The sequence below is a fragment of the Anopheles ziemanni genome, chromosome 2 (assembly GCF_943734765.1).
Source record: "Anopheles ziemanni chromosome 2, idAnoZiCoDA_A2_x.2, whole genome shotgun sequence".
Classification (NCBI taxonomy): Eukaryota; Metazoa; Arthropoda; class Insecta; order Diptera; family Culicidae; genus Anopheles; species Anopheles ziemanni.
In genome coordinates, this window is record NC_080705.1 from 18657117 (window position 1) to 18780372 (window position 123256).

General features: G+C 43.7%; 10 protein-coding genes across 11 annotated transcripts; 6 read left to right on the top strand and 4 right to left on the bottom strand.

Moving 5' to 3' along the window:
* Positions 1–231: 231 nt before the first annotated feature.
* Positions 232–1598, bottom strand: LOC131281922 (colicin-E2-like). The gene is made up of 2 exons (XM_058311286.1): positions 1575–1598; positions 232–1470 (listed from the first exon to the last, which is right to left on the bottom strand). The coding sequence occupies exons 1-2, from the start codon at positions 1596–1598 to the stop codon at positions 232–234; spliced, it is 1263 nt and encodes a 420-aa protein (XP_058167269.1).
* Positions 1599–4160: 2562 nt separating this feature from the next.
* LOC131294637 (magnesium transporter NIPA2) lies at positions 4161–5616 on the top strand. Its single transcript, XM_058322682.1, has 2 exons — positions 4161–4455; positions 4667–5616. Exons 1-2 carry the CDS (start codon positions 4212–4214, stop codon positions 5536–5538), a joined length of 1116 nt encoding a protein of 371 aa, XP_058178665.1. The 5' UTR covers positions 4161–4211; the 3' UTR covers positions 5539–5616.
* A 176-nt stretch (positions 5617–5792) lies between these two features.
* On the bottom strand, positions 5793–11930 carry LOC131293111 (PIH1 domain-containing protein 1). Its single transcript, XM_058321190.1, has 4 exons — positions 11799–11930; positions 11629–11728; positions 6095–6822; positions 5793–6023 (listed from the first exon to the last, which is right to left on the bottom strand). The coding sequence occupies exons 1-4, from the start codon at positions 11865–11867 to the stop codon at positions 5793–5795; spliced, it is 1128 nt and encodes a 375-aa protein (XP_058177173.1). The 5' UTR covers positions 11868–11930.
* A 266-nt stretch (positions 11931–12196) lies between these two features.
* Positions 12197–25928, top strand: LOC131283092 (multidrug resistance-associated protein 1). The gene is made up of 14 exons (XM_058312655.1): positions 12197–12286; positions 12565–12867; positions 12934–14094; positions 14176–14313; positions 15206–15352; positions 15823–15907; positions 15990–16818; positions 16904–17036; positions 17116–17323; positions 19822–20045; positions 24358–24575; positions 24651–25372; positions 25452–25618; positions 25679–25928. The coding sequence occupies exons 1-14, from the start codon at positions 12245–12247 to the stop codon at positions 25868–25870; spliced, it is 4569 nt and encodes a 1522-aa protein (XP_058168638.1). The 5' UTR covers positions 12197–12244; the 3' UTR covers positions 25871–25928.
* A 2494-nt stretch (positions 25929–28422) lies between these two features.
* Positions 28423–30009, bottom strand: LOC131289159 (COP9 signalosome complex subunit 4). Its single transcript, XM_058318372.1, has 4 exons — positions 29799–30009; positions 29462–29717; positions 28717–29393; positions 28423–28646 (listed from the first exon to the last, which is right to left on the bottom strand). The coding sequence occupies exons 1-4, from the start codon at positions 29959–29961 to the stop codon at positions 28513–28515; spliced, it is 1230 nt and encodes a 409-aa protein (XP_058174355.1). The 5' UTR covers positions 29962–30009; the 3' UTR covers positions 28423–28512.
* A 601-nt stretch (positions 30010–30610) lies between these two features.
* LOC131281877 (voltage-dependent anion-selective channel-like) lies at positions 30611–35934 on the bottom strand. Of its 2 annotated transcripts, XM_058311238.1 has the most exons (5): positions 35794–35934; positions 31930–32249; positions 31606–31833; positions 31303–31511; positions 30619–31221 (listed from the first exon to the last, which is right to left on the bottom strand). In XM_058311238.1, the coding sequence occupies exons 2-5, from the start codon at positions 32247–32249 to the stop codon at positions 31130–31132; spliced, it is 849 nt and encodes a 282-aa protein (XP_058167221.1). In that variant the 5' UTR covers positions 35794–35934; the 3' UTR covers positions 30619–31129. The 2 variants fall into 2 exon arrangements, with proteins under 2 accessions (XP_058167219.1, XP_058167221.1); XM_058311236.1 differs by having other exon boundaries at positions 30611–31221; positions 31606–32249.
* A 542-nt stretch (positions 35935–36476) lies between these two features.
* On the top strand, positions 36477–37759 carry LOC131293112 (uncharacterized). Its single transcript, XM_058321191.1, has 3 exons — positions 36477–37317; positions 37387–37619; positions 37688–37759. The coding sequence occupies exons 1-3, from the start codon at positions 36477–36479 to the stop codon at positions 37757–37759; spliced, it is 1146 nt and encodes a 381-aa protein (XP_058177174.1).
* Positions 37760–38481: 722 nt separating this feature from the next.
* On the top strand, positions 38482–39861 carry LOC131287076 (caspase-like). Its single transcript, XM_058316096.1, has 2 exons — positions 38482–38827; positions 38889–39861. Exons 1-2 carry the CDS (start codon positions 38497–38499, stop codon positions 39410–39412), a joined length of 855 nt encoding a protein of 284 aa, XP_058172079.1. The 5' UTR covers positions 38482–38496; the 3' UTR covers positions 39413–39861.
* Positions 39862–41492: 1631 nt separating this feature from the next.
* LOC131293113 (uncharacterized) lies at positions 41493–47079 on the top strand. Its single transcript, XM_058321192.1, has 5 exons — positions 41493–41723; positions 45295–45703; positions 45777–45892; positions 45954–46472; positions 46837–47079. The coding sequence occupies exons 1-5, from the start codon at positions 41493–41495 to the stop codon at positions 47077–47079; spliced, it is 1518 nt and encodes a 505-aa protein (XP_058177175.1).
* Positions 47080–59912: 12833 nt separating this feature from the next.
* On the top strand, positions 59913–84191 carry LOC131293114 (uncharacterized). The gene is made up of 7 exons (XM_058321193.1): positions 59913–59982; positions 76915–77123; positions 78164–78299; positions 78475–78608; positions 79748–79870; positions 80759–80987; positions 83914–84191. Exons 1-7 carry the CDS (start codon positions 59913–59915, stop codon positions 84189–84191), a joined length of 1179 nt encoding a protein of 392 aa, XP_058177176.1.
* Positions 84192–123256: the final 39065 nt, after the last annotated feature.

The window sequence follows — 123256 nt, forward strand, 5'->3', positions numbered from 1 at the left end:
AAAACATCATTGAACATTTTATTTATTAAAAATGGCTAATATCTAGAAGATGGCTATGAGTTATACGAGTGCGAGATATTGCGTCTTCCAACATGAACCTGCTAAAGATGTAGCTATTTGTGTATTTCGGGGATGGGAGATTTGTCGCCACCCTTTGGTAGAGCTGTTTGGAGCCTCGTCGCCAGTCGTTACAGTTTAGCGCGCTTAACTTATCTAAAAAAAGTGTTCGCCCTAGTGATCGCACAACACTCCGGCACTCAGATGGCCCGATCCATAATGTCCCACCCCAGCTCCATAGTGCCCACCATAGTGTCCCGCTCCACCGTACGATCCACTGGCCCCGTAATGCACCCCGCTCCCACCGCTCAGTCCGTATTGATGCCCTCCGAAGTGACCGCCGGCAATACCCCCGTAGTGATGGGCGCCAGCTCCCGCGTACAGTCCAGCGGCACCGGAAGTGTATGCCTTGTACGCCCCACCGGCGGACGCGTAATGGTTGTGCGAGTGGTGCGTCTGGTGTACGCCGTGGTCAGTGACGGAAATGTGTCCGGCGCTGGTTACGATCGGTGTGCTGATAATGGGCGTACTGACGATCGGCGTGCTGACGATGGCCGGCGAGCTCACGAGCGGCGAGTAGGCGACGACGGGTTTAGCCACGACGACCGGGGTGGGGATTTTGACCGGCACCGGATGCGGTACGGATACCGGGTAAGGCTGTGGTACCGGGACGGCGACGTGTTTGGTGATGGGAACGGGCACGGCATGCGGCACCACCACCGGAACGGGCCGATCGATCGGGATGGGGATCGTTTTCTTCACGATCACCGGATACGGAATCGGTTTGTGGATCGGCACGGGTACGGGAATGTTTTTGCGCACAAACACCGGGTACGGTTTGGGGATGGCGATCGGGATGTGCTCCTTAATGGTGGCCGTTACGATCGGTCTGGCGTAGTGTGAGTGAAACCCATGGAAGCCACCGACGGACCCGGCACCATATCCTCCACCGTATCCACCACCGTAACCACCACCGTAACCACCGCCGTACGATCCGTATCCACCGTAGCCCCGGAATCGGCCACTGGTACCATATCCAAAACCTCCTCCGTATCCATAACCACCACCGTAGCCACCTCCATAACTTCCACCGTATCCACCGTAACCACCATCATAGCCAATACCGGAGCCGAGGCCTACTCCAACACTCGACCCGTAACCAACTCCGGCGCTCGATCCGTAACCTACTCCGGCCGAAAACCCGCCGCCATAGCCGTGTCCGAAACCGAACGAAAGATGACGCTTGGCGTTCTTCTTGTCTCCTCCACCCTGCTGAACGCCAACGGGTTCACCGGCCGCCGGTTGACTCTGCTCGACGGCTCGTTCCTGCTCCGTCGCCACCGACTGCTCTCCCGGGGCGCTGCCTTCTCCAGCAATTCCGGTGCAGCCTACGGCAAGCAGCGCCAAGAATATCTGCAGTCGGAGAAAAGGGGGAAACGGTCACTTTACTTTCACGACTTCACGGAACACTCCCGAAAAACGGGCACAAATTCTTTGGTACTCGCAACTTTGCTTACCCTCAGGTAGCTCATTTCGACCATGTTCCACAAGACACTGTGACACGCTGGAACGCACAACTCTTATCACCGACCTCGGCACGACTGATGACCAACTGCTGGCTGGCCGTCTACTTTATACATTCCCGAGACACCATCCGATGCCACACCGTCATCCGCCGTCATCTGTCACCAGGTTGCGGACAAGTAGGTCTGCACGGTCTACCTCTCTTAGTGCATAGGGCTAAGGCCACAGCAAACGCACGACGGGCGCTGGTCTTGACAGATTTGCATATAATTGCATCGATTTAATCAACCCACTCCCCCCGTAGACTCCCGGACCGGTGGATACCGGTGTCTGTCAAATGGCGCACGCACTAGACACGCCGCAGACAAGCCACCCTTCTCATGGGCAGGGCATCTAAGGGATCTGCGTCAGCTGTTCAGCCGGCGGACGGGTAATCGTTTTTCACTTACGCTTTCATGGAGCTCGGCTGGCCTTTGGCAAACGGGGCAGATTATGGTAGAGCCTGGTACGGTTGAAAGTGTATCTCGTCCACACTATTTACCTACTGAGGGTAGATCGGGCGAGCTGCATTAGATGATGACTTGGGACTTCCTACCGATAGCCCGAGGCATTCGGGCCTCATCGATACCCTTGTGCCGGTGTGCCTTCAAGTTGACCGAATATTAATCATATTTTACGCTCAATTTATTGCGTAATACTGGCATGAGTTGGGAAGTTCTGGACATCAGCGCAGACATCTGGGAAATTCCGGAACGATCCCTCGCGCAGGAAATGGCCTCAGAGTCCTGCTGTTGTGCGCTAATTTGGTATGATTACATCCCTTCGGCAAAACGTAAAGAAAAACAAACGAACGCTACGTGAATCCATGTCACTTGTCTGAGCCGGTTTGCAGACATGAGGAGACACGCGAGATCAACACCCATATTGGAATGTGTCGGTTACGTAAGTGATAAGCGGCCTACTAATAGAGGAACAGGATCGATATGCACGAGGCGGCTGGAGGCGCAAGCGCATAGGCAACAATGATGCGGCGCATGTGTTCATGCTCTGGACGGCAATTAATTAATGCATCGCACAATGCAAATTTCTACGTTACGCGTACCGCACGCGAATGCAAGGATAGGTGATAGTTAGATGAAAGTTGTCATACAGCCTCGCCATGAAACGGTAACATCATGCAGCAGCCCGGAAAACTAACACGTGCGGTGAAAGGATAAGGGTTATTATCGAATGAGTGCAAAAATGAACCGCCCTTAGCGAAAGTCTGGATGTTGATCTGTTGAGTCAACGCGATTTGAGTGCTTTAATCTCACTGGAGATTGGTAGTTAGTTTCAATCACATGCAATTTCGAGGTGTTTAAATTGGTTAATTTGACCCATGCGCGATATAGTTTGATGGTTTAAAGAGATAGACATATGTCTGTTACAAGAGATTTTTTAACATTCCATCCGTCCATTTCACAGCAAACAATGTTTTTCTGGAAGCGGTGACTTTTAGGTAGGAAGGTTAAAAGTGAAAAAACATACCCGGAAATGCAATCATGGATATGAAAGTTCATGTTACACTAGTGAAAGAAACGCAACCCGAGCTCGTTAAAGGAACGCGTTTAAATTCTGAAAAAAAAATTAAGAATTATCCAACAACACCAATTGTTTTTAATATAAATCTGGTAGGCCAGATTTGATTTTGAAAAAATTGATTAGGTAAAATGTATTTTAAAAACGATTATAATAATCGGCCACGTGTCCCACCGCTTCACAAACAAACTTGGACGACATTTTGTACATCTGTTATCATGTACATTTCAACAATTTCTTCTGAGCAGCGTTCATCTGAGCACACTGGTCTCCTACGGTGGCATGCAAACTAAACACGATATAAACAGCATGTGCCTTACTATTAAAATAACAACAATTTTTGAAAATAACAATAACTGACGAATTGAATACGTAAACAAAATAGGGAACGATTGTCAAAAATTTCCGTTATTTTTCTAATAAAATCAAGGCGATTTGTTCGAGATGAACCCACCTGGATAGTAGTCACTTTGGTTTGGGGTGCTAGGACTATAATGTTGTATTTTTTCACTCGGGTTAACTACAAAACATTTTAATTTTATTTTTGTTTTAAAACATACGATTTGAGATAGGTACAGCAGAAATAAAAACCATTAAAACTCATTCATTATCAGGATATTTTTAAAGATAATAAAAGCCTTAGCCGTTTCATAAATAAGATAAAATAATTCAGTTTCGCTGCGCAGCCAACAGGGTTAGCTGGCCACTTGACGTTTGATGTAGTTTTTCACCGGGCATTTTGATTAGCTCGTAAACAAAATAAAGAAAAGAAATCATCTCGTAGAGATTAAAACATTTTTACGGTTCTCGTCGTCATTGCGCTGTGACGATAACGGGCAGTTGTGAGGTAGTCTCTGGTAATTCCTGTTGCTGTTCTGAACTGTATTGAAGGTTTGCATTTTCCTACCGAAAATGCATTTCGTATTGTGATAGTCGGTAGCGTTGAGTGTAGTGGCAAAAGAAAACCCGACGCCCTACTGTTGATCAATCAATTAGCCTGGTCGGTGGTTACAAAATTGATCTTTGCCTTCACGGTGAACCCGCGTCAAAAAATGTCGTCGTCCAGACAAGGTCCGCTACAGCAGGAGGCCCCACCAGGCCCGGACGTGTTGTACATGGAGCGTGATTTCTACATCGGGCTGGCGTTAGCTCTGTCCAGCAGCATTTTCATTGGTTCAAGTTTTATCATCAAGAAAATTGGGCTTCTCCGGTTATCGCGCGTTGGTTCGGTGCGTGCCAGTGCCGGCGGGTTTGGCTACCTTCGGGACTGGATTTGGTGGGCAGGCCTTATCTGCAGTAAGTACGGCGGAATGTTGATTTGTTTATTAGTATTTTTACTTTTGTTGCTTCCACCACTAATGAGTCACAGAATCTCGTTTTCATCCCATTAGACGTGCTTGAATCCGACAAATGATTATGGTTTTGATAAGCCGCAGCGCTTGTATTAGCAGAACGAACCAAAACTGTACATCGTTTTTTTTCCTCTTTTGCTCGCTATCGTCTACAGTGGGTGTTGGAGAGGCGGCCAATTTTGCCGCTTATGCCTTCGCACCGGCCTCGCTCGTAACCCCGCTCGGTGCGCTTAGCGTGATCGTTGCGGCGGTGTTGGCCTCGAAGTTTCTCAAAGAGCGTCTGAACCTGCTCGGTAAGCTCGGCTGCTTCCTGTGCATGGTCGGCTCCACCATCATCGTCATCCATTCGCCGAAGGAAGGAGAAGTGGACGACCTGAATCTACTCATGGACATGCTGCAGGATCCCACCTTCATCACGTACGTCGTGCTGATTCTTTCCCTTTCGCTCTTCATCGGTTGCTGCATTGGGCCCCGGTATGGCCATAAGCACGTGGCCGTGTACATTCTGCTCTGCTCAGCCATCGGTAGCCTGACGGTGATGTCCTGCAAGGCGCTTGGGCTTGCGCTGCGCGACACACTTTCCGGCAAGTCGAACGACTTTGGCAACTGGCTCCCGTACTTCCTGATCATCGTGACGGTCGTTTTCGTCGGCATACAGGTGAATTACCTCAACAAGGCGCTGGATATCTTCAACACCAGCATCGTAACGCCGATCTACTACGTCATCTTTACCACGCTCGTCATCACGGCTTCGGCCATCCTGTTCAAAGAGTGGCGCCGCATGCGTGCGGAAGACATCATTGGCGATCTGTGCGGATTCTTCGTCGTTATCGTCGCCGTGATCTTGCTGAACGCGTTCCGGGAGATGGATATCAGTTTGAACGATGTAAAGGGAATTATGCGCCCCAAGCGGGAGCTGCTGCACTCGCACAAGAGCAGTGGTGGATCGTACGAGGACTATCTGAACGAAAATGACGAACGGGGACCGTTGAAACCGCAGTACGGAACAAATTATTTAAACGTGTAGATAGAGCAGGTACGGCGGACGAGCAACCGAACATCACTTTGTGAATAGAATTGAATTTCATTAAATTATAAAACGACCAAAAATTAACACATTTTTTTTAAATAGAGTTACAATACACGTTTATTAGTAATGCAATGCGAATGCGTAGAAACTGGAAAGAACCGGAATACATTTCAGCTTCTTTTTCTTCTCAATTGCACAAGGAATTTCGGGGGTTCAACTTACAATTGAATTGTTGGTGAGTGATTAGTGTTTTATGTACAAATCGGCTGTCCGGCCGGTTGGTTCAATAGTGGTCTTTTCTCACTCGCCCCAACCAGTGGCATCGTTACCTGAAGGATCTTTGTCGTTGTGTCAAAGTGCGCCTCAACCTGAGCGTCGTCGATTCGGTAGTCGACGAACACGTCTAGCAGGTAGCCTTTCTTGCGCGCCTCAAGGAAGATGCGATCTTCGCCAACGTCCAATGTGATTTCACTGGAGGAATTCTATAACACAAAAAGATATAAAACATTTTAATATAGCAGTTGACACCAAAGTGAAAATGGTCATTTCTTACACATTCCGGAAGGTGGAATTCCCCGATGAGCCGCTGCGCCTTTCCTGCCGGCGGTTCGCGGAATAGTTTACTCTCCGGTTTCCTTGAGGTTGCCTGTGAAATCGCTACCTTTGTCGGATCCGGCACGTATGGGACTTCGGCAACGGAGGACGGAGGTGCACCGGACACAACGGACGACCGGGTACTGTTGGTTTCATTCTTGGCCGATTTCATCGTGCCCGCATCGATTTCTTCGATCAACGGTTTCTTCACTGGTTTCGCCGATCGCGATAGCGGCGGTTCCGGATGATCCAACCTGTGATAACTCTCAATCACCTGCTTTACGTCGCGGTTCTGAATGTTGTGCGGAATCAGCTTATCGATGAACTTTTTGTTCTTGAGCTTGCGAAAGTTGCGCTCATCCAGCGTCACGCCGTACTTGTGCTCGATCCCGTCGAATATGACGGTAACGAGAAACTCGTACTTCAAACCGCCGGCCTCGATCTCGCGGAAAAACTTGCTGTTGATCGCGATATCGCACACCTGACAACCTTGGCTGGACTTGTCGAGTGTTTCCCGCGGATGCGTAATGCTGAGCGGGACGCGGAAGTTGCTCATTTCACCATCGTTCAGAATTCGGATCAGCTCGTCCTCCGTGATGTCGCGCGGTGGCGGAATGCCGTCCGTGTGGCAGACATTGATGAAAAACTTTTCCTCCGTGCCCTGTTTGAAGGCTTTGATACAAAAACCTAAAACGAATCGACCGGATGCAATTAATTAGTTTCAGTTTAAGGATATATGAACGTCACTCCTGGTGGAGCTTGTGGGCCGAAAAGCCGTTAATGAATTAAATAATAAAATATTTAAAGAACGTGTGATGGGGAAGTAATGTATAAGCCTTCCACCAACCCAACCATTAAGAACTGGACATTTTTGTCCCTAAAATAACCAAATGAACCCATCAATCAAACTTGGGAAAATGGTCATTTGCTCAAGAAGCGCCCACCATCACAAACCTGCACGAACATGTTCCGGAACGCATGGGGCTATTGTATTCTGACTGTTTGAATCTTTCGATTTCGATGGTGGCAGTGCGCAAAAGCGCCCGATGATGACTGGCGAAAAACGCGCCACAACCGTCGGCAACCATTCGGAGCGGTCTATGACGTTATGCGTAACCACTTTTCCGAAGTCTGCAACGATGACGCTATAATCCGGCGTGGTTGGCCCCCCATCAATCGGTGCAACAATATTAGAGACACCGCGAGCTGCCGAAGATCACGGTCTCGTCATTCCGCGGGACGGAGAATTAGATAAGCTTCGGCCAATGGGAAACGAGAGTCAATCAATGAAGCCGTATAGTACGCGGCCTCGTTGGGGGGCTCCAAAGCGGAAGGGCAAGGTTGTCGGTCCGAGACTGTAACACGAGAGGTTAGACACATTGTTTTGTAGTGGTGTCCAATGGGGTGTTGGGGTTGTATTGTGGATGCTTGTGGTCCGCATATGCTCAAACGAATACAGTCTCATTCGCGCGATTAAATAATTTGTACCGGTCAAAAACACCGGTAATAATTTATCTTTCACTCCAATTCCAGAAAAATCCGGCACCCACGGTTGACATCATTTAGACGGGTGAAATAAAAAAGTAGAAACTTTTTCCTTAAATCCATCGTAGATGGCTGGGAAGTAATCCGAACGGAAACAGAACCATCTATCACGCGACCGAAACAAAAATTTGAAACACACAAGTGTTTCCAGCACATTGGTTAATGTGTGTGTTTCTTCGTGGCCAGCTGGAAAGCATTCGCGGTTCGCGGATCTAATGGTCTTTTAACTGCGGAGCGAAGGTCCTCAGGGCAGTACGAGCGCAAACCAAACCAAGAACCCGCTACATCGTCAGTTCGTTGTGGAACACCGCGCGGTGAACAGCTCAGTTATCGCGAGGTAAAGCGCACTCCGGGAGAAAGCGACCCGCTGACACTGCCACTGGGTGTGCTTCATTATTTTTTGTGCATTTTTCGACCGATTCGAATCTCCATCAGCTGTAAGTAGTAGTCTTCATATCGTGCACCCTGTTATCTACCTCCAACGAACCACGGATTTCTAAGATTGAAGCAACGATTTGAACAAACAGAAATCAAGTTCAGTTTCAATCGACAAACGCGAACCTACAAACGATTGGAGCGTTCGACGGACAGTTTTTTTTTTGGTTCCATCTTATCGTTCAACCATTGTGCGTGTGTTCTGGAAGCCACACGTGTGTGCCATTGTGAGGTTGTATGGTTGGTGTAATGTTTCGATTTAAATCTCGATATTTAAAAAAAATATCACATGTTCCTCGACATACGTAACCGGACGCAATTTGAAACTAGCAAGTGTGCCACCCGTGTTAGTACTTAATCAACGCAAGGGGTTTAGATGCGATCGTCCGGAAAGGTTGCGAGGATGATTGTACGTTGGAACCTTACCTGTGCACGTGTGGCTGTGTGTCTGGCTTTGGCGAATCGTGTTTGTGGACGGAATGTTTCTACGTTTCTAAGCTCCAACGTTGTGCAACCTCGGACACCGAGTTATTGAATGGTATTCGATCAAAAAATCTAATTGTGATTGAAAACATGATGATGGGTTTAAATGATCCAAATGAAAGCGCCTTTGCAACGCGTCTCGGGATGGAGGAGGTAAAACGTCCCCGCCACCGTTAATCGAAATAGATTGCAATTGTTGCCCACCATCGTGAGTCGTGGCGGACCACTAACATGGCTCGTTCGACAATAATCGCCACCGTGTTTACCAATCATTCGATTCCATGTCCGTTATTAAACCTCCTTCCCGTATGATCTTCTACCAGTGGGACCATCTTAACTGCGAGCGCATCATTTGATTTGCATAATGTTTAATGTGAGATAAAAAAGTGATGGCGAAATCGTAGGAAAACAGCATTGAAAATAGCACTCCTCCGGTTTTTTCGATATCTTGCGGTCTCAAATGTCGTTTCTATACAATCCCTAATGGGCAGCATTATATATAGTTTCTGCCCGATCGCCATTTGCATAGTGCTTCGAAATAAAAGCAACAAAAATGTTTAGAAGATACGCCCGTTGGAACAGGTTTGCAGACGAGCTCTCGATGTATTCCTAAAGATTCTCTGATATTTGGTCCCCCCAACGCCGTGCGCGAGCGAACCCATCTCTAATTTGGTCCAACAGTGAAGCTACAAGAAAAAACTGAAAGAAAAATAAACATCCAGTCTAACCAGTACTGCCCCGCCAAGCGAATGTTTGTGGTTGAACCGTGGTTTTACCACACCTGAACTACACACAGTACCAAATGTGTGACCCATCAGTACCCTTCCCCCGCCGTATTTGGTAGGTGAGCACTTAATTTGGTGTACACAAAAAAGAACTCTGTTCCGTAGATTTGGCTTGCGGCAGACGGAAAATGTTCGGTAGTGAGGGTTTGCTGAAAGAGCAGCCTATGGACAAGTGATTTATTAAATTTACGTATGACGGATCATGAACAATGCCGTGCGCGATGCGAGAATAGTGTCCCGGTGTACCAAAGTCAATGGCCACGTTAGGTGCGCGGGTTACATAAAACCACGGACACACACGTACACAGACACACCGCTTCAAAAGGTGTTTCCAGAACCACAGCATCCTCTTGTCTGTTTTTGGATGCTGTAATCCGGAATTCCACTTCGCAGACGATTCATCCGGTGTTGATAGGCACCACATACTTTAGCGACACACGGATGCGCCACATGAAGAAACAGTCAGATTTTTTATCATTTCCTCCTCCCCCAAGGACACCCTTCATTAGGTGCTTTAAATCCATCGCCGGGGTGAAGCATTCCAGCGATCAAGCGCTGCTGATTAGCGACGAGAGCAAACCTTCATGGCACGTTTCGCGGAAGATCAAACGTAGACACGAAAACTGGTTGTAGAAGAAGATTACGGCTAGATCGCTTAGAATGGGCAGGAAAAAGACGCCCGTAATAAAAAAAACATTCAAATTGAACGAAGAGACCACTGTTGGTGGGATCGAAGCATGGCAAATCCGCGATCCTCCAAAACGGAAAAGAGTGGGGCGTCAAAAAGAGCGATGATCGCGATGAAAAGATGACTGGGCAGAATTGGTACGCAACGGCAACGCCAACGGCGAGCATCAAGCCGCGTGGAGCGTTGTGTGCATGCATGTGATTTTTTTCTATTTTGTTTAGTTTTTCTTTCACCCGCAATACCCACTACCGCCCAAGTGCACCTTACGATACCGGATGCTGCTGACCGTTTTCCGGTCATGACAAAGCGCTTTATTGTTAGCTTAGAGGTGGTTCTTACACATGCTCTGAACATGAAACTATTTTCGAGAAACCGCTTTTAGTGCTTTTGTGTACTGCAAAATCGTTGTGGTGTGATAAGAACGTCACAAAGGCATTATCAGGTTGACTGATGGGGTCTCTTTACAGCGCGTGGCTACAACAGTAGCTGCAATTGGGCTGTTATCAACAGTTCTCGAGGAACGTTGTAATGCTAGCGGGTTACAATTTTATGAAAGGTTATTGGAACAGTATCATCAATAAAAAGTAAATATTGTAATTTTTATTGCAATACACTGAGAACGACGAAGTAACGATTATCGTAGTCTGTTCGTACATAAATAGTAAAACAGCCTGCGTCAGATCGGAAGCTGGCGTGTGTTTAAGCACAAAGCAATGGTTTAAGATAACAGTACAAGTCCTTCAGTTAAGCATTTGACCTAGCTAAAGGGTGCGTACCCCCTAATGCAAACTAAGCGCAGCGCTAGACGAGAGTTTGTATTTGTTTGTCACAGATCCACATACGATGCTTGCATTTTCTTGTCCCATATGATGAAATGTGTTGCCGTTTTCTACTATCTATCACCGGCGATAAGACATGTCACAATCAGTCTTATGCGTGTACATCCTTTTCAGATAGTTTCTAGTTTAAGCTTGAATATTTACGAGAATATCAATGATCATTCCCCAGGCTGTTACGGTGAGTCACGTTTCCCACGAGGAAAATAGACAAAAATTAGACCTGTTCCCATTCAATCAATCAACTTGAGCAATGTGAGAAAAAAAAACGTTTTAATCTACTACAGAAAATAAACGAACAATATGCATGAGGTGCATACCGTAAAGAGCACGATCCTTTGCTCACACCTATTTCACAATTGGGATGAAAATAAAAAAGTTTGCACGTTTTTAAGCCATGATCCTCTTATCTTTCTTTTTGTTAAAAGATTGTCTCAACAACAACAGCATCATACTTATCAAAATGTACAGCTGTGTGAGGCAACATTTTTGGCAGTAGCAAACGGAATTCGTTTGTACCCAATGGTTGTGGCCTCCAGTTATCACCAAGGAGATGTTTTATCAATTTGTTGTGTGTTTTGTAAAACAATCCAGAACAATAAACATGCGGACGATAAGCCTATTCGTTCTACCTATGGATTACTACAGGTGCATGTTCGACGGTGCGAAATACACTGTCTATAAATGAGACTTAATCGCATTTCCTGCCATCTTTACTCACCTGGCAATGGTTTGACGATTTTCGATCGCCCGCTGCTAATATCATCAGCAAGTTCTGCTACTGGTGCGAAGAAGTTTTCAAGTTGCTCCTCCTCGTCGTTCTGGTGCACAGAAAGGGGGAGTTAGGATTTAACAGTAATTTACATCGTATTTGTACTGTCGCATGCATACCTGCACTATTCTTAAACTCCTTTCTAGTTCGGATCCATCGAGGAACGGGGTATTCGATGGTCGATTCATGTTTTTGCGGTAATTTAACTGAAAAATGCTTGCTTTGCGAATGAAAACAAACTTTCTGCGGCAAGCGATATTTGACAACTGACTGCTTAACGAAACGTCAAACATTTTCTAGAAAAAGGAACTCACGGGTACTCACACAGCCGGCAATTTTTTTCCATCACGTCCATTTTGAATTAATGCAAATCATCACCGCCTGAAGTATAAAATAAGATGAACTGGTGTTTCCTTTTTTCATGCATACATTAGAATTTTTCGTGTGATTAAATCCTAATTTATTTTCTTTTAGACTTAACAAATCTACCGGCAGAAGGAGGATTGCGACTTGTTGAGCAACTGTCAAACCTTCGCTGCGAGATTTGAGTGTCGCAGTAGTAAAAATGGGGCATCCAATGGATGATTTCTGCGGTTCTAAATTTTGGGTAAGTTTTTAATGTGCAAGCAATAGATTTCAGAATGCCAAAATTGGTTTAAAAAAAACAATGAATGGATGTTCTATACGAGGGCAGTGAAGTTTTAGGCTGAATGCTTGGTTACAATTCAGAAAAATCGATTCAATTTTGTGAAGGTCGAACCTTCCGCCAGCATTGGAATGCTACGGAAGAGAGAAAGAGACAAAAATCACATCTTCATGCGGCAAGATCTCAGAAACCGGTTTGTTTACATCGTATAATATTTCTTTTTTTCTCGGTGAAAACAGGACTTAAACCTTACGTGGTACACGGATGATCCGGACCTGACGCCATGCTTCCAGCAGACCGTTCTAGTGTGGACACCATGCGCATTCCTGTGGGTGTTTTCGATACTGGAGTTGTACTACTTGCGAAAAAGCCTAAACAAGGATGTGCCATGGAGTTTTGTGAATATGTCCAAGCTTTCCCTCACCGGCTTGCTGGTCGTTTTGACTGTTGTGGATCTTGTGAAGGCCCTCACGACTGATGAATCCCATGGATCCAACTACCCGGTGTACTACTACACACCGGCGATAAAAATAGCTACTTTTGTAAGTTGCTTCGGCAGGTGAAATTCCTAAATATTATGTACTAAATCGAATCTTGCCATTCCACAGATATTTGCGAGCGCTCTAGTGTATCTTAATAAGCTCTATGGCATGCGCACATCCGGATTGTTGTTCTTGTTCTGGCTTCTGTTGGCCATCTGCAGCATACCGAGAGTGCGCACAGAAATACGTCAGCACGATGCACGCGAAAATCCTAACGCGTGGGAAGAATATCAGTTTATTAGTTTCATGATTTTCTTTGCAATCACGTGCCTTCTGTTCCTGTTAAACTTTTTCGTCGACAAGGCTCCGCGAGTTTCGAAGTATGAAATAACCAAGAAGGACTGCCCCGAGCTGGCCGCCAGCTTCCCATCGCGAATCTTCTTCGGTTGGTTCGATCGTCTTGCATGGGTTGGCTTCCGGAAGCCGCTCGAGGTGGAAGACCTGTGGAACATGCGCCCCGAGGACTCGTCCAAGGAAGTTTCGCCGGCTTTTCTCGCCAACTGGAACAAAACACTGGAAAAAACTTATCAAGCACGCGACACGAGCAACGATGTGACGTTCAAGAAGCTCGGTGCAAACTCGGCCCGAGTGGATTTCCGTACGACTAAGGCCAAATCTATCGCTTCGATTTTGCCGGCTTTGATTAAAACTTTTGGAGGCACCTTCCTATTCGGATCGTTCCTGAAGCTCGGTCAAGATTTGCTAACGTTCGCCTCGCCGCAGATACTGAAGCTGATCATCGGATTCGTAGGAAGCGATGAGCCAATGTGGAAGGGTCTACTCTACGCCATCACGCTATTCGTCGTGGCCGGAACGCAGACTTTGTTGCTGGGACAGTACTTCAATCGTATGTTCTTCGTCGGTCTGCGCATTCGTACCGCACTGATTAGTGCCATCTACAGAAAGGCGCTGATTATTTCCAACAGTGCCCGCAAAGGATCGACCGTGGGTGAGATTGTGAATCTGATGGCCGTCGACGCTCAACGCTTTATGGATCTGACCACGTACATTAACATGCTGTGGAGTGCACCGCTGCAGATTGCTCTTGCCCTGTACTTCCTGTGGCAACTGTTGGGCCCTTCGGTGTTGGCTGGACTGGCGGTGATGATCATTCTCATTCCCGTGAACGGAGTGATCGCGAACATGATGAAAACGCTCCAGATCAAACAAATGAAAAATAAGGACGAACGAGTGAAGCTTATGAACGAGGTGCTCAGTGGAATTAAAGTTAGTTTCGCTCTTACTAAAAAACTTAATATTTATTGCAAGTAACTTCAATATTCTTTATACTTTTCATTATTCATGCAGGTACTGAAACTTTATGCCTGGGAGCCTAGTTTTGAACAGCAGATTCTTAAAATTCGTGATAAAGAAGTCAAAGTACTTAAGCAAGCCGCTTATCTTAATGCTGGAACATCATTCATCTGGTCCTGTGCTCCGTTCTTGGTAATGTATCACTAAATATTGTTAGCATAATCAGCCCGGCCCGGTTGGCACTTTAAAATAATCATTTATCCTTGCGTTGGTGAAATGATCTTTTGAAAAATCTTAAACTGAACGTGTGCCCTTCCTTGTTGTACCAAAACCATTCTTCCAAGGTTTCAATAATTTCCTTCGCAACGTACGTCCTTTCCGATGACTCGCACAACCTGACACCGGTGAAAGCATTCGTGTGCATCACCCTGTTCGATATTCTGCGCATGCCGCTCGTGATGCTGCCTGTGCTAATCGTTTATATCATACAGGTAACCCTGTCAATTTGGTCACCAACCGATCAACCAACCAACAAATCTCCGGTTTTGTCGGTGTACTGTTCTGTAGAGAGGCGTGTTTTCCCCTGTGCTTCCGTAGTTTGTTTCTAATGAACTTACACTGCTCTCGATGGCTATTTTGGAAAGGCAAATCTTTTCAACATATCTACTCCACGTTTGATCTTCTAATTGCAACCTCTTCTTCCGCAATGGTGTGCCTCAATCGTGTTGAAAGTCATTGTTGTTAACTTTTACCGTGGGCACAGTGTTTGTGGCAGCGCAGCTAAATCGATGTCGTTCTACACCAAAGTGTCACTTTCATCAACGTTTTTATTTATTTCTTTAGTTTTCGTTCCATTTCTCCATTTGATTTTATTCTCTTTTTATTTATCTCTTTTCATGCGTATAACACAAACCAACTGACCAACAACATAATATGATCACTACTCTTACCCACCTACGTTTCCCTTCGATAACGTGTTAACCCACCCCAAAATGATCCCAACTTCATCACCGTGATCTTTTGGACACAACATCAAAACCAAAACCTCACTGACCACCAAACAATAACAAAACACAAACAAAAGGTGTCGTTAGTCACTTTTGCCACCTACGTGCTGGTGGATGAGAAAAACGTACTGAATGCAAGCACCGCTTTCGTTTCACTATCGCTTTTCAACATTCTACGATTTCCTCTGTCAATGTTGCCCATGCTCATCTCTAATATGGTGCAAGTAAGTAAAGTCAATCAAAAACATGAATAAAAATAAATTCATCACTTTTTCTTACAAATTCCTGCTGCACCTATTTGTGCTAGATTGGTGTTATAGAGACAATTTCAAAAATGTATAATGCATGAATCAATTAATACAACAAACGGCAAAACACATTTGTAGTTAGATATTTGTGATTGCATGTTAAAATTACGCCACTGTTAATCCGCTGTTTGCATGAAAACTCACTTGTAAGCTGCAATTTAATTTATGAAATGAGATAATCGCATAAAATTCGCATTCAAAATTGAGTTTTGTATACTGCGTTCAATGAAATTTAACTTAAACAAATTCTATTTTCATTGAACAAAGCTCGTTCAATCCAATATATTGCGGCTTATGTGTGAGAATAACTCTTCATTTGTGTGTTGTGTTTAATATGGTGAAATAAAGATTCAACCGAGGTCTTTCCAATTTTCTGTCCCAAATAGACGAGTGTTTCTGTGAAACGTATTAACAAATTCCTGAATCAGGAAGAACTTGATCCGGACAACGTACAGCATGACGAAAAGGAATGTAAGTATTCAGTATTTGCGAAGCTCCATGAAAAATGTTTCTATGTCTTAAATAACTTCATGTTTCGTATGTCTCGCTTTAGCTTCTCCCCTGTTGATCGAGAATGGAGTGTTCTCGTGGGGCGGCGAAGAAACCACGCTCAAGAATATCAACGTGCGCGTCGAGAAGAATCAGATTGTGGCCGTGGTAGGAACCGTCGGTTCGGGCAAGAGCTCCCTGCTGTCGGCGTTCCTCGGTGAGATGGATCGAATTTCCGGACGCGTAAACACACTCGGACGTATCGCGTACGTGAGCCAGCAGGCATGGATCCAGAATGCCACCCTGAAGGATAACATCCTGTTCGGCAAACCGATGGACCAGCGTAGGTATAACCGTGTCATCGAAGCCTGCGCCCTGAAGCCGGATATCGAGATGCTGCCCGGTGGCGATATGACAGAGATCGGTGAGAAGGGTATTAATCTGTCCGGTGGTCAGAAGCAACGCGTTTCGCTGGCTCGGGCCGTGTACAACGATGCGGATGTGTACTTCCTGGATGACCCACTCAGCGCGGTCGATTCGCACGTTGGCAAACACATCTTTGAGCAGGTTATCGGCTCGAACGGCGGTCTGTTGGCGAACAAGACGCGCGTGCTAGTGACCCACGGTATCACCTACCTGCCGAACACGGACAAGATCTTCGTGCTGCGCGAGGGCGAGATCTCGGAGAGTGGCACCTACCAGGAGTTGATGGATCGAAAGGGTGCGTTTGCCGAATTCCTCATCCAGCACCTGCAGGAGGTGAACGAGGAAGAGGAGGACCTGTCCGAGATCAAACAACAGCTGGAAAACAGTGTTGGTGGTGAGGAACTACTTAATCAACTCAAGCGCACCAACAGCAGACGATCACGCAGCGAAAGCACCTCCGAAACGGGGTGAGTAGATGTCCTTTAAGCATTTTTTTAGCAGCAGAAAATTCAATATTAATTGTCAAATTTATTATTTGGCTATTTTGTGCAGTTCCATTAAGGACATCTCACGTCAGAACTCCACCACGGACAGTAGCTCAAGTTTGCGTCGCCGAACTTCGGAAAAGGCCCCGGATGTACCAAAAACGAAACTCATCGAAACGGAAAAGTCCGAAACAGGAAGCGTAATTATCAATCCTTCTTTCCGAGCTAACAGTACATGGCGAGTATACCCCTTCCCTAATCAAACTAATCGGATTGCAGGTAAAATGGGATGTGTACAAGCATTACCTCAAAAGCATCGGGCTTACGCTGTCGGTCGCGACGGTGATACTGAACATGATATTCCAGGGATTCTCGATCGGCTCAAACCTATGGTTGTCGCGTTGGTCCACGGATGATTCGGCTGAGAATGATACCAGCGTTCGGGACATGTATCTCGGCGTGTACGGTGCATTCGGTGCTGGTCAAGGTAGGAAATGCTCAACGTATAAAAGAATTCATTAAATTGTTCCAGATTCATCCCACCCAATTCGGGTTGGCCCTCTACACCACACATATTTCGTCTAAACACATACACACGTACATACACATATTGATAAATATGAAAACAGATTTTGTTCGATACTTTGGTCGTTCGAAGAATAATACAGTGTTTCGGAACATATTTCTAAATCGATGCTGAACCCCAGGCACCAATATTCAATGATGATACACATTAGGCATGATTTCTATCCTGTTACAAACTTTTCTAGTCCAATGCTTTGGTTCTGTTCTGTTCTTATGTTTATTTCTATCTCTAAATCACTTTTTCTTTTACTAAAACATCTTTCTCTTTACAAATTATTTAACCTTCGCACAACATCTGTTTAACATTCTGCATGGCTCACGCTACATAGTCCATCTTCAACTAACATCCATTCTATTCTAACACACTACTATTTCTGTATAGTTTTGTTCCCCGTAAGTTTTATTTTTATTGTTTTTTTTTACTTTTCCTCCCGCACTACCCGCGGCTGTCCCTATTAACCTACCCTCTATCTATCCAGTGGTGGCAAACTTTATCTCATCGCTAACGTTCGCCCTCGGCGCACTGTACGCGGCCAAGGCGATGCACGAGCTGCTACTCACGTACGTGCTCCGGTGGCCAATGTCATTATTCGACACCACCCCTCTCGGGCGTGTCCTCAACCGCTTCTCCAAGGACGTCGACACCGTGGACAACACGTTGCCGCAGCTGGTTCGCTCCTTTATAGCGCAGTTCTTTTCGGTAATGATACACACACACACCACATACACGAGAGGGGAATAGAATTTATGTGATTAGAAACTATCAACTTGAATGCCTTTTCTGTTAAAGTAATTCAAAGATAAATAATTGTTTTTCTCACTGTCGATAAAGTATACCAAATTTAAGAAATCGCAAACTGATCTGAATGAAAACTAAAATCAACTAATTTCCGGACATAAGAAACGTACGAACCAGCGAAACGAATGCTGCTAGCGAATGAATAGCCACCATTTTCCTACGACACTTTTACTGTACCGTTCTGCTTTTTGCTATTAGTTTTTATGATTTTCCTCGTTACGCACTCCTTATTTTTTTACTTCAACTAATTTTAACTCCACAAGCTGCTGTCGCCCTTCGAATAACATGCATGCACAATTCCTATCAACTATTACTTCAATGCTCTCCGATTATCCCTCCTGATTCTTCTCCTAGTTTCTCCTTGTTAATATCTTTATCAAGACAACTAGCCACCACCCTTTGGTTTATGTTTGTCACGGTAAACCATTTGTTCTGATTGTTATATTTGTGTTTCTTTTTGTTTTTCTCACATTCGCCATACACATCGTGTTCGGTCGAATTTCAATCTGCAATTCAACAAACCAAAAAACCCCCCCTCCACCACCGAACCGCGCCACCTTCCACGCCAGTGATGGCCAGTTTCGCCTGTTCGCTATCGTTTGCGCTGGGTGCGCTGGTCGCAGCCAGGGAGATGCACGTGCTGCTGCTACGGTACGTCCTGCGCTGGCCAATGGAGATGTTCGACACGACCCCGCTCGGGCGAGTGTTGAACCGTTTCTCGAAGGATGTCGACGTGCTCGACAACACGCTGCCGCAGGTTCTGCGCTCCTGCCTGATGATGTTGTTCGGGGTAACTGCCTCTTGACTTTGGGGAACCGTTTTGATTTTCTTTTGCGACCTTTTTTTTGTAGCTGTTCGTTTTTATCAATTGTTAGTGCATCAAAAGTGCATGTAGCTTGTGTGGTTTTTATCTTTTTTTCGATTTAGCTGAAGCATTAAAGTACGGTAGGAACTTGTAGTGTGAGATGGTCTCATACCTAGCTCAGTCATGGGTTGATGCAGTTAGTGCACACTAGTTGATATTCAAAATCAGGATGGCAAAAATATTCTTCTACTTCAAATGGTAGCAAAATTGTGGCAACATTACCTTCTTCTACAATGTTTTATAGTCAGAATTCGGTCTCTTTACCTGTTTCCGTTTGTCTTCGTTGATTGCGTTTGTGATGTGTCGTTCTCTACTGCATGATCAACTTTCTTCCTCTGCATGTCTCTGTTGTGCGTTTATGAAATAAGTTTGTTTATAACTTCTCTTGTCTTCTTCAACTTTCTTCTTCTCTATTTACCGTTGTTTGTCTAATTGTGTATCATATTTTATGTTTAAACCGCGTGTCTTAACTCAGCATAACTGGGTGCATCGTTCACCCGTTTCCTTACGTCTCGACCCTACCACCCCGTTGGATCTTGTCCGACACCTTTTCTGTTTATTTTTCACTTACTATTGTCATGTGTTACAATTAAGTTGTGTTTTTATACCTGTTTTGCTTATTGTTTTTTTCTTCTCCTTTCGCCTGGTCTGTTATCACGCGTGATGTGCTGGTTGGTGTCGATAAACTTGCTCCATGTTTCGGCGGTCTCTTTCTCCCTCCCTCTTCGACTTGAAGTATTGTCCACCTTGCTGGCGACGCTGTTCCTTTACATCGGTGCACTGGAGGCGTCGAAGGCGCTACACAAGACGCTACTTCGACGCGTCATCCGGGCCCCGTTGTCATCCTTTTTCGATGTCACGCCCGTCGGTCGGGTGTTGAACCGGTTCAGCCAGGACGTAGAAACCGTGGACTCCGAACTCCCGTCGACCCTGCGCGCCTGGAGTGCCTGTCTGTTCGGGGTATTCATTCCGTTTTTTTTATTGCTCACCTTCAAACTGACTCCCGTAGCCCTTCGTAGCTGTTGTTTGTTTTGTTTCATCCTATTGCGTAACATGTACACATAAAGTTATTTTTTTATTCTGTTACGCCATGCGTTGTAGTTTCCAACAAAAACCACCACCGACCCCTAACACACTACACACGTGCGCTTTACATTTACTACACACATTTTCACATGAAACAATTAAAACAACATAAACACATCACCCAGCTTTTTTTTTTACTAAGCGGTTTGGTGCTCTTGGGATTAATCCTACCCGTGGCAAATAACACAACAGAATGAATGGATGAAATGTCATGTCTAATGTGGAGCTGTGCAGCAAAATTAATACGGTAGAAATTGGCTAATCTTACGTAGCTACTTTCGCGTATTGTAATAACATTACCATACGGCTGGGAGAAACAACAAGTCTTCCAACAGGTCGATTTCACAACGCGATCTTCCTAACGCGTATATTCAAAATCTCACTTTCATGTCCTCCCTTTTTCTTTCATTAAGCCTCCCCGCACATTGTCCCCATTCCCAAGTTTTACTTTCGTTTCGTTGACCGGGTTTTTCTTCTATTCTTCCATCCGGTTCAGTACTTAGTTTGTATCTTAGCGTGCTAGTGCTGGTGGTGGGCTCGATCCGCGCGACACGCGTCCTCCACCGGGTGCTCCTCGCGGGCGTCCTGCGGAGTGGTATGACCTTTTTCGATACCACACCGAGGGGCCGTATCATCGCACGCTTCTCCAACGACATCAATACCCTCGATTACAGCCTGCCGATGAACATTAAAAACTTTATTCCGACGGTGCTCAGGGTATGTGTTGTGTGCGGCTTTTACTTTTAGCTTTTCTTATTACGTACACTTTTATTAATACCTTCTACGATTGTAACATTGGATCCCGTGCTTTGTTTGGAAGCATTGGAGTGAGACTTTGTAATGTTGTGCTGTCGAGAATGATAGTTTTTCGTTTGTTTGCTGAGTTTCGATAGTTATATCCTAGAATCTAGCTCCCTTTCCGATGCCATTGGATATTTTCTAACCTTCTCGCTTCCTCCGGTCGTATAGGCTAGAAATGTTCCATTAATGCACTTGTTCTCTAAAAAATCCACGCAACTGGACAAATATCGCGTGTTAAATATCTTCTTACAATGGAGGGAAGCGTATATGGAATTATATTGATAATTAATATCAGATACGAGTGTTTGTCGATGAAAGTTACTGCATGATTTTCATTTATTGTTTGTTGAGTAGCAGTTTGTCTAATCTTTGTTTGGCCGTGAAATTTTGAAGTTATCTCAATGTGATATATAAAATAAAAATAATCGTTAGAGTAGGAAGCATAAAACATAAAATTTTATGCTATACAAACGATTTATCATCTGCTGCTCCTTTGTTAGTAACTCTAATATTTTTTTAACTTTTTATGCAATAGTCTCCTTGGTGCCAGCTTGTTTTGTGTTTCTCAAAAACAATTATCGAATATTTTCCTTGAATAATTGTTAATCATGCAACGTGTAGAGATCATCGTAGAAGTAAGTTCTTACTTGAGTAAGACCTATTTGTCAAGGGGACAAAACAGTACAGAAACAAATCAAGAACACACAATCATGCCTGTAAATAATCATTTATTGATGGACAATAATTCCTTTCTCCTTTCTTCTGGAAAAATTGAAAGGAAAAATGTGTAAATTTAACCATCACTCATCGAATCAAGTATATCAAATTGGCGAAAAGAATTGGCATTAAATAGCGAAAACCAAATTGTGAAATTGTCCTTTCAGGAATAGCTCGTGTTGCCTTCGACGTAACGCTATTTCTCGGATGCTGGGCTGCCGCCGTTCGTGTCCACGAGCTACTGCTCTCGAACGTGCTGCACATTCCTATGGATTTTTTCGATACCACGCCAATCGGGCGCATACTACATCGGTTCTCCAAAGACGTGGACGTACTGGACACCAAACTACCGGAGCTTCTATGCGATTGGGTCATTTGTGCCATTGAGGTACGTGTGGAGCACACGTGTGGTGTGGTACCATGCATGGTTCGGGACAGGGAGCAGCAGACGGTGGTCCTCTTTCCGTTCGATAGTTGCCAACTTTAGAGCAGTAGAATAGCTTTCCCGTTCGTTTAAGTTGCAACAGATTAAGGATCCTTATAAGTGTGGTAAAATTACACTCGTGTCTGCGCGATCCTGGTTTCGTAACACAAAAACTCACACACACGCACAAACATGTATACACAAATATGTAAAACAATTGTTATGTGGTTCCGCGGTCTTCATCTCCAACCGTTCGCTCTTCATTGGGTTCCATGACTCATGGTTTCGCGTTTCCAGCAATCATGTCGGGGGTTTACGATTTGGTGGCCATGCTCGGCACCCTTCGTGCCGCACGTCGCATGCATTACCAACTGCTGCGGGCCGTTCTGCGGCTCCCGGCAGCATTTTTCGACATCACCCCCATCGGGCGCATCTTGGGGCGGTTCTCGAAGGATGTCGATGTGGTGGATAACACACTCTACGCCAAGATCAGTGTGCTAACCTATTGTGTTTTCGAGGTAACTTTGACTATTCTCGAATTCTTGATCGCAGCGCGACGTCCGCTTCCCATTGCATTGTCTCTTCCAAATCATTCCCTTAGGCACGTCTGAATATGTTGCTGTATTTTTTCGTTGTGTTGCTTACACTTTTTATTATCTTATTTTATTTAATATCTCATTTCCAAGAAGCACTAACTTCGGGGTCCTTTTTTCATCATCAAGTGGCGTTTTTTTTATTTAAGAAAACGGTGTTATATTCTACCGAAAACAGAGAAGTTCTTTCACACTTTGATCAGTGAACGCATGCTAATAAAAAAAAAAGAAGATAATATTAACACCCAATTTAACCCACCGCCATTTTACGTTCGATAAAAGCACATTGAATTTGGTTTTTCTTGGTCCTGCTCAGCACAAAATGTAGATTCATCTCAGGAATAAACATCCCACCATCATCTGCATCACTTCCTCACGCCACTTGTTTATGGTTTATGTTTCTAGCGATCCTTTCATTCTTTTGCGACTTGTCGCCCCAACTCGGCACCTGGCGTGCCGCGAGGCGGCTGCACATGACTCTACTGCAGGCCGTTCTGCGGCTTCCGCTTGCCTTTTTCGACATCACCCCCACCGGGCGCGTACTGGGGCGGTTCTCAAAGGATGTCGATGTGCTGGATAACACGCTCCCCATTACTGTCAGTGAGCTAAACTATTGCTTCTTCGAGGTAACGTTGGTATCGCCACTGTGGGCTCTCTTTCTCTGCTTCGGTTTTCTCTTATTTTCCTCCCTTCTTTACATTTCTTCGCACATTACTAATGTGTGGCTAGCAGAGCCTTTCTTCATGATTGTTTTATCTTTTTATGTTTGCTCTTCATGAACCGCGCTTTTCATTAAATGTCATTATTAGTTGTGAAACTATGGTCATAATTGTTCGATCTTTTTTCTATCGACCCTCTTATATCCATATACTAATTAAAGTACTTTAAAACCTGTTCAACCTTTTTTTATGTTTGTTGAAACGTTTTTTTAAAATATGTATGTTATTTACACAATTTTTCTGTTGTATCTCTATTTTCTTACTGTGTGTAAAAACATGTCTTCCCTTGGTTGTTTGTTCTTTCGAGAAATTTTGAGATGATTAAAACAAAGCTATTCGTATCTTCATCCTTTCACAAATTTGCTTCACTTGTTGTAGTCATCTTATATCTAACATTAACTGTAGGTTTTCAATGCGTGCCAATGTGGATTGGTACTTTTTTTTACTCAACATCAAAACGAATAGATCTCTAAAAACGGTGCAGTTTTCAAACTTGCATTGATCAATCTGTTTATACATTGGATCAATTATACAATGACGAATATTTCATACGTGTCCTAGTGATTATGCGCGGGCGTTTGTTCTCACACGAAAAATCAAAGCTTTTGCTTGACGTTAGTTTCATAATTGCATGCCACTACTCAGCTGGTTTCTCGCCGAAACCGGTAAAAGTAAAGAATATTTTTGCCATTGCACAACCGTTAAGTTCGCTTTAGCTTAGTCAGAATAAGTAGTAAAAGTTTTCTCGTAGCCGGTAGTTTTGAACGAAAAAGATAACCGTTTGTGCAAGCAGTAGAAGTTGCAATAATCTAACCACAGTTAGAAGAAATCTCAATCAAAACCTGACGGGAATTACTAACGTTTTCATCTTTTTTTCCTTTCTAACCAATCATGAAAAAATATTTTACGCTCATTAAATGAAACCATCGAAGGTGGTCGCCACGTTAGTAGTGATCTGCATTTCGACGCCGGTCTTTGCGGCCGTGATCGTCCCGATCGGAATTCTGTACTACGCGGTGCAGCGCTTCTACGTTGCCACATCCCGGCAGTTGAAACGATTGGAGTCGGTGTCCCGTTCGCCCATCTATTCGCACTTTGGCGAAACCATCCAGGGCGTGCAGACGATTCGGGCGTACAACGTGCAGGAAAGGTAGGTGGAATGTTTGCGAAGAGTGGAAGAAGCCGGATTGTATTGTTGACACTTTGTTTAACCATCGCCTCCTAGATTCATCATGGAATCCGATGAACGCGTCGATTCGAACCAGATCTGCTACTGTCCGAGCATTATTGCCAATCGTTGGCTTGCCGTGCGGCTTGAGATGGTCGGTAACATGATCATCCTGTTTGCTGCCCTGTTCGCCGTGCTCGGGCGCGAATCGATGAACCCTGGACTGGTTGGGTTGTCCGTGTCGTACGCGCTGCAGATCACACAAACGCTCAACTGGCTCGTGCGCATGACGTCCGACGTGGAGACGAACATTGTTGCGGTCGAGCGCATCAAGGAGTACGGTGAGACGAAGCAGGAAGCTGCCTGGGAATTGCCAAACAGTACGCTGCCCCGCGACTGGCCCGAACATGGACAGGTGGAGTTCCGCGACTTTCAGGTGCGCTACCGTGAGGGTCTCGACTTGGTGCTGCGTGGCATTTCGTTCACCGTGAATGGTGGCGAGAAGGTGGGCATCGTGGGACGTACCGGCGCGGGCAAATCCAGCCTGACGCTTGCGTTGTTCCGCATCATCGAGTCGGCCGGAGGGTCGATCAGCATCGATGGGCATGACATCTCCAAGCTCGGGTTGCACGCACTCCGCTCGCGGTTGACGATCATTCCGCAGGATCCGGTGCTGTTCTCGGGCACGCTTCGCATCAATCTCGACCCGTTCAACGCACACTCGGACGACGACATCTGGAAGGCACTGGAGCATGCTCATTTGAAGGCGTTCGTGAAAGGTTCGTATGATAAATAGAAAATACCCTAGCGAAAGGGAACTAATATATTAATTTGCAATTTAACCGCTTTCTGAAATAGGTCTAACGGCAGGCATCAACCATGAGGTAACCGAAGGTGGAGAGAATCTTTCTGTCGGCCAACGGCAACTGATCTGCCTTGCCCGTGCTCTCCTGCGTAAGACGAAGGTACTCATCTTGGACGAAGCCACCGCCGCGGTTGATCTGGAAACTGACGATCTAATTCAGGTAAGGCTCAGCTATGACGCAATCGGCCATAGTGGTTTCATTTTCCTCCGTTTGTTTTAGGCTACGATTCGCAAGGAATTCAGCGACTGCACGGTGCTAACGATCGCCCACCGACTTAACACGATCATGGACTCCGACAAGGTGATCGTGCTCGACAAGGGTCAGATCGTGGAGTTTGCCGCACCGGGCGAGCTGCTGCAGTCGAAAACGTCCGCCTTCTACAGCATGGCGAAGGACGCCGGATTGGTGTAATTATTATTGCTATGCTGTTTCTCGCTTATATCTCGCTACCCTAACCGCCAGTATCATATTTTGAGTTTGTTTTCTCGTTCTCTTTGTTTTAATGTGTTCCCCTCTTCGTTCTTCGTAATGCTCATGTAACGTGATGTGACGACAATTCGTTCATAAGAGGTCTTAAGCTCGCTCCGTTGAGCTTTAACTGGGGACGTTTAAGTTAACTTTTCTTCCTGCCTTTTCCCTTTGGTTTTGTTTATTATCTTAGTTTAATCGTTACGCAACAGCACCAAGAGCGGCTAAATCAACCCTCTGCATGATGGTGCTCCTTTTTCTTTTGATAATTATCCTCGTGTTGTTTGACGTGTGTTTTTTCTTAATTTTTATCCGGCACATTTGCTCGCCTGCCATGGAGAGGTTCACGCTAGCGATATTCAGTCTTTTGAATATACAACTCTCACTGCATGAAACAGTTTCCTGCCTAGAAGTAAGGGCAATTTTTCATTTACTTAATATCATCTAGTAAACACGTTTACTTATATGGGTTAACTCTAAGCCTTCTTCGATACTTACGACATCTATGTTGAGTCGATCAATTCCTTTAAAATTAACAAACAAAAATCACCACATGGTCATGTCTCATGTACTTACAAATTGTAAAAGGTTAATTAAAGAACTCGCAGTATTTCCGATACAGGTTTAAATACATACACTCCTTATACACACATCACAAGCATAGAAGAGACGGTTCTTCTGCGTAAAAGATATATTCAAGAGTATACTTTTAGCGTAAATGGCGAATAAAACTTAATGAGCAACTGTATCTGGCACGTCTGGCTCAAGCGTATCGTTGTGTCATTGTCACGTGAACGTTGAAACAAAAGGTATAGGTCCACTGTTTGTCGGCCAAACGTATTGTGGAACGTTAAAACGAGATTTCGGTATTCTTAAAATTGATCGCAGATCTCTTGATTCTGCCTTGGTAGACTATAAGTCTCGTTAACACTTTAGGAACGAAAAAAACGTTACTATAAAACCTCACATCGCCGGAAACCGGACGCATTTACCGCATAAGCCTACTGAGAGTTACCTACTCGTTTTGGCAGGGAAATAATAGTGCACTATTGAAACTTATGAGGCAATAGCAATAGCAATCACCCGCAACAAGCAGCCCGCTAGGCGATTCAAATATTAACAGAGATTATGTTCCGCACATCGAGCGGGAGGGATGTTGTTCCCTTCCAGCTAGGCGGATTTCGGTGCAATTTACACGAGCCGCTGGGTTGACGTAGAAAATGAGTACAAATCTAAAGGAAAACCCCTCCTGACACGGAACCATCGTTATTTAACTCAATTTTATATGTTTTCTGTGTAGATGAAACGTTTGGTGTGTCACGGCAGTAAATGTGTTCATTAAAGTAACAGATAATCGTAACTACCGTCAGACTGCAAATTCCTTTTTTTTACAAAATTTATTAAAAATTTAATTTGCACTAACAAAAACAAACGACAGACATAACTTACTTCATTTACGATATCTTTTGATACAATTTAGTTTCTCTCGAAAGTGCCTTTCTGTGTAGAGGTGAGAAAATAAGAACTCACATCTTTCGGACAAATGGACAAAAAATAAAGCCTAAACTAATCCTATTCATTTGATTGCGATAACCAAGTCCATTGGGGTAAAATGCATTAAATCCGTTAGTTCGATAGAACGATTTTTTAAGGAAAACCATGAATAAAGAATCTGAACATGTTATTGTAAATGACGCATATTGGGCTAACAGAGATCACAATCGTGTTCAACCGAATCAGGTAATGTTGTTCATTTTCTCACAAATTCATCCGGTAAGCTTAATTATGTTGCGAGTACAACATTGTTTTGCGTTGTTCCTTGCACGACAGATTTCAATGTGACCATCAACTAAAGCTAAAGGTCAGTATTGAAGGTTCATTCCAAAGGTATTAACTCTTGTTACGTTTTGTTTTCACAACTTTATCTCAATTTTTCTATTCCTATTTTTATTTCGTATTAATTACTTTTTTCCATTTTCAGCAAATGGCACTAACTTGGGCAATTTCCGGTACGGACAAACATGGTACCCGCATCTCGGTACCATTTTGATAGAAAGACTGGTTAAGGGACCTTTCTTACGTTAGCCTTTTGTTGTTATTAGTTTTGATATTATTTAGATTGTTTTAAAATTGGAGTGATATACTTTGCTACTAGTATCGTTAACGAAACTAATGTTGTTATTTATTTAAGCTTATTTAACGTTTTATTTAATAAAAAAAAGTTGATAGTGAACGAGAAGCTAAACAAGTGAGCCAGTTGCTTGCAAAGCAAGTTATTTATTTTTTCAGAAGGAACGGCCTGGGCAAAGCAAGTTGAACCCAATCAATTAATTATTAAAAAGAGTTGGTATAGGTTTTCGTCGCACGGTTTTCACATTTTTATTATAGACCAAATTATTTTACAAGTATTTCATTCTTGCATTTCCATCCTATCGATCCATCGGTGATTGAAGAATGGATGACCCCTGTTAAGATTACAGAAGATCAAGGGTATGCACATTCGATTAGTCTGCAATGTCTCAGCGTATCGGGCGTCTTTGCTTTGTATCACCATCCTTTCCGGCAGCGCAATCGAGAGCGCTCTTTCATGGACACATGTCCTCCTCCATCACCTTGCTCATCCACTCCGGTTCCGCCGCTCCAATCTTTTCAATCAGCCCGTTAACCTGATAGCAAAGACTTTGAATCTGCTTGTCCCACTGTGGCAGCACTTCTCGTGCTGAAACGGAAAAGAGAGACGACGTGTAAAACGGGTTCGATTTCTACCAAATAACTTACTGTTGACTTACTTTCAAAGTGAACCACACCATCGATCTGATCGATGTATCCGTTCATCCGCCCTTCGGTTATCATTTGGCTTGCGATGCGTTCCGCCTTTGGTGGTGGAATCTCAAGCAGAGCGCCCAGCTCCTCGAACGTAATGTTATTGTAAAGTTTGCTGGCCGACAGGAGATTGTGCTCGAACACGGCCCGATCGAGGATGGACGAACCATCGAGGGTGCTCGCCTTTTGGTGCAGCTGCAAGAGCGCTTCGAACTCTTGCAACTCCGACCGGCGAATGATTCGATCGAGATACATTTTCTCGAGAATGGAGTAAGCGGGCAGGTGTTGGCAGCGTTCGTCCTTAAAGAGCGTGGCCAGCATGCGTGACCGTTGCTGACCGGCCGAAGCGAGTATCGTGCAGATAAGTGCCTTACGTAACGCCATCATCCTTTCGTCCTCGTCGACGATCGTACGGTAGGAGAGCTCATTATAGCGCTGTGCCGCCTCGATAAACTTCCGACGGTAGTCAAGCACCCGGGCGTAGCACACTTTGTACAGTATCTGTAGCTTTTCATCCTTGGTGTCGGCCTGCAGGATCGAGGCACGGTTGATAAAGGCTTCCGCCTGCACTGGGTCTTCGTCCTCCAGGAACAGTCGCGCTATTTTCAAGTAAGTTTCCAACTTGTAGTCCAACGAGTACGGCCTGCAAATCGATAAGCAACATTTGTAAAACTAAACTTCAAACACGACTAACTCTTATGGTTCGCCTACTTTTGTCCCGTTTCCAAGGGGATTCCACCGAGCACGTTGGCGGCTTCCTTCCAGTTTTGATTGCGTTCATAAATCTGTGCCAGATGCTGCCGAATGCTGGCAACCTGTTCCTCGAATGAAATAACCCTTGGTTGCACCTTGTCTAGCGTAAAGTGTGCCACCGATTTGGAGATTTCGTCCGGAAGTTTGGTAAGATGATTGCTCACATCCGACAGCAGTTGACGCGAGATGACCAGACTTACGTGCTCGTTCAGTACTGAGGAGAATGTTAAAAAAAGCCATGTTTTATATTTTTTCTCGCGTTTGAAAACACACTAAATCAGCGGTAAGTACGTACTAGCTTCGATGAATAGCTTAAGCGTATCGATCATCTCGGTGCCGGTGTTGAGCAGTATCTGTTCCAGTAGCGACCGATACTTATCCGCCTGTTCCTTGTGAATTCCGGACGATCCGGTGAGCAGCACCAGCTGGTTTCTTAATGCGTTCACCGAAATCGACATCGTTTTGAGGCGTTTATTTCGGTCTTTATTTACCACTTTGCAAGTTGTGTAGCGTTTTGTACGAAAGAAAACAAATGTTTAGTCTGAGGTTAACTGTCAGAAATAAGAAACCCCTTCGGAAACGTTCCATTTTGTTGATGGTGAACTAAAAGTATGAGTGGTGAAAAGGGGTAATTTTGAAATGAAATAAAACGTTTTAACAATAAAATGCAGGAGAAATGTTAACTGAATATACATACAGTTGAAAATTTAGATCCTCGAAACAACAAACGATAATTACATAAACGCTACTAAATGTTGAATAATCAAAAGAAGGTGAGAATTCGGTTTACGATAAGGAACACGAAAAACGAACTTTAAAACTTTTGATATTCATACGCTACATTAACCGGTCAATTATGTATTTATTTATCCTTAATGTTCCAACGATTTTTTCGGCAGTAGGTCATTTGTACCTATAAATCTCGAAGTGATACGACATTGGTCTTAGCTTGATGTCCTTCACCATCTCGGGCTAGTGGTAGTGTTTGAGCGTAACGTTAACGATTCATCAAATTGAAGCCAGAGACACTGCAATTGATGCAGCTGTGAATTGCAGAAACGATAGTTGATAGGTTTCCGTCATTCTTTCAATCGAGGGGCATTAAAATAAACCATTCTTTAGAGTTTTGTTGGTTATCTTTAGCGTCAGGTTGGTGGCTCGCCTATGGTACTATAAGTTTACGCAAGCGTTGGAAACCAAGTTTAATTGTGCGTTTAAATAACAGCGGGAGAACTTTCTGAGAATAGTACAACGGAAAACGTGTCCTTCCCTTGCTATATATCTGCTCAATACAGGTGATTAGCTTAAAACATAATGGTTCCGTGTGCCTTGCTGCGAGGAGTGTGGGGCTGTGACTGGTAAAATTTCTTTTGTTTTTATCTCGATTCACAATTTATTTAAACATTAGCATTAGTAGGTATGTACGGATTCCCTCCATCGTTTAATATTTCTTAAAACTCTCTGCAACTACACCCAATACAATTGCAATCTCCCCCGCATTTCAGACCCTCATACGCTTTGCTCCCGGCCAAAAAACAGCTCTTTACGTAGCGGCTTCAGGGGACAGCAACGGAGTGGACGAGAGCCCAAAAGGGGACAAAGAGCGAACACAAATCTTAGCACGCCTTAAGCTTCCAGCTCCAGAGCGACGCCAATCTTGTGGCCGCCAGCGTTGAAATTCTTGCCATCAACGAGCGTGGACAAGGTTAGAGTAATGCCTAAGAAAGAGAGAAACAGATAATTAGCATGGAAAGCACCGTAATCTCATTTCTATATGTTTTCCTCCACAAGATACATACCATCGCGGAGCTTCTGCTGGTAGCCGAGACCAATCTGGCTCTGATTGTTGACCTTGGCCCGGACGGAAGCATCCTTGTCCAAGTCGTACTTGGCGGCCATGCCGAATTTGGTCGCATTCGATCCAGAAGCCCACGACAGCTGGACGGCGGTCTCAAGGCGATCGTTGCATCGCTGATAGATGAGTCCTCCGAACTCACGTCCGTCGTTGCTATAACCGAGAGAAGAGAAAAAAAAAACATAAGGGACATCGAGATATAAAGAAAAGCAGCATGGAAAGCATAAACGGATTTGGGATAACTTACACGTTCGTGTGCAGAACGAAGTCCCCAGCCGAGTAGCCGAGGGCAAAGTTGTTGGCGGTGATTTTCGACTTCTGCGAGTCAAATGCTACCTGGTAACCGGCCAGCCAGCCCTGGTAGCCGGCAACACCGGAAGCGTTGACCAGCGGTCCGCTCAGGTCGACGTTGAAATCGGCATCGACGCGCACGCGGTCGTGCGAGTAGGCAGTCTTGAAGCGTCCCGTTTTGCTTCTGTATGACAAAACGAAAGTAGTATTAGCAGCAGTGTCCTCCGGCACCTTCCGCCGGTACTTGTAAGATATGGCATAGCCGAACGGTGCAACGTACCCGGTGTGCGGCACGAACATGCCGTCGAACGACACCTTCAGCCCCTTGACCAGCTGGTTTTCGACGGAAACCTCCGACGTCAGCGTGTTGTCCGTGTTCCATTTCTCCGAGAAGTTCAGGCCATACTCCTTCACCTTGTACTTTGTTTCGAGCGAGCCGAACACCTTTCCAGTGTCCTGGTTCGAGTGACCGCTCGTGCTGAACTCCACGCCGGAGTTGGTCTTCGTCTTGACGTCCAGCTTCCACAGTCCAAAGTGGTAGCCTTTGTTGAAGACATCGCGGGCCTGCTTGCCGAGATCGGAGTACGCTGGTGGAGCCATCTGTAGGGGAGGAAAAGCATGCCCCGTTGTTCATCAGTGGACATTTATGGTACGAGATACACATAAAGAACTACTAGAACTAGAAAGGAACTTTTTTGTGTTCGTCAAGCATCAAGCTTCAAACAAAGCTCGCCACGATGAAAACCACGTGTTTATCATTTCTACAAACATACTCTGTTCGTTGCCCCCGCACAACTATGCGCTGTGATTTTTCGACAGGAATTACTCGCGTGTTTGGTGTTGTTACATACTATTTTTAGAAATAGATCTCTGTTGCCCTCTGCAAATGCTGCCGATAGTGAAAGCACTTTTCGCCCTGCGCGAAGAGATGCTTAGTGCTGATTGCATTTCATGTACGAGTGTGTTATCCCGTATACAAACTCCGCTAACTGAGTGGTTCCATTAGACAGTACGATTGAGCGAAGCGAGCACGTAAGCGAGATGAAATTTCTACCTTGAGCTTAGATAGCAATAACGAAGGTGAACGAGCGAAGCGAGCGTGAAAGTGAGATGCACAATTTCGACAATTTCTACCTTGAGCTTAGATAGCAATAGCACCGTTGAACGAGCGAAGCGAGCGCCAAAGTGAGATGCACAATTTCGACGTTCCGGTTTTCCCACGCACTGTACGGTTTCCCCACTTGCTGTTATTTTGCTAAGGATACTATGGATGCAGCATGGTAGGGGAAATTTTTCTTGCGCTGGACGAGTTTTTGGTAGTCGATGGTTACTTTGCCCAAATGAAAACGGCAAAGCGTGAACGTGCTACACAGTTTCATTCAAAGTTTGCAGTACGAAGGAAATGAAACGTTTTCGAGATTTTAGGGACAATTTTTTCGAACATTGCATGTATTCTTGGAAAAAGTGGTGCTGCAACGTAATGGAAATAACCAATGCAGAATAAAATTAAGCAGTAAACTACATTCATAAGGTTAGGCCCTGTAAACGGGCCCTGTAACCGGGATCTGTCAACGGGCCGACTTACCGGGCCCTGTGAACTGAGTCCTGTAACCGGGCCGTGTAACCGGGCCCTGTAAATTGGCCGTGTTACCGGGCCCTTTAACTGGGAACATTCAACGTGTCCTGTAAACGGGCCCTGTAAACGGGCACTGTAACTGGGACCCGTGCAATGGGTACTGTAACTGGCCCGTGTAACCGGGCCGTTTTACCTAGTCCCGTATACAAACTCCGCTAACTGAGTGGTTCCATTAGACAGTACGATTGAGCGAAGCGAGCACGTAAGCGAGATGAAATTTCTACCTTGAGCTTAGATAGCAATAACGAAGGTGAACGAGCGAAGCGAGCGTGAAAGTGAGATGCACAATTTCGACAATTTCTACCTTGAGCTTAGATAGCAATAGCACCGTTGAACGAGCGAAGCGAGCGCCAAAGTGAGATGCACAATTTCGACGTTCCGGTTTTCCCACGCACTGTACGGTTTCCCCACTTGCTGTTATTTTGCTAAGGATACTATGGATGCAGCATGGTAGGGGAAATTTTTCTTGCGCTGGACGAGTTTTTGGTAGTCGATGGTTACTTTGCCGAAATGAAAACGGCAAAGCGTGAACGTGCTACACAGTTTCATTCAAAGTTTGCAGTACGAAGGAAATGAAAAGTTTTCGAGATTTTAGGGACAATTTTTTCGAACATTGCATGTATTCTTGGAAAAAGTGGTGCTGCAACGTAATGGAAATAACCAATGCAGAATAAAATTAAGCAGTAAACTACATTCATAAGGTTAGGCCCTGTAAACGGGCCCTGTAACCGGGATCTGTCAACGGGCCGACATACCGGGCCCTGTGAACTGAGTCCTGTAACCGGGCCGTGTAACCGAGCCCTGTAAATTGGCCGTGTTACCGGGCCCTTTAACTGGGAACATTCAACGTGTCCTGTAAACGGGCCCTGTAAACGGGCACTGTAACTGGGACCCGTGCAATGGGTACTGTAACTGGCCCGTGTAACCGGGCCGTTTTACCTAGTTGACATTCAAATCAAAGCAAGCCCTTTTTCTTCTTGCTCCATCCCATTGCCAAGTGTAGCGCAGTTTTTTTCTTGGACGCTGCTAGGTACGCTTACGGAAAGCGGTACGGAAAGTTAAATGAACCCTCGAGACTGACCAGAGCTTGAATAAAGAACAAGTCTCGTACTATTATATCATACGGGCGGTCGAATCTATTTATTGTACTATCTATCCTGAACAAATCAGAGTAGTTGTTTTTATTTTCTCAAACGCTTGGCTTGTTTGTTGTTTACCGACCTTGTGCCACATTATCAGCAAACATTCGTGTTATCATAAGTATATCACGGTGAAGATCATCCACTGATCTCTACAAGTCGACGAGTTGGTGACGTAACCACGCAGATCGCGTGGCCAGAGTCTGTCACTACGCCGATACGCACCTCCGCGCAGAGTTGTCTGCTGTTTGCTCTTTCTGCCATAAGGAATCCCTGAGCCGGAGATAGAGTTGTTCCACACGGTAAAGCCGGCATTTTTTGTACTCCTTCATGAAACTAGCTTATCAAGCAACCGGCGACAGTAAAATGCAGGGTAACGGCGGCTCGACGGCAGTGTGAAAATTGGATGATAAATTAATTTACTGTCACACTGTGACCACTATCCCGTGACCGCAATATTTCCCGGTACAGAGGGATCCCCTCAAATGGGCAGAAGTGCTGTATTTGCGCGTACAACTGTATGTGCGCTGTTGCTGGTCAATTTTGCTCATAATGCATTACATAATTCGAGTATTTTGCGAACCAGATGATACACATCGTGTGTAAAGGACGTCATGGATGCCTACTGGATCACTTGACACACTCGTGAGGCGCCGCCATCCAGGCGCTATAGGATAGCTGTAAGTTTAGATTATCATTCAGATCGAGATCGACGAGCTTCACCATTTCCAGCACATTAGCTGGAATGGATGTCGCTCCCAAATTATACCGTTGCAATAAAATGGTCCACACCCCGATGCTTCTTCATTCTTGTAGCAGTACGAGAATAGAACGAAAAGGTACCAAAAGCCAGCTAGTGCAGCCATATTGATTTTCTGTTCTTTTTTCTGCGCTTCAGCAGGCGAGCCAGCATACCCAGGAAAAAGAATAAATGACCAGTTCAGAGAAATGAACTTTTAAGTTCGGTGTACCTCATCATGTTTCACTTCCTTACATTCAGACGGACATGATCTGGAGAAAACGCTGTTTTTACAAACGAGAGGGCTTGCTTATGAAATTTATCGATTGATTATGTAATCCCGAAACTGCACTTGATGCCGGCAATTTCCCGCTGCGTAACCGAATGTACCATTGTCGGGGCACTTGCTGACGTACGAATGGACAACTGAATCGGGTTTCAGGCGAAAGAATCAAATTCTTCATCGACATCCACCGTTAGGAAATTCAAGGTGGGGCGCTGTCGGGAACAATGCGGCAGGGGGGCATGGCGTTTTTTGGTACCCGGAAGAGATGCTACGCTTAACCACTTTCATTGACCCCGTGAATAATCCTTTTTCCCGAATACGAAAAGCCACTCGCTACTACTTACTATTTAATACCGAGTGTTTTGTTTCACTTTACACCACGAGGAACACGAGAAAATCTCTGCTTTCACTAGAATAAGCGAAAATGCCTAAGAGAAATGGGATGCGCAAAACACCAAGTACGTCGACGGAACTTTCAAGACTGAATTTTTTCATAGAAAATCGTTTCTCGTTCGATGGTCAAGATTCCTTGAAGAATATCGAAGGTTAGCTAATATTTCCACAAAATTGTCAAAAATAGGATTTTAATTATGTACCGACATCAGAATCTATTTCTATATGAGATACAGATACATTTTATGCATTCAGGGAATCGTTTAAAATTGTTAAACTGTAATCTTTATGCTCGAATAACTATCAATATAAATCTGACCAGAATATTTTACCACCAACAATTCCAACTTATCTGTCTTCATAACCTACAAGGTTCGACCTGTTTTACGTACGTATCGTGAAAGCATCGGCAAAGGCGTCAGGGCTGTGTGAAATTATGGCAAACGATTTAAACTCTACAACGGACAAGAAACTGAATAATAAATGTATTTTTGTAGTTTTTAATAACCTAATGGAAGCGACACCATCGGTCATGTATTGTTGACACGTTTAATCTCCAGCACCACGAGTAGATAAATGGCATTAGTTCCGTCGGACCGTCTCAACAAGTTTGGTGCTATCTTTTAACAGTGCAATGGAAGCAATGCAACATTTTAAAATGTTTTTTGATTTTTTCTGTCATCACCGTGTTGATGCCAATGGTGGTCCCAATCCTTTCAAAATAAACACCTTCAAGCAAAGGCTTTGTATCTTAAAAATGATTCTGATTCTCATCATGTGCCTGTTATCGGCGGCCTATGCAGTATCGTTTGCCGACTTGTTCATTCCCAACCACAGCTGCGTCAATCGCCTCGTCAACTGGATGTTCCTCTGTACCTCGTTGGCAGCTTGTTTCGTGGTAACGTGGGAAAAATTGGCTGTCGGCAGAGAAGACGTTCATCTTTGGAACACGTTTAATGAAATTGAAATACAAATTACGGATATTGCTGACAAACGTGTTTTGCAAAAAATATTAACCAAATACAATCGACTGTATAGCGTGTTGTGCTGCATTTTGCTCACAGTGGAATGCTCGATCGTGCTACTGATATCGGCCGATTCCAAAAACACAAAAACATCTACCATTGGTTTCATTATACTATTTCAGATCATGAGCGTTGTAGATATATACAGACAGCTGCAAATGACTATGTATATACGAATTTTAACAAGTTATTTGCGCATTTTAAAGCTTGGAATAAAACAGAGTTGTATACTTATACATAAATTAGGCAATCACGGTTTGTGTATCGGCAACATGGATGTTGAACTACGTAAAGCTTGCTCATGCTATTTTCTATGCATGAAAGCCTTTCTTCAGATTCAAAACCAATTTTCATGGGGTCTTTTCATGATTTGTTTGAAATTTAGTATCGTGTTGTGGAACGAAACATACTGGATTGTTTTCCGCGCATTCATGGAGACCTCTTTTAAAAGTTTGTAACATACTTTGAGCATATTCAACATTTTCTCATACTAAAATATTTCATTATCTATAATTACAGCGTACTGCTTGCATGTGATACCCTACTTTATTGTTTTTCTGTACTTTACCTGGTCTTGTGAATGGCTGTATGCTGAAGTTAATTTCTCGCAACCGCTATATACCACCGATCTTCAAAATGCGCCAAAAGCCACCAGGCTTAGGATAACTCATTTGCAACTGCTACTCGACTACAATGTGTTTTTCTTTCACACTTTTGGGGTGTGTCGGGTTTGCTACAAGCTTGTGGTACAGGTTAGTACAAAGTACGGTGGACATTAAGAACAGTTTGTGAAACCGAATCTTATCTGGGCTCTTTACAGTACATCATTTCTGGAATAACTAGAGTCTCTTTCATTGCAGAAATTTTAGTAGATTATTCTAGGGATAATTAATCAAAGAGATTTAAATGAACATGTTAGCTGTTAATGTAACATTTTTATGTTTAAATAAAATCTTATATAAATGTATGAAATGTAAGGTATGTTTAAAGCTTGAATTATAATGTCGATGATACACATATTGCAAAATTTTAAAGATAAACGGACAAGTTGAAGGAATCAACTCGCATGGTATATCCTTATTTTGAATTTAAAACGTGCTGTCATTGCAGTGGTGAATAAAAAAACACCGCACACCTGGTGTTTATATGCAATAATATTGCCAGATGCAAAGTGATACTCAAGCGTCTACCGTCGGCCGCGGGTGAGTCATACTGATGGATATTCGGGTTTTTCCGAGACATTTGATATTGGTTAAACTAAACAAGTATTGCAACAAGTAACTAGTGTGTTGTTTGATCCATTAGACGAGTTGAAGTGCTTCAAATTTTCTCATCATTTATGCAAAACGGTAACAGTTTAACACTCATATGTTATTATGTTGCGTTTGGAGTGTGTGCAACCGATAATAAGCCCTAAAATTCAATAAATATACTGATTTTTTATTAAATTAGTTCTTAAAAGTGATACAATCGTGTTCCAGTCTTAAAAGCATATTTACGATAGGTGTAGAATGGACAGAAAAAATGGCACAAAGTTAATTCGAGAGCGCGTGATTTCCTTTGTTCATAACGAGATGAATCAGCTGATTAGCATTTTGGATTTTTTCAGCAAAAGCAGCATTACTGAAAATGTTTGGCCGAAAGAAAGACACCACTGATACGAGGCAGATGCCTCGTAGCTTGGCTGGACCGGGCACGTCGCGGACAAATGGAACAACCAACGAGCCAGCGTACGTCATCGAACGGTATGCCGCGTACTATCCCATGAATCACAAGCGCCGCGGGATGGCGTTAATATTTTCGCACAACAAGTACAATGTACCTAATGTTACACTGCCATCGCGAGAAGGAAGCGATGTTGACTGCAAACGACTGAAGGATACGTTAACATCGTTCGGATTCGACGTAAAAATCTATCAGGATTTCAAACTAGAAGAGATTAAAAACGTCATTGACAGCGGTAGGTTACTCAGGATGGAACGTTTTTGAGCTTTTTTTAATTCGTAAATTCTTTTTTATAGTTGCCGCCATGGATCACAAGGACAGCGACTGTTTTCTGGTAGCGGTGCTAACCCATGGAGAAGAAGGGGACTACGTTTATGCACACGATTGTGCCTACCAGCTGTCGTCTATCTGGACCCACTTCACTGCCAAGAATTGTCCGTCGCTGGCGGGACGTCCGAAAATATTCCTCATTCAGGCGTGTCGTGGAAACCAGCTCGACAGTGGGGTGAAGGTGCAGAAGGACGGTGTCGCTCGGTACAGCATTCCGACGCACGCCGATTTCCTTTTCGCTTACGCGACAATCCCCGGCTTCATGGCTTTCCGGAACACCTCCGAGGGCTCGTGGTTCATCAACGAGCTGTGCAAGGAAATGAATGAGAACGGAAACAAATACGATTTCCTCACGCTGCTTACGTTCGTCACCCAGAGGGTGGCCTACGATCACGAATCGATGTCCAACCTTCCGGAGCACAACATGCGCAAACAGACACCCTGTGTCGTTTCGATGCTGACCCGGTTGCTGTTGTTCAATGAGGTGTGATACCACAAAACAAACAACAACAAATGGACTACACTCGCCACTTTCTATCGAGTCGCATTTAGTCGTACCAATTTTGCCCAAGGCATTATACATTTTTTTTAAAATACTACCTCATTTACGAGCAAATTGGGCAACTTTATTTAATAATTTTATTTTACTTTGTATCACAAAACTGTATTGCAGTCGAATAAGGTTCAGTGAGAGTAGGTGTAACAATTGAACAGACATTTTTATAAGAAAATTTGCCCTGAAGATATGGACACCTCCGTAAAACTCCAGTTAAGGCAATTATTGCACGGAAATTTTAGAAAAACATTTTATCTGGTTTTATTCTCCCAAGTAATCTCAACTGTATTAATTGGCAAACGCGAAAACGAATGCTTGTATTCCAAATGTTTTATTTATCGTAGTACGTTTACCACCGTAACGTGTTGTAACAAAATAATAAAATTGGCATGTGGTTTTACAAAGACGAGAAGTATTTTATTCCATATAAATGATACTTTGTAGCGAATTGATCACGTTGAGCTTGCGAGTGGAACATCTTTGAATGATATGCTCCATCAGTGAGTGCGTTTTAACTGGTTTATGTTTTGATTCACGTGTTTCAGAGCCATTCAAAGGTTTGTTTAATCTCGCAGCTCGTGATGGATCGTCGTGCAGGTGCTTTTTTAAAACGCTGCTCTCATGGTTTACGTGCACGTTATTCTCTCTTTTACTGTTCTTCGAAAAAGTGTTCGTTCACGAGCATGTTTGCGCCTTATCGACCTATCACGACTTAGTCTCAAATTTGTTTAAATCTCATTGAAGCTAATTGGTCAGCTCTGTGGAATGCAGGCTAGCGAACGAATGAAGATTTAAATGTTTTTTTTTCAAAATTTTCATTAAAACGTAAGAAAACAGTTCGGTTCATACGCACAGGCACAGGTTTGTAAGAACGCTTGGTTGAGCAACAGTGACTCCCTGTATTTCTCTCGATTTTCCGATTGAACCCAGCGGGCGCATGTTGTGGCTCTCTGGCGGGCACAAACATATTATGCTTCGCGGCATGCATCTCGCTCGCAGCGCGCACTTCGCGGCCATCATTCGGTGGAGGCCGCAGCGCCTGCAGCAGCAGCACTGAGAGACTCATTCCGCACGTAAACGTCAGGTAACGCGCACGACGGACCGTTTTCTCCGGACCGAGGGACCACAGGCCAGGTAACGGGGACAGGTAACAAAAATCCCCATCCCGTGACGGCGTTCGGGTTGTTCCACGTATACAGATTGTAAATCCAATTAGTATTCATCGCGTTCTCGTCCGGGGCGCGTCGGCCGGAAAGCAGGTTTCCCTCGACAGGTTGGCGAGACGATCACCACCTTCATCATCGCCGAGGGTTGTTGTGTATCCAAAGGTTGGCTGCTACAGTCGCTCGACGTGTGCGTGTGAGACCGCGTACCCCGTTTTTTGTGCCTCCTCTCCCGAGTGAGCCCAAAAAGAAGAAGTAGATATCGAAAGAAAAGATGTGCCCGCGTGATCTCACGGATCGTTCCCGCTGACGACGTTGGGGGCTAATCGCGGCTCTGAAAAACGGGGTGCTTGTAGTGCGTCGAGCGAAGCATATCTGCGCCTTCACAACCCTTTACCGAAGCGCGAGGCCAGTGAAGCGAACGCGAGGTGTCGCGTAAGTGAATCGAACGGTATTTGGAATCCACGCAGGCTGTGAGTTTTTTTTCCTCTGGTGTGGTTTTGGTTGTTGCGTATGCGTACACGTGTGTGCCGTTGCGCGTAGAAACAGCCAGCGCCACCGTCCGACCACCGGTGGCCCCTTGTGTGTGCGGTGCGTGTTCGTGGTTCTGTTTGCCTTCCATCGAATGCTTCGGATCGCTTCACCCCAGCGCGTGTGCCACATCGCATCAGCGTTCATCCAGTGCAGTGGCGGGCGCTAGAGGAGGGTGCGTTGGTGGTGCGTTATTTTTCCAGAACAGTTCGCGTGTTTACCTGGCGTGAGTGGACGGGACTTCTTCCCGAAAGGCACATTGTGATAGGGAAAGAAGCCAACACCACCGAAAGCACATCACCATCGAGAGCGCGCGAGAGATGGAGCCATCGGCGAAGGGCAACAGCAACGGAAACGGTGGGGATGTTGGCGAAACGAGTGACCGCAGTGCGTCACCAGCCGCACCAGCGAGCTTGCGGCAGAACAATGCAACCGGAATGGGCACGTCGTCGACGGTCAGCAACGGGACGCCATCGGTTCCCACCGTTGGCGATGGCCTGAAAACCAGCTCCAACTGGGTGAAGTTCGAGGAGGAAGGAGAGCCAGCGACGGTAAGCATCGAGTGGGGGAAGGGTGTGCTGGTGTGGGGCAGAATGGAATTTGGGCTGGGACAACATCATTATTTGCTGCCGCTACTCTAGCCGTTGGGGTGGAAACTCCGAAAGCTCGAACGCTCTTCTTCATAGACGCAATGGCTGTAAGCGACGAACCCTTTATTTTATTTTCCGCTTGTTGTTTAGGGTATGGCTGGGTTTTTTTCTAAGCGCTACTAAAGGTTTTTTTCGTCGTGACACAATTGATTAAACAAATCCGACACCTTTCTCAAACCGCCAATGAGGAAAATCGGGGCCGCGACACGATGGGCTCCAGATCGAAGAGAGCAGACAGAAAAGTTCGTCATTTCGTGGGGATGAGCATTCTCTATGTCTCCGCGGCGCGCGAGAACCGGCCCCGACTGGATGTTGTCGTTGTGGAACCAACGATTCGACTTTTCGATACAGTGAAGTACCGTTTTAGGCTCTGTCCATTCTGGTGATGCAAAATTCTCATAAAATCGCATTTTTGGGTTGCTCCACAACATACTTTCGATTAGTATGCAAACGAGCGAATTGAAACGTTGGAATTGAAAAGAAAACGAGTTAAACCTGTTGCGCCAGGTCATTTTATTTTCTTCAAGTTTCAATCAGTTTTTTTTATTCTTTTCTCCTAGTGGTTGTTACCAAAAGTAGCTATTGAAATAACTTTTTTCGCGTTTATAAAATAACCCTTTAAAATAACACCTAGGTATTTTAGATTAGTTTTACTCAAAACAAGTTTTTGATGTCCAATGTTTTCACATTTTTTTTCATAATTTTTGCAACTTTTTGTGTCTTGTGTTTCATGCTAAAAAAACTAATTTAATATTCTTCTACAAATGGTGGTCGTATTTGGAAATGCATGACTTGGTACAGTAAAAAAACAATACAATTTGTTCTCGTGTATGACACTATTCCTACTTTTCGAAGCTCCAATCATGAATGAAAATGATAACGTTATATTTACAAGCATAAATACAGTAATCGGCTCTCAATTTGACTATGATGTTAATAAAAGGTTCAGTTTTAAGTTTATTTTTATAAAATCACTCTCCTGTTTTTGAATCAGTTTCTTTGAGCTCCAGCTGAAACATATAAATAATATTTTTTTCTAAATCCTTAACCGTCTTGAACAATACAAAATTATGCGCTTTACACAGAGCTATACATTTTAATGGGGCTGCACTGTGGAACACGTGTTCGGCTTGCGTTATTCATGTTCGTTTCGTTCGTGTCTCTTCGTGAATGGACGGGGGAATGGTTGGACGGGTCGACGAGCTTGCCCATGGGGCTCAGAACGATATCCGGTTTGTTGTGCCATCGTTGTTGTCGCTGGTGACGGCGGCGGCATTCCAGTGCGACAAACACGTCTTGCCCTCGTCCGCCCTTTTTTGCGTTGCCCCTCGTTTCCTCGCAGGCCCTTTGAAGCGGGCGTCCCCCGGTTAGTAGGTCATTTCTTTGTCGCAGATTCCGCGTGGGCTTTTTTTTGTTTTGGCTCACGCTGCTTTTGCTCGTGCCAGCAGACACAGTGCCATGCATTGATATCATATCGCCATTGGTTTGTGCCGGTCGCGAAGTCACGTGTTTCACGGACCGACCGATGCTCCCGATGAAATGGAAACTTCATCTCGGAAGGTTTGAATTCGAAACCGATGTGAAATGCGTGACCCGGAAAAGTGTTTCGGTTTAACCGCTAAGAACAGTGCAACCAACCATCGTGACAAACACATTTTCCTATGTAGCTACAACACACTGGGTGACAACATGCGTGACCTATACGACCTATTCATATGGTATCAAGTAACATGTTTGGAGGCTACCGCTTGCAACCTGCATGTCGGTGCCCACGTCGTTCCGCCACCAAATTGGACATGTATTGAATTTCTTTTCGTCCAAACAACCCCTCCCCATGGGGAGGGTATTTGTACAGCCATCGGTGGAAAGAGCTGATGTCACATTTCGCAACGGTGATCTAATATTTATTACCGAGGAGCTGAGGCTTTCCATATATTGAACACCAACGAACCTCCACGGCCACGGCCGGTATGTGGTGATTAGTTTAGCGACCACATTTGGTGCACGTGGATTGAGGAAAAGACAAATAAGACAGCCGTTCAGCGAGAAAAAAAGCGATTATGCTGGCGACGGGGTTTCCAGCGGTGACAAACACATAACGTTAAGTGGAAAAACAATTAGTGGGAAAGGTCTAATGGGGCAGCAACATGAACAGTTTTGTGTTTTTCCTTTATTAGATGGATGTGTCTGATAGTTTTCTTCATTACTAGTTACGAACGGAAAAACTGAGGGATTTATCGTTACGCCGATGGATTAAGATTTTCTTAAACAATTAATAGTGTCTGGTTCTTTTGGAGATAATGTTCAGCTCGATGACTGAGACAAAAACAGTAAGCCACTTCAGCCGTTTAATGATGTCCACCTTAAAAAAAGACCACCAACAATGATTATTTCACAACCCCACTTGTAGAGAAAACACAATTCAATTCAGGAAAAATCTTTTTTTATCATTTTTTTTTTCCTGCCACGGTGACATATTTTCATTTCCCTGCTACAGGAGGAAAAAAACAAAACTCCATGGAATCACTTGAAATGAAACCTCGGCAGTTATGGTTACAATAAAACGATTGTTTCACATCGAATCAACCATAAGCATTGACACAGCGCCCTTGGCAACGTACGGGACATATAAATTGTTTTCTTTTTCCCGCTTTTAGATATCGGCATGCAGTTGAGTCTGTGGAATGAATCATCCCGTGTCAAGTTGTTTTGCACAACCACACGTTCTTGTTTTGAACGGGGGGGGATGGTAGCTGGCGTAGATGATTGGGGACAGTGTTTCTTTTTTACACCTTTTTTTGCCGCGCCACAATCACATGTTTCTTGGATACTTATGGAAATCGTTGCGAGATTGCCAAGGATTGACACTACTTTGCATGCGAGTAATGGATACATTTCGAATGGGCAAGAATACGCTAAGGCAATGGCGGGCGCAATTACAACTTGGTTTTTGAAAAAGCTTGTTCATTTTTTCATATGTTACATGAAATTGTATCTAAAGATTAACAAGCAAATAGCAAGCATATTAGTTAGTAGATAAGGTTAGTCTATTTTCATATGTTTCATAGTCTCCTTAAGTAATTTTTTCGAGTTGTACTCTAATTTTGTGGAACTACTTTTTACACTTTTTTACTTACAGTTTTTCTAATTTACAAAACAGTTATCATGCTTTTGATTCATTAAAGAAAAGTACGAAAATAATCTTTAAAAAAATAAAAAATAAAAGTTAAATAGACCTAAATAAATCAATCGTTTTATTGAATAAATTCAACCTTATGATCAAGAACAAGTGTGCTATGTCAGGAATCGGCAATTGAATTTTGAATTCCCAATAGCATATGCAATATTAATCGATCTCTAATTAATAATTAACTTTTAGCAAATACTGTTGCTGAATGTGCTGAATTTACGTCACGCAATCAAGCGATATTGCAACCAGTTGCGATGATTAAAAATTCCTTCCTTCTTGCAGTCACCCTCAACATCACTACCGCCCCCACCCTCAACCGGTAAGCATCACCCCGGGACAGGAAATATCCGCCAATCAACCACAACATCACCGGACACGGCGCCACCGGCCGTTCTGCCGACGGAAACGGTTCACGTGCACCTTGACACGCGATCCCCGAGCACACCAAAGCAACCGCAGTCACAAACCCTACCCCAATCTACCACATCACCCGCCGCGTCCACCAGCAAGTCCAGCGGCAAGATCGGCGGCCCAGCATCGGGTAGCCAAGGCGCCCCCGTGACGAGTGGCCTTAGCAAAACGTCCCAACCGGCCGTGATAGACATTCCGAAGCAGTCGGTCAATGTGGTGCAACCGATACAGTCGATGCGCACGATCGAACTGTCCACTGGACGCGTGCGTGAAGGTTTCGGTGAGTAGTTTGAGGAACCCTGCGCTCAAGGGCCGGTACACGTGATGGCCGTTTTCTTTTGTCTTGGTTGCAGCAAATGGAGATGTTATTGTTACCCTGCTGCCGACGAACACCCGGTGGCCATGGATTACACCGGCCGTATTCCGTCCAGAGCTCGTCCCGGAGGAATTGATGGCCCAAGGACTTACGGTAAGGATCGAAGATCGCGAAGGCAGTGTTTTGAAACTAACTAGTTTTACCCGGTTTTTAGCTGACAGTTGAAGAGTATGTCCACGCGATGGAAACATTGGTCAACGACTACCGGTTCACGCTGTACAACATCTGCTACAAGCGCGTCCTGGTCGTGTGGATCCTGTTCGCGTTCTTCGTGCTGCTCGGACTGTTGTTCTCCGGAATCTACGGCATCACGCTGTTTTCGCTCGGAGTCGCCTGGCTCTTCCTGAACGCTGCCGCCATCTTCCTGTGCATGTGGGTCAAGCTGAAGTTGGCCCGGGGGCTCGAGCGATGCATGGCACGCGTTAACAAGCAGCTAATCCGCCACAAGATTCTGCTGGCGTTGGACGATCGTGGGCACATTTCGTGCCACAAGGTGAACCTCTGCTTCCTGTACTTTGAACCGTCGCAGTGCATTAGCTATTTGAACGAGTTTATCGAGCGGAGCGAACAGAACGGTAACACGATCGAACCGGGCTGGGAAGGACGGTTGGACGTGACGACGAACGATATCGTCATACAAGGTGCGAACACGACGCGGCTGTCCAGGAAGCAGGTAGGTCTCAGACACAGAAGATCATCTCTCAATTTCCTCTGTAGGTAGATCGTTTGTGTGTTTCACGATCCTTTCCGATTCGGTGTCTTCTACTTCCGGAAAGAGCGATGACAAACGAGTGTTGATCCTTTTAGCTAAGGTGGTTGTGGGTTCTCTCTCTCTCCCGATAAGAAATCCTCTTACCTTCCGGTGTAGCGTAGCGTGTACAGTTTTACATTTTTCACGATTTGTTGTGTGCGTTGTGTTCTTTCGTTTCCTATCTTTTTCCCTATCGCGGCGGTGGCCCTTGTTTTCTTTTTTATCGTGTGTGTGCGCGCGTCTGTGTTGCGTGCGAACGGCGCCATCAACTCCACCATGCTACCAGGGACGAGCGGAAGGCATTTTCCTGCGGTATCTGCAGCGCTGGGGCAAGGACTATCTGCGCCGACGGCTGGACTGGACGATCGAGGAAAACGCCATCGTGTCCGCCCCTCGCCACCTGCCGACGGCCTACTGCCCGTGCCAGTACGCGGAAGAAGTGTTGCTGCAGAAGAAACCGAAGGAGGATCCACGCTTGTGCTGCGCCACCCTGCGGCAGCTGATGGCGCGCGTTGGCTTTCAGTTTTGAGGTTTAGGTGTGGATTCAGTCGAATCTAGGAAAAGAGTAGAAAAGAACAAAGCAAAAAAGCAGAAAGTTTAATTCAGGACACCACAGGGTGCAGACTTCAGTGTGCCTTTTTCTCATGTGCAAAGTAGGTTCAAAGCGTGGCCAAACATGTGGAGTGGGTGGAGACCTTAGTGGAACGGTTTTAGTAGGATTTTATTGTTTTACTTGGCGTCCCGGCTTTAGCGAGAGCACTCTAGTTTTTATACAAAACCAATTTTAATCGGTGACGGGAAGGGTAGATTTAGTACAACACGGATCGATGCCTTAATAGTAGAGTGGATGCTTTTGTCCAAAAATTGCCTAGAATGTCTGCGAGAATACGAAATGATCGCTTGTAGATATGCACGTGTACAACATTCGTTTTCGATATCAATTTTCAACTTCATCTTCTTACAACCAGCACCAGAGGGTCCGGTTCTTCTCTTTGTATCATGTAGCGGCTTTCTTACTCCTTCTCACATAAATTCGGATGGCATAGTCGGATCGTTTTTCGGGCTCCTCCAACCCCTTTCCTTCTTTTAAACCAACCTCTGCCAACCTTTTCTGCTTCATCATTCTGTCTTCGACCACCCACCTTCCGTTGCAGGAACGAGGAATGCTGCTGCTGCTGCGTTACGCGTCCCGCTGGGGAAACGAGGCGATACGTGGCCTCATCGACGTTACGCAGCACGAGCCGGCCCGACACTGTCCGCCGTACCAGTGCCCGTGTCAGTACGTGGAGCACCATTTGAAGTGCAAACCGCGAGGCAAGTTACGCATTTTCAGTATGTTCTATTGGTTGACGGCTTCGGAACGGTATGGCTAACGCCCCCTTTCTCGGTTGGGATCACTTCTTCCCCCCCCCCCCCTTTCATCTTATTACCTGACTTTTATCTCTCTTTCCTTCTGTTTTCCCCTTCCCTTTAGCTGAGAATAATTCCTAAAGGGACTGGTTGCTTCCTCCGTAGCACAGTTGACGCTAGTTGATAATGCTATCATGGGTTTATTTGACTAACCTGTTGACAATAAGCGGGGGGCTCATTAACAACACACGCGCCGCCTAGTGCTCTCTGGGGGTTGGTACTTGGTAATTGGGGTGGTTGGTTGGGTCGACAGCTATCGAATGCCTTCCCGGGCCTTCTTGACTAATCCCATTTCCACGCTCCGGCACGCTAGAGTCTAGAGGCGAGGCCTTTTAAGTAGGAACAGGGAGGAAAACGAGTGAAAATTAAACAACCACGAAATGTGTACATTTATTTTGTCGAATCGTTGTACAAACCATCGCAGGCAAACAAGAAGCGATGTATGAAGTTATCATAATGTGTCTCCAACTGTTATCTAGTGAGAGTAAGATTCCTTTTATCCGTCCATTTGAGCCGAACCTTCTTAGTTCGTTTTAGTGAATGCTTTGTGTTAACCTGCACCTAACGTTGAGTTTGCAAGATTCAGATTTTATAATAAGGGACCAAGAGGACCCTAACCGGGTATAACAGTTCAAGAAGGATTTTAAACTAGTTTAAAGAGGTTTGCCTTGTGACTCATCGAATAAGAGATGTGTGAATGTAATCTCATGTTTTAGCCCATTGCCGGAATGCGGCCGTCATTCCCAGGCAATGTTTGAATGTTTTTAAATAAAAGAATACTGTTCAGGTCAGCTGGGGCATTGTAACGAATTGTTAGGAGCATTTGGGGGCTGTTTTTAAGCATGGCTAGCTAAGTTCAATGTGCTTGATAACAGGTGCAGTGCATAAACTATCCGAAAACAAATTTCAACCAACCCACTTGACCATAGAATAGTGCCACTTGGCCATACTTTAACGTACTAATCGATGGGAACATAATTGATCAGATTTGGCTAGTTCGTAAGCTAGTGTAGTTTCTATCCATGGGTTCCGTTTAAACTCATCTTTGCGCGTGTGGACTGGACAATGGTAAGTAAAGCAACTACTAACAAAATGGGCTAGATTTAGAAGATGTTTGGTGTTTTGTTTTGTGGTGTGATACGTTTAACAACATTTACTCAATTTACAACGTCCTCCCCGGCTGCAAATCGGGTGCTGATACTTTGGAAAACCGTTTTCTCGTTCCATTTCGTAGGATTGCGCACACTTTCTCCTGTCAATTCTTATCCCCATTACTAGGACGACCTGTGGGAACTGTAAGCTTAATATAAACTTTTTAAATGTAATACATTTGATCGATGTTTGGCATATCGAGGCACGATTTTTAGACTAATCCATGGCATTACATTGCACGCAGTTTAAATGACTGTAAAGGATTTTGTTTTATTTAAATTAAAATATAAACAAATTGGTTTGATTTTTCGGTTGTATTAAAAAGATAAATTAATGCAATGTTTGTCATACCTAACGTATTAACTTGAATGAGTCAATGTTGTAACCTGTCGAAATTAATGTTCTATATTTTTCCCGGGCCTATTGCTATCGATATTTTAGCGTTCCTGAGTAACAAACTCACAAGTTTTATTATCATTCACTTCTTCGTAGGATATCCGTGCAGTTGTTTAGCATTAATATCTGATCCACATTATCAGTACAGCTACTGAGAATGCATGCAGCATCCACGGGTCTTACCATGAGCACCTGGTTCAATCAGAAACACTACTCGTCTTCGAGGGACACAATGTATCTGTGCGTGTTTTTTGTGTATTGTGTGTGTCCTGTCTATTGGGCAGGTATTACCGTGTTACTAATGGATTGGATATTGGGGGCTTTAGTGTGGGAACTGGGTGGTAGAGCGTAGTGAAAAAATTGAACGCAAAGGCTGAGGGTAATAAAACCGCAATATTCCCAATCACCCTACACAGGCTACCCGTGGAAGTGGCTATCGCCGATCTGTGGACAAGTGTACCCGAACAACTAAAGACAATCGAAAACGTATATACTACCAGTACGTCCTGATGTACCAAGAAACGCAATAAACTCTGATTACCATTTGAAGGTGTGTTTTTATTCCGTAACCAACAACACCATAAACTATGTCAAGTTGTATTGTGTGTTTCAAACAACCTTTATAAAATGACGTATATCACAAATCACATACATTACTTTAAATAAAGGACATCATCCTAGATTCATTCTTCCGGTTTATTCCATAGATGGATATTTCATTTCACACAGCTTGAACCGGATGTGAAGACGATCAATTTTCTCTCATGGTTTGGCGTAGCTTTTCCAAGTCTCCGTCGATTTGGTCTTGGATTTCCTTACACGATGCCTGCAGTTCACTGCGCGTTTCTTGTAGCATACTCTTTAACTCTTCAATACCTATTTTCATTCCACGAAATTGTTGATGATTTTCCAGAGAAGCTTCGAAAACTTTCCACCAATCTTCGGTGCTGGATTCGTTGGATAGCTCTGCAATATTTTCAGTTGAGACTGCCGCTGGCGTTGGTCTTGACTCGAAGAACAATTGCAGGTCCTCTACCATTTGCGCTTCAGTGGGTGGCTTCGGTAGAGGAGTGGAATTTTGTTTCGATTTTCTAAACATTGTGAACTCGTAAAGATTGAACTTCCTTCGAAACCATTTGTTTTTGTTGCCATTTGCCACACAGCTGATATGTCAAACATTGTGCAAATGTCTACACTGCACGATCGAGAGATTCACCACTGTGTAAATTGTGCTGGAGGGGAGTTTTGAACTTGCCCGTATAAACTAATGGTGATTTTAAAAAACGTGGATTTAAAATAAAAAGTTCGTTTTGGTGCTTGCTTTCTTTATTGACAAACTTAATTCCACTAATATTGCACAAATGAATGGTGTATTATCGGACGTACACAGTTAGCTACATCCGGATAGTCGCAGTAGTCCTGCTCAATGTTCCAGTGCAAGTTTTCGGGGCAATCCATTTCGATTTTTTCACCGTTCAAGCACTTGTAGAATTTGGTACACTCGGTTTCGTGCGGAATGTGCACTGGATTGAAAATATCATCTCTCTCTGGGCATGTTCTTTCCGCCGCATGGGCCGTTACTACTGCACACAGCAAAACGAAGAAAATAATAGCTGCAGAAAGTAGAGAAGGTACATATAGACTTATTATGATTGACTAGCAAACCTGCAGATGTAGAATTACCTTTCATGATTGTTGGAGAGCGAATGTGGTCTTATTCGAAGAACGTTTGATTGTTGAATGCCCGAACGGAGACCGCTTTATATATGTATCACATCATCATACTATGTCGTTTCAACAAGATAAGGAAGTGAAAGTTAATAGTACAATCGTACACTTATCTATTGACCACTTAAGTGAAGTTTTCTTCGAAATCTTTCCATGTTAAAGATCATTTAATCACATCGAAGAAATCGCTTTTTTATCGATACTTGACACGTTTTTGAAGCGTTGAGCTAGAAAACGTGTCAGTACACCTCAATTGTTCACCACTTTACCTTATCCAATGAGTCACGAGTGCTATTGAACAATAGTAGCTTTTAACAGGTGCGAGGCATACATTTAAATGTTTGAAAATACATGTAGTTTGAATTGAGATTACACTGCTGTTGAAAATAATTTAGCACGGACTGCACAGAAAATTTTAAAAAGCGTATGTACCTTGAAGGAAGAATAATTAAACTGAAACTACTGCAAATGGTAGAAAACATCTTTCGCAAGGATACAAACGCAGTTGGTAAAACTCGTTCGTACGACTTTTTTATTCGATTCTTTTTGGCTCTTTATCACCCCATCTTTTCTTTTACTGTCAGTGGGTTTCTTGGTGAGATAAGATGTTAGGTTTTCGGTAGCTGAACACTTGAATCACTTCCGGAATGTTTCGCGGATGAAGGAAATTGGCCACCGTTTTGACTGAGGGTGGAATATTTGGATAAAATGTAAAAGAGGGAAGGAGATATAATAAAAAAAACTGTGAACAGGAAGGTTAAGGAACATGGGACAAAACGGGATGTTGCAGGAACCGGTGCCACTATGAAGCACGCTATAAACAAGTTAGTTAGTCAACATACACACATTTTGCATAACAGCGTCGGAGCAGACGGATCGCACGCTCGGAGACTCGCCAGATTTGGCATCTGCATAAAATTTTATGCAAATTATTCTCACCGAACGGGGATGGGTGAAAAGGGCTGACCCGGGGCCGACAAAGCGGCGGTAAAACACGAGGGATGGGAACTTTTACTTGGAGGAAAACTCGTTAGAAGTAGATCCGCCGTTCCGCTCGGTGCGTTCGTTGGGCCATGTTTTCACGCGAACTCTTGGATGAAAAGTTTCCAACAACACAGTTGACGCTCGGTAAGGATCATCCCGTGGTGTCCTTGTGTCCTTGTGTTGCGCCCTTCTGCCGTGTAGGAGAGGGTATCCTGCCTGTGGGCAGCCCGCTGGGAGATCCGTGAATTAAGCTATCGAATCGGCGGTTAAGTTTAGGCAAATACTGCTACGACGGCTTGGTTCTGCGAAAGGCAAGTCTTTCCGGGCCAGCGCAACTGTACCGTGGTGGATTCACGTTTTCCAGGTTTTAACCAGCTGAAAGCAAAATTTCCGGAAAAAGTGATGTGCGTGGGGCATTGGGAGGGGAAGATATGATTGTGAAATTTAGCGAGTTCTTGTTCATGCACTGGTAGCCCGAGTGTTTCACTAATGGACGGGAGACGGAAAGCAAACGACCGAAGTGCATTTTCCGGCAAAAGTTAACCTTACCTCAACCGGGCGTATCGGTGAAGCTTAAGCCAGGAAGCTTATGGGTAAGCTATGGGAAAACAATAGATCGTCCTTTGGGGGATCGTCGGAAAATCGAGTCATTGTACGGAGTAATGGTTCTAACAACCCTTCTAAACATAAATTTAGGGCTGTTATAATTTGAAAGGCGATACGCTGAGTTGAGATATTGTTCGATGAAATTTAAATACTTGTAAAACCAATTTAGATTAGATAACGATCTTACTACAATTCCCAATTTGGCTAGAGAGAACTGTAAATATAGTTGATTACATTTATTTTTGTTCATGATATTACAATTAAAAAGCATTCACATTAATTTATCTTTTGCATTTCTCAGTTGGTAGACCCACGGATAATCCAACCACCGACGTTTCATAATCGACGTTCCACTGTATCATTATTATTTTTCATAAATTTTTGATGATGAACACTATAAAAATCCTGAAAATAGTGCAAACTTTTACATTGGTGTTTACTTTTGGTATAATTTTGTAGTGTTTCTTCTTCATCTTCATCTTCTTCTTTTTTCTTCTTCTTCTTATTCATCTTCTTCTTCTTTTTCTTCTTCTTTTTCCTCTTCTTCATGGTGTAACGACCTTGTTGTTGGTCAAGCCTGTCCGTTAAAGGGCTTTCGAGACTTTTACCCTTAGTGTACGTGGATAATTCTCTCGTACGGATGGTCCGGTGTCGGTTGGGATTCGAACCCACGTCGTCGTGGTGGTGAGCCCCGGCGCACATGGTTTTTTAACCGGTGCTACCGCTCGGCTGTCGCGGACCCGCAGGTAATTAAAAATATGCCTATTGATCTGGTTTACTTCACCAGTTATCGTTCTGTGTTAAATTTGTATAAAATAACTTATCTTACACCCTTCGATGTCTATTCTGTTTCAGGGAGTTGTTTCTGGAAGTAATGCTCAAAGAAACAGTCAATGAATGACGCGAAGAACGTACAACTCACCATCTGGATGTCAGCAAACCACTTATCAGCTTAGCAATGAATCCCCGAATCTGCTTCACAGCTTTCTCCCCTCGCAGCAAGCAAACAGGAACCCCAAGTTGGGTTCGTTTCGTCCGAAGGAAAGTACGGGTAGGCGATGTTTTGGTTTCAAGCTCAAACCATCGCCGAAACCGGTACAACGAAGATGTACGATCGCCCAGAACCGATATGTTTGCACGTCGGTGTGTTTATGTGTGTACTACTAAAGTAAAGGGGTTGCATGTTTGACTATCCGTAAAACTTCCCACAAATCGTCCCCAGGCTTAAAACGTAAACCACACACATCGAAGCTAGCGGCAAAAAGGCACCGGGAAAGCATCCAATGGTGCAGGATTTTAGAACGGTTGTTTGTGTGGAGACAAAAAAAAACGGACGAAAGAGTGTGAGAAAGCACGATGCTCGAACTGACCGCAAGGCGATGAAGAGGAGAATGAGCAGAAAGTTTCGATAAAAAGTAGCATCTGTGCACCGGCGACGATGGAGGCGCCTGGTCTGTTTCAGAACTCACTTTTCATCTCTCGCTTTCCTCTTCTTTCTCATTTCATTTCCGAACGCTACCTACGGTGTGCCACCGATGGCACGATTTCAGCACGAAAGTTGAGTTGGTCAGTTTGCCCGTGCCACATGTGCCGATGGTCCGATATATGTATATTGTATGTTTGTTGCTTTTAATGCTGTGTGTGCTTTATGTGATGGAGATAAATTTCCACTCACTCGTTTCCTTGCGATATGCATGCCTTTCGAAACTCCGCGTCGTGCTTCTTTGTTGAAGATGCCAATTTTTCCCAAAACATTTGGGTTTTGGTCCACTCCGTTGACCGTTACCTCTGGCCAACAGCGATGCCGACCGATGGGGAGGAAATTGCAAGAGGGCAGGGCCGAAAATTTACACCGTGCACACTTCCGCCCGATCGACCATTATGTAAATTTCAGGCTCTGCCTTCGGCACCGTCGGCATTCGAGCGATATTGGATTTATTAAATAGCGTCCGATTATTCACAAAGCCGGTGGGCAAGTTTACGAATATTTACACTCGATTCCTCCGACCGGGTTTTCCGGTGCCTTTCGAAGGCACAGCTACAACATCTGGGAAATATTCACGCTCATGAATGTGATTTTCCCATTAGAAAAGGGAATATCGAAACGACAGCTGGTACAAACTTATCTGAAACGTACGAGCACATGACAGCTTGAAATATGCGTCAAAGGGACCCGAAAAGTGAGTGGACAGATTATTTTGTATTGCAAATGATTTTTACGGAAATTCTACTGTACCTTCGATTGCTTTGGGCCTAGTGAAAACTTCTTTGGTTCACTTTGCTAGTGGTCAAAATTGAAAAACAACATTTCCGAACGGAATATGTTCCCACAAGGACCTTCCATCACTCGAAAGCGATGTGTGCGCAACACATGGCACCAGAGATGGACAAAATCTATAACAAACATCCATTTATCAACTTTTTTACTATTTCCAGCATAGACGTTTTCTAGCGTAGAATTCGGGGAAAAAGAATATACAAGCAGGGAAAAAGATGCTGCCTTCCATCAAATTAGAGAATATTCCAACTTTCCGATGGATGAAAAACTGGACACATGGCAATTCCCTTTCCGAAATGACCTTCATCTCTAGAAGTGTTATCGTTTTTCTTTTCTTTTTGGTTTCGAAAGATTTGTTCTCTCCAAAGCTTACCACATTGGTTCGCATTGACTTTAGTTTAGTAATGTTTATACTAACGTCTGAACGATTTCTTTCTCTTTTTTTGTGAATCGCCCTGAGGGCAAGGTGACCTTTGGTTCGTTTCGTTTGGAAACGTGCCCAAAAGTTCGGACTGGACATATGTCTCCGATTGTATGGAGCTTGAGCTTGAAGCCGACGAAGAAAATATGGGAAAACTTTCCATTTTACGAGTCCTTTCCCCTAGGGTTGGTGACATTTTTCAAACCGAACAATAACAAACCACCTTTCGCTTCCACCATCTTGCGGTTGTATCCTGTAAACATATTGATGCTAAATTAAAGTCATTGAGAGGACACGGTATTGACACGGAAGACGCCAACCGGAAACTGAACTGTTCCGCCCTTATTGTGGGCGCGTGTGTATGGTTTTACCACCCCTCATTGTCTCGTCCGGTCGGTGCACTGTTATTGTTGAGCCCGGAAAAATGTATTCTTAATCGCAGAAAACAACGGGCAAAAAGCAGTGAGTGGTTTTCCACGTTAGCTTTTTCTTTTCTTGCGCCATCCAATGGGAAGGATTTTCTTTCCGAGTGTATTCATCGCAAAAAAAAGGGCCTCACAAAACGCATATACTCGACGCGGCGAAGCAGCATTATGCTGGCGTGCGGTCGTCCATGAGCCAACACGGCGGAGGGTTTTCAGGGCTCAAGGTAGCTTTCTTTCCAACGGATGAGTGCGCGCCTTCAAGCGAGCCGCACCTCCGTCGTGCGACGGAATACGGGTGACCCAAATTGTGCAATCCATCTTGTGCAAGTTATCCATCATCATAATAATGACGTTTTTATGCATCGTTGCCGTTCTCTGCCGCTCGCGGTTGTTTGCCTTTTGCGGAACGGCAAACGGCGCGTTCTAGGGGGTGTTGGTGAGGGCTCGTTCCAAGTGCTGACGGGTGGATAAGTGAAAAACTCGCCCGGCTTTCGCCCGATCGGCTGAGTCATTTTTTCCGCATTTGATTGCGCTCTCAATGGGGTCTCTCGTACGCTCCCCTCCGACGTTTCGCATGACGTAGAAAATAATTGTGCTTAGTTAAACATTATTAAAATGTGCGGATTGCTTAGTTCTGTGCGAGCAGGAAAAATTGTGTAAACTCGCGAACCAAATGCATCTTCTTAAAACATTCTCGTAGTGATCGTGTTCCGCTTGAACCACGAACTGCGCCACTAGGCGGAGAAACAAACCATCATCCGTTGAATAGGATACGCAAGCGTAGGTTTTCCAGCCGCCTCTTTAGAGAGGCCTTTAGAAACGGACAACAATGCCGTTCAGTTACGCACCGTTGTAATGCATAAGAATAGCAAAGAAAAGCGCCACCAACGCTGGCAACAGGCCATCGGATAGGTCGAGGCGGAACTGCGTTACTAATGATGCACCGTCATGAATGCATGCAACACCATTGTTGCACACGGGAAGTGCATCGTGAATCTTATTATTGGCCGGAAACGGGTTAGAAGGGGTGATTTTTTTCCATTTTTTGTGGCAATTTAATTATTATTATATGTTTTCAATCATTCATGTTTTTATTATTTCTGAACTATGAAATTATCATTCACATTCACGTTTCTCGTCTTGGCTCTTGACTTTTGATAAGCCTCTTCACAATTGTATATTAATTTAAACCCAATCTTCAATGATTGATTGTTTCATTCATTTATTTGTAGGAGAAAGTTCCCATCAGTGCTCTTTCCTTAGAGTTTACCGGGAAATAGTTTTAGTGGAAGCTGCCCAGAAACCTTAAGTGCACATTGGGTTTGTTCTCCCCGAAAAGCAAACCCTATTTCTTTAGCCAACCGAGGTGAAGTGACGACATTCCCAGCAACAGCGTGTGTTCCGCCTTTCGTCTGTCAACGGTCGGGCACGATAACGAGCGGCGAGATGAGTGAGATCAGCGAGTCCGTTTCACTTCCCCTTTTCCCCACCCACCATCCAACCCGCTCGGGTGAAAAGCTCTGCCACTCTGAGAGGTAAGCACTGCTAAACTCATCCACCAAATAGCTGCAAACTGTAAGTAGCGGTGCGGAAGTTGAAAACCGTTGGGAGCCGACGGCGATGGTTGATTTGCATGTGTGAGGTTATGCAAATTACGACTAGTGGCGCACCCGTGGGGAAAGGGATGAGGACTCCAGTTGACGCGTATCGTTGCGCGCTGGAGTGTAGGGAAAAGGATTGCGTCGGAAACGGGGGGAATTTGGTTGACTGCTCCCCGAAGGGCTTGGCTTTTGGGGTTGTGGTGGGGAAAACGGTTGGCTTTGCTGGTTTGGGGAAGAAATTATGGAAGCTTTTCTTCGAAGTAAACAAAATTCATCCAACGTTAAGTTGTATGTATGTGTGTGTGTGTGTGTGTGTGTGTGTGTGTGTGTGTGTGTGTGTGTGTGTGTGTGTGTGTGTGTGTGTGTGTGTTTGTGCCTGTGGGAAGGTGTGGTGTATGTGTGTGACCGCAGAAAGCTAAGCGTCCTGATGAAGTTTATCATGAAATATGAATATTTGTACAAAGAACTTTATCTCTCGCTTCCTGATTGGTACGGAAACTTTCACGAAGGATGTAGGAACTCGCATATCTTTTTGCATATTAGTGCTCAAAGGTTTTCGATAGGACCGAAATACATATAAACGTCCGCAGGAAGAAGGTTTATATTCTGAGATATTATATTTTAAAATGTGTTTCAGTAGGAAAAATGTTTTACTAAAAAACTGAAAAACGTTACGTTTGAACATTCATTGTACAAACAATTTTTTTTGGTTTATTTTCTGTTATGTTTTTCCTACGACTATTTTCACTTCTTCATTCTATTTTCCACTTCCCCCGCTCTTCCTCGATCGCCTCATGCTGGTGAGAACTTAATGGACGATTGAGTGTTGTGAAACAGTTGAAAATTTATTTGCTTACAGCGTGTTTTATTTCGTCCTTTCAGCACCATGCATCCAACCACCGAGCGCATCGTGTCCGAAGTTTACTTGTTCCTTTTCGTGTATGTTTTTTTTTAAGTTTGACGATAGAGTAATTTATTACTGTGACGCTTCTCCACACACAGTTGTAAATGCACTTTTCACAGCGCTGAAACAGCAATCGAATAAATCCCCAAGGTTGGGATTCTGACTATCCATGGGGGGTTGGGAGGGAAAACGAAAGAAGTCTAACGGATGTGTACACAACATCGCACATACACACATATATACTGCCGGAAGTAGACGGGACGTTTCGGGAAAAAGTTTCCACAGTGAATAACTGTTTGTGCCGGGGTGAAATGAGCTTTCGGAAGTTTTGTTTGTTCCGTTTATTCAGCCAGTGGTTTTATATAGCGGAAAAGTAAAATAAGTTCTATATTTACAAACAGGGTATAATATAGGTAAATAAACACTAAATCAACAAAACACTTAAACTCAAAATCGGATAAAAAGTATTCAAAAACTTGATTAACCTGTCGATAAACTGGTTTGTAAGACTTTGTATTTTTCAAACAAGGATTTCCCAATAAACCTTGCCCTTGAAAATTTCATAATCTTTCTGTTAGAATGAGATTTTCCGCCGCTGAGCACCTTTCCGACCACGTGGAAAGCGGACGCTCAGTGTTTGTTTACTTCATCGCAAATATGTTCGTGCCACGTGCTTCTTCGGGTCGTAGAACTTCGTGTCACTCTTTCGGCAGCCACTCGCGTAGCCTGTCGACCGTTCGGTTTCCGAAGCGTTTCCAGCTGAACAAAGACGAGTTTTCCGGTGTCGCTGTTGGCCACACACTGTGGCTAACGGCTTGTTTTCGCTGCACGACGAGGCGCCTCCATCAGTTGACTGTTAATGGCCGGTTGATGAGGGTCGCCTCGCAACGGAGGCTTTGAGTGAAGAAGAATTAATAGCTTAGCTGGATAGTTGCTATAAGGGGTCTAAAAACACACGTGACCATTAAATAGACCTATTAATCGTAATAGCTTACATTTCTAAAAAAGTTGTTTGTAACCCTATAACAATCGTGGAGTGTTATCTTTTACAATTAAAAATAGTGTTGGCAAACATGTGAGGATAAATAGTTTTTGGGCAGTTAATTAAACCACAGTGTAAATCATGTGTACCAACCACTAAGTGTGTTTAATTATCGCATACATTAATTGTGCAATGTAGTGACTTCAACACTGAAATGATAATAGTAAATATAAATTGTCTCTTTATCAACCACAAATAATCGTATTTAATACGATACCTATATCATTAACTGCCCAAGGCGGTAAGTGTATCCCATTTTGTTCCACTTGTGTGACAAAAGTGTTAGAGTGAAAAAGAGATTAGATTGGTGAATGTTACAGAATATTGTAGACCTCGTGTATACCGTATTTAATTCGAAGTTACTGTATAGTGAAGTTTTTTTGACACGCGTGGAACTAGTTTTTAATCATCAGAGATGCAGTTTTGCTTCGGATGGATCATGGATGTACGAATTTCATTACTACTGACAGTGATCGTTATGATCGGTAAGTTTAATCGAGACTGGCAGAAATTATGGATAAGCGATCGACGTTGATAGAATATCTCTATTTGAACCACTCTATTTGATCCTATTTATTTTGTTTTTTTAACCTGTATTATTTCACGTTCAAGATTGTTTATGACAATACTGGCCACAGAGCTTTTCCGCGGAGTGAGTCTCCCAAATCCCATTTTGTTATATTGAGAAAATGAAACGAATCAATAACTTAATCTTACAGTTTTGAATTTGAAATATGATGGTTTGAAACTAAGCCCTTTTCATTTAATATTTGCTCACTAATTTCATTACAACAATTGCTTCCGATCCAAAATTGATCGCGCATAATGGACGATGTTTCCGTCGATAGTTGTCAAGCAGAAATATTTCTCCCTTCCAAGGCTCAAACATTACTTTCCTCCGCTGACGCTAGCGACAAACGTGAGAAATCACCAAATACCGAACCGATTGCCGCTATATATTCCCAATTACTTAGTGGCAAGATGTCTCTCGCCCACGATACAACTATCGCACCCCGGTAAAGGGTGCTTCAGTTCACTCTGTTTTCCCACCGGCAGGGGGGAGGGATACGGAGACGGATATCATAACTTTCCTCAACCAACGTTGGCGTGATGCTGCCGTCCGTCGGACCGACCCATCCGGACCGCTGGTGGATCGTTGAAGCATGTTTCAGTAAGTGAGATACGGTCGACTTGTGGTCGAACAATGATGATCCGTGCAAATCGTTTTCTCAGCAAGAGAGGGTGGGTAAACACGGGACGATGTGGTGGAAGTAATAATAACGACAAAACGAAATAATCTTGATGAACTCGTTCGCAAGCCACTAAGCCCTCCTCGCACCTCCGCCATATTTCACTCGCATCGTTGGACGTTCCACCAGAGCGCTGTGGATAATCCGGCACCGACTTCCCCGAACAACAATGTTATACCAGCTATCCTTCGTTCAGCTTAGTCGACATCCGGGTTTTGCCTGGACAGTTCCTTCCGACGGCGCACGGCTAGTGCGCTCGAGTGGCGTGAGGCATGAGAATGTTATTTCATTCGCCGTACCCTCTTTATCATAATCTAAGGATCTATCCGTCGTTTTCTCTCCACTCACCCTATCGCCCATCTCCCCAAACACGCCTCACCTTCCCTGACGCCGGAGCAATTACATGGGAGAAAGGTTTACGTAAGGTGCATCATTCTTTTACCCTACGTCATGACGGTGCGGGTTCCCAAACCGAGTGTATTCCGGCAGATTCGCTTACTCATCCGGCCTCGAGAGGAGCCGGAGCATAATCCCATACCATACCCTATGCCACCGACCCGTCTGTTGTCCGCGGTGCTCACATTTTTCCACGTCTGGCCTGCGAAGGGAAATTCCCAGCCGAACATGCTGGGCCACTTTCGCAAATTCCACTCTCGGGCGGCCACTAAAAGCCGAGTCACTTCACGAGCGTTTATCGTTCGGTGGAGACGCACCAGGACCTGTTTCGCTTCCAGGGGCTTCCGGATTGAGGCATGCCATTACGCTCTTGGGAGACTTGTGGCGCGGAATTTGTCAGTGGCCGCGGCGTGCGGCACCGAGTAGCACTCGTCGAGACTCCGGTTGGCTTATTACAAACGACAGCGAACCAAGAAGTGATGGTAAAATAAAAGTCAGCAGAAAGAAAGGCGAGTGGAGTGAAGAAAAAAGGCATGGCTTTTGCTTTTTTCTTATCTCTTTTTTTTGTCCACGACGATGGTGGTGGTTGACTTGTCTGGACGTCGATGTTGATGCAATTCCTTGCGCTCGTAGACACACGTGCATACTGTTTCGCTTGACGCAGAGACGCCAAGGAACCGTGGGAAACTGTAGGAGGCGCACAAACTCGAGAGACTGGTAATTTTTACAGTTTCTTTCGAGACGGCGATTCTCGAGACAAATCGTGATGTCATCTTGTGTAACTTCCTCGGTGCCCATTCCAGTAGTCACTCTACTACTGCTTTATTCCTTGTTCCTGTTTCTTCACATTTAAGTGAATTCTTCTTGACAAATCCAAACCGATGACGGATGAAGTCCCACTTTCTTTTCCCTTACATTATCTGGCATTTTCACCCTCTGCGAACGCTATCGATTATGCGAAGCTGTAGTCAGTTACGCTCAATCTGTTTACGCGATAACGAACGGAGATTCACGGGAACGTACACAGATTGTTTCGCGACATATTGCAGATGGCGGTTCGGAAGAAAAGTTTAACCAAACTTCTTTAGTTTTGTGTAACTTCCATCGGTAAGTTGTGCGGATAATGTGTCTGCCAGACAGCGAGAGGGAGTTTAACCTTGTAACATGTGGATGGAAAATAGTTTGATAACATTGACAGGTTTTTATTGGTTCATCGACTTACTTTCTTGTGTCTCTTACTTTCTTGTGCCAATGTGTGGTATACTCGTGAGTGCTGACGTATTAATTTTAATGGCAATAGCTGATCACGTTTTTTTATTTTACGATTGCAAAACAGTTAGTTATACAGGTATTTATGCTCACTGTAAATTTTAATTATCAAGCTAAACGTTTTAAATCTAAAATATGTCATAACTTCGATTCTTTGAGAATCACGAAACATTCCATCGAATTAGTAATTCGTTCAAAAAAGGTTGACAATGAAATGTTTTCCAATCATGACACCTTCCAAGTACTCGAATACGAAGTGAAACGAGAGACATAATCAACAGCTAACATTGCCGTTGACATCTGCAATCATACATGGTGCTATAAATAATGATTTCTTGATATTGAAAATTCATCAACCATCCATTTCTTATGCCATCGTGCCAGCCTCGCTCACGATACGCTCGGAAAGCAATGCTTCGGCGTTTGAATAGGCCCAATAATTGGTACCGGTTCTGATTGGCCCTCGAAAGGGAAGTTTCGAAGCAGTTGCCTTGCAATCAAAATTTAATGGTTCGATGTGTCCTTTTCTATGCTTCTTTTAACATCGTCTAATTCTAATACCACTTTCGCTCGGGTCCTCGAGTTCCCGGATGGTACCGTCGGTATCGGATTTTCGATTTCTTTTGCATTAGGAATGCTTCCAAAGGAAAGGAATTCATCGACAGATGAGGATGGCCAGTGGAGGTGCTGAAATTGAAAAATAAAATAATAAATTGTGAACCCATCGGACGGAGAGCGTAACTGAGTGGACGGGTGGATAGGGAGAGGCGTTGAAAACTTAAGCCATCCTGACGGCATCCATAGATCATTCCGAAGCCCTGCCGAAAACAGACAGCGGCCGGTTCTAAGGACTCACCAAAACACGCTATTGGGAAAATGGAATCGGAGAAGATGAACAACCGATTCGCGGAAAATCCGTACGAACCGGAAAACTTTCTCGGGTAATACTACTTGGTTTGTTGAACGGCAGTCCGAAGCAGAGCGAGTCGGGGGGGAGGAAAAAGAATATCAGACTTCGACAAGCTTTCCACTTCGAAGCGATGGATCAGAGGAATGCCGATGGGTTTACGGAACCGGAAGATTCAATGCGAGACAAGGTGAGGGAAGATATTTTGCATAATTAAATGATTGAGTATGTTTATGATGATCGAAATTGACGAGGGTACGGGTAGGATATTTTCTTCCACTTTTTATTCTATTTGACTGCTTGCTTGGAATGTTCAAAGTCATTAGATGTTGATGCGAATGTTTGCAAACGGAATAGGCCGCTCCAGCGTTTTTCTATTCTTTTGCGCCATGATTGATGGAGTGCCATTGATCATTTCCACCATCGGTAATGAAAGAAGTGATTTGCAAGAGAGATTCCGTGCCATTTAAATCATGTTGCATGAGATGTTTTGTAATTAAATTCGACGGAAGTTTTTTTTATTTGATTAAGTATAATAATTGACAATGGCGAAACTTATGTGTTTATAATGTAAAAACAACCTTTTTTTTTGTAGATTTTTGATTTACTCTTTAGCAGTTGCCAAAGGCTTGCAAAGTTAAATGCAAACTTGACTACAAAGCATTCAAATGCGCTGCTCACCGCAAGAGCTCTTGTGGTTGGTTCGACACTAATTACTTTTCCCACATCAAGATTGATTTCATCAGGAGGTTTGAATTATTTGCGCTGTGCAAATTATCACTCTGTAAACATAAATCGTTGACCGCAGGGCCCTTGGGTTTCCTCGACCACAACCCACTACTCCTCGTCCCGCTTTATTTATATCGATGAAATCAAGGTGGTTGGCGCGTGAGATAAACAAGATGAAAGGTTATGGCTATTCCGGCTTTGGCATGAACCCACGAAGTCAATCGAGCGTGGAAAAAACGTAGACATTCCTGATCAATAGGTCACAGGTCGCTTTTGTGTGAATGTGTATGGGCGTGTTGTACCTTGCGGGCGTCGCTAAGGCGCAGGCGAAAACAAACACCCTGCCTTAGTGGGGATGGAAATCTGACCACCGAAAGTGAGTTAGTCGGAGATAACTACCAGACACTGATTCTTATCAATCTGGCCACAATTCTACATCCCCCCCCCCCCCCCCCCCCAAACTTCCCCGCAGAAGGAGCATTCAAATAAATTTGTATTTACCTACCGACTCCCGCTCAAGGCACGAAGGCGCCACTGTTTCCGTCGCGGTTTCCTATTTCTATTTCCGCTTCCACTTCGACAATGTTCCTTTCCGGCAGCGTTCCTTACCGACCGATGCGCAGCACCCATCAGGTTCGCAAACGGAAAAGCGATGTGGGAATGTGCCGTACGCTAAGCACAACTGCAGAAAAAGTGGTCGAAAGAAAAGCAAACCTATGCTTTCGATTGCGAAGTGAAGATGTTAACTGAAATCGTGCAAGGAAAGCAAACGTACAGATGCTTTGTGTGTGTGATTGCGGTGTGAAAGAAATAGTAACTCAATTTATGTTTATTGAAGTGTTTACGAGGGATTTTCCGAGGGTGAGAATGTGCTTCTGGCTTGTTCGTTTTTTTGTCGTTGGTGGAGTTATTCGTTCCTTTCATTTTATTTAGTGAGCATTCGAAGGGTCTATTGCGAGGGAGAATTAATGCCTCTTCTTTTCTTTTGTGCTGAGACCGTAGCCAATCGGAATTAGTTGAGCATTGATGCTTAATCTAATCATATAATTTTGCAGGATCGATATGAGTTAATAAAAGACGAAAAGTGTTACTAAAAGAAAGAGTTGTAGTGAAAAAAGAAATGATTAATTATGAACAAAAACATTTTTAATCAAGTGCTGTTCTCGCGTTCATGCTGCGTTGCGATTTTCTTATTGTTGCTCAAGATAATTCCAGTTGGCATCAAGTTTGGCTCGTTGTGCAATAACTTTCTCGTTTTGATGGACCGAAATGAGGAAAAAAAGAGTAACAAACCATGGCACGGGCAAAACCATATTGCAAAGTGTTTATATTTCAATTTTGAAAATTTCCTTTCCACCATTGTTTTTTGATGCATTCCGCGCGCAACGAACTGGCGCGATTTCCTTGCAGCAAACATTTTTCATCTCCTCCTCTAGCATCTGCTATCTGGGGCAACAATTGGGCTGGATGCACTTGCTCCGGAAGTGGCCCCATTTCTGGTGGTGGATGCAAAAGATAGCGTGAGACAGCGTTGGTATTCCCTTTCCAGCAGCACAGGGCGGAACGAATTTCCAACAAAAACCGTTCGAAAGCGGCCAACGGTGCATGAGTAGAAGAAAGTTGCAAACCGTTCGGGTACGTGAAGTGGATGCTGTAGCAGCCGTTTTGGCTTGACTCGTTTTTCACTTAGCTGGTGCACTTTTTCATGGTGCTTCGATTTGTGTTTAAATTCAATTACATCCCAGTTAAAACCTCTTGCGCCCGAAGGCTTTCGCTTAATGGTTGTGCAAGCTTCTCGCAAACAGCAGATGCACCGGATCTACAGCTAGCGATTGTGGTAATGCATTTGATGCATGAAGGGGGTCGGGTTTGTAATGAGCATTTTCTAAACAAGTATAATTATTTTGATATAGTGAACTTTAGATATAATGAAAAGAATAAACACTAAACCCGAGAAGGAAAAATTGATAAAATGGAAAATCGAAACAAACATACTGTAAAAATATTTAGAAGAAAAATTGTTACTGTTTTAAAACAGTTCTGAATTAAAAGAACAACATGGTTGACAGCAAAAATATAGTAAATAAGCACAGGTTACCCATTTAAAACTTTAAAATGTTCTTCCGACAACACGTCTGAAGTTTTTCCCACTTGCAGTGGGAATTGGTCACGTGCAATTTTCTCTCGGTAGCCAAAAAGATGTTACAAGCCCCTGCCTGTATCCCAAAGCTATTCGACCGTGGCAAAGCAGCCTTGCCACGAGCATGCCCATGGTGGACGGGGAAGCTCGTTTCAAGAGGAATTGCAGTACCCGTTCACAGTTTGCAAAACAGATTCCCATCCCCAAAGACGGTTGTTCCTAATGGAAAGAAAACTGACGATAAATAACTGGCCCAAGGGCTCGGCGCGCAGTGGCGGGCGGTTTGGTTACTTTTGTTCCGTGGTACTTCCGAGTCGAACCCAGCCTGGCGTCTCGGACAGCGAGCGCATCGAGGTGAATTCCTTACAATGGGCATCTTCGGAATGCAGTTTGCGCAAGCCGCCTTTGGAAATGAGGATGGCAGCGGGATGGGAGTACGCCGGCCAAACGCTGGAGAATGTAGTCTTTTGGCTCACATTTTCTTTATTTCATCCAGCGCCTTGCAAGGGGAGGGAAAACCTGCTTGAGGTTTTGTCTTTCGGTCGGGAGGGTCGTGTGGAGAAAAATCTAATTTAAATTAATTTAAATTCGCTTCAGTTCCGAGTCGTAGCGACTTTCAGGCACTCGGTGGCTCCCGAACCTTTCGGGTCAGCTATCGAGCCGCCCAGTAGCTCAACCGGAATGCAGCTGCATGCAGCAGTTAGTCTAAAGTGGAGAAATTAACGTGCGAACGCTGCTCGCTCGGGTGGACTCCCCTTTCCCAATCGTAACTGCACTTTAAAATCATTTGAAGCGGTCGAAAGGGAGGAAAGGAACGAGAGTGGAACCGAGGAGGGCCGATTCCCAATGAAGGGTTTCCTTTTTGGTTCCTCGCAGGACATTCGTTTCGTCGGCACAAAGCACAAACTGTAGCTTAAGCGCAATGCAGTGATGAGGAAAATTTATCTCTTGACCATAAAACGCTCGATTTTCGGTAGTCAAAGCGATGGTGCGGCCATTTCTCTCCCCAGCCCAGCGTCTACTAGACAAATCCTGCTTCTTTTGACCGTCGGACTGCTGCGTCTTCGAAGACGTGCCTAGTTTACTGCCTTCCGAAAGGCGCGACGGTGTTTAAGTCTGTCGTTCGGACCGTCGGTCACATCATCTTATGGAAATCGATGAGTTAAAGTGAATCATAAAACAACGGCGTCAAGTTAGTACTACTGTCATTTCACCGTTTGGAGATTGATGTTTCTCGCCTTATGTTATGTAGGCTAGGTGGTAAAAGAAAAAATTATGTCTGTAGTCTTATGACGGGAGAAATAAAATAAAACCAATCATAAATATTCGTATAGATTGTTGATGAGTTAAGCCAACGAAAATGATTTCAAATTAATTTTCTTTCGTCCAGACCAAATTTTGAAACAGGCATAATGAAAAGGTACAATCAAGGTGTATCATTTTTCCTTCGTAGCACCGTGTAATTTTCTTCTTTCAATTTATTTCCACCCATTTCATCGCTCCTAGTTTTCCGCCTCTGGTTTAAATTCGTATTCTAATACAGGGATTTTCAGATGATATCATAACAGTAGCAGCATTTATTCCAACTGCAGCACATGATATTCCAACTGTGTCAGTTGAATTTATAACGCAATCATGTTTATTATAACTGTGTCAGTTGAAATCAGAATCGTAGCAGTTGATATTATAATCCTCCTGGTACAGCAGCTTGAGCGAAGTACGCAACTGGTGAGTGTAAACGTATATCGCACGAATGACAGCCCACGGTTGATCTACATAGCAGGTGAGTTCATAACGAATGAAGCTCTTCGATTTCATTGGAAAGAAACTGCTCACAAAAATAAGTCAAAAAATGACATGCAGTCCACAAGAAAATTAATCAGCACTGCTTGTTTAAAAATTCTTTTCGTTTTCTAATGAAATTAAAGCGATTCATGCGAGATGAATTCACCAGCTTTGTAAATTACCTTTGGCGTTTCGTTCATGCGATATACGTTTATGCTTGTTAGTTACGTAAATCGCTCGACCTGCCATACCAACTTTATAATATCAACTGCTACGATTCTAATTTCAACTGACACAGTTATAATAAACATGATTGCGTTATGAAATCAACTGGTACTGTTGGAATATCATGTGCTGCAGTTAGAATAAATACTGCTACTGTTATGATATCAACTGAAAAACCCTGTATGACCCACCCGGAAACAGCATTCAATACTGCCTAAAACCCGACGGTTCTAAGAAGGAAAAAGAAAATCAAACTGCTACCAAGCGTTAAACCGTAGCATAATTGTAAAAACGTTACGGCGAAACCGTTTTCGTGCGCTGATTAATGTTCAGTTCGGAGAAGGAAAGGTGGAAGATGGAAACAATTTATGTATTTTTTCGAACGCGTTTCGCTCACCTTTGCCAAGGGTAATGAGGGCTGGTTCTAGAAGGTCCTTGAGGTGGCGATGGGTGGTAGAAAACAGGGGCCATGCCAGGCTCGATGGAGCATGTCGTCGTCGTCGTCGAGCCGGATTGGCGATGCTGGATTTCGATTCGCACATAAACGAACCAATTTCGTTGGCCCTTTTGAACTTCATTAAACTTCGGCTGCGGTCGATGTTGGCTCGTTTTTCGGCAAACTGCACGCCAGCCCGGGCAGTACGTATGCCTTCAACCATGCACACCATTAATATCGAAACACAAACACACACATATACGAGCAAGCACACCGAGGGAATGCATGACGATTCGATTCAGCTTTCCTTCCCTGATGTATGCTTATCAATTTCTCATCTTAATAGACTTTCCCGCTTGCTTGCTGGCTCGCTCCCAGGATCGGGCCGGTAAAGTCTGCCCGGAAAATCCGTCGTCGTAGGTAAACCGCTAAAAGAACGATCACTTCCGTGGAAAGCAGCTGCCGGTGGGGGAAACCAGTGCACGGCAGCAGCAACACAAAATTCACTTTCGATAAACTTAAACGGTACGCTGTCGGGCTGAACCAAAACCGTTTTCTTTATTGGTTTCCATTCGCCAGTGGGTCCCGGTCCGCTCTGATCCGGTTTGGCGTGTTGTCGACGTATTCGGTGCACGTATGACGGTTTCTTTTTGTTGAATTTCGGTCGTGTTGTGCCAGCAAAAATTTCACCAGACTTTGCTCCCTTTTCCCTGCACGGCAAATTCTGTGAGCTCGAAGGACGGGATCGGGAAGGGAAGTTGTTTTATGTCGGCACTGTATCACTTTGTTGTTCTCGTTCAGCTCGGTTGTACTTTGTGTTTTATTTGCAGAAGAATTTGTGTAGCTGTAGTTGAGGGAAGTAGTGCTTTCCACCCCCCGCTTCCGAAGGAGAAATGGAAACGATTCGAACGATTCATTGATGCATTTTACAACCGTACGGAAGCTTGCAAATATATGACATTTTGAAGGGTTTCTTTTTTTTCCTGCTTTGTGTGTGCGTATGTGCACTGTTATTACTTTGCGGTTCGGGGAGTTTTCTGATTGGAACGTTTTTTGATGGTAGATCCATTTGCAGCCGGGCTTTTGTGGCGTTCCGGTGAAGCTTTTCGTTTCTGCAAAGAAATGTTCTTTTATAATCGTTCACTGAAAGATTTTTCCATTGACTGTGAAATAGTGTGGCAGAGTAAAAAGAGTTGAAGCTAACTTTAATAAACATGCTAGTCATACAGAATCTCAAGTACTTTTACTGCATATTAATCCAACATTCCAAACCCGAAATCTCTCCCATAGTGACACAAAAATAATCAAGCGCAGGCCAAACAAACATCATACCATATTCATCGTCACCGTAGTTCGCGCTGATCGGATGGCAAATATTTATCATCGGTAAGAAAAATCGGCATCGTGGGAAATGAGCTTCACCTTGTGAGTGCCCTGTCTGGTGGTTTACTGCCAGAACAGAATCTGAAAGCCGCAAAAAACATGTCGGAACGTTCGATCGTGGAGTGATGGAATGTAATCATCGAATCGTCCAATTTTGTGGGACGGTTTTTTTTCTACTTGACTACCATGAATATCCACATGATGGTGATCAGCGCGGGGAAAAACTGCGAAAACATGTGCCCCTGTAAGGGAGACGAATGTTACTGCAATTGGAAAATTTGTTTTGCTGAATTTTAAACGTGACGAAAGCATATGATGGAGTGTCTCACTGAAACATGAACTAGCTTTTTTTCCGCTGCTAGAATGAATTTGTCAGTATGCATGATTAAATGTTTTGTGTCGGGCTTGGATGTATGGTTAACACGATTTAAAATTGAGTTTTTTTCTCTAGAAAGTTTAATAAACTCTGCAATACATTCCATTGAGGTATTTTAGAAAAGTTAAAAAAGGTAAATGCATTCTAGTACACAAATGTTTAAATCGTGTAACTAAGGGAACATGAAGTCTGATGAAAATATGCGCAACGTAAAAGTTTTCGTCAAACATCATGTTCTTATCCTTTGCCTCCTCTCTTAGAAAGCACAAAAGTTTACCTAGTTCACCTCACTGAGGATCGTATCGTTTTCATCAGAACAGATTGTTGATGAAGTTAGCATCGAGTAAACTTCAACTCAAACACTGCAGTTCAGACCGAGCGAGAAAATGGAAAGTGAAAGTTGAGGTCGGGCGTAGGATGCACATGCAAGTGCACATGTGAGGGCGGTAATTGTATTGGCTGCTTTCCTATTAGCTTTGGTAGTTGGAGAGTTAAAAGACGACTTAAAAAGGGAAGACAATCTTGAAGTCGTTTTCCATTTTGAGAGATGGAGAAGATTTAGGTGGGGAGAAAAACACTGTATTTTTTTAAAATAAAGACGTAAAGCTAAACGTTTGGTTTAGCTGTTGGACTCTCGTTTATTCAATTATATACTGAAGATTGCATAATGAAATGTGTGTTTTTTGGATACATTTAGCTTTCAGCATGACTGTATAATTGGTTAATAAGCTAGTAGTGCGGATTCGGATTGCACAAAATATCAATTATGATCTTTAAAAGTATGTTTCTTTTGATTCTTTAAAACACAGAGACATAACCTCCACATTATTAAAAGCAACGTTTAGTAGAAGATTATGTTTATCCCCCTACTAGATCGTTTCCGAACCCTCAGGATAGGGTTGTCCAACAAGCCCTCAATGTTTGATGATGGAAAATGTGATCAAATCAGAACGATTATTTTAAGCCCACAGTTTCTCATTTTCCAACTAGCCCTCCGGGATACACCGCTGCTTGCTTGCTGATCAAGGTTTAAGAAAAGTTCATTAGACTCGGCTCCCGAACAGGCAACGCCACTGGCTACAACAGAAGAGAGTTTTTCAAACATTCTTTGAAGTTTCCCACAGCTTCCCTGTGCGGGACGGAAAGTGGACGGAAGTGAAAGGATCTTTGAATTTTTCAATCAGCAAACCTCAAACATAGTTATGGAGCGTTTGAGACCGCACTTTTCATCCGGGAGGGGAAGGGGAGGGAGCATAGCAGAGCATTAATCTAATTTATCGACAGTGGCTTCCGAAGGTCCGTGCGTGAAGTCGGGGATAAGCTTTTCATGTGGTTCCGGCTTGGAACTCTTACTCGGTCCCCTTCCACCATGCCCAAGTATGTTCCAGTCGGTGCGTCGTCGCCATCATTTTCGTACCTGTTCCGGTATGGTCGATTCCCGGGAGGTAGAGACTTTCCGCCCGAAACCAGTCCCGAAGCCAGTTGAGTAGTTTATTGCATCCAAGTACCGGCCGGGCGGTAGCGCACGTGAACATGACCGCTCAGAAATATGATTGATATCTACTGCTAGAAAAAGGTATTTTATGCTTCGGTATGCTCGATACTCTGAGCTTAGTTTTCTGGTGCTTCGAGAAGAAAACCTGTGTTTACCTCTTTCAACGTTCGCCTGCTCCGGAGCGCTTTCCATGCTGCAACAAACAACAAAATGGCCCGGTAATCGATAAACTTAAAAACCATTTATCAACATTGACTGCTAATATCCTGTCAGTAACCGTAGCGAAATAACAAATTGAATTCAACTCATGATCGAGCTGGCTTCCGTTTTGCCGTTGGCCGAGTGGTAAAAGATTATCAATAAAAAACACGAACCCTGGTCCAAAAACGAACCGTGAAAGGGAGGGGGACATTGCAGACAAATAAAAAGACCCTATACGCCCTGAAACTCAAAGTCGGACATAAAACAAATGGGGGTACTGTTCGCTTTTATTTTTTACCCCAATCGTAAATCAATTGGCTGCTCCGTTGCGTCCGTTGGGGACGCAACTTCATCGCACCACGCTCCGTATGTTGCAAGAAAACCACAAAAGTTTACCGGAATGGAAAACCGAAACGCGCGATTAGATGCCGGGGAACTACACACCACCCCGATAGCGTCTTGGGTCATATTTTTCGAGGGATTTTCATGCGCTTGTAGTTGTTGTGTGTGGAGCAGAATCGTCGGCAAAGATGAGGGGGGAAGGGGGAGGAGGGGGGGCAGGATTGTGTTTTATATGCGTCCTGTTGAGTCCTTCGAGATTTCGGCGAGAATATGAGGATAAAAACAATAATCTGTCATATTGTGCCGGGGTGAGAAGAACACTGGAGATAGATAGGAAATGGAAGGGGGAAGGTAAGATCCGTTTGGAACGAAAACCAGTGAATTTGTATGTGCTTGCGTCGTTCAAGGTAAGGAAAAGTTTTGGGGCAATAAATATCCTATTTTGCTGACCCTTTTTCCTGTAGGGCAAATTTGTGTTTCTTTTTGGATTAGCCAATAAACAATGAAAGTTGACTTATTTCTTTAGAAAAGGCTAAATTCCGGATAAAGCTTAAAGTAATTTCTTTTAATAAACTTGTGTTTCGATCTTATACTTTAGTACTATTTTATTTATAACATTTACAACTGAATTTATCTTGCTCTTCCATCCTATAAAAATTTCAAGACTGTAAAGCTAAGATTTATCATCTTAATATGATCATCTTGTTGTTGGGATTTTATCAAAATCTACAAAGAGTGTTGTTACAAAAATTTAAGTTGATAATATTTCTGTAACGTTATCTTTCAAATAATCTTACAAGATATGCAACATCAAGCACATGTCATGGCTAAGAAAAGAAATTTCTAATACTAATTCTAATTATCTCGAGTAGCAAACGTTCATTCTCTTACTAGAAATCGCCGGTAACAATATTTAAGAAGCTTCGTTCCATTAGCTACGCGTAGAAACAAAAGACAAAGTCGTACATTTCATTTGGAAATGATCCAGAAACGGGGATTCTCGTACGTCCGTTCGGGCAGCGCTAGTGCGCCCCGGCTAGTTTTCCCGATGGCTTGCTCCGAAAATTACTCCGAACTGCCTATAAATCTTGACGAAAAACACATAAATTATCGCGATAAACGGATCTCCGGGCCGCTCGAAGGCCAACGGGGGTTAGCAGCTTAAGAGTTGATACGATTCATTTCGGTGATTTGCATGTCGGACGAGTGGAACAGCGGGACGGGAAGCGGACCGGAAGGGAGGCGCAGAAACACGAAGAATCCCACCCCGGGCTAGCAGCTGATACCTATTTTATATTGAGTTCATCCATTAATTTAACGAAGCTCGATCTCAATCTGCTCGTCTACGGCCGGCGCAATCGTGCACAAGGAGTATGATAAACTTCGCCGAAAGTCAGCTCCTCGTTCGTTGGCTCCGGATGAATTGTCTTAAGAAAGTTGTAGGGCAAAGGAGTTGAAGAAGACAATCAGAATGTGACTCAAACTTTTTACACTTGACTATTTTTTGCTACTAAGAATGGCACAAAAAAAACTCAAGCACTTCTGCTTCGTACACCGAAACTTCTCTAACGGAGCGTAAGGATAATGGCTTTTTAAGCTCATAGTTAAGGTTCACAGTTTTATCCTGCCTTGCCATTCCCGGTTTTGCGTTGGCTCAAGTCGACGACACAATTCCGTGTTAACTTTCCCCACCTTCCCGTCCAAAAACCTTTGCCCTCCCTGGGTAGCCTTTTTCGAAAGTGTTTTTAGTAAAAAGTAACATGAACAAAAAGAACCTCAAATCAGAGTGGGGAAATGTTTTCAGAATCGGAGAAAGAAAACAAAAAAAAAAGTTCCCAAACGTTCCCTTCGTGCGTTGGCAAAATAGTTCGAAGCGGTTTGGATAATGCTCCGTTAATGATCCAAAGTTTGTGTTTCGAAAAAAAGAAAACAAGGAGGGAAACGATGAGATAGAAAAAAAAATGCAAAACACCGTTGGAGAAGTGAGTGCTACTAACCGCTGAAGTGAAATCTAGCAGAACACTTTACCGGTGTCGGTGCTCGGATTTCCTTTCCCCCACAAGCCGCACGATGGAGGCCTCGGAATGTTTTCGGTTTTGGCATGCTTCTCGAATTTCCCCCGGGAGGTTTTCCATAGGCTGGTGCAATGGAGAAAGAGAGACAGAGGAAAAGAAGAGCCAGTGTATGTCAAATATGCTTTTCCCTTCGTATAATGAAGCAAGAAAAACAACGGCGGCTAAGTCGAACCGTGTGTTTGTCCCTTGTGGGGAGGGAATAATGGGAGGGAAATGATCCAAAAACTGTCCACTCCCAGCCCTGCTTGGAGGGAAGCAAGTCTCGGTTCCATAAAGACAGCCGTTTTATGACCGCTGTCGTTCACATATTTTATCAATTTGCCTTATGCCTCCAAACTTTATCCTCGCGAAAGACACTGCCGGCTCGGCTTGTGGCTTCCCTCCTCGAGAGCATCTCGAATCTCCCCTGAAAATCCATGATTCAGCTGCAGAAGTTAGTCCAACGAAGAAGCTTAAACAACAACATCAAACCCGCTAGATAGGGCTCTACAACAGGCGTGGAAATGGAGGAAAAAAGACCCCAAGCCGAAACACTTCGTGACCGTGCACGTAAAAGAAATGTGTTTTCCCCTCACGGAGACAAACAATTGCCGGATTGCCGGGTTAGCGTTCCATTTCCCACTGTCGACATAGGGCACATTCCAACACGGTATGGCACCGATTATTGTCATGTGCTGCACGGGATTTATGCTCGAACGGATCGAGTACCGGTAGGGCATTGCTTCCTGCGATCCCTTCAATCCGTACCCGCGTAAGCAACACGTGGCGCAGCTGGTGGAAAGTGAGCGCAATTTTCGCAACCCCCATTTGCCAGCCCTTCCCGAGGGCTTTCTTCCTAATTGGCGCCATTTTTCTATCGTAGAGCATTCCTTTCATCCAAAGGAGGTGGGAAAGAATATTTCCATTCCACTTCACCGTTCTTGCCTACTGTTGACGTAGTTGACACGGCAATGTTATTGCCCTGTCGATGGCGTCATCGTTTTTCTTTTGCCTTTTCGAACCCTTTCGGGGCACATTTCGATTCCGACAAACGGTTATGAGTTGAGACGAGTCGAGTGTGGGATGGGAACAAATAAAGCCCTGCGTCGAACGGTTTGAACCGGGGTGAGACTATCCTTTCCGGTAGTTTATCCTTCCGGGGTTTGCGTTTGCAACAAATCCTCACTTTAGCTTCACTCTCTTTGATGGCATCGAGTTTCTTTTTGCTTCGGTCGTTTTAGTAGCGGTTTTAAAACCTTCCTCCATTGTTGTGTTCGTGTGCAACTGATGTAAACGTTGGTGCTTGAAAGGGTGTACGAAAAAACAACACTTAGACCACCCATTTACTGCAAACAGGGGCAGCTACAAACAAGTAGCCGATTGTAGTAGTCGATTAAAAACAGACATTCGCCATCGAAATGGGCGTAACAGTAAAATTTAATTACTTTCCAGCGATGTAATTACACTTCAAATGGTAAAGAAAAAACTTGAACCACCACAAACAGGGTTCCATTTCCCCATCCTCTGCGTTTACTTGTTCGCTGCACACTCTTGGTCACTTCTTTACGCCGAAAGTCGTTTGTGTTAAATTTACGAAAACAGTTTGGTACACGAACGTGAAATTTTGACAACCAACAATTAGAAGGAAAAAAGTTAAAACACTGGATTAGGAGGAACTCTCCCTTTTTCACTTAAACACAAGGAAAACCCAAATTTAACCGATTTGCCTAACGAGCGGTTGGTGAGTTTACGTGTCGACTTGGCGCCAAAAATGTTTTAATTTTACTCCAGCTTCGATTTGGTTGTTTAGATCGATTGCAGAAAGATCGGTTGTATATTCACATATATGTGAGCTACATCATACCTGTGAACTTTGTTATTTATTAAGTTTTTACTGGCATCATTCAATATTATTATTTTCAGCTCGTGAAGTTTGTGCATTGAAAATCTGAAGGCATTCAAAAGAACTTGGCATTCTCTTCGCTTGATCTTTAGTTAACAGAATTACATGAATCATGTTTGAATGTTTATTCATCTCTTCAAAGGAGTTTTAAAAAGTTACTTATGCTTATTGAATGTGTTAAATAAAATATTTATTTGATTGCGTCACATCTTTTAAAGCTTAAATATGTCAAACCTACACCAGATTAGATTTGCTTGAATGATTTATCCTTTATTGGATCATTTTGCCAAGCTGCGTCGGTACATCCAACGACTCAAGTTGTCCTATTTTTATCGCCACTTTTCCACTCCTTTTACCGGTCGATTATTGACTCCATCAGCGATGGCGGCTACGTTCTGCTGGAGTTATAGTGGGTGTTAGATATCAATGATCCATGCCGCTCCCCGCACACCCACCTTCTCTTCAGGAACTTCACATCCGATGTTCGCTGGCTCACAACTCTCCTCTCTTTCTCCATCGTTCACAGATCTCGTCATCACGCTGAAGGACGTGCGCGTCAGTGTTCCGGTCGCCATCAAGCGGGGCGATAATGCAAATTTAATCTGCCATTACGACATGGAGGGCGACGAGCTGTACTCGGTCAAGTGGTACAAGGGCAAGCGGGAGTTTTACCGCTACACGCCGAAGGAAATCCCCGCACTCAAATCGTTCGTAGCGACCGGCTTCGCGGTGGAGGTAAGCGTGAGAAGCGCCGTTTCATCCAACCTTTTGCCGGCGAGAAAAGCCCTCCTAAAGGGCACAAGAGGTTCGTTTCGGAAGTTGCTCGACGTCAGCAGAAAAGCGTAACCGAAACCGACCGCCGAGCAATCGGGGTTTTCCATCGCCTTCAACATGGTTCTCCGGTGGATCGTAACGGTGCGCCTCGGTATGGCAATCGTGATGCCAGGATTGATGGCTGCACGGTAGAAATCCGCTTCCGGAAATGCAGGCGCAGAGCGAGAGTTGCGATGCGACTCTAATCGGGAAACTTCTGTCGAAGAGGGAAAACAAAAATAAAATTAAAAGGACCGCTCCGACGAGGAGAACTGTTCGCAATTTTGTAACTTTGCAGATCGGCTCGGATCATAATTATCATTTCTTTGTTCTTGGGATGGCAGCGGGAGTTTTCCGCGAGCCGCTTTGTGCCAGATCGTTCCAGATGAGCACTGATTAATGGCGCTGAATCGGTGCACGGCTTCAGTGACGTAAAGTGAACCTCAATTAGTGGCAGTTGAAGGCAAAATTTAGGACTTTCAGGAAGGCAGGGTTCAACAATGATCTTTTTGTTGCACACTAATGATGGCCATACGTTTGCAATATTCGACTGTTAGCGTAAGAAAAGTTCGAAAAACTGTTGATTGTGCCTCCCGGGAGTAATTCGATTGCAAAATGCATATGAGATGGATTATACAATTATCCAACGAATCGTAATATAGTAGATATTCAAGGAAACACCACACGAGAGTGAAGTACATCTAATTAATGCAGAAAATAAGAAGTTAATAGAAAAATAAGGTTTAGCTGAAACTGAAGTTGTGTAAATATAATATTCTTTTGTAGAATATAAAGTATAATAGTCCCTAACTGACAAATAATGTAAAATATTCAGATTGAAAGTTAAACCATGAACAATCTTCAATTTAATTAATGCAACTTAATGAAGCATGCATAGAAAAGCGCGAGTAAGTAATTGGAACAACATAACCTCTTTCCACCTGATGTATTCGTTCTCGCAGCAACCTCTATCGAACGGCAGCCATTTGACGTTGATGGGCTTGGAGTCGTCAGCTACCGGAAAGTACAGCTGCGAGGTTTCAGCCGACCTGCCTTCGTTCGACACGATGATCGTCTCCAGCGAGATGGAGGTGGTCGGTAAGTACGGCATTGTGTGGCCTGATTTTGGCCGATCGTTTGTCAGACACTTTGGCGAGGAAAACTTTCTCGTGACACACGGGGACGTGGGAAAACAGTTGCATACTTATAAAGTTCGGGATATTTGACGCCACTTTTCCTGTGTTCTTGTTCTTCCTTCTCGCCACGATTCCAGACGTGCCAGTAACCAAGCCGCTAATTACGGGCATCAAGCAGTTCTATCGGATAGGTGATGTGGTGGAGGGTAACTGCACGTCCTACAACTCGAAGCCGGCTGCCAATCTCACCTGGCTACTGGATGACAAAAAGGTAGGTTTTCCCAGCGCTACAGACATTGTGGGCAGAACATCGGTTCCGGTGAGATGATAGCAAGGATTTTCCATAAACTTTGAGGGGCCACATTTGAGACGCACCGTTGAAACTAACTGCCGTACAGAGCAATACGCTCACACACGCACACATACGCCTCGCGGCAAGAAATTCAATCAACATGGGAAATCGTTTTATGTATTTAATTAAAACTTTAATCCTGAGGAATATCAATCTTCCACCGCTCGACAAATCCCTGTCATCGCTCTCGGCTGGTGCGAGCTGTTGGGAATGATGGAACATCCGCCCTTCCGGTGGTAGCAGGAAACTCTCGGGATGAGGAAGAAGTGCCCCTACGCTTTTCCTAGCTTTCTTTGAGCATCGTGCGAGTTTGAGCCCGCCTCAGCAGTAATGGTAACTCGTAATTCCGGCAGCATTACGAATCCAAATCTCCCGTAAGCTACCGTTGCTCAGTTTGTATTTTATTTACACCATAAACTTGTCAGTCCTGCTACATGTTGTTCTATGGCTCCCGGAGCAATGCCGGAGTGACATCCGAGTTCGGTTCCCCTGGGAAGAAACAGAAACACCACCAGTTCCGATTTCCTCTCTGTGAGTCTGTGGTCCGAGTTTGTTGAGGTTTGTTTACACCGCACCGGATTGAGTGCCTTTCGTTTGGGCGTATGTTGTTGGGATCTTGGATAAAGCTGTCCACTTGAACGGTATCCGCAAGGATGCGATACGCTTCCCTTCAAACCCTCGCCGTCCCGGAGGTACTCTTCCTTTTAAGTAGACTTGAGCTAGTTACGATGAGGATTTTCCTTTGCTAAAAGGCCAGCCATAGCCCGTTTGTGGGAAATCTGAGGAGAGATTTATCACTCGCAATGGGACGGACGGAAGGGCTTTAGAGTGGGTGATTGGGTTGGTCTGCAGAGGATCACTCACTCACAAAGCGCTTTATTTTGTGATCGAAAGTTTTATGGATGAGAAATTTAAGATGCATTTTAATCTGCGTTGCATCTTCGGCCGGATGAATAATGAACCGAGTGAATATTGTAAATGAAGAATGAATTGAAAAAATTTAGAATGTGCGGCCATTTCTTACCCTTAATTCCTTTACTTCGTTTCACTAATTTCAGATCAATGGCTCACAAATCCTGCAGTATCCACCCTACAAGGACGTTCGGAGCAGCCTCGACACATCGACGCTCGGGTTGGCCTTCCCACTTTCACACCACTTTCTGGGTCGTAGCAAACTCAAAGTAAGTACATCGAAAAGCTTAAATTCTTGCAACATGATTTTGTTAAAGAAACGACAGCAAAACAAGGGTAAATAGAATTAACGCCCGTTGGTGCGAGCATTATTTGCTTCCATAATGTTGTTCCGTTCGTTTGCACAAACATCCACCATCGGTTCGTTCGTTTGATCTGGCAGCGTGGGGGATACATTTTCCAACACAAAAACAAAACCGTTTCTTCGGTACATTTTCCTCCCAGAGGCAAACAACATCGTCATTTTTCCGCCACTTTACCGTCCGGTTCGGAAAAGCAAACAGAAAAATAAGAACAGAAAGCGTTGCTTCCCAGAAATAAATAAATATGACAGATTCGAAATAGCCGCTGTGATATTTTTCACTTTCATCTCTCCGGCGGGATGTCTCTTCATTCTTTCCTCCCTCATCGCCTCGTTACCCCGTTGATCTGAGAGTTAAAAGAATCGCTCGCTTCAACAAGCAGCCACTTTCATCTGACGGCACGCGACACATAAACGGTACATTTATCGTGCATTTATCGCGTGTCGTCGCGAAGAAAACGGGAATGATGTTTCCTTTTCCGTTAACTTCCAGTCACGGAGGAAAAATAAGGGAATCGATGTGGTCCACAAGCTTGAAGGGAAAACTTCCTCTTCGCCTGCTGCAGCACGTCGATTGATCAAAGTAGCTCTTTCGGAGGATTCGTTTTTCCCAGGAATCGTAGAAAATCGTATTTGCACCGGATCGATGATGCGTGTCATTGATTAGCCCAAAAGCATAGCTCAGTTCGTTAGTGGCCTACTACAACCGACGACAAACTTCCTTCTCCCATCGTCGGCTCCACCAACCCGGGGTGGAAAAAGTCTCATTGATTTTTGTTTTATTCTTCCTTTCCAGTTCAGCTGCGTGGCGAAGATTCACGACGTGTACGAGCAGCGGGTGGATCGGTGGATTGAGGACGAGCGACCCAAACTTCTGGCCGCCTCCGCCTCACCGGTTGGGCTGAATCCGGTCAACTACGTGCACTCGATCTACGACCAATCGTCGGCCTCGTCCTCCTACCACCACCACGACGGCAGTGACTTTGACAATCAGAACAGCGACGCCTACATGACGCACATACAAGGTAAGCATGGGAAGTGTCAGGTGTAAAGTTATCGATCTTTTTGTAAACCATTAAAAACATTTTAATATTTAAGCATAGAAGGCAGATGATTTTAAGTTAAGTTAATTATATCTTAAAAATGGGCTCTAATGTTTAAAGATTCACCAACTGGAAACAATTTAGTATTCCAGAGGTAGGTCGTAGATCATTCGGGCTACAATTTTCTTTCGGAAAATGCGTCCACTCATGCGCAAAATGCTGCCTGATTGGACAAGTTCGGTTAGTCAGACACAAAATGGTGCTTGACTAAGGCTAGGGTGCGTTTTCCGGGTGGTTTTAAAACGTTATTGTAATGTCGAATAACAAAAACCTGGCCCGTAACCCAAAAACTGGTAACGGAAAACCCCACTCCCCAGTACATCCGGTCCCCCACCCTTGTGATTCGCCGTCGTTCTAACGTTCCCTGCACGCGGCCAAATTCAATTAGTCTGCAGAATGGCATACTCATCACGGGCCTCGCATGCAGATGAGCGCAACTGGGTCGAGATCCTGGAGCTAAAATGAACCGAACTTCCTTACGCTTCCGAAAGCGTCATTCCGATTACAGGGCAACGATGCTCTCGTATTGGCCGCGCGCTCCTTTTTCGCATCACGGCCGTCGGTCGATGGTGGCTTCGAGGGTTCGAAAAACGACGACCAACCGAGCAAGTCGCTTGCAAGCGGGAGTTGACGAAAAGAAAATGTTATTACGTGACCGAACGACCTAAACTCGGGTGCAATTTTCTTCCGGCAACAGATCATCGAACACGATTATCGGGGGAAGTTCCAGCTACGTTTCTTGTTTTTTCGTTCGTTTCTTTTCCGGTTATTGGCAACGGGAACAGTCGAGATCCAGTTTGCATACCAAGTTGCGCCTCGGCAGGAGAGCGATGATTGCAGCTGCTGCATTTCCGATGGCCGATGCGATATCGTTGCACTTTTCGCCGAAGCTTACATTCAAACCGTTCAGGAAGGATTTGAGGTGACATTTTTTCATCCCGATATGGTTTCGACTCTTGATAGCGTGGGAAAACAAACGCAGTAAAGTTGTTATGCTTACCTCCACCATTGAAAACATCGATTCCGCTGAGCCTAGAAAAACAGATTCTATTGCCAGATTTTTTTAAACATCTTTGAAGAATTTTGCATCCATAGTGAAAGAGTAGTGTTTAAAATTGTTTTTCAAATTGAAAAGAAAACTTTGAGATGATTGATAATGACCCAAAATATACTCTTAACCTATTTACAAATCTTGGCATAAGTAGCTTTACTAGTTTTTAAAACAATGTTATGGTGTAATGTTAAGTTTGTTAAATGCAGTACATTTCAATTGAAAATGGAATAATGTTATTTTCCTGTTTGTGTGAGAGGGTTGTGGAAAATTGAAAATATGTTTTTTACTTTCGATCATTTTACTTATTCCATTGCGTTTCGAATATTTGATCTGAAAGGTGCCCGTGCTGCAATTGATCAATGCTGTATCATGCACCAAACCAATCACGGTTAAGTACGTCCGTGAACGCTTATTAATTGCATCACCATGTAAACAACCTACGGAGAAAGAGCTGGAAATCGATCAATAATATCATCACCATCTGGAGTAATGGTGCCCTCCCATCCCATCCCGAAGCTCGATGGTTCGTTCGTTCGATGGTGCGAACATGAACATTGAGTGAGTGATACGAGGAAACATAAACGCTGCCAACATTAGTTCAATAGTGCACGGTAGGGGCAGTTTTAAAACATCCCCGGTTGGTACTAAGTACGGCACGGATGCAGCATACATTCAACCTATTTTTCACAGGACTTTCCATCCCCTATTCCCAACCGGTCCCGGCTGGCCGATGAAATCAGGCGGAAACGTTGCCGAGACGCTGACCAGCCTGCCTATGTCGAGCCGTGGCACTGGACAAGGGCTTCATTTGCATATTCATTTTAAAAGGCGGCGTGAGGAGGGTCAGTTTTTCTAGCGTTTTTTCAGATTTTTTCAGCTTTTCACCCGAGCGTTGCGTCTTTCCTCTTCCCGTGCGCAAAGGCGCTGTTCGCATGTCATTCATCGTGTTTCTGCCGGAAAAGTTAGCCTTTCATGGACCGAACATGAAAGGTTGGCATGTCAACAGCTCACAGTGCAAGCTCTCACGCACACACTCACATTACCACACGCGTTCACTACCGGAATGAGCTCTGGGCTATTGGGGAAAAAAGTGTGCTCGGCCCGGGAAACTAGCCGGGGTATATAATTTTTTATTTTCATAAATGAAACCGAACCGCTCCGGCAAACGTTTGACCTACTGGGCGTAATGATTTTCATATTGGCTTGCGCTGACTTTTTTGTCCACACTTTTCCCATTTCATTCCACCGTCATTTCAATAATGTCGATGAATATGAAACGGCGAATTGGTGAACATGTTGTCCAGTTTCCTAACATTTCGTATCGGTAGACGGTTTACGCTGAAGCTCTATGAAAAATGATATGAAAACCCGATGCCGACGTAAAATCGGATAAAACGATCCTTAAATAGAAATAGCACAGTATTCTTTCACTGTTGAAAATTGATTACTTAAATAAGTTGCAATAAATGTAACCATGTATGAATTGAAAGAGAAATATAAAAACACGAAAAATGGTTAATTTGTATGTACCAACTGAAAGTATCGTCATCAGTACAAGTTAAAGTGACATTGTGTATGTCCAAGAGGAGAGCGATAAATTTTTATATTCGAGTGTTTCTTTTATGTGGGAATTTAGCCGGAATATCATTGCCCTTAGCTTAACTACTTACTCATTAATCATTCCTCTGATCGGATGATATTCATTTTCCATTTCTTTCTTCTCTGCTTTCGATGTGACCGTTCTAACGATTCTCTCCTCTATTGTCCCTCTTTACCCCGTTTGTATCCACCCAGGAGACATGTCATCTTCAGCATCGAGTCCAGCTCGGGCGGGAATAATCTCTCAATCGGACGGTGGACACACGGCGGTGGCGGCGACGGCAGCAGTCGTTATGCAAATAGTGCTCTCGATCCTGTCGACACTGGCCTTCGCCGTCATTTCCGGAGGAGTTCTGGACGGCAATGGCCGTGGTTTGCCGCCGGCCGTCGTCGTCGCTTCCTCAACATGCGGTTCTCTCCAGTCAAGCGACAGCGCGAACGAGCGCGTTGAAGGCAGCATCCTGGCCATCTGAATTCTGTGTCGGTGTGTCAACAGTCAACCAGTGTCGTCTAAACTAACCAGGGAGTCAATGGAAGCGAACCGGTTTCGGGGGTGCGCGTTGTGAGTGCTTTCAAGTGCCGGGTTTTTAGTTGTCTGGGGCTTTTTTTTATTTCTTTACCATCCGAACAGTTCTAGTGGTACCTAACCCGGAAGCAAAGAGTCCTTTATGGACCGTGGAGTGAAGTTAAGGAGTGGGGGAGAAAAATGTTTGAAAACGTTGGCCCAAATCGTAAACCACCCGAAAGGTCCCGTTTTAAACGGTGTGAGAGAAAGAAACCATCAACATAGTGAAACACAGAAAAGAGCAACAAGAAGAGAAATATACGAGAGATCATGAGGAGACGAAGGTGAAGTCTTTTACGCGATGTAAATATGGCTCGTTGCATGTTCTGCTCCAAATTGCCATGAAGCTAGCACCAAGAAGACACTGAAATCAAGAAATGAAAGAAAACTAGCACTAGCAAGGAAAAAATCCCCAATTCTCGGACGACTAGCTTAAGTTTATAGCAATAAACAAACATTGGTTCTCGGATTTGCAGATGGGAGGAAAAGCCCCTGAAGCGGGCAAACAAATAAACAAAATGAAAAGGAAAATGGCGACAAGTTTCCCATGGTGAGAAAACAAGAAAATCATGTAAAAAGAACCCCAACACATACACACATTGCACTTCACCGGGAGTGATGACCCTTTTTGTGTGGTTCCGAACAAATAATAACACTCGCTCTCCCCCGGACTGGTTTATTATTTTATTTCGCTCACAAACACACAAGTCTCCCGCCGCGTGATACGGAGTGAATAAATGTTTTCACATGTGAACCTCACTAGAGGACACCGACAAGCGTAAGGATGATATATTTTGTTCTTGAAAGGGTTTTTTTTTCGCCCTTTTTGTGCAGTGAGGGATGTGGAAAAAATTACTTTTGTAAGCTTGCGAACGCGGAGAAACATGCGGTGGGATTGCAATCAAACACCAGATAATAAGAGAGTAAGAGATGTTTTTTTTTCTTCTTTTGTGGAAAAGCCGTTAACCACTCTCGCTGTCATTGGCAATCTACGCCGAATCCAGCGATGCTTTTGCTGAAGTGATCTAGCAGGCGACATAATTTCCAACCTACGGCGGTCGGTCCTGGCGACAAGTTGATGAGTTGATGAAGAAAAAACGCCGCATGCACATCGTACGCTCATACCAATTTCCATAGACGACAAGATGGCGCGAAAAAAGCGCTCGCGTGATGAATGGTGTGTAAATATGGTGAATGGAAAGCATTGTGTATACCTAGCGGGGAAGTGGATCGGGCGCGCGGATTGAAGCTGAAGCGATACGGAGGGAGATAAGGATGAAAAGGTTTACAGGACACATATTGAGAGGTTTTCCGGCGGGTTCAGACACCTCAAGTGTGCGGCTAGACGGTGAAGAGTGACTAAATGAAAACAGGGAAAATGAAGGGAACCGATACCCCCGGGAAAACCCGCTAACTAGAGCTCGTTTGTGAAGCACGCGGTGGATGAGAGCGAACTGTATAAGATGTATAGCGATGTATTGTAGGTGACTAATGAGAATATTTGCGAATAAATAATCCAACCTTGGTACACAGAGCGGTATTCCAAGACGCGTGTTCTTATTATTCTCGTTTTTGGTTGATTTCGAACGACAACAATTATGTGCGACATGGGAAAGGTAAGTGTATATGTCATCTTTGTCATCGCTTAATTGGATTTTTACATAATTATTTTGGGGGATGAAGAAATATTGCGGGCTCTGTTTGTGCTGATGATTGTACCTATTTATTAACACGTTATGAACGGAAGTTAAGTGGTGCGTGAATTTCTCACTCTAATTAATTTATCGTGCGGTACAGGGAATCTCGCCGAAACGATTTTTACTTCCAAATAACCTCAGGCAATATACAACAAAAAATAACGTTACCCATAGCATGTAAACAAGCTCATTACTCATACTGTAAAATATCGATTATTAACTGCTTATTAATTAGATTACGACCGTTTACAGTACCACGAAAAACTCGCGGCACATTTTCATCAGCCCTAGGCTACAGCCGATCACCCCCGGATGCGAAAGAAACACATGAAAATGAAGCTTCTGCATCGGAGCGAACAAATTACCGCTTCATCAATAATTTACCACCATTCGACGTGAATGTGGTTGTTTTTAATTTTGACGTGCACGTTGCATGAACTCACTTGTGGAAAAGGGAGCAAAATGAAACCATAAATCAGTCCTTTACTCTTTGTTGATTCCATCTACGATGATAATGGAGATGTTGATGGATAACATATCGTCGATGCATATTTTCTCCCCGTCGATTATTGGCCATTAGGATAAATCGAATATTTTTCCGTGAATAAGCTTTCTTCTTTTTATGGGTGTCACGAAAGAACATAGGGGTTTTCTCAAATTCACTCCTAACTATATTAAATGGGTGCATAGAATTTTGTACTTCTTTTCGATAGGCTGACATATTTATACATTGAAGAATAATAAAAACTACGTTAAAACCTTAAAAAGTATCAATAGTAACAGAAAAGTTCCTTCTTCATGACCCTCGCAGCTATTTTACAAATCAAACAATGCTGACCGATGGAGGCGCATGGTGTTACACACAGTAACACTAATGAATCCATGCTATATTTACTTCCGCTAACCACCGGAGTCCTGTGATGCTGGTGTTGTAACTAGACTTGATCTAAGTTCCTGCCTTCTGCCAAAATGTGTGATCCACTGTGAAGTCTCATCTGATCGGTCGAACGACAAAATGGTTGCCGGAAAGCTCCAACTCTCAATCATACCATGATAAATGGTCCAGAGAACCATGAATTCACATACCGCACCATGATTGCAAAGTGCGCGACCAGTTGTGGTTTGGGGAAATTTTTGTGTTTGTCCTTGTCCGAAATGGGAGAGCTCCGGTGGACCGAACGCCTATCCGACACAGTTGCAGATTAGTGCACGACTGACATGTGCACTCATTGCGTGCGTGTGTGAGTGTGTGCATATCGTTGTACTGTCAAATATTAAACGACACGCAGGGTCCTCGGTCAGCCGGAATCGTTCGAGCACTCGTCTTTCGATACGCACTCGCTGGTTGGAAAATGTTGTTTCGATGCCGAACCCCCTCCCCCCTCCACTTTCTGGCTCCCGGGATTCTGGCACTCCAACCGGGAGAATCATTTCCGTGGCATTTGTTGGAAAATTTTCGGGCGTGTACGGGACGCCGTCGGCGTACCCGGTGCAGGTCTGGGCTCTTGGTCGAAAATGCTATGGGTCTGCAAATCGTGTTTTAATTGCAAGTTGAAACATATTTAATTAGTGCCGCTCGGTTTGCTCCACCAGTCCGGAGGGGACAGAGGTTAAACCCAGTGGAGGGGATTCAATTGCTTCATAGTTTTCAACCCCCAACCCACCGATGGGTCGATTTTCCGAGCCGAATGGGAAATGAACCATTTCGCCCGGAACAAACTAGTGCAGGCGCTTCGGAATGCGTTTCGGTGGTTTTTGGATTTGGAGAACCTATTTGTCCTTGTCCTTGTCGGTGAAAGTTCGAAAATGGGCCAGGAGTGGGCCAGATATCTGTTGTTCCGTACCGCAAATGATGATGGCCAACCTACAATCCGCCGGGCAAAACCGTCCGTCCCAGTGTTGGGAGCCACATGCTTGTAACGCTCCATTATGGAGGATCTTCCGAGGTGCGCTACATTTTTAAGCTTTTTTTGTCGAGGTCCCTCCGGTGTGCATGTATGGGGCATGTTTGCGGTGTGTAAGGTTCATGATACCGATTGTGTGTGGATTGGAAGTGGGGAATGTAGAATATATAATGTAGCTCCAACTTGTTAATGAACTTGGGTTTTAGGATTTGAGTTGATTGGTTTGATGATTGAAGATAAACACTGTATTATTCAACGATTAGCATATCCGCAATAAATAATAATTTGAACTACTTATAGGAAGTATTTGCATTTTTGGCGAGTTTCTACTTTGTGGAAAATGATAATCAAAAGTATTTAGCAGCTTGCAGTCGGCACTAAAAGAAGGCTCATTTAGTGTTTGCTAAGAAAGCTCAGCTTAAAACCAACCGGAACCATTAGCATTGACTTCGTTGGTGCCTGCTCAAAACCCAGCCCAGTTTTCATTCTGGTGCCTTAAAACGGTGCTAATAAACGGCGCATATTTGGGAGTATTCCTTTGAACCGCAGCTCGTGCATACGTCACGACCATAAAACGAAACGACTTCGGTTCTTCCCAACGTGCTAGCTTGTTCTTTTTTCAGCTTCATCCGGAGGTGGAACTCCAGGCCATGCACGAGTGCGGGGCCAAGATCGCGCACAACTGATTCGGGAGCACCGAATATGTTGCACCGTACCAACACACGATCCGGTGGGGTGCCAAAAAGGCCCTCAAACAACCGTTTGAAGTTAGCCCATTCTCCGACGGGGCGGAAAAACGGATCTTCAGCGTGCTGCAGCTGACGATCCTGCCTTTGGCCAATTCGTATGATCGTATCGTACAAGCGGCGGGCAGTTTTCGTGTTGCCGCATATGTTCCAAGATTACGTTGGACCGGTAAAAGTGAAAGAAAGCAGGGATCAGGTGGGTGAAACGGTGGGCTAACGATAACGACATTGCCGGCAAGCGGGACAATTGTCACAAACTGTGTTTATTTTATCCCTCCCTAACTGGACGATGAGAAAAGGGCAAACAAATGTGGCTCAACGAGTCAGCGGGAAGTTTTCTTTTGTCTTGCAGTTTCCTCGAAGCTTTTAGCGGCAGAAGGAAGAGGTCACTGGAATAACAACGTTTATTTTAATGTGTTTCCTTTTCATAACCGTTGCGTTGAGGTGGAGAGGAAAAGCGCGCCACTCATGAAAGCTTAAGCCCGAGCGTTTGGGAAAGGGCTTTGTATTTTCGGTTTTCCCCGTGACGGTGAGCATTTTGAGTGGAAGCGCATGAAAATATGACCCCCTGGAAAATGCAGTCCACCCGCTTTGTCCGCATGGATGAACGAAGATAGGCATTGCATCGCTTTTCGAAAGCCTGCCAAGAACGCCGCTCAGGAAGTCTCACACACCAAACACACCCACACACTTAAGCCGATGTTGTTTATTCTGGCCGGTTAACGCTCAATTTACCTGTGAGTGGAGTACGTCCTGCCTTTGCGTTTGCCGGCTGGGAATTGTGTGTGTGTGTGTTTGTACCGTGAATAGTACGCCACGAGGGTGTCTAAATATGTTGGCGCTATGTGGGTCGCAGAAAACACCCGACGTAGCGAAACCGTAGGGATACACAACACTTTTGCATGCCGGCTTCTTTGCTGCTGGCGGTGGCTGCCGCTGCTCATTATTTTCCACATTATGGTGGAGGAGAAAAACGCGGCATGCAGCCAAGTGTGCTGCTGCAGGGTGCATCCACTAGAGCGATGCACGCGAACACGCGGCGATGCTGGCGATGAGGCAAGCCCAACAATGAAACGCGCAACTGAAAGGAACGAAGGAAAAAAGGCGCAATATTAACGTAAAACACGCGGAAAATGCTCCCGGGGATAGAAAAGCACTCCAGCGCAGAATTAACCACAGAATTTCATAGAACATGGTTGAAAGGAAAAAATGCAACCATAAAACGAAACAGAACCACTAAACAAGGGTCGTGGTAAACGTGGTTGCTTCATTATAAATAGATAAAGTCGTTGGGCAAATGCGTAATTTAGCTTAAATGTAACTGGTTTTGAATATAGGTACAGCAGACAGCATTGGGTTTAGGATCTTTCACTAAATTTAAAGTTAACTAGGTGAATGATTTTTTATGGACTTATTTTAAGTGCTCTCCACTGTATTTAATTTTAAGGTTATATTTAAATGTTGCCATTTTTCAAGGGGTTTTTGTGCATGTCATAAATCATGTTTTATATTAAAAAAAGGACATCTTACCTGTCCACCCTTTGCGCGGGTATACGAACGAACTGTTGCCAACCTGTCGGGAAGTGATTATGGTAGAAGGAGGCAACCAGGTCAAAGTTGACATAGGTCTACGGAAAGCGCGCCCTCGAAAAAACTGCATCAAATTCTTTCGGAAAATCTTCCTAACCCAGTAGCCTCTGACCTTGCTCGGGATCAGCCGGAATTGTGAAGCCTGTTGTTTTGTGTGAAGCTGTATGCCACGGGTAGGACCCCTCTTGCAAAGGAGCGAAAGAGGATTAATTACCTTTCTACTCTCCCAACCCTTAGCCCTTCACTTGTCCCATTCGGAAAGGAGATTCTGCAAGTGGCGCGAAGAAAAATGATTTTCTTTCCGCTCTGTCACTTGTTGCACAAGCCCGTTGGCAGATTTTGTCCTTCGTCAACGGGGTTCGTGGAAAATGGGGCCCACCGCGTGAAGGTTTTCCCTCCACCGTGCTATTTTGGAACATGGGGTTTCTCCATCAGGCTCAAAAGGGAAATATTAATGTTGCTAAGCGAAAAGGAAAGATGAAGAAAGGGTTGACAATGAAATACACTGCAAAGTAGGAGTAATTTTATTGCTACAAGTGGATAACGATAAAATATGCCTCAATTTAGAGGAGAAACCCCATGATATTTTTTGGGCCAGTGCTTTTTAATTTATGGCAAGTGCTTCCTAATTTATTATCAGTTTGTGAGTTATGTTTGAATATGTGAAGGAGTTTGAAGTAGAATCGAAGACATCGAATCGTTTACTTTGAAATTTAAAAAAATCCCTAAATATTGACTATATAAAAAATAAGATTGACTATAGCAGTGGTTTTTTCATTTCCTTTTTGTTGAAATATTCCATATTTAGAAAACTCATGACCTTTAGTGGTTGCATTAGCCATTCTTCGGGACGAATGTTATCGATGCTCTACTACCCGGTCTACTAACCGAACAACACATTTGTGCCCTTTAAATCGACAACTAACCTTTCCCGCTTGGGCTTCGGCCGAACGACGAGCGACATTCATTATACATTTTGGCAACATCACCCGTTCCCGTTCGCGAATGTCGGTCATACACTTCGACCCGAAATGAAGGGTTGCTAATGGCCAAAGGGACTCATTTCCGCAACCACGCTGAGTGCTCGAAGATATGTCGTAGGTCGGAACATCGGACAATTGCTCGTCGAGTACCGGATCCGGTTTAGAGCCACGTTTCGTCCGCGTCGTTGGACGTGCTTTGGGCAGATTGCCTTTTCATAATGATGAGCCGCAATGGGATTTTCGCTAAAATCGCTCACCCGAGGGAGCAAAAGTTGCTCCGCTGAGGGTCACGTGGACCGTAAGTGGTTTCCAATTCTGTTTGTTTGCCACCGAAGCCACTAATGGACGCGGAATGATCGAAGTAGATCGTGCAACCGATGCTAGTGGACTTTCTGTAGGGTTGAAAAGGAGTTTGTACTATAGTTGAGAGGTAAAGTGTGTTGATAAATTTTACTTTCATCTTTCATCAAACAAATAGCTCGTGAAAAATTATTAAGGATGTGAAAGCTGCCGTCTAAAGCAATTCAGTTTAATGGCAAAAATATATTATACCGTTCAACCGATTTCACTTCATAGATACCATATTGAAACAATAACGGAACAATTGGTGGAAAATCGGACCGTAATGCATACCATCTGCACTGGCCCGATCGGATGCATCCATTTTGAGGACGAATAAACTATCACGAGACTATTTTCCGGTCATCTTTCGTCTATTCCCCGTTCGATAAAACCAATCAAAACAATCCTTCACGTTTTCTCATAAAGTCGTTCGTTGGTAACATACTCTACATGCCACTTCCGGAAAGAAGCGAATTTTCACAAAAATTCTACCACGGAAAGGGTTTTAAGGGTCCAGGCGGATATCGTGAGAGGGCTTACCAGCGTCGTCTCGATGCATCTGGTCCGGAAGTGTCCTTTTTTTATTTCTCGTAAAGCATCCGTTTCCCTGGGAAAAGAGTGGGGAAAACATTCACTTCAGCGTTTGTTTTCCACCCTGACGAGTTCGCTGGGGGTACTCAAAGAAACGTTTGCTCCAGCACCGACACGCGATAGAACAAAGAAAATAACGATGATAAAGCCTGACGGACGAGCGGGCAGAGGAGCGGGAAGGAGGGGAACAAGAAAGTAAGTAAATCACGGTCTCACATTTACACCTCCCGTCCGGCGAGCAGCGCCAGGCTGGGCCACCGTTTCATCCCGGGTTCATGCCGGGGAATGAAAACGAAGGAAGAAAAATCACGAAAAACGCGCTCCCGGATCCTTTCTTCGCAAGCAACGAGGCTTAAGATGGAGCTCGAAGATGCTGCCGGTACACGAGATGCTTCCTGTGGCAACTCTTGAACGGACGAACTCCGACCCGACGGCAACTTCCTCTTTGGTGGGGATTGGAGGAGGGGAGAGGATCGGTTTACGCTATCTTCACCATCAAAGTGTGTGGAAGTCGTAATGGGTTAATGCAATTATTGCTATCATGCACTTCTTGCAGTCGTTTTCGTTGCTCCGTTGTGTGAGTGTCGCGTGTTTTTTTTTTGTACTTTAGTTTTCCCTTAACCTTCGACTGCCGGTTGCAACTGGTGCTAGGTGGGAACAGGGGTGGAAGGAGTGAATATGGGGGTATCAGGCATTTTCAGAGAAAAGCACTTGAGGCATGACCTTCTGGAAACAGAGCTGCCAACTGGATAGTGTTGGTAGTTGTGGCTAAAAGTATGCATCAGAAATTGCAACAGAAGTTTTAATAAATCATGAAAATGGAATAAAAAGTAACAAGTTTAAGAATAATAAATTTCAGTTCATTTTTTACAGTTTTTGCCAAACTTTTAAAAACATCTTACATTAAAATACCCCACCGTCTGGCATGGGGACTGTTTTAAAAGAGCTACAGTAAATGCTAGGAATCCAGCAGGAGTTTTTAGTTAATAAAAGTAGTTAATTTTACCGAAATTATGTTGCTCAACAATTTTGTTCTTTTTTTAATGAAGATATTTATCTATTGTTTTTGTAAATCTGATTTTTTTTCTTTAACTTTTCATCTAGCAGTAAATGGTACACAATTTATAGCTATTATTATTCCTTTTTTCCTCCACATGGTGATACTAGTGTGCGGATAAAATATTTTCCCTGCTTTGTAAAACTACTTTGAACTGGCGCGCAAAACGGCGTCAGGCAAGCGTGTTCTGGTGCCTGCCTAACTTCTGCTCTCTGTCTTAATTTCGGAGGTCCTCTACGTTCTGTTTTTACCACGCCCAACGCACCCTCCTCTAACCCCATGTGTTGATGTCGACGGGGAAGAAAAAGGGCTGATCTCAATTACGGCGTGGTTTGCAGCAAAGCTTTTGCCCGCGGAACAAGCTCAGCGCTTTTTCCCGGTCGGTCGTGGGAACGAAAATTCGGTGCTGGCCCCGTTGCGTCTTGGGAGTTCACTGCGAGGACGAGGCCACCAACGACACACACACACACAATGCGAGACACAGACACATACGCAGCATCAAAACAGTCCCTCGGCGTTGCGGAAGCTCATCGAGGCGTGGCTCTATCACTTTTAATGGTCCATGTAAAACGAATTGCACTTTTGTCCCGAGCTGGCCCCGGCAAGGAGGAGGGGAAGGTTTGCGGTGGCAGCCGTGCAGATGCACTTTGTGAACCCACCGAGGGAATAGTGTGTGTAAATGAAAGGAACGTTTGGAGATCGAATGTTAAACGAATTTTCCTTCCGATGGAGGCCAAATTGGATAGAACTAAGTTCAATTTCTGTGAGCCTTTTTCCCTCCCCAGGGGGTGGTTGAGAGTATTCGGTCTCAGCTCAAGCTAACGATGGTAAAGTAATAAAGTTCGGGTTCTTGTTGAGCTTCAACGACCGACAAATGAAGCCAAGAAAAAGGAAGAAACTTGAGTTGCATTATCTGGTATTAACTTAATATCACTTTTATTTCTACTCGATTAGAGAAGTAATAAGAGAAAGTTTAACAGTCCATAGCATTAAATGTAAATCTTTTGCTTTTTTTGAAGTTATAGTTTTTACAAAACTATTTATTTTAATCCTCATCATAATCGTTAGTTTACGATTGTACCTGACGTAGAAAAATGGAAAACGATTCGAACTTCTAAACTCCTGTATTATCAGCTATCCTTTAAATTGCAACAACGATGAGGAAAAACAGTCGGCCACGAAAGTAAACCCATTTTCGGGGTCACCCATTTCCTTGTGGTCCATTCATGGTATGCGCATATTTAATGCTCCACCGGTGACCTCCGGAGCTTCAAACATCCAATGCTCCGTCCGGATGCACTTTTCCTCACGATGCCGCTGCCACGTTTCCCAGCAGTTTGCATAATACGGCAAAAGGCGAACGTGCGAACGAGCGCCGGCAATAATTTGCTCGAAATGAAACACGTGCTCGAAGGGAACCAGTGTGGAGGCAACAACAACGGATTGCAAACAACTTCTACAACATTGCAAGAGTGGCCGTGGGGGAGGAAATTGCGTGGGTGGCCGCTCTTTTTCCAGTGGAAAACCTCTCGCCCGGCCCGGAAGTAATGCCACAAAGTGGCCATCGGGTTTGGAAATGACCACCGACGGACCGTGACTTCTGTGGCCGGGTGTTCATGTTGCCGCAGTACATCTCGCATTTGGGAGCAAGGAAAAAGCGGTGGAAGAAAAACATTAACACCAAAAGAAAAACACCACTAAACGAACCGAACAAACATGCGATCGATGGTTGAAACAAACCTCGCTCAGTATAAAAACAAACGACAGCACTTGTAAATATCGTCGCTACAAAAACCAAAATCGACAAACCCGTGTCGACTTCCTCTCTTTCTATAGCTTTTAGGTTTTCCCCTCTTTCTCAATCGACTCGTGCTATTTAAATTGTAAGCTGCAGCACACTGTTATTCTGCAACAAAAAACAAAACAAAAAAAAATGTCCCCCGGTGTGAATGTAAACGAAACAAAACCGGACCAATCTGCATTCCGGTGGCGACGAAATGGATTCCTTCGCCTAAGGACTTCCCCGGTGGAGTGGTGGTGGGAAATGCAAGGAATAATTACCGTTATCGTGCTATCGGATGATCATGCTGGGCAGCGGGGCAGGGCATGTCGTCCAGCCGTTCAGATGTAGAAGAATGTACATTCCGCAATGGTCTCTCTCCTCCTTTTGGCGCAACACATTGAGCAACATGGATCGCGTTTTTGCGACCACGATAAGCGATAAACAAACGGAGCTTATTGTCCGGCATGAACGGTTTTTCGAGCGGCGAGGTTATGATATTACCGAGGGTCCAAATTTCATACCACAATCAGATTGTTTGGGAGCAAATTTTGAAAAGGTTTAAGTGGGATTTGGCTTTGCGGTTTTACTTACGTAAAATGATAAACTTGATGTTTAAACATTGACTTATATAATGTAGAGCAAAATACTAGCAAATTCATGCACTCCACTCACATTAACATCAAAATTGGAAATCCTTCAAATACTAAAATACAACAAACGTTAATCAAACCTGAAATGAAAATGTGGAAAGAAAAGATGTCAACCTAACGTATTCAATATTCTACCGATCAATGAAACTGTTACCACTTTGAAGCATGATGTTGCATCGAACCAACCTTGATGGGTTTTATGCAAATGCAAATCGTAAATCCTCTCCATGACGTGTTACAAAAAAAAAGCAGAAGTTTTATTCCATTATTTTGTCACCGTGCATCAATCGATCTCTAAACCCCTATTGTGAGCCTCTCATTGTAAAAATGTTTATTTGTAGACTGAGAGGTGGAGAAATCGAAGAAGAGTGCAAAAACTCACGGTTACACTCGTATGCAATCGACTTTGGATATGAACGTTCGTCGACAACATGGCTCTCGACTCTCTGTTGCTTTGATATCCTTTTTGTTGTTAAGCTTTTATCTTTCACCCTCCCAAGGCCATCGACTGGTCACGAAAATGGGGATTCGATCGCGCCCCCGGAGCACACAAGGAGTGAAAATGCAAGGGGGTTATGCTGCACGGAAGTCTATTAAGATGAGCTTTTGATAAACGTACGCGCTTTCACATACATCATGCTCGCAAACACAACGATGGTGTTGGGTGGGAGGTGCTTCCCGCCCCGATGAAGGTCATCGAGGTTTGAGGGCGGATCGTAAGAACCAGGCCGAAGCCAGAAGGTGTTACGGATGTTTCGGCATACGATGGCTCTTTAGTTGGACAACGGAAAGCCTGCTGGGCAAGAGTTATGGACGAGATAAGCGGAGGATTATTCACACAGGATTTTCGCTTTTAACTGGTTTTCCTCGAACCGTTTGGGCGTCCGCTATCTTCTTTATTTTTTTTTTCTTAGCACACGCTCAAGGACGTCAACGCTTGAAAGAGGAGAAACCAATGTTTTAGAAAATGTGCTCCAGCAATCCTTTCAAACGCAAACCGTTGGGTGAAAATAGTTGCTTTCTTAAAGAACCCGGAAATGGTTTCTGGACCGAAATTGTATGAAATTATGTTTTAAAGAAAAATATGTGGACATTAGGTAATTGAAGATCATGCCTTTGTGATTTGAGGAAGGCTTTTATGACAAAAAACTAAGCAAAAAAGGTAAATAAAAATCACGTTTTCGATTACAAACTTATATAGTATTCAAACTAACATAGAAAGAATCGTAAATAAGAAACCATGTTAAAGGAGTTAATAAAACTGCAGAACTATCAACTGCACTTCCATTAAAAGTAATGGCCAAGGAGTAATTTGCATTTCAATTGCACGTAGTAAACATTGTTTCTCGTGCCATTGGGAGCATCAAATAGAAGTTTCTTCCGTTTGCCTTCGATCAGAAAATAATCGCCACAATGACAAATGTAAATTACAACATAACGTTGAAGTGCGCCGCATTTGCGAACGTGCTCAAGGCTAACGCGTCAACTGAAGGCACAACACGTAGTTGTGAAACCGATAAACAAATTCAATAAAAGCAGAAGAAAGATATACTCACACACACACACACTCATATATACATGCATCCATAGGATGGCCAAGAGCTCTGCATGGAAAGTTGCATCTCGAAGAAAAGAATTTGTTCTCCGAAGGCTTTTGGGGTAGTGAAAGCTCGTTTCAGCGAGAAGCGGGTGCTTATCACCTTGGCAGTTTCTAGATTACAACTTTTATTTATTACTCCCCTCCCCTGGCATTGTCTCGGGACTACATTTGCATCGCTGCAACAACATTGGCGACAGGCGGCCAAAAGGACAACGCTGTATTACTACCGATTATGGGCGAGAGAGAAGAAGAAAAGCTGTTACGTGTTTTCCTTTCTCCTGAAGAGGGAGGAACGGTTGGTGGTCCCTTTTGCAACATTTTCTTAATTTTAATGCTTCTCGCGTTTCGCGCGTGGCCGAACACGCCTGCACCGACGCGTCGTTGCACTTTCCACGGGAGTCCGCCGGGCTTCCGTTCGGTTTTCCCGCTCCATTCCTTGATCACTTCAAAGAAAGGAATAAAAAAAAGCCAGAGCGAGCCTGGAAAGAAAACGAACGCAGACACGCAGATATAAGGTTGAGCAGACGACGGACGACCTCGAAGACGAAGATGTCCGGAGGGATATCGAGTTTCCTTCTGTCTTTATTTTCATGTATTTTTTTTCTTCTTTCTGTTCGGAAAACCCCGACACAACCGAAGGCGTGCCAGTGTCTTCATCTACATGTAATTGAATTTTAAAAGTGCAGAAAATAATTGAAAACTTTTCCCGGTTCAAGCCACCCTTCCTCCGTTTACCCCCCCGGAGCGCAACAAAGTTCGCACGGTGGGAGTGGGATAAGAAAAGGGGTGGTTTTTAATAGAAATTCAAGCTCAGTGAAAAACAGAACAAAACGGCTGGGTGAAGAACTCGTCTAGGTGTGCTTCGGTGTGGCTCAATTTCGGTGCGAAAGCTGCCGTTTACAGCAAAGTTTTCGTTTATTTTTCCCCGTCTGTTGAGGCATCTTTTCGGTCGTCTGGGGTCGGCAGATTTAGTGAAAGTGTGTATGTGTTTGTGTTGTTTTTCCTCCTCCTTCCAAGTACAGAAAAGAAATTAAGTCTTACTTTAAACTATGGTGACAAAAAACGACGTTCTTCTATCTGGGCCGTTTCGTTCTGATTTCGTTTGCATCCTCCTGCGAAAAGTCCTTCCGGGAAGTGTTATTAAACAAGGGCAGGCCAAAGTCGGCAGACCCCGTACGATGACTAATTTACCCGGAAGGTTTCGGAATGTTCGGATGCACGAGAAAATGTGTTCAAATTGCTCAAAATTACTACAATTAATGTATTTGAAGGCCATCAGCGGCTAGATTCGAATATTAAGGATGGAAGATTGGACAAGAGTGGTTCAAAATGGGAAGGAAAAATAGGTAGAAGCGGGAAATTTGAGGCTCTGAAAACTTGAGAAATTTTGATGAAGCACTGGACAATGAAGTTCCCCAAAAACGCTTGCTAATGGTTCTTTAATGTAGTTTCTATTGAGTGATTACGGAAGGTTCTATGGAAAGAGAGAGGGAGAGGGAGGGAGAAAGAGTCAGGTTTATTTTAACTTTTTGGCATTGTAGAACACACGGCTTAGGTTTTGCGCTGGCTATATTTTCCTCTAAAGTGTGTCTCTAGAAAAGTTCTTTTATATTGAAGGACACGAAGGAAGAAAATGTAGTCCTCGTTGTCGTAATAACTCTCCAGAACATTCATTGAGCAAATTACGAATTTCATTACAGTTATTGTACGATGTTCCGAAGTTGGAATTATCTTTAATGGTAGTCAAACGGTGGATAGATGCATCGGAAGTAAAAACGACAAGTTTATCGCCTAACTTCTTGACCGTATCTTGTTGCAAAGCCACAGCACCAAAAGTACTATTCGAGAGATTGACTTACGGTGAAGGAAAGGAAGCTCCCATACATCGACAATACGGGGAGCGATAATAGAGAAAACAAAAACACGCACCATCGGGCGTAAATCTCTTTTGCGCGTAAATAAATAAGCATAAATTGAGTTAGTAGCCCGAGTTCGACACAGATAAATTTCGCCACTTCCGCATTCTTCGGTTTTCTTCGGTTGAGCTAGTTCTTTTTCTAGCATTTATCGCATGTAAGTGTGTGTTTGCTGTTTTCCTTTTCGATGCTCGCAGTAAAGGACAGCGTTTCCCGCGCTCGGAAAGTTCGAAGTGCTCGAGTAAACGCGCTCGACTGAGAACGTCACGGCTCGCTAGCTCCATTCGTCCCGGGCGTCAATGGTGAAGGATCGAAGGTACACCGGGTCCAAGAAGCGTCGTACAAGCGGAAACGGTAAGGCCACGGTCCATCCAGCAATCTAACATGTTCACACATACCGGCACGGTACGCACTGATACCTTCGGGGGTTTGGGTTTGGGTAGAATCTTTCAGGTCCTAGAGGACGTACGCCCGAAGGCCACCAGACAAACAAATGTGTCCGCCCGTCCCAGCATGGCACCAATGGGTCCACTCGCATGTGTGTGTATGTGTGTGTGTGAAGAAACCATTCATCGAACCGCACGTTGGAAGAAAACTCCACCAACGGGAGGGGGAGTATCGTTCGAGGAGCGTAAACAAGCATTTTCCGCAGGGCAACTTGTTAGCCTTTTTTTCTTCGCTTTAATATACCGTTTTTTCCCACGGCTGGTGAGCGATTAAGGGACGAAGGAAATTTATTTGAATCTGATTGCGCTAACCTTTCATCTTCAGCTTCTGCTGGGAGGCTTGGCCATAAGAAAAGCCTTAGGTTCGGAAGGGCAAAAGTGCTTCTTTGAGCTATTACTTGATTCTCAATGGGGGGTTTTTTTTTTGTGTTGGTTCTCCTTGGTTTGTGATGCTACTATCCGATTGTCCCTTCGCTGTTCCATACGAGAAATTTTAATCTCCATTTCCCGGGGGGTCATCGTGCTGAGCAATCGTTTCCGGTCTTTCCTTACGAATACTATCCCAACGGCAGAAAGAAATCCCTCCGTTGATAAAAGTTTATTTGTAATGTGACCAAGCTAATCGTTTCTTCCGGCTTTAATTATAACTGTCGACATTAACCAAATCGAGGAAGTGGGTCTAAGTGGTGGTGATGCATGGCGAGTTGCGGTGAACGATTTGTATCATGTAACAATTTTTTCATAACTATTTTTATTGTTTGAGTAGAGTTTATGACAGAAACTTGTGAAATTGAAAGTTCGACAAAAGCATTCGACATTTTTTAGTATCGTATTTTTTTAACAAATTTTTTAACCCAAAAAATTATCGGTTGAAAATTGGCATAAGACTATTTTTATAAAATGAAAATTCTGTAACAACCTGTAAACAAACTTCATACAAACGAAACAATGTAGCAAAGCTGGTATTAAAAAACGAAGAGCAATTAGGCTACACGATATGCCTAAATCTATTGAAACATGAGAAAATGCTTTAATTTGATTTTTTTTTTAGAAAGAAAATGACAGTTTTGTTGTGCACAAAATGCATTCGATTATCAAAACGTGTCCTTTTTATGTGTAACAAACTTGAATAACGCTCGATAATATATAAATAATACAAGCATAAAAAACTTTACTCTAAATTTGTATGTTATTCGTGCAACAGCCTGAGGTTTCATTAAACGATTATTCGGAGCAACAGGTATCGCAAAACTTGCCGTGCTGTTGGAATAAGTAAGTTTCATCTTTGCTGCCTGCCGTCATCGATAACCTGTCAATAGGGTTTATGCTAAGCGGTGCTATCGGGCGACCACCGTGGGATAAACCTTCCAATTAATGCGCGGCACCGCGCCACAAACATCCACTTGGGGCCGTCCAATTTTCCCCATCCAATCTTCATCGACACGAGGGGGAAAATAAGGTTCTACAAACAAATTGACTCCGAGGACACAAGGTATAGAAAGAGGGAGAGAGAGAAAGGAGTAAAACTTTTACCTGCCAACCAATTAATTTTAAACATCGCAACACTGAAACCAAAAGGAGAAGGAATTTGATTTTACCATCATCGGCGGAACTAAGGTTGAGCTTTTTGTCGCACGTTTTCATAAGTGTTGCGCTGTTGCAAACTTTTCGGATCTCTAACCGACCGAGTACCGAAGGCAAAGTATGTTCGAGCGGAACGTTGGAACAGACGGCAAACGATATCGCAACCGTCGTGTCGATTGTAACCAGTTTTCTAAATGACACTTTGCAGACTTGTGAGAGCGTGGGAGGACAAATATTGGGGACGCCTTTTGTGGGGAGGGTACGGGAGGGTGAAACGTTGCCGATTTTTCTACGAGTAACTTTTGACTCACCTCACGTATAATATTGCAGCTTGGTGTGCATCTTTTCGGAAGTCGCATGTCCATGTCCGTCGTGCACGGGATCTCCGATCTGAACTGCGGTGTCAGTGTGTGACTGTGTGAGTTCACTCCCTGTAAACAACATGCGTTCCGAAACTGTTTATAAATGCAACGGGTCAAAGCCCGGGAAAGTGGGAAACAGGGGAGAGAGAGAAGGCGGTCACATTTCTGCACGTAATTCCATTTTAATGAACTTTCTCCAGTGCACATGAAAGATTTTGATGCGCCGGGAATGTGAAGCTGCTGTGCTATGCATTCCATATTTGAGAAGCATATTTTCACCGCGTTCTTCTCGCCCCATTTTAATCGGAGGAGACTTAGAGGGGAGTTGGGAGCGATACATTTGAGACATTTCCATTTCGGAGGCAAAGAGGAGAACACACGCACGGTGACATGGGAAATATGATTAAATCATGCGGAGGCAGCATTCCAGAGAAATTCTTGCTAGGATAAACTTTGCGGATGGTTTGAAGACGAGGGGTGGGATTCGGCAGAAGTGGGCGTATGCGTTTATTTACTCAGATTGTTTAGTTTTCGGTTACAAAGCGCACGTTCGAACTTTGGCAAGCGTGTTTCAAGACAATGCAATCGTGGTTATCGTTCCCGTCAGTTGCAATGATCAAAGCGAAAGATTACATTGTTTCTGGGTGGTATCTCAGTTAGTTATCGTATTATAACATCGCTCAATAGTATGTTTTCTTAGGAAGTTATACATTTCATATAAGTAGCTTTAAAATTGAGCCAAGTAAGAGTTTAATTTAGATTACAATTCAGAGATTGGTTTCGCACTCAACAATGATGATCCCTCCCCAATGCTATTAGCAACGGTTCGTTATACCATAGTCAAAATGGAAAATGAAAAGGGAATTGCTTTGTGATTACAAACTAATGGAAAAGTACGATTTACTTTAGTAGGACACATTCCTTGTAAATAAAAACTGAGTTACACAAAGGCTTTACCATTCTCCAACAATGTTTCATCGGAAAGAAAAACAGAAGAATGACACATTTATTCTGTTTTAATTCTTTTTCACCTTTGCCGGAATTGAAAGAAAACTTTCATTTTATTCGATCAAAGAGAGAAAACCCTCTTTTACAATCCTTTTCAAAAAAACGAAAGACTTTTTGGGGTGCGTTGAAAAAGTGTTCTTTTTAGGAAGAACAATATTAGTATGGCGTAAGCTAAATAGGTAATGTCCCAGAAATTGTGGTCAATGGCATCGACGGTAGGAAAATCGATTAATTATTCGACAACATTTGAACCGCTGCCAAATGCTCCACCGGAAGTGCAAAGGAAAAATGTATTTGTTATGCCAGTTTTTCGTCCGCCTTTCCATACCTGCTTTTTACTTCCCTTGACTTACGGCTAACCTTAAAACCTGCAAACTCACCACGGGTCACGGACTGTGTCGGGTGACGTCTAATGATTTTATTCGACCCGGCGCGCACCGAATGGCGGCGAGGATCGTTTCGAGGTTGCCGTACGCTTACCCGGCCGTGTGCACGTCGCCATCATAAAGGAAGCAATTTAAAACTAACCATCAAAAGGAATCCGGCCATCAACATTAAAACATAGTTCCGGTTTTGCAGCGACAACGGTCGCCTTTCGGAGTCGTGAAGACGGAGAAAGTGAGTCCGAATGTTGCACCACTCCAGGAAGGCCTGCCTTGTGCGGTGGGCGGGGTGGGGTGGCGGGAGGGGGTCTTTCTGAAGTGGGAAAACTGTGTATGTACTTGTGAGAAATATTTCTGCCTGTTTCTGGCCCCTATTCTCCACCCTTTCCCGGCGCAAAAGCTTCGAATGAATGGAGCTTGCTTGGATCAAACAAAGGGAATGAATAAGGATAGAAATGCATTAGTTGGGAAAGTTTCTGCATTGCTTGCTCGGGTTTGCTTTGCCGGCTCTACTGTGTGTTTGAATGTGTATGTGAGTGTTTTTTTTCAGTACCATTTCTTTCTACCGATCGTGCATCTTTCCCCTACCAAACGAGGGAAAGGGGAATAAAATAAAACAGAAACCAACGGAAGCGAACCGTGGTGCGCCGGGAACTGGTTGGGAAGGAATGGCTAGGACCGGGTTGAAATACGCAAATACACCTGGATGGAAATGCCTTTTGTTATTGCCCGGGAGAAAAAAAAAGAGGAAAGCAAAATATCGCGGTGCAAGGAGTGTTTGAGTAGGAACAAGTTTTCTGGTGTGCATGTTTCGGGATGGATTCGCTTTTTTTCTCACCCGGTTTTCTTACTTCTGCCATTAGACTACGTTCGTGCCTTGGACAACTTTTTTTTTGACAACTTGCCCAACCCCCTTGCGTGGACAGTTTTCTTTCTATTTCCGTTAGCTATTCCGCTTCCGGGATGTAAATTTTCGGCAACTTTGTGGACCGTCCTGGAAGAGAAGTGTCGGTCGTGCATAACGATTTAATGCTTAAATTGTATGTATCGTTTGAACAACTTGTGGCGATGGTAAAATATTCGGGGATAGATATCGGTTTGTTGGGCAAACATAAAATTATAATAATGCACATGTTTTGTTTTACAGTTTTATTTGATCAAAAATATACATTAAAAAAAAGAGATAAATTTAAGTGGCATGAATTTAATAGAATTAAAAAAACGGTATCTTGCAAATATTTCTTATTTTCTTCGCACCAATACTAACGAAGTGGAAATTAATTCATATGAAAAAGCCGATGGAGGCGCCTGGTGGTTTATGCTACTTAAAATCCAATTGACTTACAAAATTTTGCCACAATCTTGTCTATGACTTCCCGCGTCAAGCGTTACTCAAGTTGTTTACCAGACCAATTACTTCAGAGCGAGAAACTCTCGCTGTATTGGTTGAGCTCGTGAAGAAAGTATTGTTTATTTAGTTGATTTATGCTTCGCTTCTCACTGCCTCGAAACGATAACAAAACAACATCTTCGAATGTTTTTAGAACAAATGCCTTTCTGGAAGCCACCCTAAGTCAAATTCATGTGACAATTCTTCCACTCCCGAAGACAGAATGTGAGAATCGCTGGATTGCGCTCACAGTGTTTACGCTCATGTTATGTCGTTTGTTCGGATGTGTTGGGTGTAATGAAGTGTGCTCAAGTTTGTTTTACTCACCATCTTTCTTTCGCTGACAATTGTAACTGATTCAATTGAAGGAATTTGCATGACATGATCACTCAACCAAACTCAAATTCGTCAGGATGTCAAGCTTATGTTTGATGTTTACCGTAAACTGAGTAAATATCGTTTTCTCGCTGAGGAAGTTTTGCTGCCGAGAACATCATGAATTTTTCGTTTACTATTTGCGTTTGTTATTAGAAAGAATAAACATATCCATAATGATGATTTCTTGCTATTTATTAAAGTCAAACTTGTTTCACTCGAAAGCGATTGACCTTTTCATACAACTATTCGTAATCTTTCCTAAGCTCGATTGTTGCTTCTTTACTGATCTAGTGTTTGTGCGAATAGTTACACTTTCCACTACCATCACTATAATGTGTGCACAAATGCAAATCAGGACATGTCGGCCCTGCATACAGTTATCAATTTTATAACGAAAAGGACAACCAACGGTAAGCTTTAGCATTTCGTAGCCATATTTTACCTCATGTTTTATGCACCGGTGGGTTCGTCAACTCGATGCTCGCCTTGTAAAACAACACCTTCGTCTAGATTCAATCATAACATCTCATCCGACACCCTTCAGAGCGCTTGTGACGAGCTGACAGTGTTGCCTACAAACCCAGGTTGCTGTAGCATATTACATTTACGCACCTCGGCAGTCTATTGTTTCCTGTTGATCACAGCAGAGAGAGACGGAGACAGAATTCAAGTAGGTAACATTCAACTCTACTATCTCCGTGCTCACCTCCCTACAAAGTGCATGTTAGTGCTGGCTGGGCGAGATTTTCATAATTAATTATTATCTTTCGTTGACCATCGTTCGGGGCAGTTTGCATCGGCCGTTGGTCAGGTTGTCTCGGTGTCTTCACGCGGGCCGATGGCGGTGACATTCCTTGTTGTGGAGGTTGTCTTCTTTCGCTTGGCCCGCACAAATCCAGCCCACTTAATGATGAGCTCGCTGCTGATGGAATGTGCCTCCATGTTGGGTAACAATGGTGGTACTGCCACGATAATGATATCCCCTTCTCACACACATACACAAGACCTTCTTGCGTGGCGAAAAGGGAATTTGAATCGAGAAGCACTAAAGCTACACCCCGATCTCACGAAAGCTCTTCGGCAACGCAGAATCACAAAGCACAATGTCACCACAGCAAACATACACATACGCACACACAAATCGTGCCTTGTTGCATCAGGCCATCGCCAGCAGTGGCTACACAGTGTCTTTGCCGACACCGGGTACCATCCAAGGGCCCGGTTATCTTATCAACAGTGGGCCGGCTTGCTTGATTTACGTGCCCTGGTCGCCACGGGGGAAAATACGCCCGAGGGCGCATTGTTTTGAATTTATAGCCCTTAGCTGCCCCAACCAACCAAGCAACACGCATACACACATGGTTTCAACAAGAAGCACTTGCAGTCCTTTTGTCGACGTATGCAACACAGTGCAACACGGGAATGTTGAGTGTCTTTTCGGCGGAATCGTTGGGGACTTATTGTGGCCGGCAACAAAAGCGAAAGGAAAACGATGCCGACGGCCAGACAGAAAGATCTAACAATGTAAAACAGCCGGGGAATTGAGAAAAAGGAGAAGGAGGAGAAGGTAAACAAAACATTGAAATGGTGAGGAAAAAAAGGCTTTCGAATGAATTGAAAATATGTCTGGTGAAAAGCTGCACGAACAAGATAATTTGAGCACCTTCATCCTAAAAAGCAATTTAATGAAATTTACAATTAAAATTAGTTAAAGGTCTTGTTTTTGTAGTGTATTACAGTTATTATAATTTTATACCATTATAATTTTCTAGTGTAGTAATTATAATCTAGTGTTTACCTAAAAACAACAAGGGTATTGGAACAATTCTACTTTGTCAAGTATGTAAAATTAATAGAACAAAGTAGTATTTACCAAATTAGATTGTATTTATTTTTCAAAGAATAATTATTGGTATTGTCACTGCTTTTGAATTTCTTTTTATTAAGCTAACCGAAACTTTCATTACTATTAAAACAATAGTTATAACTTTATTGATTTTGAATTTGAATCATCTTCAGTTCTTCATAGCTCCTCCTTTTGACTTCACTGTATATTTCACTTGTTGTGAATTCATTAAAACAATTATAATCTTTTTGTGTTTTGTATGAGCTGAGCAAAGTAAAAAGAACTAATTTTTCGTCTGTAACACCGCCGATGCTGTTCAAAGCTATAATCGTGGATGATAAAGGTCGTGTTATAGCCACGAGAATATGATAATTAGAATGCGACTCCTTGCTTCCATAATCAAGGAATTTTTGATATTCTAGAAACATTGGCTTTCTCCTCGCACGATCTAACTATCTGTTAGAGCAAGTGTTTTCCTACAAATTAAAATCCATCATTAGCACTTCATCGTCAACTGTACTGACCACCGGGGAAAAACACGAACCACCGCAGATCAGCACCGGAAAACACGCTGTCACCCGCTACCACACTTGGCTGACGTTTATTGGAGTTGTACCTTGCCGAAATTCCTCCTCCAAGCAAAACTAATCGGCACAGAAGTCGAAAGCCAAACCACAAAGCGTGTAAAGGTAAAACGTTCGTCGAGCGAACGATGGACGCTTTCCCGGTCGACCATTTGCATAACCTCACACATGTAAATGACCGTACACTCGCCGTGTTCACGCGCCAAATACACGCCAAGTAGAGTTTCGCAACCGCAACCGTAGGAAAATTAGGAACACACCAACTTCCAACGGGTTTTCCAGAACCTACTCGTTCGCTCGCGACTTTGTGTGTTGGAGCGGGTGCAGTTTACCAAACGGGGAAGGAAGGTGGACCGAATCGAGCAATGCGGTTGGTCAGACTTCAGTAGTCAGCATCGTCCGGTAGTTCTCAGGATCTCTCCGCAATCCCGGCAACGAAAACACTCCACCACAATCTTCCCACAAAATACCTCTGCCTTGCCCAAAAGTCCACATCGAAAGGGGTTCTGTCAATTTAACTTTCAACGTCGGATATGGAAGCCGTACCTCCGCTTTCCACCTCCCTTCTCACCGTTTCCACTCACCAACGGCATAGGGGAGCGCATCGGAGCGCACGATCGGCGAACCGTCTACGTGCGAACTGTCACGAAACTATTCTAATTTATGCAAATCGAATTTTATTATTCCAATTCAACAAACCGGTGCCTCGAGTGAGTCGCTCCTCTTCGTTACGCCTGTCCCCGTTCTCACCACTCCACACCGTGGACTGAGAAATGGTGTAAATTGAAGATCAAGTACCAGCATCTCCGCGCGGTGTAAGTTTCTGCGGGCGTCAAATTCGAACGGTTCGCGAGGGAGCAGAAGAATTCACGAAAACAATTTATTGAGCATTTACATTCCGTCCCAGCACAACGGGGTCGTTTTGACAAGGTTTCGGAACGGGCTGGAACACATTAGCTATGCACAAGAAGGTGCAAAGTTAATTTGGCGTCTTGGAAGGTTAGGACTTTCCGGAATGTTTTGCGTCCCGTTATTAACACGACACGCGGTGTTGTGTTTTGATTTTCGAAGCGAATAATTATGGGAAAAGGAAAGGTGATTTAAATATTTCTTTCTCTGGATAAGGTAATCCTACCGTAATTAAAAAAAGGACTGTAAACATGAACACAACTCCTGTTGGTAAGTTGGTATTAGACAAACTGAAATTGGATCCAATCCCTTTATGAAACTCAATTTCGATCACCACAAAATGATATTGAATCTGTTTATGAACCACAGCAAACAATGCAATCAAATAAATGGCCTACATTCGGTTTGATGTATCGAATGTTTACAAACGGAAGGTGGTTAGAAACCACAAACATATTAGTGTTTCTTCGAAACAGCCAGTCTGTGAACTCATCATCCGATTGCATGTTGCTACAATGGCGTGCAATAAAACAAATTATGGATATCCTTTCACCGAACAGCGATTATCATAAATGCCATCAGGTTTGCTCCACGTTGGCATAGCTCTCCACGGACCGTTTATCACAAAGCGGCGAATTTGTTGCACACATTGAATATTTATTCAACACAGGCAAACTCAAGATAGACACACACCCACACACATAAAGATTTGCATGGGGATGCACTATTTACCACGCCGTGGTCATTGGCGTTTAATTAAAACTGTCCCTTTTAATTCGCGCGGGAAACTGTGCGGGTGGCTTTACCCCCCACAACAGCTTCGTCCAAACTGCTTCGCTTATGTGTGGGAAAAAGCAGCTGATATCGAGTGAATCCTTTTTACCTTAGCGTCACACGAACTAGCACACACACAACGAAGGGTCCACGGAACTGGGGCGGATGTAATGAAATTTGTACTATCGCACTGTTCGAAATTAATGGGCTGCAAGGAGCGCGAATTTATTTCCATTCAGGGCGTTAAATTGAGTGAAAATTGGAGTGAAAACTACAACTCTCCACCGGAGATTTTCCCGGTGTGTGCCTTAACGAAGCGCCAGGGAACGGAGCGGGTTTTTGGTAACCATTGTTTACTCGCTTGTGTTTCCGCCACCGCTTTGGTTAAGTGGTCGTGAACGGTTGAGCGGTTGATTTCAAATAATAATAGATTTTAAATGAAATCGATCGACGTGTTGCACCAGTGTGTTCGTGTATGTGTGTGGTTTTCCTTTATTAGTTTGAAATGCTTTAAATCAAACTGGTTAAGATGATTCAAAAACAAATCCGCGTTATCGATATGCTGCGAAAAATCATAATTTAAGATTCAAAATTTGACGTTCAACTAAATTTTTCTGATTATTAGAAACCAATGCAGCTCCTTTACATTTAGTTTGGCTTTAAAAAAAATCTTCAACAAGACAAAATATTAGGTTTCTTTTTATAAAGCAAGTTGTACGAACTCTCAAATCTCTTCTTCGTTCAATTTCCCATACATTCATGATCTTCTTCTTGACGTTCCGACTAATCGACTCGATTACCCTCCGACGAATACGCGTCGGTAGAATTTGGCTTTTGGCACTTTATGGTAAAGAAACTTCCGCCCACACTGGGCATCCGTCCCTCGCAGCCTTCCCAGCCTTCCGCAGGGCCCCACTCACTTTTCCGGCACGAGTCCGCTTGACGATGATGTATGAAGGCAATTTGCGCCGGAGCGACCGCACGGTTGACGGAGGCGGCGTAGAAGGTTTGTCGCCGAAAACGGCAAAAGCCACTCAAATTATGACAGTAATTAATCTTGCCGCGGGCGCACGAGTCAGCCAAAAATTCTCCCCATGAAAGCACTGCAACGACGACGACGACGACGGCAACGTTTGGTCGTGATTTGAAAGTTTTACTTCCTTCGGCGGTTCTCGATCGTCGAGCGACTCCGGAAGGCCGGAAATGGCATCAAGCGGTACCCGTAAAGCGATGAACCGTACGCACAATGGTGTTAAGGGGGCGATTCCTAGCCACAAATTGCCACAGCATAATACGTATTTATATTAAATTGACGAATTATAACTAATTCACAAGGAAAGCTAGAGCTCATCTAGTGCAGATGTTGATAAATGTAGTTTAGTTTTGTTTAATGTAATAATTTATAAATATTTGATTTCTCCTTATCGCCTCCTGTTATTTTAATTTTAATGGTTTATTTACCTCAAACCTTCAGAACAACAATCATAAAATATAACAGAAGCAATTTGGCTAGTTAAAGAAAAAATGTAACAATCTTCATATGCTATAGAATCATAGTTTTGGACATGATTTTGATTAGCTCACCATATTCAGTTCGAAAATAAATATCTTGATTAAAATTTATGATGAAAGAATAGGGAATACAAAATAAGGTATTATATTTCGAGGAAAAGCACAAAACGGTTCTAGTTTATTCATATCTTCTAATTATCCAGTTATGTAAGCATCTATTCTAGTATTTTTTCGTGATTATGTTTTCCACATTTCCAGGTCTTTTCATGTTCCCACATTTCTATGCTCAGATAAAATAAAATACTCTTCACCACCACTGTGCAGAGCACGTCAACCCGTCTACCCCATTTAAGCCGCCCACTCAGGCAACACTATAACCAACCATGCTAAGAGAAGTACGTCGTCGTGGTGAAGCGATTGGAATTTGCAACAATGTTCGCACACACCCAGGCGGAAGCATGGCAAGAACTGTTTCACTGACAACGTGCAACCATGATATGCCACTAACTGAAATGCTCGCTTGTTGCACCTTACCGAAAAACCTGCCTCGTGAAGGTAAGCTTTGGAACCGTTTTTCCGGAACTGCCAACGGGAAGCGAAAACCGGCTCACGCTGAAAACAGAGAGGTGAGGGGGGCTTAACCTATTTTTCACTCACCGAAAATTAGCTCATTTTCCGTCTCGTCGGGTGGAGTGTGAAGTTTTGTTTTCGCGCGAGGTCTGGTGTGCCTCTGGTTCGTGCCGCTCGCTCCTATGTTTGTGGCAAGACAAATCTAAACAAATAACGATGACTGATGATGGCAGGGATAGCGGACGGACTCGGTGCATTTTTGGAGAACATCATTTGTTCTTTCGGAGTTTTTTTTTCAGCGGGTTGATGCAACAATGCAATGATCATGGAAAGCGAACGTCATTTAAGGCGACACGCAACTAGATGAGTCGGAAAACCACAAACCACAGTTCCAAACAGCACAGTTCAGTTCCGCAAAGTAATGCGATCAATTAGTTTTAAAATGTGCGTTACTGGGAGGTGCATCATGCTGCACCATACCCTCGCTCCCTCGAGAGGTTCGAGGCTGCCTGCTTTATCACCGATAATTATGAGACACAATTTTCGCCATCATGCTCCATCATGCCACGGTTCATTAGAATTTATAAGTGAACACTGTAATGGCCGAGAGGCGAATAAATCATAGCATCGTACTGAAATATTTCCGGACCAGATTTTTTCTACTATTTTATGGCTTTTGGATGGTTTTGGAAAGATAAATAGCTTTTGCTGCCCTATTACACATGGTACGTTATCTTTTTCAAGATTGCTTTTGTATCCCTAAATAGCTGATATTTTATTCAATGTTTTTTGTTTTATTACCATTCCGAATTCTTCCAGTTACTCTAACAGGCGTCAATTTATATCTTTAAAACGTAAATAGTTTTGATTTACTATTGATTTACGAGTAAGATTAATTAACATGTGTGCGACCGAAAGGTAATGAAATAACAATATTATAAGCTTGTGTGTTTACGCTAGAATGATTTCATTACGTGTGCATTAAGAACACATGATGAATGAACTAGTACATGTTAACAAAGTATAAAATAAAATAGAAGCAAAAATAGGAGAGTCAACATTTATGTAGTAGAAAACAAATGATCTCACATTCGTATTCTAGCGGAAAGCGTATGAACAATCTGATTTTTCTCACAGTCAATGTTATTTATTTGAATGATTCGAAGTAAAACTGTGGACTCCAGTTTATTGGATGATTTACTTTTCCAATTCTTCATTTGGCAGCAAAATTTGACTAGTAAATCTCTTACGTTGGATAAATAGTTATCTTGCTTTCTTGCTTTCTTCTTCAACTCCTGCTCGCAAATTTCCCAAACGCTTCTGCCCGGACTGTTGAATCCAGTTGGACAGTTGGGAAATTTCTCAAATCAATCAAAACTAGTTCTCACCACCACACTATCCTTCCCTAGCTCGCTAGTTGAAAGCTGGACACTAAGCTGACCCTGGAAATAAAGTTCAAAGTAGCCAACCCCGGCACTGGACCGGAAAAGTCCTGCTTGGTGCGCATTCCATCGGACCACTTCACAGGACACGATGGACACGATGGTTCGGACCAGCATCGGGGTTTCAGCTGCATGGTGTACTTGCCCTGGTGCAATACTTGACAAATAGCCTTCCGTAAAATTGATTTCCAACATTGCGTTCAGTACAAACCCCTCCCCCTCCCCCCTCTCATTTTCCCGGGGTGGATAACGTGACACACACATACACCAACGGAGTAACGGGCATGCACCGAAGCGCCGGACCACAAACAGTCAAGTAAACCCGCACTAAATCACCGTCGGGTGCACGGCACGTACGACTTGTCCATCTCCGGCGTGTCCTCTTAGCATCCAGTGGAAAAGTGGGGGAACCACTGTTCGTGGCGGGCAATATTAGCTAAATCCGAAACAATTTTATTTTCCAAACGAATGTGTGGCGGTACCATGTCGTCGGAATGTTTGCTCGGACACTTCCCTCGGCGTTCCGGGTTGCGGTTCCAGGCTGGTGGTGGATAAAAGATTTCCTTTTATGATTCCACTAGATCGAGACGTGCGCGTATGTGTGTGCACCCGCTGGTGCGATGAGATAAAAGGAAAGTGGCATAGTTTAGGGTGCGCCAAGTAGTAGCAAGGGTAAGGAAACGTCCTGCAAGTTTGATGCGAGCAGATGGCTTTCCGACCAATATAAGGGTGAGGATAAGAAACTAGCCAACGAGTGAAAAGTGTTTGTGTGTGTGTGTTCTTGTGCGTACCTTCCTGGGAAAGCGGTACCCAACGCGTATTACTTTGCCAGCAAGATGATGAAGTGATCGCATCTGGTGCCCATTCGGAGTCCGAATATTTCATACGAGGGTTTTGTGCGAAAATGAACCCCCTCCTCACCATAGCCGATTGTTCTGACAAAGATTTTTGGGTCGATTTTTCATCGAAACAATAGATGTGTACGTGTGTGCGTAAAAGGCCTTAACTGAAACGTATCTAGCGAATGTTTTTCTTCAAGCCTTGCTAACATAAGTTTTGACGAAGATTTGATTTTAATATAATGGTTTCTACAATTCTTCAATTTTATTTATAGAGAATCATTATTTCTTTTGTTTTGAATAATATTGTTAAAACATTTCTACAAAATAACCGCATACACAAATCGTTTAAAAATGGATCAAACAGAAATGGAGGCGCATGGTAGTTTGTACGAAAAATATGCAGGATTATTTTAAGCGTCTTGTTTGTAGCAAACAACCACATCGGTATGGGTGCAATATATTGTTATTCTTCATACCTGTGAGGAATGCAAAACAATCCCGTTGTAATGGCACGTTCCGAGGCGGTGCGGAAAAACCACAACAGACCCTCACCATCTAATCCTGGGCAATTAAATTATTATAAATGGCAAAACCACAAATTGCAGCGCATCCTCTGTTCTTGCGGATTGCAGTTGGTTTGCTTGTTGCTTCATTGCATTTGGTCTTCTGCACAATGCGGAACGAATAGAAGTGCAGCAATGGGTTTTCCACACCGGGAAAAAGTTCTCCATCATTCATTGTCATTCAGAACATTTTCACATGTTCTTGGGTCTCTTAACAAAGGTGGCGAAAATCTCTGCACTTTTCCGGGTGATTGGCGACCAACGAGGGAGGATGTGATAAAACGTGGTAATCTGAGGCACGAGAGTTGCAACAAAAAAAAGACCCGATCTCCCAAACGGATAGAAAGACAGGTTCACCAAAGTCTGAACTGAAGGTAAACGGGTGGAAATTATCGCCCAAAGATGGGATGTAGTGAACAAAGCACGTGAAGGATGGCTGGAATGTTGAATCGGAGTTTGTGTTTAGTTTCGGTGGAAACAAGAGAAGAAGCAGAGAGAAAAAAGCAAAAAAAAAACGAACATTCCACCGGCAGGATTCATTGTTGACGCCACACCGGAAAAGTGTGGGAAAAATGGCGAAGGTTGACCGGTTTTTGTTTGGCTTGAAGTACACCTCAGCAGCCAATGTGGGATGGAAGGCGAAGCACATGTTTCGCCCGCATGGCTTTTCACGCCGTTCGTTGGCCGTCGGGATCGAATACAGCCACCACAAACACCCAAACCAATACACACACACACACATCCTCACATATTGTTGTGGGGTTGTGGTGGAAATGAAGCGAACGAAGTGAGTGGTGTTGGGGAGGTTTGAAAATGGAATTGTTTGCGGTAAAAATGTTTCCTAACAAATGACCATATTTTTGTGACTTTTCGCCATTTGCTGTGTACGTCCGGAAAAGCGGAAGCGGAACCGGATCCTATAGCGAGATCATGGAAAGATCAGAGTGGATGCGTATGCCTGTGTGTATGTGTGTGTTTGTTGGGAAGTGGGCGAGGGAGGAAGGAAGCTAGAGAAAATACAAAAAATATCCCTCGAAAGTGGAACCGGGTTTCGAAATCGGTCATTCGAAGTCCGGACCGGTTGGTGGCTTTGTCGTTCGTTGTGGAACATCCTTACCTTTCCCATATTCCTGCCTGTCCAACGTTATCGCACGGGTATCCACCTCCAGCAGAGCCGATTGTCGAGTTTTCATTTACTTTTCACGGGTTCAGCGAACGGTAGGAATAAAAAAAAAAACAGGTTCGTTACAAATGTTGACCGAGTTTTCCACCTCTCGTTTCGACGTTCCGATTCGCTACAAAGCAGGCTGGAGGAATGAGGTGGAAACTCGACCAGACGGTTTTCGGGGTTTTCCGCTGATTTTCTTTGTTTCCCTAGACCAAACACCAGGCATCGCGGGCATTACTTTAAAATATTTCCATTCTCTGTCAACTGATTTGATTTATCATGATTTTTTTTTCCGAAGTGCCTCTGGTTTTAACACCAAATCCGTTCATTTTCCCATTAACTCACGGGAATGGAAAACTTATGCATTGGCTGGTTGGTTTATTGCAAGAAACGGGATTTTAATTAAAAGTGGAATCTTTTAAACTAGTTGACTGAAAGAAACAATATTATTTTTTCAATTGATGGTTTGATTAAAGAAAATTTAATCAAAAAGAAAGAATATGGTTAAAGCATATATCATTTTTCAATAAAGATGTACAGCTTGGGCTGTATTGTTCCGTTTGATGATTTGGGTTAAATTAAAGAATTTTAATTCTCAATTTAGGGATAGTTTTATTGCAATGTAGAAATCTACGTTTGTTAACTAGTTGCCCATTTTCATAGTAACATTTGTGCCCATTCCCAATCTATTGATAATTTTACTTTGTTTATATTATTGCTGCTAACAAATGACGCTCCAGATTGAGCAATGTAAGTAAAACTATGGTGCTTATATTATTATAATTACATCTACTGCCCAATAAAATTTTCCTCCGAATCGCTTGTACAAGGCCACAACTTGACCACGAAAAACGCCAACGCTACGGTTTAACGCAAAAGTTTAACGTAAACCCATTCGATTTGCCTTTCTGCCTAACTCAGGTGCGCTTGTAACGAACTATTGGATGGTATAGAAATAAAAGGAATCTGGTTCACGGAGGAAAAACTCGACTCGGAAAATGTACCATGCCGACGCAAACCGTGCGCCGGACCGTGTCCCGACTTTCTGCTTGGGAATGTTTCGCTGCTTCCTCGATTGCATTGCATCTGGACGTGATTTTGTGGGTTTCCAAAGCGTTTGTTTAATTGTGGAACGCAAGAGGTAAGACCAAGGGTCAAAAGTGAAATCGGGAAAGGAGGGTTAAATGAATACCTTTGGCTCATTCTATTGTGGGATGAAACTGTGAACTGGTTTTAAACTGCTAAAACATTGTTCTGCATGCTTTAAAGTTGGATTATTATAGGAGGCTCAGATATCTCAAGTTGTTTTTGCTCGATCCTGGTTTTGAGCTCTTCTGGTGTAATCCACGCTATTCAAAATAACACTTAAAGGATCTGGTCCTGCAGATGTGCTGTTTGATTTTTCCGTTTTTCTACTTTCAGTGCATAAATTACGATTTCCATTTGCTATTCAAGTAAACTTCTCAAACTTTGGTCTTATGCATATAATAGTGCTGAAAAGAGACTAGAGCACAAATCTATTATTGTTCGAAGTAGATATCTCTATTTGTCCGAACAAAAGCTACACAAAATTGCATCCTTAAAAGTTGATTCGGGATATAATGTTCGATTTTCTACAAGAAAAATAATTTTGAAATCCTAAAACACTAACAAACCTCTTCTGTTTCGCACTTTTAACTTGTGAAACATTTATTTTCTCAAATCCACATCTACACGAATCTTCTGCTTTCTTCCCGGGAATGTCTTCATACACGAAAAACTCTTGCCCTAAGCCTCCACAAGCCCTCACTCGGCACGAAAGCTTCCGCGTTGCTTCTGCAACTAGCGCTGCAATGATTCTAGAAGCCCCGAAAGGGTGCTGGAAACAAGAGGGAAAAGAGAAAAAAACTATCACATGCCGTAGTAAATCACGGCATTAAGGAGGGTTCACCATTATCGCCCGACGGACGGAATCTGTCTCCTGTGGGTGCGCACTAGAGAAGTTAAGGAAGTGGAAAACTTTCTTTTTCTGTGTGCATATTATTTGGTACGGCGAAGATCTATGCGTTTTTGAGAAGATGCAGCTTTCAGTTGGCACAAGAAGGTTCACGGAGAAGGTTTTAGGTTGAAGAATTCTGGTTCCGAGCCCGACAGCAAGAATTACCCAATCTCTTGGGCGGTTTCCATTCCCTTGAATGAAGAGTAGATAAAAAGGAGGAGAAAAGAAGAACGCTTCAATTGACTTTTCATGGTGGCATTCTGTTGAATATGCTTGAAATGTGCCAGGGAATGCTTTAACTCAATAAGGACGTTTCCCTTTCCATATCTCCTTTCTTTACTTAATTTTTTTAAACATTTCGCTTTGTTTTCAATACTGTCAATTGGTCAATTGTTTATTTTTTTATCTCCAACCACCACCACATCCAACAAGCTCTACATCTTATTTCGTTGCGATCCTTTGTCCGAAGTAGCAAGTTCATTCACCAGATGTCCTTCGAAATGTTGCACTTCACAAATGAGAATCCAACAAAACAAAAAAACTAACCTTCCTTGCTTCCTAGAACGTTACCAGTGCTCGGGGAGCGACAACATCGTCCGATTCCTTTGGCGTTGCATTCCGTTCTTTGTGGAAACCGTTGCCACGGAACCGACCGGAAGTGATCTCGAAGTAGTTATTTATGTGTTTCGGGCAGCCGTGTGTTGTTGTGTGTGTGTGTTTGTGTGTTTTTTTGTGTCTAAAAGAAGACAGAAACCGTTCACTTTCTCCATGGCATGAAGGGAATCGGTGGAATGGTCTGGAGTCAAAGTAAAGCAACATCCGTTGGCATTTCGATTCTAAATTCCTGCCCTTGTCGAACGGCGCGGTGTGTGGGGAAGGTGTGCCGGGTTGATCTAACAAGACACCCAAGCGAACGCACACACAAATCGACCGAAATCGAGCGACCGCTTTGCTCCGGCGGAGCACTTCCGGTACATTTCCTTCCCGAAAGAAGCGGTCGCTCGCTAAAGACAAATGGGTAAATCATGGAAAGGGTGGACAGTGTGTGTGTGTGTAAGTGTTTGTATGCATGTGCCTTGGGAGCAATGGGGCGCCACGTAACGAAACGAAATGAACACCATATGTTCCATTTTTCAATAACACTAACAGCTAATGGAAAGGCAACCCGAGTGCAACGGACACGGGAGGTGTGGGGAGGGTGCAAAAGAGGACGTCGTTTGGGTAAGGATAATCTCCAATCCGGCAAGGAGAAAAATCACCCCGGTAGTGGAGGGGAGAAAAGAACCGAAGAACCGAAGGAAAGACATGCCGGAAGTGTTGCCTTTTGTTGTACCAGCAGTTCGACGTTCGAACCCGTGGGTCGTTTCCCTTCGTTCGGTCGGCAAAGATGTTACTTTTACTGACCGCCTTTGTCTCGCCGCGGGAGTGAGGGAAGAGGGTGCGGTGGGATCGGGTGAGGCTTCGATTGGGACGTAACAAATGTCACTGATTCCCGCACAAGCAGAAAGCAAATGAAGATGGTGTCCTGCAAAGTGCAAAGAGGATAAGACGTCCTATCGTATTGTTTAAAATAAATTAATCTGTGAGCCATTTAATCAGGCTTCAAAGTTAACACTATATACCCATGGCGAGTATTGCTGGTTTTGATTTTCAGCTGTTTACTTTGTTTAACGACTTTGTAAAATTAATAAACTCCATGAACCGAACATTTGCTGAACATTCTTGAAATGTCGCCATTGGTGGAACGACAGTTGGGATTACTTTTATCAAAAGATTTTCCTAACCCTCTTTCCCGTCTGTATCTAAGGGTTCGAGCATGAAACCGACCATCACCATCGGACAAAGAATTTGCAATAAACTCTCAGCACATGTCAAATGGTTCGAAAGTTTTTCGTTTCAAATAATTACAATTGCAGTTAGCGGGAGTGTGAAAAAAAAAGATAGAGGAGGAAGGAAAACAGAAGAAGAAAAGAAACTTGAAAACAAAAAACTAATTGCATAACATTCCCCGAAAGACAACTGTCCGAAGCTTCAGTTGGAAAACCAAACGCATGCACGTGGCAACGAAAGATGAGTGTTTGTTTTCTCGGGAAAACTCTCCGAGTCGTAAACTGTCTGAGTTACGCAACGTTCGAACGTAAGGACTGCTGTCCGGTTCGGTTAAGGGTCGCGAAAGGGTAAAATTAATTAAAAACTTCTCACTTCAAACTATGGGCGGTTCGTCAGCGTCCAGCATAAAAATGAAGTAATTTTAACATACCAATGCTTAAATGTTGATTGTGGCTTGCTTTTGATTTCTGTCAAACTATACCCCATTGACCACCCTTGATGAAGAGGAAATCAATAAATAATTGAAATGTATTAAAAACAAGGATATTTCAGTTATTTTTAAGTAATAGTTTTTACAGTTGGACCATTGCAATTTCTTACAGCTTAAGATAACTTAGACTAACTAAGGCAGACAGTATATAAATTTCCATCCCAGAATTCTGTAGTGAAACTTTTCACGTTTTACAGATACATATTTAATTAAACCGCTTTCGGTTGTTTGATGGTCGAAAGCAAACGGAAAATGTCGGAAGTGAATGAAAAGTTGTTTATGTGTAATAAAATTACTACAAATAATATATTTTTATGTAAATTGTTTAAATGACAAGGATTTGGAAATTCGTGTAAAATATATAGTTGTAAGAGTTGAGATAAGTTCAGAAATAAGAAACATAGTAATTAAGAGGTAGTCGCATACGGATACGGACAGTCGATAGATTAACACGTAACTCCATCGCCTCGTTAATATATTATCATTAGACACTGTTTTACACTCGTTTCGTTTCGTACAATAATGTTTAATTTAAAAGAAACCAAAGGGATGAAATAATGACAATTTATATTCTTATCATTCCCTTCTTTCCGATCTCTACCGCTCAAGATGCAGGATAACAAGGTAAGGATTACAGCAGGCATTCCTTTTTGTCTTGAAAACAGCTGAATATATTTTCTTTTTTTTTATATAATAAAAAAAACAAAACAAATGTTTTCCTGAAAATCCAAAGCTACATCAAAGAAAAAGATTTCAGACGATACTGTTGGACCAGTTGCGAGCACCAAACTTTTATGTTTTTCTTATGAAAATATGGGGTCAACTTTGAAATATGGCAAAATTAGAGCACTGTGTTCATCGCGTTGAACAGCGGTCAAAATAAAAAATCTGGGCTAGATAAAAAAAATCAAAGAACGTTCGGATAATCATTTACTAAAAACTAGATAAACGCGTTTTTTTTTCAAATTGTAAGTATATTTTCATGGTTTTCCTCCATAATATTTTCAGTTTTACCATTTTTTTAATTTTCCTCGTTTTACACTGTATTATATCTCTCTCTGTATCTGTATTTTTCCTTATGCTTCAGCTTATATCTCGTCTTTTCATTCACCCTCCTGCCGGTATGTAATCTCGGCATCATTTCATTGCTCGTCGTTATGCTCTCATTATCGAATTTTCCACTCCCACCCCTGCCACAAACCACCACACAACGCGCATTAGCAGCGCAACGGCAAGTAGGAGTAAGACGTGGCGAATGAGGCCCCCGACGCCTTAGCTCTTTTATCATCCAACCGGGGGCGGGCGTTGATGCGTTTGCGGGACAGGACGAACGTTGTGTTGTGTTTTAAAATTTGCTATGTGTCGCACGAGATGGCGATTTGGCGGATCCACCACTCGTCGTACGTTATACGCCGCTGTCCCTCGTGTTGTGATGCCTCGATCATCGACCGTTTCCGGGTGATCGAAAAGGCATCCGCATCAACCCCGGAATGGAAGCTTACGGGTCTGGGATCAAGGACCTTCTTCCGCACACGCTCTCCCGTCGTGCAGCGGCGCTTGGCGTTGCGGAGTGGAGTAGTAGAAGAGGCCTGTGGGCAGCCGCCAATGTTCATTCGCAGCGTACACTTGTTTCGCACGTTTTATCATGGGTTACGTTCAGTAGTAGTAACAGTAGTAGCAACACAGTAGCAGCAACATGTGCACATTTGCCTGGCCGATCTACCGATTGGTTGCATCATTTAGCAGCATCTTCTCAACCTAATCGAATCTGCATCTCGGGCCGATTTCCCCACGTTTTCCCGAGTGTAGCATTCAGTTTTGTGTTTTCATTGCATGGTTTACATAGGATATACGTGTTTCTAACAGGATGTGTTTGTGTGCAGTACGCTTTCCTTGCTCCGTTTCTTACGGTTTTACTTATCAAAGGCATATTCACTGTATATACCGGGGCATTTCTCCTTCTATTGTGCAACGTAAGAGGGGAGGGCATTCTATTGTTTCAGCTAACTGTTTCCATTAGCGCCAAGCCAACGGTCATGCGGGATGGGAATTGCAAAGAGGAGCCACAAACGCCGTAAAGTCAACGCACTTTCACAAACATTTTGTTGTAAAGAGTGGCAGTAAAAAGAATTTTTCAAAGGAACTGGTTCAATCTGGGGGGGCAGTTTGGCGAACTATCACAATATGACTTGTGGGGACCGAGCAGGAACAGAGAAAAAGAGGAGAGTAGAGGGCGTTAGACGCATTTGATGCACCCTTAACGTTTGCATTTAACACATCGCACAGATCACACACTCGCGAACAGATACTGCTGCGCTTAGTTTTGCACACTGTTTTCGTTCGCCATTGGGATGATCCGATGTTTCACCTCAAAGAAAGTTCCCTTTTTGACCACTCACGAGTTATGATGCGTTTGTAAACGCTATACAAACACTTCGTTCCTCGTATCAATTGCAATTCTTTCCATCCATCATCATGGCATTCTTCAAACGGACCCAATCTGCTGAACAAACTCGAACGCATCCTCCCTCTTCGTGCGCTTGCTGTGATTTCCGATTTTGATTTTTCTTAGCGTCGGGGGCTGGGTTATCATCAATTCGGATTAGTATTGCATAGTAAGCTATTTGCTTCTCGCCTAACAACATGCACCGGTATGCTAGATTTTCCTCATTCCATTATGCAGGAGTGCGTGTCTTGGTTGGTTAATAGGAATTCCCTATAATCAATAATAATCAATAATAATAGATGTAATAGCGATATAATTTTTATCATCACACTCCGGTTCATCGTGCTGTACGGGTCATTAAGAGTCTCGTGTGTGTTCCGTTTTCCGGGGGTTCATTTTAAATGATCGTCCTATTATTTTTGTTTCCTTCGTCGTGTGCAAACTATGGATCTCTAAGATCCGCAGCAATAGATTGTGACACTTCAAATCGCATGGTTATACACACCAAGCGAAGCAGCGTGGAACTTTTCCTCTATTTGGCATTCCTCCGAGCGACAAGGTGCCGGCCGAAAGTTGTCCTATGTCCAGCATAGATGACATACAATTCAGCGGACACCGAACGGGAGGGTTTTGGATAGATTTCAGCGTCGTCCACGTTCTACACCTTCAACTGTGTGCTCTTGGGTTGAGAGGCTGGACATCAGAATAATAAAACTCCAATGCGAAAATCAGGGCAATTAACCATTGACCAGAGAAAGAAATGAATGCGTCGAAATATGTATGACAAATTAATTGCCAACGAACAAATACAAATATTTTAATATTAAACGCAACGCCGGATAGCAAATCTCCTGTACGAGAGGGAGACACTATCCACGTACGTAACGGAAAAAGTCTAGTAAGCCATTAATGGGATTGGGCATGACCGAAGACGGTCGTTACGCTAACGAAGAGAAGTCAAATTAAACGTAATCATTAAGGATTCACAATCAAAACTACAAACTGTCTCGCTCGTCATATTTACTGTACAATTTGCCCATTTACCTTTTTTTTGTAAGTAATTTTACCCCAACTTATCGAATCAAAAAACTGATTTTGTTCAGTAACATTCAAATAAGTTTTACAAAATTGACAGTAAGTTTCTCCAAGAGCATGGTACCACAAAAATTGAACCATAAAAAAAGAAACGCCTAGCAAAAGAAACAACCTGACAACTGTGGTAAAGTATAAAATGCGCGGCCTGGAGAGAGAGTGCCTGGAATATAGTTTCGCTCGTAGATTACGGCACAAAGAGATCAGTTTCACACTTCTGCAACATTTCAAACGGATTCGGGTTCTCAGTTCCGAATGTTATCATAAAGCCGAGTAAAGAAGCGGAATTGGAAATGCCTTCTATCTGAAATGGTAAAGAACGTGTTATGCTGTCCCTTGTGCACAATACACAAAAACTATACCCAAGCCCCGGGGGGCGACAACCATTAAAAGTAACAGCTGTGCTCCCATTTCGATGCGCGCACTTCTCGCGTTGTTCGCCATTGCGCAACCTTGTGGGTTTCGGAAGAAACCGATTGAAATCTTAACTTGCTTTTCTCATCCGATGTGTCCTTCC

What these genes read in the sequence shown, in the direction of transcription:
- LOC131281922 (XM_058311286.1), bottom strand. Translation starts at nt 1,598, where the DNA reads ATGGTCGAAATGAGCTACCTGAGG. An exon ending in TCGAAATGAGCTACCTGAGG is followed by an intron (nt 1,471 to 1,574) that starts GTAAGCAAAGTT and finishes CTCCGACTGCAG; the next exon opens with ATATTCTTGGCGCTGCTTGC.
- LOC131294637 (XM_058322682.1), top strand. Translation starts at nt 4,212, where the DNA reads ATGTCGTCGTCCAGACAAGGTCCGCTACAGCAGGAGGCCCCACCAGGC. An exon ending in GTGGGCAGGCCTTATCTGCA is followed by an intron (nt 4,456 to 4,666) that starts GTAAGTACGGCG and finishes TATCGTCTACAG; the next exon opens with TGGGTGTTGGAGAGGCGGCC.
- LOC131293111 (XM_058321190.1), bottom strand. Translation starts at nt 11,867, where the DNA reads ATGAATCGACCATCGAATACCCCGTTCCTCGATGGATCCGAACTAGAA. An exon ending in GGAGTTTAAGAATAGTGCAG is followed by an intron (nt 11,729 to 11,798) that starts GTATGCATGCGA and finishes TCTGTGCACCAG; the next exon opens with AACGACGAGGAGGAGCAACT. An exon ending in AATTCCACCTTCCGGAATGT is followed by an intron (nt 6,024 to 6,094) that starts GTAAGAAATGAC and finishes TTTGTGTTATAG; the next exon opens with AATTCCTCCAGTGAAATCAC.
- LOC131283092 (XM_058312655.1), top strand. Translation starts at nt 12,245, where the DNA reads ATGGGGCATCCAATGGATGATTTCTGCGGTTCTAAATTTTGG. An exon ending in CGATAAAAATAGCTACTTTT is followed by an intron (nt 12,868 to 12,933) that starts GTAAGTTGCTTC and finishes GCCATTCCACAG; the next exon opens with ATATTTGCGAGCGCTCTAGT. An exon ending in GCGTACAACGTGCAGGAAAG is followed by an intron (nt 24,576 to 24,650) that starts GTAGGTGGAATG and finishes ATCGCCTCCTAG; the next exon opens with ATTCATCATGGAATCCGATG.
- LOC131289159 (XM_058318372.1), bottom strand. Translation starts at nt 29,961, where the DNA reads ATGTCGATTTCGGTGAACGCATTAAGAAACCAGCTGGTGCTGCTCACC. An exon ending in TAAGCTATTCATCGAAGCTA is followed by an intron (nt 29,718 to 29,798) that starts GTACGTACTTAC and finishes CATTCTCCTCAG; the next exon opens with TACTGAACGAGCACGTAAGT. An exon ending in TGGTGTGGTTCACTTTGAAA is followed by an intron (nt 28,647 to 28,716) that starts GTAAGTCAACAG and finishes TTTCCGTTTCAG; the next exon opens with CACGAGAAGTGCTGCCACAG.
- LOC131281877 (XM_058311236.1), bottom strand. Translation starts at nt 32,249, where the DNA reads ATGGCTCCACCAGCGTACTCCGATCTCGGCAAGCAGGCCCGCGATGTC. An exon ending in TTCGTTCTGCACACGAACGT is followed by an intron (nt 31,512 to 31,605) that starts GTAAGTTATCCC and finishes TCTCGGTTATAG; the next exon opens with CAACGACGGACGTGAGTTCG. An exon ending in CCAGCAGAAGCTCCGCGATG is followed by an intron (nt 31,222 to 31,302) that starts GTATGTATCTTG and finishes TCTCTTTCTTAG; the next exon opens with GCATTACTCTAACCTTGTCC.
- LOC131293112 (XM_058321191.1), top strand. Translation starts at nt 36,477, where the DNA reads ATGGAAGCAATGCAACATTTTAAAATGTTTTTTGATTTTTTCTGTCAT. An exon ending in CATGGAGACCTCTTTTAAAA is followed by an intron (nt 37,318 to 37,386) that starts GTTTGTAACATA and finishes CTATAATTACAG; the next exon opens with CGTACTGCTTGCATGTGATA. An exon ending in GCTACAAGCTTGTGGTACAG is followed by an intron (nt 37,620 to 37,687) that starts GTTAGTACAAAG and finishes GGCTCTTTACAG; the next exon opens with TACATCATTTCTGGAATAAC.
- LOC131287076 (XM_058316096.1), top strand. Translation starts at nt 38,497, where the DNA reads ATGTTTGGCCGAAAGAAAGACACCACTGATACGAGGCAGATGCCTCGT. An exon ending in TAAAAACGTCATTGACAGCG is followed by an intron (nt 38,828 to 38,888) that starts GTAGGTTACTCA and finishes TCTTTTTTATAG; the next exon opens with TTGCCGCCATGGATCACAAG.
- LOC131293113 (XM_058321192.1), top strand. Translation starts at nt 41,493, where the DNA reads ATGGAGCCATCGGCGAAGGGCAACAGCAACGGAAACGGTGGGGATGTT. An exon ending in ACGCGTGCGTGAAGGTTTCG is followed by an intron (nt 45,704 to 45,776) that starts GTGAGTAGTTTG and finishes TCTTGGTTGCAG; the next exon opens with CAAATGGAGATGTTATTGTT. An exon ending in TGATGGCCCAAGGACTTACG is followed by an intron (nt 45,893 to 45,953) that starts GTAAGGATCGAA and finishes CCCGGTTTTTAG; the next exon opens with CTGACAGTTGAAGAGTATGT.
- LOC131293114 (XM_058321193.1), top strand. Translation starts at nt 59,913, where the DNA reads ATGCAGTTTTGCTTCGGATGGATCATGGATGTACGAATTTCATTACTA. An exon ending in GACAGTGATCGTTATGATCG is followed by an intron (nt 59,983 to 76,914) that starts GTAAGTTTAATC and finishes CATCGTTCACAG; the next exon opens with ATCTCGTCATCACGCTGAAG. An exon ending in CTACATGACGCACATACAAG is followed by an intron (nt 80,988 to 83,913) that starts GTAAGCATGGGA and finishes GTATCCACCCAG; the next exon opens with GAGACATGTCATCTTCAGCA.